Source organism: Musca autumnalis, unplaced genomic scaffold (assembly GCF_047663935.1).
Source record: "Musca autumnalis isolate F117 unplaced genomic scaffold, ASM4766393v1 scaffold_2, whole genome shotgun sequence".
In the NCBI taxonomy this organism is placed as follows: Eukaryota; Metazoa; Arthropoda; class Insecta; order Diptera; family Muscidae; genus Musca; species Musca autumnalis.
The window spans coordinates 122497207-122641385 of record NW_027411755.1 but is presented as its reverse complement, the minus strand read 5'-3'; the positions used below and the strand labels follow the sequence as shown (position 1 = coordinate 122641385).

At 37.9% G+C, this 144179-nt stretch overlaps 3 protein-coding genes across 4 annotated transcripts in view; 2 read left to right on the top strand and 1 right to left on the bottom strand.

Annotated features, from left to right (window-relative positions):
- LOC141393065 (uncharacterized) overlaps positions 1-18891 on the top strand; it is a 78566-nt gene extending 59675 nt beyond the window's left edge. Inside the window, exons 4-6 of one of the 2 annotated variants that reach the window (XM_073966018.1) lie at positions 1-7; positions 17360-18433; positions 18529-18587. The exon at positions 1-7 is cut by the window's left edge and continues 1267 nt beyond it. In XM_073966018.1, coding sequence (XP_073822119.1) covers positions 1-7; positions 17360-18433; positions 18529-18572 — 1125 coding nt within the window. In that variant the 3' untranslated portion in view covers positions 18573-18587. Of the gene's footprint in view, positions 8-17359 lie in introns of both variants that reach the window. The other variant, XM_073966017.1, reaches the window with a different exon arrangement.
- A 30612-nt stretch (positions 18892-49503) lies between these two features.
- On the bottom strand, positions 49504-89731 carry fipi (factor of interpulse interval). Its single transcript, XM_073969167.1, has 6 exons — positions 89492-89731; positions 82182-82289; positions 81745-81882; positions 71285-71434; positions 54585-55076; positions 49504-54464 (listed from the first exon to the last, which is right to left on the bottom strand). The coding sequence occupies exons 1-6, from the start codon at positions 89727-89729 to the stop codon at positions 54130-54132; spliced, it is 1461 nt and encodes a 486-aa protein (XP_073825268.1). The 5' UTR covers positions 89730-89731; the 3' UTR covers positions 49504-54129.
- Positions 89732-124038: 34307 nt separating this feature from the next.
- On the top strand, positions 124039-128231 carry LOC141392377 (lamin-C-like). Its single transcript, XM_073965327.1, has 2 exons — positions 124039-125007; positions 128145-128231. Exons 1-2 carry the CDS (start codon positions 124039-124041, stop codon positions 128229-128231), a joined length of 1056 nt encoding a protein of 351 aa, XP_073821428.1.
- The last annotated feature ends 15948 nt before the right edge of the window (positions 128232-144179 follow it).

Below are 144179 nucleotides of genomic sequence, written 5' to 3'. Positions count from 1 at the left end.
AATTTGGGTGAGTGATAAAACTTTGAAATAAATGTTGTTAATACCACTAAGAATCACGGGAAATGTATGCAAAAAAAAAAATTAGAAAAAATGCCACAACTATTTTTATTTTAGAAATTTGTTTAAATGTTTTTATACCCTCAGCATTTATGCTAACCAGGGTAAATACACTTTCATACGGGCAAAATGTGCCTCGTCGAAATAATGGATTTAGACCCCAAGAATGTTTGGACGAAATCCGTTTGAGACAATTTGGAGTTGATTTAGTCATGTCCGCCCGTCTGTCTGTCTGGCTGGAGCGCACGGTAACTCTCGAACGGATCAACTGATTCGACCCAAAATTTGACTTTCGTAATAGGTATTTTGTCCAAACTAAGTTTAAGTTTGAAGATGGTTTATATTTGTCCACTCCTTCCGGTACCTCCCCCACATAAGTTCGAAATTGTTCAGAAAATTTGTGCGCACGGTTACTATTGAAGGGAGTAACCGATTTGGACAATACTTTGCACATCGTGAAATTTCTACCACACTTACACAGAAAAAAAGTCTTGCCAAGGTTCAAATTGCTGCATTTCATGAACGCCTTTCAAAAAATTGCTGTTTTTTCTGAGAGATTGAAAAAAACCAATTTTGGTGAGTTGCTGTTTTTGTTATAACCCTGTAGGAAGTGTGGGGTCATGTGTTGACATGTCGCCACTTTGTCTACTAATATGGTGACAAAGTCAACACTTTGTCACCAGATTGTCAACTATTGATACCTTTACCTTAATAAGAAGAAGCATTGTGTATATTGACAGATGATAGCCCAACGAAGCATCTTTTTTAATTTTCTTAATTGTTTGGCGTAAAAAATTTTGCGGTTAGTGAAAAAAGTGTTTTTGTAAAAATCAATAAAATATCGTGAAAACTTAACAAGTATGAGCAAAAGAAATTATAAAATACATGTGAAAAATAAACAGTTCTATAGCAAAGTACGAATTCTGAGGCGACTAACAACATTTGTGGTGAAATTTCGGCAATTAGATGTATATATTGTCCCGTCTCGCTGGAAATGCTGAATGCAACTAAACATAATAATGAATTACAATGTTAAAGAATTATTTGGCAAAAATCGATTGTGAGATTTTGCCAATATTATACAGCTGTAATAGGCAAGCAAATTTAAGGACATATTTTTTATTTATGTTTATTTATACATGTTTATTCTTTCCAATTCCTAGATGTTATATCAACATTCAGCGAATCGCCTGATAAAACGTTAAGTGCAACAGAAGAAGAACTATTTAAAGCAGACAAGTCATTGGTGCGACTTGGCCAAGAAAATAAAACGAAAACGTTTTTTATTATTTATATGTTAAAATGTTTAAGCAGCCTTGAAAACATTGTCTTTATTTACTAATTTTTACTTATGTGGAATCTTTGGCTTAGCCATTTAAAAAGATAAAAATACTGTAATACACAATTTGTACATTTTTAGCATTTTCAATATTATTTGTTTTATTCTTTAATGAAATATAGTATTTAAACAAATGTGTAGCTTCATCTCCTTATTAAACGTACTATATAGCTGTTTTATCTATGACAAGTTCCAAGTAAGCTAAAAAATTTAGTATTGAAAATCTGGTACTATTGACTCACTACCCCCAATGTCTATACTGACTCACTACCTCCAATGTCTATACTGACTTACTATCTCCAATGTCTATACTGACTTACTTCCTCCAATGTCTATACTGACTCACTACCTCCAATGTCAACACATGGTTCCTCAGGAACTACTGAATTACTATTGACATACTAGTTCCATTGTCAGTACTGACTTTCGAATGACACGTTCATACAAAATGTCTATAGGAAATTGTTGTCAGTAGTACTGTTAACAATGTCAGTAGTAAGTCAGTATAGATTTACTACAGTAGTTTTGACTTAGCTGCCAAAACAAGCTTTGCACGCATCATTGTAGACAACAAATGATCAACATAAAACAGTTTTCTTCTGTACAAAAGACCCTGTGCATGAGTTAGCAACTGTCGCATGACGTGATTTTAGTTTTGGCTGGTAAATACAAATTTCTCTGTGAAAATGCGTTAATTTTTCCAAATACTATTGGTAGTTAAATAAAATTCGCACTTAGAAGATTAGTGGTTAAGAGTGTAAGTTGCATTGAAAATTTGACAAAAATGCATATATTTTAGTTTTTTTGGCAGGAAAATCAAATTTGCACTAAAACGATTGGAAGCAAAATCAAAGCTACTGTATTGACATTTCCTACAGGGAACTAACAACCACCACCACAACCAACCAAACCAAAGACAAATTTTGCTGCCTTTTATTAATTAATGCTTTTATTTTGTATTAGATATTGTAAATTACCGTTTTTCTTCTAATGGATTTTCTCAACAACTTGTGGACATAGCAGAACAATACGAACCATATGTACATAGATACATGTTGAGTTCATCAGCACTAGGTTGAGATATTATATTTTGTCTTTATAATAAAGAAATTAAAAAATTGTAGTTGCGAACTATACTGCCAAACACTTTGTTTTTCCGACACCAAACGCACTGTAGTTGTTTGGTTTGTCAGTTAACTAACAACAAAATTGTTGGGACCTACAGTGGTAGTTTAGGTATGTTGTTGTAGTGTGTATGTGTGTGGTGTGGTTTCCCAGCCAACAATTTTTGCCGAGATCGTACCGTATTCGGATGTATTTTCTGCACAAGTTTCCATTTCTGATGCCGTAATCGCATGCAAAACAGGTCCGAATTTGTGTGAAGCGGTTCGCAGAATTCGGAACGTTTTGTCGAGGGAAATTCGGAAAGAACACTCTAGTTTCTACACGAATTCGTTTAGATTTTCTGATAACACTCTGAAGAAATATTCGAAAATCTGAAGAAAAAAGAATTTTTTTCGGAGATTTGTTTCGAGATTCTGAAAATTTTCGAAACGAATTCTAAAAAAATTCTAGATATTTTCTCCGTAAATCGGAAACTATTCTGATGTTTTATTAGATATTCTGAATATTTTCTCCCAAAATTCTCAATGTTTATTAGGATACGATTCGAATTTCTCATCGATTAAATTGAAACATTATTTAAAATATTTGTTGAACTTTTTATTATTACAATGAGGAAGAAATAGTATTCGTCGCTGCTGCCCACTGAATTGCACATTTATAAAATCATAAAGCACAGTCCTTGCGAACAAATTTTCCATTTGATTTATCTAAAATAGAAATAACAATATTATAAACAACGTTTTAGAAAATGTGTATACAATCTTACACTTTCATTTATGGTAAAACAGGTGCCAATTTCATCACAAAATAACTTGTTCCGTTACGTCTTATTCACTTAACAGCTGCAAAATAACTAAAAAACAAGCAATATCGTGAAGACACAAAAAATATCTCCCTTTTCTTTAAATCAACTCTCGACGAATGTTCGGCAATTTTGTTCCTAAGAGAGAGAGAGAGAGAGAGAGAGAAACGAATCGACATTTCCCATTAGAGCAGGGCTGCTCATTTCTTCACCGTAGCGTAAATTGAGAGTAAGCATCAGTCGTTGTTTGGCCTGCAACGGAGAAACACATCTTCAATGTGAGCACCCATGCATTAGAGTATGTGCAGATTACTCGCAACATTTTCGAAAACAAGCGCACGAAAGTGTGCAGAAATTCTTAAACGAAATCTTGCTGAAGATCACTTCAATTTCTGAGGGAAATTTTGAGAAATCCCTACATTTTCTGAACACACTTTGGAAAACCTCTTAAAAGAATCTAATATCAGACCGCTCGGCAACAATTGTTTACTGGGTTGTTCCCAGCAAACCAAATGTCTGATGTCCGACACATCGGAACAATTTCGGAAGCAAAATCTTTCAGATTTCCTTCCGATTTTGGAGAAAATGTCGGAAGTAAATTTCCTTTCGAATATGCTAATGTTTTTCTTCCGATTACGGTACGAATTCGGATCGATATATCGGAAACAAATTTCCCTTCGCACAACAACCACCTTTTGTATATATCTAGCAAGCAACATTTAAGTTTGTTGTTGAAAAACAAAATGGTTCGTTGCAAAATTCGCATATACAATTTTAAAATATTTTAAATATAAATGCAACATATAATAATCCAAGCTAGTGCTGATAGTCTCAACATATTCGTACACAAGGTTTAGATTATTCTACTATAACTACAAAATGATAAATCTTTAGATACGTTTAAAATTACAATGTTCCAATGAAAAAGAAAAATTTATCAATAAAAAAGAGAGGCTTCAGAGACAATTTTTTTCCTTCGATATTCATACGACTTTATTCCAAAATCGTTCAGAAATCTTTACGAAGATTCGGAAGGTACTTCAGATTTTCATACGACATTATTCCGAAATCGTTTAGAAATCTGTACGAATTTCGAATTTCCCAAGGATTTTCTTCCGATTTCGTTCCGATTTCTGACCGAAATGGATCCGATTATGCTCCGACATTACGTTTCGAAATTATGTCAATCACTCATACAACTTTCGTTAAGTTAAGAAATAATGAGAGCAAATAGTGGAATATAGGGAATAATAGGAAAGTGATTTTGCATCTCATGAAAATCTTATATATTTTTGATAAAATAGTGGCTTTCGGATGGAGATAAGAAACTGCACATGTATCTTATATGAGGTACCTGTACAGTATGAAAAAACTACATCACGAACGAAAACATGTGAAAACTCTTGAAATATTTTTTCTCTGTAGACGAGGGTCCAAAATGAACCCAATCGGTCCATTCCTTCGGGTACCTCCCACACAAAATTTCATAAAAGTTCAGTTTAGGACCTGCTCACCAATCGCTTTGATTTTTGTTGTAACAACTTGTATTAACTGCCCCCCATACGACGGTACAAGTTTCATCAGGGGCAAGTCCATACTTCCTGAGCAAATAGCCTGAAAGGTGCAAAAAAAACCATGTGACACCGTGTGTAGTTGTTGGAATGCAAGATATCTCCCCAATGGATATGCCGATTTGGTTCAAAATTTCGCCTTTGTAATATTTTGTCCAAACTTAGTTTAAGTTCGAAGATAAGCCATATCGGTGTCGGTACCTTAAGGTACATCCCCCCAAAAGTTCAAAAAGATTCGGAAAAGTTATGCTCACGATAACTCTTGAAGGGAGTGACCGATTTGGTCCATACTTTACACATACTAATATATCTACCAGATATAGATCAGGTTCAAATATGGACAATATTTGTCCACTTCTTCGGGTACTTCCCACACTAAACTTAGATAAGTTCACTTTAAGACCTGCTCTCGAATCACTTTGATTTTTGTTGAAGCAACTTGCATTCGCTGGCTCCATTACGACGATAAATCAGGGGCAAGTCCATACTTCTAGAGAAAACAGCCCCAAAGGTGTAAAAACCTCTATGGCACCATATATTGTGGCTGGAGAGCACGATAAATCTCGAACTGATCAACCGATTTAGTTCAAAATGTGGCCTTCGTCATATTTTGTCCAAACTTAGTTTCGGTTCGAAGATTGGCAATTCTGGTCCTCATATTTTGGTACTTCCCCTTACATGTGAAACATGTCACCAAAAAAAAGTATGCTTAATATCTCTTGGACTGGGCAAACTTTGGATCTCCAAATATTTTGTTCAAAATTTAGTTTAACTTTAGTTTAACCTCCCCCAGAAAAGTTCAACATTTGTGTCTGAGAGCAGTTTAGGGTTTGTTTGAAGATTCTCTGGAAATGTATACCGGTGCGATATTATGTTTACCGTGAACAAGCCCATGCTTCCTGGCATGCGGGTCTAAAAGTTATAAGATGACCCACTGAAATGACTATCGAAAAAATATTACTCCCAAAATAAGATGCACTTTCATAATGGACTATGTCGATCAATTCCTTCATGTACCTCCTCCCCAACACTTTTGGCATAAAACCTAATCCATATTTTTGTCAGCAAGATCTAATGTCCAAAAAAGGGCCACAAAATTTGGGGAAAAGGGTTTTGGTTTTGTAGCCGGTTTTCGATCTGTCCGTAGATGAAAGTTTTAATTCACATAGGCTGAGGGTATAGCTGTGTCGGCAAAGCCGACTGATATCTTTTTACTTGTCTATATTGAAATTATGTTTAACGGTCGATATTATGAGGTACCTCATAAAACACTTCATTTTTAAGAAATTCAGTCATATTATATAGAATATTTCAACAGTTCGCGAAATCTGATTCATCAATTGTAAAACTTTTTTTGGTTTTTACAATATACCCAGTAAAAATCCTCCTTAAATAATGCGGTTTTTTATAGTACTCATTGGTAGTCTTAACTACTTACAAAACCCACTACTAACCCATTATTTTAGCAAGGGCATGTCGCACTGAATAACTAGTTATTCAACGACCAATAGAAGTTGAACAAGTAAAAAAGTGTCAGTCGGCTTTGCCGACAGATATATACCCTCAGCCAATGTGAAGTGAAACTTTCACCTACGGACAGATCGAATGTATTTAAGGTCTCTTCAGAATTTTGTGGCCCTTTTTGGACATTTGAACTTGCCGACAAAAATCTGGATGAGGAATTAACTGCACTAAGACACAAATGTTGAACTTTTGTGGGTGAGGTACCCTTAGGGAGGACCGATATGGGCCATTTTAGAAGTTAAACTAAATTTTGAAAAAAATATAAGGAGATCCAAAGTTTGGACCAAATTGGTTGCGCCATTCAAGTGATATCGTCATAGCATTTTAGTGGCATTTTTTTAAATATTGAGGAGAAGTACCGTAAGTTGTGGACCGGTATTGCCCCATGAAACTAAGTTTGGATGTAATATGACGAAGATCCAATGTTGGACCAAATCGGTTGAACAGTTCGAGAGTTATCGTGCTTTACGACCGCCACGTATAGTGACATAGGGGTTTTTTACACCTTTCGGGCGGTTTTGCCAAGAAATATGGACTTTTACCCCTGAAAATACTTTTACCGTCGTAATGGAGGTAGCGAATGCACATCGCTTCAACAAAAATCAAAGTGATTCGAGAGCTGGTCTTAATATGAACTTATTCGAAATTTTGTGTTAGAGGTACCAGAAGGAGTAGACAAATATAGTCCATCTTCGAACCTGATCTATATGTGGTAGATATATTAGGATGTGCAAAGTATGGATTACATCGGTCACTCCAATCAAGAGTTATCGTGCGCACAATTTCTCCGAACATTTTTGAACTTTTGTGGGGGGAGGTACCTGAAGGAGTGGACCGATATGGCATATCTTCGAATTTAAACTATGTTTGGACAAAAAATTACGAAGGCCAAATGTTGGACCGAATCGGCAGATCTCTTCGAGAATTGTCTTGCGCTTCAACCACTACACACGGTGTCATAGGGGCTTTTTGCATCTTTCAGGCTATTTTCTCGGGAAGTATGGACTTGCCCCTTATGAAATTTGTACAGTGAAATTTGGGCAGTGAATACAAGTTGTTGCAACAAAAGTCGAAGCGATTCGAGAGCAGGTCCTATTCCGAACTTATCCGAAATTTTGTGTGGGAGGTACCCGAAGGCGTGGACCGATTGAGTCCATATTGGAACCTCATTTAAGTTTGGTAGAAATTTCACGATGTGCAAACTTTGGACCAAATCGCTTACTCCCTTCATGAGTTATCATGCGCACAAATTTTCCGAACATTTTCGAACTTTTGTGGGGGAGGTACCGGAAGGAGTTAACCGATATAACCCATCTTCGAACTTAAACTAAGTTTGGACAAAATATTGCGAAAATCAAATTTTGGACCAATTCGGTTCATCCGTTCGAGAGTTATCATGCGCACCAGCCAGACAGACAGACGGACGGACATTGCTAAATCGACTCCAAATTGTCTGAAGCACATTTCGTCCAAACATACTTGGGGTCTAAAACCATTATTTCGAATAGGCACATTTTGCCCGTATGCATAAGTGCTGAGGGTATACAAATAAGCCAAAAAACATATGTTTTATTGTTAGAACATTTGAGGTGAAATTTGTTTTCAATTTCAACACACCTCATATTGTCATTTTATTTTATTTCACTGTCTGCTGGATTTGATCATGCGAACTTCTGATTTGTAGCCGAAAATATTACACACTAGGCCAAGCGGGTTGTTTTAACGCTTACATGTGCTAACATGTGCGCCACCAACTGTTCTTTGTTTTTCTACATACATACATATATGTATAGTTTTTTGCGAGTAAGTTTTCTGTCTTCTGGAACACAAAATGCCAATTAACAACCAATTCGGTAGGAAAATGTGATTAAAATGTGACAAAAATCTTAAATTGGATGGTACCCTTACATGGGGCCTTTTTCAAAACGTAGACGTATGCTGTTTGCGTTTTTTTGCACCCCTGGCTAAAACTTTCAAAATATCGAAAATCCGTGAGTGCCGCTCTATGGGGCTATATAAAGACCTATACCGACATATTTCTGGTGGAAAGTTTTATACCCCCAACGAAGATTAAATGCGGGATGTTGAGGCCACAACATTCAAAATACCGAAAATCGGGAATTACCGTTCTTTGGGGACTATATGAAGACGTTGACCTATACAGACAAAAATTCGGAAGATGCCATTCTGTGGGGACTATATGAAGACGTTGACTTATACCGGAATATTTTCGTTGAGAAGATGTTTACCCCCAACGAAGACTAAATACCAAATTTCAGCTATTTCAAAATACCAGCCGCAGCCTTCAAAGTATCGAAAATCGGGAGGTTCCGTTCTATGGGGAAACGGAACTTTACCGAAAAAAATGAGGCAAAATTCTTTAAAATACCGAAAATCAGGAATTGCCGTTCTATGGGGGCTATATGGCCCCAACGAAGACTAAATAACAAATTTCAGCCATGTTGGGATGATATTGAGGCCACAACCTTCAAAATACCGAAAATCGGGAGGTATCGTTTTATGGGGCCTATATCAAAACGTGGACCGATATCGCCCATTTTCAATACCAATCATCCTAGGAGTAATATCCAGTAAGGTTAGGTTAGGTTAGGTTAGGTTTAGGATGCGCAGCTGCCGTGCTGGCAGCCACTCCACTCGGAGACCTTGAGGTCCATTGTGATCATCCTGACTATTGAAGTATATGTGTTGTGTGTGATGATGTTGTTGTGATATGATGTGGGTTTAAGTCGGCTATTGATGAAGTGATTATAGATACGGCTATATGGTGAAGTGTGAATGTAGATGGTGATGATGTGAAGTGGAAGTGTGATATGTTGTGTGTAATGGATGAGGTTGTATGATGTTACGTGTGGTGATGATGGTGTACAGGAGTCATGAGCTGTGATGTATGTTCTGAATGTTGTCCTTTGTCTGCATATGATGATACAAGGCTATTGATGATGATGAAGTGTGCGGTTGTGGATTTTATGGATAGATGATGGATAGTGTTGAAAAGAAGATTCACAGTAGATGTGTAGCGGAAAGTGTGATGTGTTTCTTTCTATGTGCGGGCATGTATTATGTTGCGTAACTACAGATTGTGGTGATGTGTGACTGATGGGTATATGGTGATTTGTGCATACGGTATACGGTGGTGCGTGAGTGCTGATGGTGTAGTGTGTTTTTTGCTATGGGCGATGCTGTACGATGTTACGAGACTGCAGATTGTATTCTGAATGGTGCTGTGGGCCTGCAGATGATGATGATGATGATGATATGGTGAGCTAAGTGGAAGGAGAATGTGGATTAGGTTGGAAAGATGGAAAGGAGGGAAGGAGAAAGTGATAAGACAAAAGAGACAAGAATAAGAAGGATGAGTAATTGTGAAGGAGAGTAGCAGATTGTTTTAAGAAGAAAGAGATTATTTTTCTATACTATGCTAAGCCTGTTCTGACCCGCCCCAGAGCCACTTTAGACTCTTGCAGTAAACCACCAGGATAGTAGGGTCAATAGAGGAGAAGTAAGACAGAGAGTCAATCACGTGTACACCAAATAGTCTATGCCTTTTGATCATCAGTCTAGGACATCTACATAAAAGGTGCTCCATTGTCTCAGTTTCCTCCTCATCCTCACATAGCCTACAGTACTCAATGTTGTTATCATCCTACTTACAAGTCAAAGATCTTATTCTACAGTGGCCGGTTATGACCCCTGTAGCGATTCTGATTCCCGACTTGCAAAGTGAGAGAAGGGACGCAGTTCTACGCCCTGAGATTGCCGGCCAGATTGACTTCGACACCTTGCAACCAGGTGCGTCTTGCCAAATTCTTACGGTTTTCTCTGCATAGAGCTGGCAGAGTTTGCCGAGGAAATAGCAGAGCGGTGGCTTGACATAGTCCTCTACCATAAGGTCAGAGGACTGGGAGCCTCGCCTTGCTAATTCATCAACAATCTCATTCCCTTCAACATTGCAGTGCCCTGGAACCCAACAAAGGTTGACGCTTAAATTGCAAGTTTTTAAGGTGGACCTACATTTTTGAACGATCTTAGATTTAATAGTGTAGGATCCTAACGCCTTAAGGGCAGCCTGACTATCTACATAGACTGTAACTGTCCTGCCTGCGTTGTCCGTCATTCCTGCTACTAATTCTAAGGCCTTCAATACTGCGAAGACTTCAGCCTGGAAAACACTGCAATTTGCATTAAGCTTGAACGAGCGTTTAATGTTTAGCTCTTCGCAGTACACCCCCGCTCCAGTACCTACATCCATCTTCGAACCATCAGTAAAGATGGAAAGGCTATCGGGTAGTGGTCTGCCATGCTCCCATTCACTTCTATCAGGGATAATCACCTTCGCTACATCGAAATCCAGTGAAGGCGAAATGTAATCGGTTACACTCCCCCCAACCCTTAGTCCGATCTGACTGCTTAGCTGTTGTAAAATGCTAGCATGTCCAGACCCTGAAGAGCGCCACTGGTTAAGCTCCTTGAGCCTCAAGGCACTACGGGATGCTTGGTACTGAACAAGAATATCCAGAGGCTGGATGTTCAGCACTGCATTCAGTGCTGCCTGAGGGTGCTCTTCACTGCTCCTGTAATTAGAATTGAAGCAGATCTTTGCACAGTAGTTAACCTAGACAAGTTTGGCTTGCTGTTCAGGGCCTGCCACCAAACAAGACATCCATAGGTCAAAATTGGGCAGACCACTGTCATAAACAACCAGTGAATCACATGCGGTCTCAAACCCCAACTTTTACCTATGGAGTTCTTACAGGAGTAGAGTGCAACTAGACCCCTCTTAGTGCGCTCCTCTGTGTTCCTTTTCCATCTGAGACGATGGTCAAGAATCACTCCCAGGTACTTCGCTTCCTTAGAGAGATTTAGCCGTACTCCATCCAGCGTTGGTGGTACGAACTCGGCGGTTTTCCTTTTTCGGGTAAAGAGCACCAGCTCTGTCTTAGCCGGATTCACACCAAGGCCATTGATGTGCGCCCAGCGTGAGAGTTTGGTAAGTGCTCCCTGCATTAGATCAGACAATGTAGACAAAAATTTCCCACTAATGAGGATGACTACATCATCCGCATAAGCAACTACCTTAGTTCCTAGTTTGTCGAAATCAGTGAGTATCCCATTTATCACCAGTAGCCAGAGTAAGGGAGACAGAACTCCCCCCTGAGGAGTGCCTCTGGTAACAGATCTCCTGATGGAGCTCTCCCCAATATTAGAATTGATTAGCCTGCTTCTAAGCATGCTATCGATCCAGTTTATTAGGATAGAGGGGACACCCAATGATTCTAGAGAAGAATGAATGGATTCGAGTTTCACATTATTAAAGGCGCCCTCTATATCCAGAAAGGCTGCCAGAGTGAAATTCGAATCATTCAGATTTTTCTCTATGTACCCTACGACACTATGTAGCGCTGTTTCTGTCGATTTCCCTTTAATATAAGCATGCTGTGAGTTGCTTATAAGGTCTTGGCCTATGAAAGTTCTTATTTCTAAATCCAATAACCTTTCTAAAGTCTTCAAAAGGAAGGAGGAGAGACTAATCGGCCTGTAGTCCTTCGGCAACGAGTGACTTGGTTTCCCAGCTTTGGGAATATAGGTCACTGTTACCTCCTTCCACAGTGCCGGAATGTGCGATAGTCGTAGACATGCCCTAAAAATCTTCTGAAGAATGATTATCAAGACGGCAGGTGCGTTTTGGAGCATCGCTGGGATAATACCATCCGGTCCCGAAGACTTGTAGGGCTGAAAAGTGCTAATCGCCCATGAGATTCTGTGATAGCTTACTATCCTGTCGACAAGTGCCAACTCCTCTGAGGTGTGGGTCCTCCTCGTGTTCACACCGGGTTTACTCGAGCAGGCATCCTCGCTCCCAGGGAAGTGGGTTCCTGTTAGCAGGTCTAGAGTCTCTAGAGCGGAGTTAGTCCAGGTACCGTCATTCCGCTTGATGCTCCCAATGGGCTTAGGATCCTTTGAGATCACCTTACGGAATCTAGCTGCTGCATTAACCCCCTCTATAGACTCACTAAAGCTAATCCACGAATTTATCTTAGCCTTCCTGATTTCACTTTTATACCTATTGAAGCACTCTCTATAGAGATCCCAATCGGCATCAACTTTAGTGTTATTAGCTTTATTATAAGCTTTCCGGCTATTCTTCCTAAGTTTGGCTAACTCTTCGTTCCACCAAACTGGTTGAGTTCTCCTACCAGGATAAGATAATGGGCAAGACTTCTCATAGCAGCCCTTGAGGACACGTGTAAGATCTACAACTTGGCCATCTAATTCCTCCGTTGTGCGTGGTTCAGAGAACTCGCACAACCACGAGGAAACAAGGGAGTTGTAGTATTCCCAGTTTGTCCTCCTTGGGTTGCGATGAGGCGGTTGCCGTTTACACTCATAGCAGACTCGAAAGTGTATCGCCCTGTGGTCCGAAAAGGAGCACTCTTCCGATACTCTCCAGTCTACTATGGATGTATCTTCCATATTTGTAAGGGTTAAGTCAATGACTTCCTCCCTTACCCTATTATGGAAGGTGGCAGTATTACCCCTATTACATACTCGCAGATTATTAGCTAAAATAAAATCGAATATGGACTCACCTCTCGCATTGGTGTTACTGCTTCCCCAGTGGAAATGATGAGCATTCGCATCACAGCCCATCACTAACCTGCAAATGCCCGTAGTCTCCTCCACCAGTCTGCGCACCAATCCGTTTGGTGGGTCGGGTGCATCATACGGCATGTAGACCGAGGCTAGTACCAAAGCCCTACCGGTATCTTCGTCTAGCCTCACTACAGTCGTATCTCCATCGCTGTAATTGTAGAGTTGAATAAGATTAAGACTTTTCTTGGCTACAATACAGGTTCTTACCTTCTCACCATTATTGGCGAAGAATAGTGAGAAGCGCTTATCGTTTAGTCCAGAAACCCTATTTTTGTATAAATAGGGTTCCTGGACCAAAGCGATATCTATATCAGAAACTGTGAGGGAGAGGAGGAGTTCAGCAGCCGCAGCCTTGCAATAATGCAGATTAATCTGCACCACTCTCAGGCCATGCTGCTGAACAACCTCACTGCGACTTCGGGATCCGGAACCGGAGTCCACCAGAACCGAAGTACAGCACTCCCCCACAGTTTCTGATGTAGTTAGCACTCTCACTATCTATGGTGAATCTCATCACCATGCCTTCTCCTTCTCTGAAGAAGTTCAGCAACCTCCAATCGTCGATGAAGAGACCTCTATTCTGCTTTCTGATCATCTTCATGACCTCCTCCACGTCAGAGTCTGGAGGGGGGACCCATGTTGTGGCTACGATCCTTCGAGGTATCTCTTCCACAGGAACCGCGGCCAGCCTGCAGCCCTCCCAGAGCTCACCAGCGCCCTCGATCGTCTGGATGAGAAAGTCCTTAGATTCCTCGTCCTGACAATAGAGGACTTTGATGCCCCTATGAGCGACTGCCCGGCCAAAGCCGGTCTTCCTGGCGTCTACCTCGTCGGACGTTATGATCTTCCTAAGAAGACGTTCCACCTCTATCCAGTGTGAGTCGCTGATCCTCCCATCCAGATCAGCTCTATCAATAATCGCTACCCGAAGATCATCCGGAGCGACCATCACCTCGGAGCCCGCTGACACCGATGGTCGTTCAACAGTAGGTTGAGAAGGTTTCAGCCCTTGGTCGGCTTGGTCGGCCTTCCCCGGTTGAGCCTTCTCTACCTTCTTTTGACCGGCCACCTTTGCGAAGGACTCCACCTGGTTGTTCGACTGATGCTCCACCACCCATCTTCGCCGTGTCAGCCCTGTGCCACGCTCCATCTTTCCTTCCTCCAGAAGAATGAGATCTGACAGTTGCAGACGATTTTGCAATGGTCTGTTGACCAGACCTTTGCACAATCGCCGCCGCTGCTCGCTCTCCACCCTTCTTATCCCCTGCAGGTCCAGCCGCAGCCACCGACGAAGCAGTCGCTATAGGCGGTACCTTTAGCGGCTGCTTAGCTTGAGGCTGCGTCTTTTCCTGCGCCAACTTCGAAACGCCAGGATTCACACCAGTGATTCCCGAGCGGATCGTCGTGGTAGGGGACGACGAGGTCGAGCTGCTTGGTCCTACCGCAGTCAAAGATGACCGCAAAGGACTCGAGCAACTCGACGCCATCGGTTTAGTCGAGGTCCCTGTGAAAGATGCTCTTTTCACAGCCGCTGAGCTGGAAACAGCATCCTTCGCAGGGGTTGGGATTCGGTCGATTGGGAGGAAGAGTTTCTCAATGTGAGGATATTTCCTTTCGAAACGCCTCACAAATTGAATCTTCAACCCAATCTCCCTGAATTCCGCCTGAGTTACCTCAGTTGGATTTCTGCCGATAAATTTCGTGCAGTAGAACACGGCTCTCCGATAATTATATTTATCCTTCCTTAGCCTGGCCCTTTTTGACTTGGTTGAAGGGGAAAGGGGGGGAGGCCGTCGTCGTTTCCTCCTCCGTAACCTCCTCAACCAAAGCATCTTGCCTGCATAAGGAAGGTTTGTCGGAATTGACCGACACATCATCCCCTGCGGGAGCAGGATCCCCAACCGCAAGGTTTGAGCTCTCCAAGGCACATGGGAGAACTTCTTTGGACGATTGAGACGGGATAATTGTGATATCCATCTCATCGTCCTCCCAGCTCTCCCAGTCCCATGGAGGGGGGCTCTCCTGGCTGAGTCGGAGGGTCTCGCTATCCTTTAGGAGATCGAGCAACTCCCTGCTCTGCTGGTTAATGGCGTCACTTACTGCGTCAAGTGTCTTATTGTCGTCCCCGCCCAGGGATTGGGTCGTACTAGCACGAGGTGCATCATTGTCCGGGTTATTTGCATTGGTCGATACCGAGGGTGAATTAGAATTGGGGGGTTTAAAGTTTTTAAAATTGATGTCCATGAGAAAAAGGAGTAAATGGGGGAGATGAGGACGATCATGGCATAGCCCTCCACTACCATGACTAGAGCTGAACTACTCGCTGAGGTGCCCAGGTATCAGCGAGGCTCCGTTCTAATACAGTTGGTACCCTAACTGCAAACCTTTGGAACACCGATGAGCACGAGGTCGCATAACACCCCGGTGTTAGGGGATCTCACCATTATTTTGGTAGGAGATCGCTACCAAATATGTGTCACTCAGTCCAGAGATGCACTATGAATTTCTAGTGCATCGTGTTGGTGCGTGACAGAGAGTGGATAACCTTTGGTCAGTCACAACCTCCCAGTTCAACACTACAAGAAGTTAAATGAGAGTGTTGTGACGTCTAGCCCCCGCATCGCGCCAAGATTGTTATCCCCGGCGGGGGGATCCAGGCTCTTTTTAAACTTTCGTCGTTGAAGCCCTGACCACCACACTCTTTTCTTTGTTAGTTTTGCGCCCATCTTTATTTGGGGTTTCCACAACGGTGGTGTTTACTTTCCCGTTGCTATCGGATTCGGAGTCAGCATCGCTCCTAGTGGTTCAAGTTTAATCTCTCCCTAAACTTCGTTGTCTATTCCTCCCTTTTTCCTTTAAGGTGTGTGCTTGTAACAGTACCTTCGACCATAGATGCCCAGGCCCCTACATCTGTGTGGGATGTTTGCTCACGATCGCTTGATGACAACGAAGTGTAACTGGGTTATTTAGGCCCTGCACCGTAACGTTCTTTCCATTTTTTAACCCTCCACCATAGTATGAAGGGTATATTAAGTTTGTTTTTCTGTTTGTAACACATCGCACTAATCATTTGCGACCATATAAAGTATATATAGTCTTAATTAGGATATAATTCTAAGGCGATCGAGCCATATCCGTCGGTCCGTCTGTTGTAATCACTCTAGCGTTTGCAATAATAGAGCTAAAGCGCTATATTTTTGCACCTGAGCGTATTTTTTCAATAGGCAAGTCTGGTTCAAAGAGGGACTATATCGGACCACTTTTTGGTATAGACCCCCCCCCCCCCCCCGATTTTCGGTATTGTGTGAATTCTGCCTTTATTTTTGACCGAACTACCTATAATTTCACGATTGGGGTTCCCAGTGGTCCCAAAATATCTCCACTAAAAACCGTCAACATAGGTCCATGTTTTGGTATAGCCGCCATATAACTGTGCCTTCCGATTTTTGGTATTTTGATGATTTTAGCTAAAATTTTTCACCGAACTACATGTAATTTGACAGTTGAGGTTCATAGTGATCACAAAACGTGCCCACTAAAAACTCTCAACATCGGTCCATGTTCTGGTATAGCCCCCATATAGCGGTACCTCCCGATTTTCGGTAGTTTGAGGATTTTAACTACATTTTTTGACCGAACTACCTATAATTTCAGGTTTGGGGTTCACTGTAGTCACATAATATCTCCACTAAAAACCGTCAACATAGGTCCATGTTTTGGTGTAGCCGCCATATAACTGTGCCTTCCGATTCTTCTTATTTTGATGATTTTAGCTCAAATTTTTCACCAAACTACATGTAATTTGACAGTTCTTCTCTACAATTTTAAGACACGCCGTTCGGACTCGTCGATAAGCAGTAGGTCCCACATCATTGATATGAGAGAAGTCTCCCTTGTCCCATCTGGGATGTTGTGGAACAATTATATATATATATATATATATATATATATATATATATATAAGAGCAAAGTAGTATCAGCTCGTGTACCTTTTAGGTGAAATGATAAACACACTCGGACTGTTTGCTTAAGGATTGCAGTGGCTTATGTAAGTTGTGGTATTACAATACAGTTTGATGTCCGCATTTCTTATCCGTCTCATATTGCAAAGTTGCAAATTTAGAACATGCGGATGCTGAGGATATATAACAGAGAAATTGAATGATCAAATACTAACTGTTGCTCTTCTCAAACCAATTACATCATTAACAGCATAAAGTAGTTAAAAGACGCCTGACTGAAATTGTGTTTCTTATTTTTTGTTCACAGAAAATTCTCAACAAGATTCCTATGATGGAAGGATTTTTGGCAATGAAAATATTACAAATTTATCCGATCATTCTTTTAGAAGTCATAAAAGCGAAGAACAACCTCATAATATGGATGACGTTTCTGATAAGATTTCAAACAAAAGCGTTCGTTTGAAAGCTGGAAATCACATTGAAAACTTACCACAGACCGAACGAAACAATACGTATGAAATCGATAACAAAGATGAAAAACTTATTGAAAATGAATCGCCACTCAGCGGATTAGACAATGTGAGCAGAGCAGATACAATTCGAAATGAAGAAACGCCCAAAGAACTTCCCTTGGAATATGTAAAGTATTACAACTACAACAAACGGCTGGACAATTTAGAACATGAACTTAAAAATATGCGTCACGACCTCCGAAAATTGAATGAAAAACTTTTGCCACAGAATAAATGGTCAAAACTACAGGAGTTTGGTGAAAAACTCAAAAGCTTACATGCATTGCTGGAAGCTTTAAAGAACTCTTCAAAAACAAGTGAGGCAAATCAAAATATTGCGAACACACCTCTTGATTATGGAGAACATAATGAACCTCATTCACAACAATGCCAAAGATTCTCTGCGGAAATTAATCGTCATCCAACATTGTTGGAAAAATATTTATTAACATTAAAAGATTTCCGCACTGATGCTGAATTGAGAAGGCAACGATTAGAGAAACGATGGCAGGAAAAACTTTTACAAAAGCAACAGCAACAACAAACAGATAACTTTGATACTGGCAATAAATTACCAAGGAAATTAAGTGATATCCAAATTAATCAATTTGTTGAAAATGTTGTTCGAAAAGTTGTTGAAGTACCACTCAGGCATATAGAGGAGAAATATGCGAGGACACAACATAAAGATGGGGAAAATGATAATGAAGTCGATGGAATTGAGAAAACAGTTGTGGGGAATGATGAACAAGATGCAGTAACACGAAGTTCTTTAAATGGAATTCAAGAAAGTACTTTCCCGCAACAAGATAACACTAGCAGATCTGTAGATAATGAATCTAAAAGTGAAACATTGAATAAAGCGTTAGGTGAAGATAAAATCCAATCTCCAAATTATCACAATGTACCTATAATATATTCCAATCTTTCCGAAACAATTGATATTTTTAAGGAAAATCTTAAGCCTCATTTAACATTGGCTCTTACAATTTCCTTGGATTCCAATGATCTTTATGGCATTAACATTTCAAATGCTCACAACGGTGAAACTCTTACCTTCCTCTATGCCAGCAAAGAAGCTATTGAAGAAGCCCATCAGGAAAAGATTTTCACCAAATATTTAACATTTTTTCTTGTGAATGGAGAAAATTCATTGAATGGTTTTAATATTTTGTTTGGGCATCTTTTTGAAATTGTTCAATAAAATTTATCTGGCTTAATTAAATTCTGTAGCTCTCCACTAAAGATGTAAATATAAAGCTTATGTTCTCTTCAGAATTTGAACTAATTAGTTGAAATAAAATCTCGCATTTAAATGTAAATCCAATTTCAATGGACCACTTTGTTCTGCTGATATGCTGTGTAATGGATATGCCAGTCAATTTGAAATACCATCCATAACAGTAAATGTTAAAATACCGAAATGCCAACATTTCCAAACACACAATAATAAAAATGTGAATTCCGTATCGAGGACTTTATTTGAAAAATGTTTAATGGTAATGTAAAACATTTACAATATGACTGTCGATATTGATGGGCAGATGCATATGAAATTAACATGTTTGGCCATTGGATGCCCTGCATTATCGACATAGAGAGCCTAGTACGAAAGCACTATTGAGACAATTTCACGGCAGTGGTGGAGCAGCATATATTGGTATGCGTGCTCCGGATTCGTTTTTCAGTGCAGGGACGAAGGAAAGCCCTGGACCAATATATTTGTGTTCAGGTTGTCACATCCGCATCTATCAAAGTTCGGTGAGATGCAATAGATGTCGGGGTGGGTGCATCTAAGGGATGGTTCTGGACTTGTCCATGCGAGGGACTACGACAGGAACTAAATTGTTGCGTGAACACAGCCCCAGTGAATCGTCGATATCAGAACACACGACTCCCCCGCAGGCACTCCAACAGCAGCCGCACATGCAGCACTTAACACCAATCGTTGTTGTTTCAACCCCGGTAAATTCGTCCTTTTTACAATTTAATTGCAATGGGCTCCGAGTTAAGAATGAAGAAATAGTGGATTTCATGAGTCGGAATAATATCATGGCCGCAGCGGTACAAGAAACCAAGCTCAACAACAATTGCAACTTACAAGATGGTTACTACATACTGAGAAAAGATCGAACCAGAAGCGGAGAAGCTTTCATATTGCACCAGACTGTTCAATACAGACGGATCTTGTTTGAGCCTGGCTCAATGACCAGTACATGGAATAAATAGCTGTACTCCAGGTTATACGCCCAACATTTGCCCGCTTTTGGAAGATCATAACCGTCTGGTCTTGCTCATCATGAGTCCTGGCAACCCGTAATGGGAAGCTATATGTCCGAGTTTTAGAGATTTCACTAATCACCGTTTCAGAGATCTGTCCAACCCTTCTGATGTTCGGGCAGCAGAAAGGAGACATCGAGACGTCATCACTGCTGCAGCTGTTGTTGTACGAATACCCGAGGTGAGACCAAATTTCCAGCAGAGGCGACAGGATTAGCAATTGAGCGTATTGTGCTTCGTCGTGCCAACCTCTGTGACCCTAGAGTCATGGAGCTGACACTGGAAGTTAACAGGTTGGTCGGTGAGCATATGAAGAACTGGTGGTTAAATCATCTGAAGAGTTGCAACTTGCAACATTGGAGCCTGAATAAGTGATTTGAGGGCAACGGTTAAGTCACTCTCGAATCCTGAAAAGAAGGAAGATACGCTAACTGGACCGAAGATGTGCGCAAGTTATTTGAATCGAAAGTTTGTCGAGCACACCGGGAGTGACAGGGAGAAAAGTAGAGTACTTTGTCGCATTAGATATCTTCCTGCCGAGGATGAAACACTACAATTTACAATGGATGATGTTGCGAATGTCACCAGGAACTCTAAGTCACCCAAAGCATTGGGTTTGGTGGAGTATCCATGGTAATGCTTAGACAGCTGAATGTGTCGGAAGTCGCGTATCTCATTAAAGACCTCAACCTGTCGCTAGCCAACCACATCGTTCTTGAAGGCTGGAACATGGGCAGTGTGTTTCCGATACTGAAGGCAAACAAGGATGCCGGCAAAGGTGAATCATCGTACAGACCGATTTCACTTTTTCGCCCGTCACAAAGAGCCTTGAGGCTTTAGTCCTCGCCAGCGTCAGAGATAACTATCCAGTTGTCGATGATCAGCATCGGTTCCGTAAGCAGCATAGCACGATAACCGCGCTACACGCCATCTCCACGCGTATTAGTCGAGGTCTCAACTAGAGCAATCCGTGTGTTAGAACAGAGATGGGTGCGTTTGACAATGATTTGTGTGGATGTCAGTTGTACGTGGAATTCAGGAACAAGAAGTCCAAGCTTCCGGAATTGTTTAACCTCTACCTGCATTCCACCCCCTCCAGACGGAATTGTGATCGTTACATAAGCGGCTGATTCTACGATCTTGATGTCAGGTATTTTTCCAGATGTCATTTGTGAAAGCTGAACTCCTCTTTTCTTCAGAATCAGCTAAAACTACTCTACTTTGTCGTAGCAGCTGACGCTGCTCAGCATCGATAGATGGGGGATGTACTCCGAGGACTTCATTCGCACTATATTTGCATATGGCCTTAGCAACTGCGTCCCTGTGAATGCTCTTTAAACCTGCTTGATATGCCTATTGATCTAGGGTTTGTCTCCCGTATGGTTGGACCTCTTCCTGTAGAGCGTAGATATCCTTCTTGATGTGCCTGGGTGTGACGGGCCTACCCACCAGATGCCGCCAGATGGTGAACACGGCAACACCCGAGCAAATATTGCAACGATAGCATCTCATTGTGTTGCTGTAGTGGAAGAATCGTTTCCTCCTCATGTATATGGTCCACTGAAGACATGAGGAGGCACCCTGTTGCTGTTCTCAGGGCAACATTCTGACAAGTTTGAACTCTTACTCATTGCGTATCACATAATCCCGGGGACCTAACTGGAGCCGCATAGCTTACCACAGACCGACATAACGCGTTATATGTAGTCAACAAGGTTTCGTTATCTGCACCCCAAGTGCTGCCAGCTAGGGATTTGAGGACCTTGTTCCTACTTTTCAGTTTGTCGCAGATAGCTGCGGCATGCGCGGACGGCGTAAACGAAGTGTCGAATGTGACCCCCTAGAATTTTGGGGCAGTTTGTGGTCGAAATTTTGCTACCATCGACTACGACATTCAACTCTCTTCTATACTGCGCCGTCCATGTGGTGCACAGAGTGGCCGCAGATTTAGTGGCGGATACATTGGAGTCTTGGGAGGCTAATTATACTCTCAGCATTTATGCTAACGAGGGTATATACACTTTCATACGGGCAACATATACCTCATCGAAATAATGGTTTTAGACACCAAGTATGTGTGGACGAAATCTGGATCAGACAATTTAGCACACAAAATTTCGGAAAAGTACAGTTTAAGACCTCTTCTCGAATCGTTTTGATTTTTTTTGTACTATCTTGTATTCGCTGCCCCCATTACAAGTTATTGCAGGGGCAAGTCCATACTTCCTGAGAAAATGGGACGAAAGCTGTAAAAAACCCACTATGGCGATAACTATCGAACGGATAAACCAAATCCGTCCAAAATTTTGCAGTCGTAATTTTTTGCGTAAACTTAAATCAAGTTCTAAGATCGGTACACTCCTTTGGGTACCTCCCCCACAAAAGTTTAAAACTTTTCGTTAAAATGGTGCACACGATAACTTTAGAAGGCAATAACCGATTTACTCCATACTTTGCACATCGTAATGTTTATACGAGACATAGATCCGGTTCGAGTAAGGGCTTTATATGTTAACTCCTCCGGGTACTTTTTACACAAAATTCCAGAAAAGTGCCGTTTAGGACCACCTCGCGAATCGTTTTGCATTTTCTTGCAACAGATTGCACTCAAGGCCCCTATTACGATGCTACAAAGTCGCAAGTCCATTCTTCTTGAGAAAATGACTCGAAAGCTGTAAAATACCCTACGGCCTGCAAGCTCCACCTTCGAATTTCACCACCAGCCACAACTCTCGAACCGAATACTATGGCGCTCACTTTGAATATTGAATATTTTTGTGCGGTTAAGGGTCTGTGCTAAAATTTTTTGGAAATTTTTACCGAAGGTACTCTTAGTAGCGCTGTTTACATCGATGTGGTGTTTTTCGTGGGCAAGTCCATGTTTACTGATATAATGTTTCAAAAGTTCTAAATTATGTGGCGACCAATGAACGCAAACAAACAAAACGTTTCCTGTACCAATCACACAAAGTCACAAACTTTTCAATTTCTCTGAATCGTTTCGTTCTCAAAACAAAACAAAACCACAAACTTTTCAGTGCAAAAAGATGAAAACCGACGAGGGTATATACGATACACTTTCATACGGGCAACATGTGCCTCATCGAAATAATGGTTTTAGACACTAAGTATGTGTGGACGAAATCTGGATCAGACAATTTAGCACACAAAATTTCGGAAAAGTGCAGTTTAAGACCTCCTATCGAATCGTTTTGATTTTTTTTGTACTATCTTGTATTCGCTGGCCCCATTACAAGTTATTTCAGGGGCAAGTCCTTACTTCCTGGGAAAATGGGACGAAAGCTGTAAAAAACCCACTATGGCGATAACTATCGAACGGATAAACCAAATCCGTCCAAAATTTTGCAGTCGTAATTTTTTGCGTAAACTTAAATCAAGTTCTAAGATCGGTACACTCCTTTGGGTACCTCCCCCACAAAAGTTTAAAACTTTTCGTTAAAATGGTGCACACGATAACTTTAGAAGGCAATAACCGATTTACTCCATACTTTGCACATCGTAATGTTTATACGAGACATAGATCCGGTTCGAGTAAGGGCTTTATATGTTAACTCCTCCGGGTACTTTTTACACAAAATTCCAGAAAAGTGCCGTTTAGGACCACCTCGCGAATCGTTTTGCATTTTCTTGCAACAGATTGCACTCAAGGCCCCTATTACGATGCTACAAAGTCGCAAGTCCATTCTTCTTGAGAAAATGACTCGAAAGCTGTAAAATACCCTACGGCCTGCAAGCTCCACCTTCGAATTTCACCACCAGCCACAACTCTCGAACCGAATACTATGGCGCTCACTTTGAATATTGAATATTTTTGTGCGGTTAAGGGTCTGTGCTAAAATTTTTTGGAAATTTTTACCGAAGGTACTCTTAGTAGCGCTGTTTACATCGATGTGGTGTTTTTCGTGGGCAAGTCCATGTTTACTGATATAATGTTTCAAAAGTTCTAAATTATGTGGCGACCAATGAACGCAAACAAACAAAACGTTTCCTGTACCAATCACACAAAGTCACAAACTTTTCAATTTCTCTGAATCGTTTCGTTCTCAAAACAAAACAAAACCACAAACTTTTCAGTGCAAAAAGATGAAAACCGTATGATTGCTGAAATGTACTTCGACTATGCTGTGCCGAGTTTTTTCATTCAATAACGAAACATAAAAAATGTTGGCAAAAATTTACTGTGCGAAATGATCAATGGCACACAGACACACTCACACACATTTGATTGCTTAACAGCCCTGTAAGCTAACATCAACAAGTACGCTGATGGTGAAAAATTGAAATGACTGGTGGGCGCGATATATATCAAGAGAAATTACTCTCAATATAAGACCCACTTTCAAAATGAACTATGTCGCTCCATTCCTTAGCTAATTTATGAGATGACAAGTCTTCAGTCAAATCGCAGATCGTGACAATCCGATCAAAATTGCGACCTGTAGCGTGATTACCAAAAAAAAAAAAAAATGGAAAAATAGGATGTATTACCGACTATTGCGATATCTCCGTTATTTTTCCACCCACGTCAACCTGCTTTACATCATTGTACTCGTAAAGATGGGATTTTCTACTTTCATAGTCAGACTTTGCTTTTGGAAAGGCGCCAACCAAAGCTGTGATATTCGTCGTTATAACTAAAATCGCAAACAATTGTGATATCATCGCTGTTTGACCACCTACGACAACCTACTTTACATCGGGCGTGGTTCATTTCTTCACAACTGAGAAACAAACATACAAACATACATACATATATATTTGAAATATGGATGTACCCTGCCAGCATTTGGAAGTGAGTTTCTCACTCCTTCGCCTAAGACTTCACTCCGGAGACACGCCAAGGAAGATGAAAGAAGATCGTTGGTGAATTAAACAAACAATGTCTATAGCATTATGTATTATGATTATCTTTTATCACGTGTGCAGACACTTCTAAGTGACGCCTGAGTCACTTGAAAGGCGATTGTTTACATTTATTTAAGAATTCAACACATTTGAACATTTTGAAAAAATAAAAAATAAATAAAAAAATATTTTTTTTGTTAATTCCAAGAACTATCGCGGAAACGATCTTCGAGAAGCGTCGCCGAAGTGACTTTCAAGAAGTGGTTCACTTCTCCACTACTGTGGTCACTTCAAGGTGACTTCCGCGACTATCGCCCGAGACTGTTTCCATCGCCTAGGCGGCTAGAGGAGAATGTGTTTTATTTCACAACTAAGGAGTAGCGTTCAACGATGTTTCTATATACATATGTATAGTTGGGATTCTACCCGGTATTTACCCAAAACTTGGGTAAAAACCTGGTAAATACCCAGTAAATACCTTTTTTGGTTGTTTATTTGGGTATTTAAAAATGTATTTTGAAATGAACATTTTGTTTTCTGTCATATAGAACAACAAAAATATTACAAAAAAGACAAGAAAATCGTTTTAAATTCGCGGTTTCAATATTTTATATGTTTCACATCTATTGTTGACATCAAATGTGGGCTGCAAAAAATACAAATTTTCCAGAGAGGACCAAATCTCAAGATAATCAACGAAAATCGAGGATATAGTCACTTGATATATGGGATACCATGAGACGTGGTCCATCAATGGTGTTTTTCTGCAGGGTGAAGTTCAACCAACCGCTCTCAATGCTCTAAAATACCAGGAAGAATGCTGTTACTATTTTTAGGATGTTCATCAAAATATGGATCAAAATTGGTCTTATTTAAGCTATTTTCATATGTGAAATAAATAATTTTATTTATATTGAAGCTAAAATTTGCTAATCCACCGTGTTTTCTACACTAATTCGAGCATTGCATGTTATATAGTTTTTACCCACATTTTGGGTAAATTTCCGGGTATTTACCCATTTTTACCCAATTTACCCATTTTAATGGGTATTTACCCATTTCCCATCTCTATACATATGTATATTTTTCTTTTTAATAGTGTGACTTTTTATAAATTATACCATTCCGTTTTTCTTTTATTAAATTCTGTTATGTACCTTTGTGTCTGCTGTTGCTTTTGTGTTTGGTATTTCTATGCATTTCAGTAAACCACCACCATATATAAATGTGTATATATGTTAGAGATGGCCAGTGAGCGCTTACTGTTTTACATTGAAATTTTCGCTCACTTGCTCTCAGTAAACGCCCACTGGTGCATGTATTTGTTCTTTTTGTGGCTTTTGGGTTTGTATTTATGTATATTATATCTAAACATCAATTTGTTTGTACTCAAACAAATATTTGTTTGCACCTAAACATAAATTTGTTTGAAGGACCCAAACACATGTTATGTTTGGGACTGGTTGCCAACAAATATATGTTTGTTACAAAATATGTTTGGGACACATGTTAGAGAGATCTTTTTTCCTTCGTGTATGTATTTTGAAGGTTGTGACTTTATGTCTTCGTTGGGCTTATAAATCTTTCCATCTGAAATTCGTTGATATACATAAGTCCACGCCTACATACAGCCTCCCATTGGACGATACCTCCTGATTTTCGGTATTTTAAAGACTGTGATCTCAATATCCAACCGAAATGACTGAAATTGGACATGTATTTTTCGTTGGGGATATAAAACTTAATGTCAAATTTCAGTCATTTCGGTTGGATATTGAGATCACAGTCTTTAAAATTTCGGTATTTTGAAGTTGAGGCACAACCGAAATGGATCAAATTTAGTACTTCGTCTTATGTGGGGCTTCTTCCCCAGGAAGTTGTCAGTACAGGTCCGTGTTTTGATATAGCCCCTATAGAACGGAACCGGTATTTTGAAGGTTTTAGCCTCATTATCTCATCGAAATGTCTGCATATTGATATTTAGTCTTCTGTGGATCTTCAAAATTTTCTCCCAGAAATTTTTCAGTAAAGTATGAAATTCTATAACTCATTTTTTTGGTTGCCGACAAAACTCGGTAAAATTAAACTCAAAATTAGAAATGAAAAGTACGAATAAAAGTTTACAACACTGTTGCTATCTTTAGGACTGAGGATTTAGCGACAACTAATTTTTCCTTTTATTTTGTATTTATTATTTTTCTATTTTACTTCAATACAACTCGTGGTGCAGGGTAAAAAAAGTTCGGCCCGGCGGAACTTAACGCAGTTCTTTCTTGCTTATACTTACAATAAGTGCAACTTTTTTGCAGCAACATTTCTAATAATAAAATAAATTTGTCACCTACGAAAACTTCCAATCGAACATACCTGTAAATTAATGGTAGCGTTTATTTAATGCCAAATCATCTCTTCTTACATACATTGATGTTTTTATAAAATTTAGTTGCTGGTTGGTGGCGGATTCTGTGGTAAAATGAAAAAGCGCATTCAATTCGAATTCGAATACCGTCGAAAGCAATAGAATGCATATTTCATACTCAACTAAACATTCGTCTAAAATATGTGGTTTTACTAAACTAGCATTACGCACTGACGGTCAATTCGCTTCACCGCACATCGAATATTCAATATTGCAAAATAGCAGTTGTAAATGTATGTTTATGCAAAATTTCTACACATGTATATGTAAAATTTACATAAGTACATATGTATGTAGAAAAGAATGTTGTGGGTGTCATGTGTAATATTATTGCGCAATGAAATGCATTTTATTAATTTAGAACGTGTCCAGCTAAATAAAATCCCTATGAAACTCAGGTATTTTGAATTAATTTTGCTGTACCTCATCATAGATATAGAAAAATTTGTTCTCCGGGACTGAATGGACAAATCAATTTATCAAAATTAGTTATTAAATGATGTAAGATATTATTACTCTTGTCGGTCTTTTGAATTTATAAATATTATAAATTAATACTTCTATACCCTGTCGATTACAAAAGAAAAATTTAAGCAGACAATAAGAAGGATACAAGCGATTGTCACTTTGTCATCATGAGAAAGGATGAACCATTACTAACAATTTAAAATTCAAATAATGAATATCATTCTCCACCATAAAATGAAGATATAATTAATATTGTTATTCCGTTTGTAGCACATCGAAATATTCATCGGGTACCCTATCAAGTGTATATGTTCTTGATCAGTTTTATGCTCATAAGTCGATATAAAGACGCCCAAACATCCGTCCGCGTGTATTTGTTGAAATCAAGATACAGCTCGCAAAATAGAGAGAGATTTATTACTTGGTGCAGAAATTTATATCACCCCTAAGATGTTTGGTGTTATTAATGGGCTATATAGGTCAACGTTTTGATATATGCCGGATAGAACGTGGCGGAAATGGCTGAACACTTTCTCCAAGAACACTTACAGATACAGGTCTACGTTGTGATGTAGCGCACATGGAACAGTACCGTCCGATTTCCGGTATTTTCTAGGTTTTAGCAGCTTTATCTTGCCGAAAGTACTAAAATTTATATTTAGTCTTCTTTGAGAATAAATATAGCCCGAATAGAATTGTACCTTCTGATTTGTTTTGAATTTTTATAGTTATTGCCACATTATCGAACCGAAATATCTAAATTTTGGTATTTAGTCTTCATTGGGTGTATAAAATGTTTTCTCATAAAATGGTCTATACAAGTTCAAGTTTTGATGATGGAACGGCCTCGACATTTTACTTTACTTAAAATTTACCTATGAACATTTTCGTCCGATCATTTTTCATAACTTTCGACGTGGATTATTAAATCTTTGTAAGGCGACGAAGCATCATCCTAAAGCACTGGTTTAATGAATTCAATCGTGGCCGACGCTCACTCAGAAACGAAGGTCGTGAGGGTCGTTCGAAAACGGCGGTTGTGACAGAAAAAATATATGGCGTGCGTGAACGGATAATGCAACTTCACCATGTTCTATACCGTGAGATAGAGGAATCCTTGTGCATTTCCTCCACCAGATAACATTTGATATTGCATGAACAACTGGCCGCAAAAATGGGGGTTTCTCGTTGGATCTCGTGTTGATCGGTGCAAGAAATTTTGGAAAAAATGCGATTTCGGTGCTTCAAAAAAGTTGGTCCCAGGTGGCGACTCATGGAACTATACGTATGAACCTGAACAATATCAGCAATGAACGTAAACAAATAAAACGATTCCCGTACCAATCACACAACGCCACAAACTTTTCAGCTTCTCTGAATCGTTTCATTCTCACAACCAAAACAAAACTACAAACTTTTCAATGTAAAAAGATGAAAACTGTACGATTGCTGAAATGTACTTCGGCTATGCTTTACCGAGTTGTTTCATTCACCACCGAAACAAAAATAATTTTTGGCAAACATTTACTGTACGAATGATCAACGACACACTCTTACACACACACATTTCATTGCTAAACAGCCCTCCTATCGCTAACATCAACATACTGAACATACTACGGTTGATGTGGTTGATGTTTTCAACCACCAAACGAATCATTCATTCATTGAATCGTTCATGTGTTTTGAACTTTTTCGTTTTCTATCTGTTGTTGTGGAATTGAGAACTTTTCGCTATTCGTTTTGTTCGCACTCACGAATGTAAACAAAACAAAACTAAACAGCTAGTTCGGTCAACGTGGGTTATGTTTCGTTTTGTATTGTTTCTATGGAAAACACGAAACGATTGGAAATGTTATTTAAAGTATTTTTACGTACGCTGAATATCAGCGAACGCCAGAATATGGTGTAACAGCGTTCAAAAACTATGTTTTGAGGGTGTCTTAATCGGAGTAGAAAAGATGCTTCAACAATTGATTTGAGCGCCTAAAAACGTGTATAAATCATGCCGGAGCCTACTTTAGGAAACAATAAAAATATTTTTGATGGTAATTCACGGTGCTCTTGAACCAACTTTAAACGAAAGGAGCTTACACTTAGGAAGTTTTTGCGGATACTGAAACAACAATACTCATAGATGAGAAAAAAACAAACACATCGCCGGAGCTATTTTTAAATAAATCGCGATAAAAGTTCACATTTTTAGGGTCTTTAGGTTTTCACGACTTTGCTTGGAAACCACTAACTCTATCAAAATGGAACTAAAGAAAATTTTGTTGCGGTAAAAAATCTCTACAAGATTGTCCTTTATGACATTTTCGTTGGTTTTACCATTTTTGTATCGTCCCCTTATAAAACAATGTCATGACTGCAATTTCCCAACTTAAACTTATGTATTTCAAAAATGGTACAACCTGGGAAAAAATTACGAAGGCAAATCTTGTGGAGAATTTTCACAGCTATAAGATTTTCTCTAGTCCGATTTCGATAAGACTTACCGTTTTCAAGCAAATCGTGAAAGCCTAGAAAAAAAACTAAAAATGAGACCTGAACTTCTCTATCTCAAAGATGGTAAAACCTAGGAACAAAGTAAATTCTCTAGAGAATTTTCACAGCTACAACATTTCCTTTAGCCCCATTTCGATAGGACTTGCAGTTTCCAAGCAAAATCGCGAAAAACTAAAAATGTGAACTTTGACCGCGATTTATTTAAAAATCCCTTCAGCAATTTTTTCTTGTTTTTGGATATTTCTCATCTATGAACATTGCTATTTCAGAATCCGCAAAAACATCCCAGATGTAAGCGGTTTATATTTAAAGTTAGTTAAGGCGCACCGTACATGACATTGTTTTATAAGAAGGCGATACAGTCAGTGCATTGTCCCAATTTGAACTTCTATATCTCAAAAATTGTAAAACCTTTTGAAAATATCATAAAGGTCAATCAAGTAGAGAACTTTCACTGCTAAGACATTTTCTTTAGTTCCATTTTGATAGAGTTTGTGGTTTCCCAGTAAAATCGGGAAAACCTAAAAAGCTCTAAAAATGTCAACTTTGATCGCGATTTATTTAAAAAGCGCTCTGGCGATTTTTTTGTTTTTTGATTTTTCTCATCTATGAACATTGTAGTTTCAGAATCCACAAATCGATTTATTTACCTAGGCCTTAACCCAGTATAACATTTGTTATCGTTGCTTTTTACAGCCTGTCATTCGATTAAAGATCGTATTAACCCACATAAAGCGACTGGTCGTTTAAACGCAACAAAAAATGGTTGCAAAAATTGAGGTACAACTCGGATAATTTCGCAAATGTTTGTGGGTTTTTTTGCATTTTGTTATAGTATTAGTAAATCAGAGTTGTATTTGAAGACAAACTGTCTGGTATAAACACATAGTAAAACGCAGAAATTTAAAAAAATCGAATTTTGATGAAAAATTTAAATATGCGAAAAAAAAATGTAATCATAATTGTTACATTCATATAAAGTCTGAAATTTGTTAGGAATATAATTGAAAACTATTGAGTACTTGCCAAAAATATTCGACAGAAAGTTAAATAGAGGCCTATTTGATGACAAAAATAACATGAAAGCGGTGCCACGGGTCCAATGGGGGAAATATCACCGGATTACACCAAAACACTCGTTGAATTATTGTTTGGAGGCTCGAATGTAATAAAAAGAAATTCAAAAACAAAACTAGCAATAGTGTAAACTTTATTTTGACGCGTCAAATTTTGGGTTATTTTGGTTATCTTCATTTATTCCCTAATGAAACGTTGGAAGGGCCTAATATTTTCTGGATTTTAATTCAACACTTAATACTTAAAAAAGTTACATTTATATGTTACTACCTGAACCTGGTGCGCTTCGCTACCCCGACTAAGATAAAATATAATGGAATGCTATACTTATATTAACATTATTCATTAAAATATTTTAATGCATAAATATAGGAGATATTAAGGCGTTCGCTAGCCATTCGAACTTATTTATGTACGTTGCAGGAAGTAACCCTCCTCCCAAATACTTTCCAGCTATAAATACGCTCTTCCATTCTTAATTTCGACAAATGGAGCTTAATTGAGCCTATTCTCCACTTTACAGAAAATAATTTAGTTAGGAATAACGCTAAAATGGAATACCTTAAGATTGAAGATAGTTGTAATTTATGTTATTCATGGGAGCAATTTTTTCCAAGTGCATACATATATCAACGTTTTGTGATACCTCAAATTATTCCTAGGATAGCTCCCACTTGTATTAACAAATTTGACTCCAATAATGATTAAGATATATCATAAGTAAATGTAATGGGATGGGTGAAAGGGAAACAGTTACCCCCTTCACCCATCCCAATTAAGAAGTCCCTCAGATATATGATAGGTAATAATTTTAGCCTTGGTCAATTCCTCTCCCACTATAAGTACACTGACTTCAAATGCATTTTTTACAAATAGAACTCGCTCTATTATCGTCTGTACAACAAAAGGAAAACAAATGTTTCGTTTGTTCGCAATATAAAAAAACGTAAACAACAGAAAACGAATGAAAAATTAAATTTTGCTGTGCAAGAGGAATTACAAAACAAAACAAAAAACAGTGACAGCTGTTAACATGTATAAAACATACAGTGTAGAAGCCCCATTAAACTAAATTTGGACAAAATATTAGCAGATCTAAAGTTTGCACCAAATCGGCTACTCCATTCAATATAATGGTGTGTACCGTTTAAGAGAATTTTTTTGCACTTTTTTAGTACTTTTTGTACAAATGTGTGCTCACTTGCTCTCAGTAAGAACTCACTGGCTATCTCTATAGTATACACACAAATGGTGTGGTTTTTTATTGAAAGGCAAAAGAACAACAAACACATATGTAGGTACATACAAAATTCCAAAGAAATACTTTAATAAAGAAAACACTTTAATAAAAGAAAAACTTATTGAAATAATTTGTAAATAGTCACACTTTTAAAAAGGAAAAATATATAGAAACGTAGTTGAACGCTTCTCCTTAGTTGTGAAATAAAACAAATTGTCCTCATAGTAGAAATCATCAGCGGGGAATCGGCATCTAGAATCAAATGATTATGTAATGTAATAAATAAATATGGATATGCCATATTTCAAATATACATAAGTATGTATGTAATTACCAATATTAAATGCGATTTCTTCCTTGTCCAATAAAATAATTCCATTCAACTTTCCGATTCAATTATAAAATGTATTGGGCATTTAATTTACTAAAAAGCACAATTTCTTTAAGAAAACACAAAACACTGATTTATTCACTCACTTTACCGTCTTGACTCTACAAAGGCAACTAAAACACTGAAGAAAGAAAAACAAATATAATTCATATCATTTATTCTTTTCTTCCTCGCCTGCTAAGTTGGTTAACAACAACAAAACAAGAAACATACGAGTTTGACGCATACATGCCACCAAAGCCCTCTTCTTCGCTTCTACGTCTTCTACTATACAATACACACAACTCTTTATTATAAAACAGCATTCCACAGCCGCGAGAGCACTGTTATTACTCTCGTTGACAAACATCCTCTCTCCACCCATGAAAAAAATGTTCTAACATAAAAAATATGTTTTACTCAAACATATCAAATTGAGATATGTTACAAAATGTTTCAAACATATATTTGTTTAGACCCAAAAATATTATGTTTGGATCCAAACATATATTTGTTTGCAACCGGTCCCAAACATATATTTGTTTGGATCCCAACATATTTCTAACATAAATTTTTCTGCGTGTGGGTATAACCTTAAAAAAGTACGTTCTTATATCAACCAATTATAGTACTTTACATATAAATACATATGTAAGTAAGAATTTCCGAAACCTTCTCCTAAAATTTTAAAAATTTCTGCTAATCTCTTTACACAAAAACAAATTCTGTACCATTTGTTAATTTTACAAAATTTAGAATTCCAGCTCTGTTCCCACACCCGCTTTAGTACTTTTCGTTAATTTATGGTACGCACCGTGGTGCAATGGTATGTACACCCGCCTTGCACACATAAGGTCGTGGGCAACATCAAAACACTTTTCAACGGTGCAAATACCCCTCAGTAATGTTGGCGACATTTCCTGAGTATTTCAGCCATGTAAAACTTCTCTACAAAAGTGGTGTCTTAGACACGCCGTTCGGGCTCGGCGATAAACTGTAAGTTTCATATCATTGAGCTAATATGAATCGGGGTGCATTTATTGATATGAGAGAAGTCTCCCTTGTTCCATCTGGGATGTTTGTGGAACAATTATTATTATTTCTTAGCGTTCCAACGCTACACACCAGTACTCACCCTAACTCCAAAAAAATACAAATTCCAGCTCTGTTCCTACACCCAGCAATAAATTGAGTACCATTAAGTAATTTTCGTACACTTATGGTACGTATTTCGACAACAACGTATCTCAACCATACCCTGATATTAATAAAAAATAATCAGTAATGTCAGGATTTCAGCTGTATCCGTTTGTCCAATACCAAATTGTACCAAACATAGTACCAATTTGACACTCTATCCACCAACAAGTACGATTTCCCAAAACTACCTCAACCCTTCACTTTAACAGTAATCTAGGGTTTTGGGTTTTCCCGGTTTTTATCATTCCCGGGAAACAGGAATCAAAAAATCGCCATTCCCCGGAATCCGGGATTTCCCGGGAAATTTTAAAATACAAGAGTGGATCAATATTTCCGTGATTTTTTATCTTCCCATAGTAACTTATATGAAATACAATAGTTTCAAAGAGTTGCGGGCTCAAAAATGGATGACACGTTTCGCTCTATCGATTAAAATTTTGCCCACACTGACCATTTCCATTATTCAAAGCTAATGAAATCGTGATTTGGCTCAAACAATTAAGTTATTGATTAGAAACTCCAATTTTATGGACCTCGAAAATCGTATGTTTTATTCTTATGCTTAAGATTGCTTGAAAACAAGTAAGAAAGTATCAGTCAGCTGTGCCGACTGAGCTAAAAAAAGAAGCAAACACAATACTTCTGACGTTTATAGGGACTTTTTGAGTTTTTGAGCCACATCCTATGGAAGTGTGGATTTGACCCGAAAAAAAATTACCGTTTTAACTAGGGCACAAAACATGTTGCCAAACATATAAAAGAGAGAGTGTGGGAGATTTCACCCTTCGACGGTTAATCTTACGTACTACCCAATGTAGTTGGTATCGACAGGCGTTTTTGAGATTTTGTGCCTTTACCTCAGGAAGAGTGGACTTGCCCTCCCAACAAAATTAACAGGGTCTTCAAGTAAAACTTTTGGAAAAAATTTCAAAACTATTCGAGATGAGCTGTTAAACTGCACTTTTCCTTAATTTTGTGTTGGAGGTACCCGAAGGGCTGGACCGATATATTCCATATTCCAAAATGATACATGACTAGATGAAATAATACGATATGCAAAGTTAGGACCACTCAGAAACTTCCTGCGAGAGTTATCTTGCCAATTTTCCATTTTAGTTGTTGCCGTCAAGGTTTCTTGGAGCTTTCAGACATTATCTCAGGAAGTATGGACTTGCCGCCGACAGAATATGTACAGTCAAATCAATCCGAGAGGGCCCGAATTTTGTGTGGAACCCGTTCTATGCCTGGAACTAATATTACCTTTCTAGAGTTATTATTCTTTTCGAGAGTTATTGTGCGCACCATTGTAGCGATAATTGTTGAACTTTTGTGGGGAAGGCACCGGAAGTAGTGGACCACCGATATGGTTCATCTTCGAACTTAAACCTGATCGGTGGCTTCGTTCGAAAGTTATCGTGCGCATCAGCCAGCAAGCCGGACCCTCTTTACCCCAATGGCTGAGGGACTTTAAAATAGAAAATATTCTTTCGCACTTAAATAAAACAGAATAAAAATCTGTCGTTATAGTCCTTGTTTTTGGTTGCGGCTCTTAAAATTTTTTCCCTGAAAACACTTTTGTAGATTAGAGATATTTCCAAATATTTTGTAATTTATTGATTCTCTAAAATCTAATAGAATTCTGATTCTATGGTATAAAAGTGACAGGCAGAGTTTATTCATTAATTTAATATTAGTTGTGACAAATGTAAAAAGACATTTCCGATTTCCCGGGAAATATGATTTTGTTTCCCGGGAAAATCCCCGTAATCAAAAAACCGAGAATTCCCGGGAAATCCCGGTGCGGGATTTCCCTACCAAAACCCTACAGTAATCTTAATTCCAAATTTCAGGATTCCAGCTCTATCTGTTCACCCAAATTCAAATTGTACCATATTTAATACCATTTAGTACTTTTCGTACCCATAAGTACGAATTTCCAAAACTTCCGCAATCCCACACTCCAAAAGCAATTTTTATTTTAAATTTCAGGATTCCAGCTTTATTCGTTCAGCCAAATCCAAATTGTACCAAATTTGGTACCATTTTATATTTTCCGTACCCATAAGTATGAATTTCCAAAACTACTTCAGTCCTACAGTCCAACAGTGATCTTAATTCCAAATTTCGGGATTCCAGCTTTATCCATTCATCCAAATCCAAATTGTACCAAATTTAGTACCATTTAGTACTTTTCATACCCATAAGTACGAATTTCCAAAACGTCCTTTATCCTTCACTCCATCAGTAATCTTAATTCCAAATTCCAGGCCTATCCGTTTACCCAAATCCAAATTATACCAAATTTAGTAAATTTTGTACACATAGATACGATCTTCCAAAGCAATTTCCTTATATTAACACCACTTCCCAACCTTGATTCCCATACCAAATTTCAAAATTCTAGCTATAACCATTCAAAAAATACAATTGGTACCGAATTAAGTAATTTTTAGTACTTTTCGTACACTTATAGTTCGAGTTTCCAAAAACCCGTTGGAACATTTTTCTAACTCTCACTCATTCCAAATTTCAGAATTCTAGCTCTTCCTGTTTGCCTAATATAAAGGGTACCGTATTTAGTACCTTGTAGTACTGTTCGTACCCTTCTAGTTCGAATTTAAAAAAACCCAGCCTTTTCTCATGCCTACACATCAAGAACAATCCACACTCAAAATTTCTATTTCTACACCTTTTTCAGATGTAATTCGAATTATTTTAATTGTAATTCGGGAATTCTATTTGTAATTCGTAACATTACATTTGTAATTCGAATTATTCCATTTGTAATTCGAATTATTCCATTTGTAATTCGAAATATTTCATTTGTAATTCGAATTATTTCATTTGAAGTTTGAATTATTCCATTTGTAATTCGAATTATTGCATTTGTTTTTTATTTTTTTAATCGAGCTTTATGATCTATAATGCAAGTGAAAAAGGAAAGCCGATGATTCGAACCCACACACCCACCACTATGTGACATGCATGTTTCGCCTTCGGTAAAGGCTCTTCAGACATATCGGATGTGGAGCGGCTTCGATGTCCTCGAACTTTTCTTCTTTCAAATAGATTTTTGTTTTGTATTTTACAACAACAATGAGGATTTTCCCATTTAGTTGTGCTTTCATGACAAACGCTTAGCGCTGCCTTCGAAAGTTATGAGTTTGGCTCTGAACGCTAACACGCCGTGACAACACTTTTTTCCTGTGTTTTTCAAGGACGTGGGTTCAAACCCCAGCCTGGCTCAGTTGATTTTATTTATTTGAAAAATTTTTTTTGCCTTTTTAGGCGAAGATCATTTTTTAAGATTAATTTTTTAATTTTTTAATCGAGCTTTATGATCTATAATGCAAGTGAAAAGGGAAAGCCGACGATTCGAACCCACACACCCACCACTATGTGACATGCATGTTTCGCCTTCGGTAAAGGCTCTTCAGACATATCGGATGTGGAGCGGCTTCGATGTCCTCGAACTTTTCTTCTTTCAAATAGATTTTTGTTTTGTATTTTACAACAACAATGAGGATTTTCCCATTTAGTTGTGCTTTCATGTTCGAATTATTCCATTTGTAATTCGAATAATTTCTGTGTAATTTCAAATAAAATAAGTCGAATTACAAATGAAATAATTCGAATTACAAATGGAATAATTCGAATTTCAAATGGAATAATTCGAATTACAAATGGAATAATTTGAATTTCAAATGGAATAATTCGAATTACAAATGGAATAATTTGAATTGCAAATAGAATAATTCGAATTACAAATGGAATAATTCGAATTACAAATGAATGTTACGAATTACATCTGAAAAAGGTGTAGCTTTACCCGTTACGTCTGGGCGATGATCTGTCACTCACTTATCACTAAGTTCTTTTATATATTAAGATTCACCGCAATAACAACATTAAAAAATTGACGTCTTGAAATAACAATTATTGTTAAACATTGTTTTTTAGATTTCCCTATTGGCATATTCTTATAACATTTCATAAAACGAGTGATTTTTCTTTCGAAATAGCGAAATTTAGGAGGTACCGTTCTGTGGGGGGTAACATCACAACGTCGATCTATACTGTCAAATTTCTGGCGGACAGAAGACTAAAGACCAAATTTCCGATATTTCGGTACGATAATATGGCTAATGCCTACAAAAAACCGAAAATCAAGAGGTACGCTTTTCTTCAGGAATATTTTATAACCCTATGGAAGACTAAATAACGAATGTCGGTCACTTCGGTGGGATATTGACGTCACAATTTTCAGAATTACGAACATCGGGAGGTACCGTTCTATGGGGGCTACTTTGAAATGTGTGCCTATAACGACGATTTTCAGTCGGAAAGGTTCTTACCTCCAACATAGACTAAATACCAAATTTTAGCCATTTCGGTGGGTTGTTGGGGCCACAACCTTCAAAATATCGAAAATAGGGAGGTACCGTTCTATGGGGGCGATATGAAGGCGTGGACTTGTACCGACAAATTCCAGGGGAAAAGTTGTGTACCTCCAACGAAGACTAAATACCAAATTTTAGCCATTTCGGTGGGTTGTTGGGGCCACAACCTTCAAAATACCGAAAATAGGGAGGTACCGTTCTATGGGGGCGATATGAAGGCGTGGACTTGTACCGACAAATTTCAGGTGGAAAGTTTTATACCACCAACGAAGACTAAATACCAAATTTCAACCATTTCGGTGGAAAATTGAGGCTTAAAGGAGTGGATCTATACCAAAAAAATTCTGGTGGAATGTTTTATATCCACAACGAAGACTAAGTACCAAATTTCAGCCATGTCGGTGTGGTACTAAGGCTAAAACTTTCAAAATAACAATGCAATACCAAACATCCTAGGGGTAATAGAAACTTCCATACCATATATACTCCATAGAGTCATAATAATAATAATTGTTCCACAAATATCCCGGAAGGGACAAGGGAGACTTCTCTCATATCAGTGAGTGCACCCCGATTCATATTAGCTAAATGATATGGGACCTACTGTTTATCGACGAGTCCGAACGGCTTGTCTTAAGACACCACTTTGTAGAGAAGTTTTACATAGCTGAAATACTCAGGAAATGTCGCCAACATTACTGAGTGGTATTCAGCCACCGCTGAAAAATGTTTGATGGTGCCCGGCCGGGAAATCGAACCCACGACCTTCAGCGTGCAAGGCGGGCGTGCATACCATTGAACCACGGTGGCACTCTCCATAGACTCTCCAATGAATATTTCAATGTGTTACAAACGGAATGGCAATTTTAATTATACCCTCCATAATATGGTGGATGGTATAAAAATTGGGCATGGTCGGTTAATTATCAAACTGAAAAATCGGTTTAGCCGTTTTTGAGTCTATATGGAACATACAAACATTGATTTTTATATATAAGAAGAAGATGAATTTCTTCAAAAAGTTTAGATGTTTAAAAAATAAAGCGAAGCAAAACCTTCATTGGACAAATATAAACATTTTAAAACAAAAACGAAACAAATCGTTTCTACATTGGTTGAGTTTTTGATACACGCACGACTAGCGATAGGTAATGATAAGCAATAATCGATTTTCGATTTATCTATTTTGGTCTAAAACAAAAAATTAGATTTTCGGTCTTTATTTTAGTTGTCCTAAAACTCGACTTTCGACATTTTACTAATTTTCCAGTTTTAATTTTTGACTTTTATTTTGATTCTTTTCACAGATGATTTTAAAGCTATCAGAAAACTGTAAAACAAAGTAAACTAAAGCGGAGTACACACGATCAGTTTGACTGTCGATTTTTCGGAAATATCGATAAATGTCAAACTGTCCAGCAACCACAACATATTTTGTGGTTGCCTGATGACTGACAAAAATGAACGGCCACACTGGCAAGCAACCGATTATTTGAGCAAAACTGACAGTCAAAACTGATCGTGTGTACCCCACTTAAAAGCTACAGGCAAAATCGAAAATCGATTACATAATAATCGGATAGTCCCGGTCCACACTAGCGTGAATTTCATTAAAAATTTCATGAAGTTAGGTGTTCTTAAATCGAATTCCCCACTACAGCAATTTTATGATATTACTATACCATGGAGGTCGATTTAGAGACGCATAATTTCATGCAATTTTTTCAATGAAATCACTCTAGTGTGGACCGGGTCTTATGGGATTTCCCTTCCAGTCAAAACTCGACTTCGACAGCAAAAGTTGATTAAGCTATTAATCGGAAGTCGACTTACATATCCCTAGTACGAACGTTAATTTTTATACCCTACACCACTATGTGGGGAGGGTATTATAAGTTGGTTTTGGCCAAAAAGTTTGTAACGCATCGAAATAATGGTCATAGACCCATACTTATATATACCAAAATGAATGTCTCGACGAGCTGAGTCGATCTGGCTATGTGTGTCCGTCCGTCAGTCCGTCTGTCCATCTAAACCTTGTAATCACGCTACAGGTCGCAATTTTGATCGGATCGTCACCAAATTTTGAGTGTTGATGAGGGTCCCGGAGGGGAAGAAGCCTATTGATTTTGGTGATGGTCGGATAATATTCAGGGGTCGGAATGGGCAAAAACTTATTTGGGGAAAAAGTCAACGTTTTATTTCAAAGCGAATGTCTCCGCATCTATAAGGGGTATATCAAAAGCATAACCTGCTAATGAAAGAAGAAAATATCACCTTTACAACGATATAAAGTAGGTTGTCGTAGGTGGTCAAACAACGAAGATATCGCAATAGTCGCTAATACAACCATACTTTTCATTTTTGCGATTTTATTTATAATGACGAATATCACAGCTCTGGATGGATAGGTTCCAAAAGCAAAGCCTGACTATAAAAGTAGAATATCCGCTCTTTACAATGATGCAAAGTAGGTTGGCGTAGGTGGCCTAAAACCGGTGATATAGCAATAGACGGTAATACATCCCATTTTTCAATTTTTTCGAAATCGCGCTACAGGTCGCAATTCTGATCGGATTGTCACGAAATTTTGGGGGTTAATGGGGATCCCACAGAAGAAGAAGCCTATTGATTTTGCTTATGGTCGGATAATATTCAGGGGTTGGAATGGGCAAAAACTTATTTTGAGAAAATATCCATATTTTATTTCAAAGCCAATATCTCTGTTTCTTTAAGAGGTATATCAAAAGCAAAACCTGGCAAGGAAAGTAGAAAATATCACCTTTACAACGATGTAAAGTAGGTTGTCGTAGATGGTCAAAAAACAGGGATATCGCAATAGTCGGTAATGCATCCCATTTTCCGAATTTTTTGTAATCACGCTACAGGTCGCAATTTTGATCGGATCGTCACGAATTTTTTGGGAGTTGATGGGGTCCCCACAGTGGAAAAAGCCTATCAATTTTGGTGATAGTCTGATAATATTTAGGGGTCGGAATGGGGAAAAACTCATGTGGGACAAATTCAAAGTTTTATTTTTTGTCAATATATCGGCTTCTAGTAGGGGTATTCCAACGGCAACGACTGTCAATGGAAGAAGAAAATGTTACCTTTACATTGGTGTAAAGTAGGTTGGCGAAGGTGGTCAAACAAAGGAGATACCACAATAGTTGGTAATGCATCCAATTATTGCATTTATTGCAATCACGCTACAGGTCGCAATTTTGATCGGATGGTCACGAAATTTTGGTTGCTTATGGGGGTCCCATAGAGAAAGAGACATATTATGTTTGCTGGTAGTCGGATTATATTCCCTAAAAGAAATGTTTACCAGTGAAAAGTTTATGCACAGGGGTAGTGGTGTAGGGTATCACATGGTCGGCCCCGTCCCGACTGTAGCCTTTGCTCACTTGTTATATATAATATGATCGTACTTACAAGATGCTGCTGCCTTTTAGTTATAAATATACAGCGGTTTGATTCATATAAATTGCCTTTATTTTTATTAATAATATTTTATTTAAACTTTTTTCTGGAGTTTTACAAATTGTAAGTCAATATTATAATAATATAATTTTTATGTAAATTATAAATACGTTTATTTTTTATAAGGGCAAATATAGGCTTGGCTCTTTTGTTAATAATTAAATATTTTTGTTACTAGTTTTGTGTAAATTTTTGACACATTAATTTGTTTTTTTATAAATTCTCAAAATTATTTTTACTTGGCGTTTTTGGTTGATTATTTTTATTTGTCGTAATTGTTTATGTTTTTGATTTAATTAAAAAATATAAGTTTGTAAAAATTATTATTCATTGGTGGTAAGTTAAGATTATTGTTTTCAATTCAAAGTTTTAATGATTGATGAAAAAATATATTGTCAGTTTGACACATATAATGTCCATTATACATGTCAATAAAATGTTGCAAAAAACATCAAAATACGTGAAATATTAGTCAATTTCAATACAACACAGAAAGAAATTTGGTTGCTTCCCGTTTTGCAAGTCAAAGATTTATGCACTGTATATGAAAATATGTTGACTTATGTATACATGTTGTGGAAATATGCAAATTATTTAATTCATTTATTTATTTTAGTTTTGCTATTTTTATCGTTACCTATAATGAAAATTCAATTCAATGTGATTAATTTAGTTTTGTTGACTTTAATTTTGGAATTGGCTTTCATGTGTGTCCATCATTCTTCAAATAACTCTGTAATAACATTTTCAATTACAAATAAAACTATTAATTATATTCATACATTTGTATTAATGTCATAGATACGAAATGTATTAAAATTATGTATATATTTTATATTTGTAATTAATACTCGAGTATGTATGAACAAGAGAGGCAATATCGACATTTATATAAATATAAATTGTTGAAATATTTTCTAATTTTAATTGGAATAAACATTAATATTATATGTATAAATATATTATTTCATTAATTTTTGTTTGTTGTTTTATTTGGATGTTGTTTCATTCTAAAGCACTTTGACAAATTCATATGAAATAATAAAGTAAGTTTGTATGTATGTAGTATGCCTTGTCTGCATATTTTCGCTTTAAAGTACACTTAAGGCTGTTTGTGGTAATGTATGTGTGTAAGTAGTATTTACGTAGGTATAAATGTTGTTACAAGCTTATTTTATTGTATTTGGAATGCATTTCTAAAGCCAAATAATGATTTGTTACAGTTATGGAATCATCTTTCTTCTTAAGCAACATAAGATATATATTAATACTAATATAATAATGTATATTTAGGTAAATATATTTAATGTTATTTTTGGTTGATTTAGACAGTATTTATAAAAGTAATTTTAATGGTTTTAACAGATGCTTAGTTTATTTATTTTAAAGTAAGAAATCTATAAGGATCAACAACAAATGCGTAATTGCAAATTAATAAAGCAGTCATGTTAAAGTTAGAATTAAAGGGTGTGCAGCAACGCTAAAATTTACACGCTAAGGACCGTCTAGAAATTCTTTTTGATCCTGAAAATTGCCTTTAATACTGCTTGGAGCCTAAGAACGGCCTGAGGATGGTAACGTTGGAATTACATAGTGACACATCAACTAGAGACCCTAAAGCACACTATAAGTTGTAGCCTTAAGTTAGCTCAATTCGAAGATCGCAGAGAATAACGCCATTACTTTTTTTGGTTAAGTTTAGAGACTTGAAAGCAGCACAGCACACAATGCCAAAGTCCACAATTTTGGTTCCATAGTTTGAGAGGTATGAAATTCTCCCATTACTAAAGTAACCACGTGTTGCGATAAAATCAATAAAGATGTGTGAACGATATACATTTGAAAAATCTTAGAATGTTCAAAGTTTGAAACAAAGCGGGTACCCCATCCGAGAGCAAATTTTCACATCAGCCATTCTACACCTTTTTCAGATGTAAATCGAAACATTTTAGTTGTAATTCGTAACATTTCATTTGTAATTCGAGGATTCCATTTGTAATTCGAATTATTCCATTTGTAATTTGAATTATTCTATTTGTAATGCGAATCGTTATATCTCGATACGTTCAACTATACTAATGTCGTTGTATAGCCGATACACCTCGTGGTTCATACGACGTCGATATTAGAGATGGGCGCGTGCCTAAAAAATTAGGCACGAACATGCACGAACACGGACCAAAATTTTTATGCACATTCACGCACAAACACGGCGTTTTTCGAGAAGGCACGAACACGCACACTCACGCACGAAATTACAAAAAAAAGAGAAATCGATATAGGTGTACATTTATTTGTTCAAAAACAAGTAAAAAAGTATCAGTCGGCTTTGCCGACAGAGATATACCCTCAGCCTATGTGAATTGCAACTGTGAGTCAAATTTTGGACCAAATCCGTTGACCACTTCGAGTGCTATAGTGCGCTCCAGCCATTACACATGGTGTCATAGAGATTTTTACAACTTTCGGGCTATTTTCTCAAAAAGTATTTACTTGCCCCTGAAAAAATTGTACCATCGTAATTGGGTCAGTGAATGGAAGTTGCTTCAACAAAACTCAAAGTGATTCGAGAGCAGGTCTTAAAGTGAACTTATCCGAAATTTTGTGTGGGAGGTACACGAAGGAGTGGACAAATATAGTTCATATTCGAACCTGATCTATACCTGGCAGATATATTAGGATGTGTTAAGTATGGGCTATGGTGTCATATGGGTTTTTTGCACCTTTCAGGCTATTTTGCCAAGAAGTATGGGCTTGCCCCTGATGAAACTTGTACCGTCGTATGGAGGGCCGTGAATACAAGTGGATACATCAAAAATCAAAACGAGTCGAGTGCAGGTCCTAAACTGAACTTTTCAAAAATTTTGTGTGGGAGGTACCCGAAGTCGTGCACCAATGGAGTCCATATTGGAACCTCATCTAAGCTTGGTAGAAATTTCACTATGTGCAAAGTATGGACCAAGTCGGTTACTCCCTTCAAGAGTTATCGTGCGCACAAATTTTCCGAACATTTTCGAACTTTTGTGGGGGAGGTATCGGAAGGAGTGGACCGATATAACCCATCTTCAAACTTAAACTAAGTTTGGACAAAATATTGCGATAGCCAACTTTTAGACCAAATCGGTTTATCCGTTCGAGTGTTATCGTGCGCACCAGCTAGCCAGACAAACGGACGGACATTGCTAAATCGACTCCAAATTGTCTGAAACACATTTCGTCCAAGCATACTTGGGGTATAAAACCATTATTTCGATGAGGCACATTTTGCCCGTATGAAAGTGTATATACCCTCGTTAGCATAAATGCTGAGGGTATAAAAAAACCTTAAACTTTACATGTTCCAAATTTTGTGTGGGAGATACCCTAAGGAGTAGTACGATGTACGTTCAATATTTGGACGTAATCCAGGGCCATTATCTCAAAAAGTATAGCCTTGTGCCCGAAAAAGAATACACCGTCAAGGAAAAGAATACAAAGTCAAAATTTCGATTTTTAACAAAAAATGTGCCGTTTATTGACCATTAATAGGTCAACAAAATTTTAAGGAAAATTCTCTTATTTGAAGACAAAATTTTGATGTATTCAATAAACTCAAAAAAATATATGAAGACTGAACACCAAATTTCTGTAATTTTGGGTGGATAATGTGGCTAAAACCTTAAAAACTCGTAAATTGGGCGGTACCGTTCCACGGGGGTTATATCAAAACGCGAACCAATACCAACAATTATCTGTAAAAATATTTCGCAAGACCTGGCAAAGACTAAATACCAAATATCAGCTACATTGGTTGTTTAATGTGGCTAAAACCTTGAAAATATCGAAAATCGGGCGATACCGTTCTATTGGAGCTATATCAAAACGTGGACCTATGTACATAATTTTTATCAGAAAAGTCTTTTGGTCCATTGGGAACCCTCAATGCAAAATTTCGTCGTATTTGGGTATGAAACATATGTAAAATCTTCAAAATTATGAAAATCGGGAGATACCGTTATATGGGGTCTATATCATAACGTAGACCTATGTCCATAATTTTTACCGGAAAAGTTTTTTGTAAAGTGAAAACCCCGCATCTCAAAATTCAACCAATTTTGTAGATAAGTTCAGCTAAAATATTCAAAATACCGAAACATTAAGAAGTACCGTTGGATGGGGACTATCCCAAAACGTGGACCGACCTTCCCAATTTTTTGCTCTCGACATTGTCAGTGAACTATAAGTACATATTTATACCAAAATTCATCTGCCGACGCCAACTCCTTTTATATTTGGCCACGGTTTATTTGAACTCGCGACATAGTGCAATGTTTTTTGAGGTTATGCGCGATTATCTCGGGAACTATGGACTTGCCCTCGAAAAAATTACAATGACGTAACGGGAGCCGCACGAACATCCTGCTACAAAAAATTTCATAACGATTTGTGAGGTATCACTAAACTGCACTTATTTCAAATTTTGTGTGGAAGGTTCCTGAGGGAGTGGACCGATATAATCCATATTCGAACCTAATGTATGCCTAGAGGTAGTATTACCATATGCAAAGTATGGTTCAATTCCGTTACTCCCTACAAGAGTTATCGTGCGCACAAGTTTTGCGACAATTTTTGAACATTTGTGGGGGAGGTACCTGAAGGAGTGGACCTATATGCCCCATCTTCGAACTTAAATCAAATCTGGACAAAATATTTCGAATTTGAACCGAATCGATTGATCTGTTCAAGAGTTATCGTGCGCACCAGACAGCCAGACAGACGGACGGACATTGCAAGATCTACGCAAAATTGTCTGAAAATACTTGGGGTCTAAAACCTTTATTTCGATGAGGCACATTTCTGGTCGTATCAAAGTGTAAATACCCTCTTTAGCCTAAAGGCTGTGGGTATAAATATTCATATGTACTTCTAATTTTTCTATTCCTATTTAAAAACATTATTTTGTCCAAGTTAGAACTCAAAAGTCTAGTCTTTCGTTGAGAGTATTTTCATATGTGGAAAAAATCTCTCGTTCGTTGCTGAGCTGACGGGTATAGCCAAAAATTTCCTGGCTAATTGTTTTAAATATTTTAGATCAGACTGTATCCAAAAGTTTAGAACATCAGTCTGGCTAGATACGGCACTTGATAATATGTATCAAATGGAGACTTTTTCATCTTTCGCCTTTTTGCCATTTTGATCGAAAAACTGAAAATTCGTGTAAATGTGGCATTGTTATTTCCTGCTCATGATTGCTTTTACATATATATAATTGTTCCACAAACATCCCATAAGGGACAAGGGAGACTTCTCTCATATCAATGAGTGCACCCCGATTCATATTAGCTCAATGATATGGGACCTACAGTTTATCGCCGAGTCCGAACGGCGTGTCTAAGACACCACTTTTGTAGAGAAGTTGTACATGGCTGAAATACTCAGGAAACGTCGCCAGCATTACTGAGGGGTATTTTGCCACCGTTGAAAAGTGTTTTGGTGTTGCCTGACCGGGGAATCGAACCCACGACCTTATGTGTGCAAGGCGGGTGTGCATACCATTGCACCACGGTGGCACCCTATTGCTTGCATTTGCTTTTACATTAGCTAATAAAAAATTCATCTCCTTAAACGGCGGAATTAAAAACCTCCCTATAAGATGTGTCATTGTTGGTACAAAGCGTTTAAGCATGATTGTTTAGTTTTAGCTTTCAAATCTTTCATGAATTGAGAGTCAATGGTATCAATTGAGCAGACTTTCCAACGTTTTTTAGCCCAACGCGCTAAAATATGCATAATAGGGTACTTTTCCGAGTTTAATTTTTCGGAACACTCTTTGAATATTTTATGAAAACCCAATAGAGGTTCTAGCAATGAAAAGTGTTTAAAATATCTTACAACGTTTTTTGGGTAGTCGAACAGTTTTCCCAATTTGGAGAGGATGTTTTTCAATAACATCATCCATAACAGATAATACAGTCAGAAAAACATCTGATTTGCAAAGAGAGTATATTGCGTTAACCCTCTGGGTAGTTTATGTGTTTGCTTCTCTCATGAACAAAACTAATTGCAATTTGCAAACAAACATCATAGTTTTTTACTCATACTCTGGTCTCTTGCACGACTTCTAAAGGGAGACCAAAAATTTAGCACGATCGTGTCACATAGTGCAGATCGTGTTTAGTCGTGTCGTGCAAAACCGTGTCGAACAAAAAAACACGATCACGCACGTCCAAAAATGTATTCCGGCACGACACGCACAAACACGGCGTTTTTCGAGAAGGCACGAACTCGCACTACTCACGGCACGACACGCGCCCACCTCTAGTCGATATTCTACATCAACGCAGGTTAGCCTGTAGATCTTTCGAACAATTTTTAGCTCGAACACAACAAGCACTGCCTTATCTACTTGCGCAAGTTCCCAGGCTTCGGAAAATTACCTAAGTACGGTTAGTATCAGAGTTTTGTAAAGTGCTATTTTTATTTGTCTAGATGTGGCTTTGTTTTTAAACTGCTTGCTGAAGCCATAGTATCATCTGTCGGTCGATACTATACTTTTATTCTTATTTCACAACTGATGTTGTTTGTGGTGCTTATGGCGGTGCCTAGGAAGACGAAGTCTCTCACTACCTAAAATTATAGGAATCAACTTCCACAGTTGGTCGGTGTTCTGTGGATGCATTGCGCGTCGATACCATCAGCATGATCCTGACGCTGTTTACTGACAGGCACACTTCAGCAGATTCTCCTATCACCCTTTCCGAAGGTATCAGTTACTTCCTTTACTGATCGTCAATATCATCAGCAAGTAACATCTGGCTATGTATGCATAATGTGCCATTTCTTTGGAATTTACATGTCGCATAGCCCTTTCCAGCAGGATGTTGAAGATCACACGAAAGGCTGTCTCCTTATCTGAAACCTCTTTTGGTACTGAACTAAGGATCGAGTGTCAGTTAGAGTCATCTTACAAAGCCGTATGATCTTTGCGGAGATACCAAATTCAGACATGGGGCTTGATATACCTTTGAACGAAAGGGGTTGTCGAATGCTGCTCTATAATCTACAAAAAGATTTGCAGCAGGATAAATATCTGGCCAACAGATGAATTTGCCAGGTCTAAAGCTGAATTGGCATGGTAAAATTATTTCGTTGACCATAGGCTTTAGTCGTTCACACATTATCCCTGACACTACCTTATAGCAATAGGGGGCGGACATACATATGCCCCTATAATTAGAGCACACAGTCTTATCTCTTTTCTTGTGCTAACTACACCTTAACTGCGTGTCGCCTCCGGTTTTTAACAGCTCGGCTAGTATGCCAACAGCTCCTGCTGCCTTATTATTCTTCAACCAATTTTTTGTTGCCTTTACTTCATCTTGGCCGGGCGGTATACATTGAATACTATCTTCTGGGATTGAATCAGTGATGACTTCATCATATTCGCTAGTATTGGAAAAATGATCTTACCATATCCTGAGCACGCTATCTGTATCAGTTACCAAATTACCTTGCTGGTCTCTACAGAAGGACCTGCCTGTCCCAAAGCCATCACTTTGACGTTTCACTCTTTGGCAGAATTGTCGGACTTCATTCTGCCTCCTGCACATCTGGTTTTTTCACACTACTGCTTTTCCATTTCTCTCTTTTTGATGCAGAAAAGACGTTTCTTCTCTCTCCTATTCTACTAAAAAATCTCACGTGCGCTATATGTCGCATTTTTCTTTTCGGCATCAGCATGAAACTCCTGGTCATACCATGTGTTCCATTGTCTCTGGCATCCAAGTATAGATTTTCGACTGTTTGCATGGAGTGGGCAATACTATGTCACTGCACTTATGGAACTCCCCAAACGATTGGCTTCCGCACATGTAGTTCGTAATCCAATTTTTTAAACATGGCTGAAAATTTGGATTATTCTATGTCTTTGAGCAGATTGATGTTCGAATGCCTTCGATGGGTCCAGATCTTTGCCTGACTTCAATAGCGGGTCCACTCTGCCAAATTTCCAGGTTAATGGTACAGGTGGTGTAACCACTTTTTCACGTTCACCTTCGCCTACTACCCTTTTGACTTCAATAGTATGTTCCCAATCTCTTGAGTATATGGTACAATTTCATCTGTAAAGTTGTCGATCGGCTACAAAGTAATAATCTCTTATGCTGAGGAGCAGTAAAGTCCCTAGGGTCTTACCTACAAAAGTGAAATTGTTCCATATGATTCACCTTTGCTGTTGTCTTTGCCTGGCTTCAGAAGAGTAGTCACCCTGCCCATCAGCAAGCCATATTGAATCCCATACTGAAGGGTATGAACAGATGATAGATAAATTAGCATCCAAAGACTCCAATGGGTGATTAACAGCTTTCAGCCTTACAAAACGGCGGGATCGGATGGTGTAACATCAGTTCTGTATCAAAACACAGCGAAACCGATATTAGCAATCCATACATACAGCTGATGATGTTGTAGTGTTGATAAGTGGTAAATTGTGACCAACCTTATCGGAGCTGATGCATGGTGCTTTGGTACAACTGTCAGGTACAGCAATGGTCTCCGAGTGCATCCAGCGAAGACGATTCTCTTACTATATTATACTAGTCTAGAGACTGTCCAAACTATCAAGTTTGTAAAGGGCTGCGTTAATTCTAATCACCGGACCATTCAAATCATCCAAAGCGTTGGGCCCTGATGGAATCTCCATGGTAATGCTGAAACAGCTGGATGAGCCACCCTCATTGTTCCCGAAGTCTGGAAATTGGGCAGGGTTGTCCCGCTACTGAAGTCACGCAAGGATGCCAGCAAAAGTGTATCGTACAGGCCGATTTTGATTTTGTCGCCTGTAGCAAAGACCCTTAAGGCCCTAGTCCTCCCCAGCGGCAGCACAGCACGACAACAGCGCAGCCTGCCATCTCCACACATATTTGTCGAGGACTCAAAAAGGATAAGCCGTGTCATAGTACAGTGATGGAGGCGTTTGATTTATCAAAAGCCTTTGATACTATCAGGCACTCCACGCTGTTTGAGGACATTGAGCAGAAAACGCTCCGGCCAAGTCTGAAACGTTGGATAATCAATTATATGTGTGGACGCCAGTCGTACGTGGAATTCAGGATCAAGAAGTCCAATCCCAGTAGAGTGAAACAGGGAGTTTTTTAACTTTTACCTCTCCTGTATTCCGCCCCTCCAGGCAACATCGTAACGTATGCGGATGATTGGACGATCCTGGCGTCAGGTACCTACCCTGGTGACATCTGTGAGAGATTGAACTCCTATTTAACCGATCTTACTACCTTTTTCCACACGAGAAATATGCAGATATCCGCACTAAATCTACGGCCACTCTGTGCACCACATGGACGGCGCAGTATAGAAGAGAGTTGAATGTCGTGGTCGATGGTAACAGAATTTCGACCACAAACGGCCCCAAAATTCTAGGGGGTCACATTCGACACTTCGTTTATGACGTCCGCGCATTCCGCAGCTATCTACGACAAGCTCAAATGTAGCTGGCAGCACTTGTGGTGCAGATAAGGAAACCTTGTTGACTACATATATTGCGATAGGTCGGTCTGTGGTAAGCTATGTGGCTCCAGTTGGGTTCCCGGGATTATGTGATATGCAATGAGGAAAGATTCAAACTTGTCAGAATAGAAGAAAAGAGTATAGAAGAGAGTTGAATGTCGTGGTCGATGGTAGCAAAATTGCCACCACAAGCTGCCCCAAAATTGTAAGGGTCACATTCGACACTACGTTCACGGCGCCTGTGCATGCCGCAGCTATCTACGACAAGCTCAAATGTAGGAACAAGGTCCTCAAGTCCCTACATGGCAGCACTTGGGGTGCAGATAAGGAAACATTGTTGACTACATATAACGCGATAGGTCGGTCTGTGATAAGCTATGCGGCTCCAGTTAGGTTCTCGGGATTATGTGATACGCATTGGGGAAAGGTTCAAACTTGTCAGAATGCCGCCCTGAGAACAGCAACAGGATGCCTCCTCATGTCTTCATTGGACAATCTACATGAGGAGGCAACGATTCGTCCAGTACAGCTTTCGTTGCAGTATTTGCTCGGGTGTTGCCGTGTCACCATCTGGTGTCATCTGGTGGGTAGGCCTGATACACCTAGGCACATCAAGAAGGATATCCACGCTCTCCACCCATACAGGAGAGAACCCCTAAATAAAGCAGATTTAAATATCATTCACACAGACGTAGTTCCTAAGGCCATAAGCAAATATAATGCGAATGAATTCCTCGAAGTACATCCCCCATCTATCGCAGATGTGGAGCGTCAGCAGTCACGACAAACCAGAGTAGTTTTGGCTCAACTACGCTTTGGATATTGCAATAGCCTAAATTCTTATTTGGTAAAGATCGATCGCACCGTCCAAGACATCTGTCTAGCATGCGGCATGGGCCCGCACGACACACTGCACTTGTTCGACTGCCGTGGCAAATCTACTCATCTAAATCCAAAGGACCTGTGGTTACATCCCTTCGAAGCAGCCACTTTCCTGCGACTGGAGATAGACTCAGAGACGGATTGAGCAGAAGAACGAACATACAAAAATGCAATAATAAGCACTCCCAGGTAACATTTTTTCCGAATTAGTTTTGAATTCGGACAGAATTTCTGAAAAAAAATCGATTCTGTTGCCGAATTCGTACGGAATTTGTTACGAAAGTTGGAAGGAAGGAAATTCTTAAAAAATATAAGAGTTTAGCGACGAATTCGGTCCGAATTTGGAAGAAAATTCTGGAAAATTCTATGAAAAATTTGGATTTTTTTAAGAAAATCAGTCCGAATTCGGAAAGAAATTCTGGAAAATTTGAAGAAAAGTTCAGATTTTCTGAAAAAAAATCGGAAAAAATTCTTGGGCGCTGACGCCTTTGATATTGACACAACACGTGTCGCGCTGTACAGAACAAACAACACTAAGAGACAATTTTCTTTTAATGCGCTATTTATGGAAGCTTCTAATTTCAAACTTTCTAATGATTTTGCCCTTTGTTATTATTTTGTGATTAATAGTGCAGCAATGTGCCACGAGTATGTTGAAGCTATCAACACTAGCTTGAATTACTGTATGTTGCATTTACATTAAAAAAAAATAAAAATTGTATATGCGAATTTTATAACCAGTCATTTTGTTTTTCGACAAAAACCGAACAAAAAATCTCTTAAAAAATCAATTAGAAATAGGAACGTATTCGAAATGACGATTCTTAAAATTCTTCAGAAAATGTGCAGAGATTCTTAAAAAAACTTATAGAAAATAGGTCTAATTTCTAGGAAAATATTAGAGAAATCGTCAAATTTCCAAAAAAAAAAATATTCAGAAAATCTCAGAAAAAAACGGAAATCTGAGACCTCAAAAAAATTGTTATCTGGGCTGTTAAAAGAACAACCGGAGCATTCAAAAGAAACCCATCAGGCTGCTCAGAACGTGATCCTGCATCTCCAACATCTGATTCCGTTACAAGCTGGGGGACAGTTTTTGGACTTCAAGTGTGAGGAAAGTGGTGAGTTTCACACTTTGCACATGCGAATGTCTTGAACTCAACTCAGTATTTATCAGTATTTATTTTGATTCGTTTTGTATTTTATAACTGCTTACTCAAGCAAAATACATTTAAGCTTTAATACTTACAATTTTTTCGCTGTTTTTCTGCTTTCGAATTTGCAATTTACATTTGTTGCTAATGATTTGTTTTAATAGAATACTTAATTTGTTTGAATACTTAACATAGAAAAAAGTTTTGTTTAACTTAAATACATTTTAAATGTAAGTTTACTAGGCGCTATTTTACTTTTATTATAATCTTCTACTTTTTTGTTAATAGAAAGAAACAAAGGAAGTAAGAAATGAAAAACAAAATTATAACAATGGAAAATGATGACAACTTACTCGGAGGCCAGAACAAATCAAGTTGTTAAACAAGACCAGGACAAGATGTTAATATACCAAGGAACTTACCGACGACTTGTCCTTTAGGCTAACGGACTTTTTGGTATGAAGAAAAAGAAATAAAGAAACACTTTGTGTAAACTATAAAGACAAATTGACAAGGGTAACGAAGGCGATGATGACGAAAAATGGGAAAAACACAAAAGACCCAACTATCCACACTGCACTGCACTGCACTTACTAAGCGTTGTTGTTTTTCTTTTTTAATGGCGGCCACTTAAAATTAAATGTAAACAGCACCCAAATGCAGAAGTTGCTGATGACGACGACGACAATGGCGACAATACTGTTACTGATTAACTCACAAGCGACCACTATAATCACCATCTCCGGTATCAACTGCACCCGCAATCCCATAACTACCCAGTGGTATTGAAATTTGACGAGCTCCTCGCAAAAACACTGTAATGGGATTGGCAAATGTTAGATCAGAGCTTAACATTAAGGCTACCAAAACGAAACACAAGATGTGGGTAAACGATGAACAAACGCTGGACGATGAACCGCTGGTCTGATTATATTTGGTGCGTAATTTCTCAACACGAGTCCAATCACTGAAACCAGCAACGTTACGCGAGGCGGCACGTACCAGATAAGTGGTGTTCTCCTCCAGATTGTTAAGCAGGAATGTAGCACCTGTAAGAAAAAACACACACAAAATGGAAACAAACGTACGACAAGATTATGGTTAGATTTAATGAAAATGCAGTCGCCAACGTCGGTGACATTGGCAGGCGGTGGCCATAATCCACTTACCACTTGCATAAGCATAATCTTTATGCTTGGCATTGGTCCATTGGCCAGCATCCTTTTTGAATTGCAGCTCCGTTATGTATTCAATGCGATAGCCATTTACGCCCATCATGGGCTTGGCGGTGACGTTCTTTGAGGTCGACAACTCAATATCGAATGTATGCGAATTGAGGCCACGCAATTGCAGGGGAAGTGGTGTTGGTGGCTTTTCGCCACGTTTCAGCGTGATTGAGCGTTCAATGGAGCCCAAGTGATTTTTAACCTTGCACTTGTATGTGGCGAATACGCCATCATCCAGAGCCTTGATGTGCAATATGGAAATGTAATTATCGTGCTCGATGTGATAGTGTTTGTCGTTGGTGATTTGTTTTTTGTTGCGATACCAGGTAAAATTGCCTGGTGGTTCGGCCACAGCTTCGCATTCGAATTTAACTGTGCCATTTATATAGGCATAGCGTTCCTTTGGCATATCAGTGTGTGTCCACATGGGTTTGTCTGTATGTGTGAAAAGAAAATTGCTTGAAATTTATTTATTCATAATATGGAGGTAAAAATGTAATGGAAGTAGGGAAAGGAGGGCAGTGAAAGAAATGTGTAAGGTGTAAATATTTTTTAATTAAATATACAAATATTGGTTTGATGTGTGCCATCCATAAACGAGTGTAGGCGAGTTGACTCATTGTATTAACAACCAAGTGTATGTCATGTGTGTCATATATTGCAGGTTATATAGGACAGGATTTGTGATTGTTTTTTTGCTTTATAAAATGTACTAGCAAAATGCCCGCTACTTCGTATGCGGAACGGGAAGAATATACAAATAAACAATATTTAATATGAAAATGGTGATGATGTACTAATACCTATTTTAACTGATGTTTAATTTCATTTAAATATCGTTCGTACACATTTAGTTCGAATTTCCAAAAAAAAAAAAGAAATACCTTATCGCATCCTACACGTCCACATTTTCACTACAACGGTATGGATAGTTTAAAAATTGTATCCACTTTTTCCAACCGAATTCCGCATTTCCTACACCAGCTCAATATCTAAACACTAACACAGAACCTAATACAAAAATTCTAAATTCCAGCTACATCCCTTTATACAACACCAAAACGGTACCAAATTTAGTACTTAAAATAGGTAATAGTTTTGAAAATTACATCCCTATATCAAAAACTATATCGATAGACATTTACAGCTCCATATATTCTTCCAAAACCAAATCTGTATGAATTTCCAAAACATCCTCCGTATCTCCACAGTATACCCGAATTTCACAATTTCAGCTCTACCTCTTATGGTACGTACATATATCCACAATGACATTCGTAACAGCGAATATTATACCAAATTTCCGAATTCCACATATCAAATTTAGTACCATTTAATAATTTTCGTACATAAGTACGAATTTCAATGACTCCACTCTGGCAGCAATCTTAATTCTATATTTCAGGATTTTAGCTCGATGCGTTCACCAAATCCAAATTTTATCACATTAAGTACAATTTAGTACTTTTCGTAAATATAAGGCTACTTAAATCGTCCACGCCAACAGTAATCTTAATTCCAAATTTCAATACCATTTAGTACTTTTTCGTTAACTAATAGGTGGTATTTCCAATATCATATCAGCCATCAACGACCCTCATACTAAATTTCATAATTTGTACGCATTAAAAAAACTCCATATATTATCGTTCATGCAATAATAAAATCGTACTAAATTTAGTACTTTTCGTACACCTGGGTATAACCTCAAAAAATTACCTTCTTATATCAACCATTTATACCAACCAAGATTCTATTTTCCAGCTCTATCAGTTCCCCCAAACCCAATTATAGTAATTTACATATAAATTCATAACAACGAATTTGCGAAACCTCCTCCTAAAATTTCAAAAATTCCAAAAAAAAAACATCTCCATATTTTAACCCCACATACCAAGAGTGACTATAAGAACAAATTTTAGAATTCCACCCGTTCTTACACCCGATACAACATTTAGACTTCTTTAGTACTTTTCGTAAATATACCAACGTTGCACACCAATACCCACCCTAACTCTAAAAATACAAATTCCAGCTCTGTCCCTACACCCAACAACAAATTGAGTACCATGGTACGTATTTTGACAACCACATCTCTCAACCCTACACTGACGATTATACACAATAACAACAAAAATCTTAAATCCAAATCTCAGGATTCCAGCAGTATCTTTTCGTACCCATAAGTACGATTTTTCAAAACTACCTCAATTCTTCACTTTAACAGAAATTTTAATTCAAAATTTCAGGATTCCAGCTCTAACCGTTCAACCAGTCTAAATTGTACGAAATTTAATACTTTTCGTACCCATAAGTACGAATTTTCAAAATTTCCTCAATCCTACACTCCAACTGTAATCTTAAATCCAAATTTCAGAATTCCAGCTCTATCCGTTCACCCAAATTTAATTGTATGAAATGTGGAGCCATTTAGTACTTTCCGTACCCATAATTACGAATTTCCAAATCTTCTTCAATCCTACACTCCAACAGTAACCTTAACTTCAAATTTCAACCAAGTCTAAATTGTACGAAATTTAATACTTTTCGTACCCATAAGTACGAATTTCCAAAACTACCTCAATCCTACACTCCAACAGTAATTTTAATTCCAAATTTCAAGAATCCAGCCCTACCCGTTCACCGAAATCCAAATTGTACCAAATTTAGTATCATTTAGTACTCTTCGTACCCATAATTACGAATTTCCAAAACTATCTCAATCTTACACTCCAACAGTAATCTTAATTCAAAATTTCAGGATTCCAGCGCTATCCGTTCACCCAAACACAAATTGTACTAAATTTAATACCATTCAGTACTTTTCCCACCTATAGTATAATTTTCCCAAACTTCCTCAATCCTACAGTCCAACAGTAATCCTAATTCCAAATTTCAGGATTCCAGCTCTGTCCGTTCATCCAAATCTAAATTGTACCAAATTTAGTACCATTTAGTACTTTTCGTACCCATACGTACGAATTTCCAAAACTACCTCAATCCTACAGTCCAAGAGTAATCTTAATTTCAGGATTTCAGATCTATCCGTTCACCCGAATCAAAACAGTACAAAATGTAGTACCACTTAAAACTTTCCGTACCCATAAATACTAATTTTCAAAACTTCCTCAATCCTACACTCCAACAGTAACCTTAATTCCAAATTTCTGGCTTCCAGGCCTACCCGTTCAATCACTTCCTAATTGTACCAAATTTAGTACCATTTAGTACTTTTCGTACCCATAATTACGAATTTCTAAATCATCTTCAATCCTACACTCCAACAGTTACCTTAACTCCAAATTTCCAGGCCTATATGTTCAATCACTTCCTAATTGTACCAAATTTAGTACCATTTAGTACTTTCTGTGCCCATAAGTACGAATTTCCAAAACTACCTCAATCCTACACTCCAACAGTAATCTTAATTCCAAATTTCAGGATTCCAGCCCTATCTGTTCACCCAAATCCAAATTGTACCAAATTTAGTACCAATTAGTATTTTTCGTACCCATAATTACGAATTTCCAAATCCTCTTCAATCCTACACTCCAACAGTAACCTTAACTCCAAATTTCAGGTTTCCAGGCCTATCCGTTCAATCACTTCCTAATTGTACCAAATTTAGTAACATTTAGAACTTTCTGTACCCATAAGTACGAACAGTAACCTTAATTCCAAATTTCAGGATTCCAGCACTAACCGTTCATCTTAATCTAAATTGTACCAAATTTAGTACTTTTCGTACCTTTAAGTACGAATTTCCAAAACTACCTCAATCCTACACTCCAACAGTAACCTTAATTCCAAATTTCAGGTTTCTAGTTCTATCCGTTCACCCAAATCCAAGTTGTACTAAATTTAGTACCATTGAGTACTTTTCGATACATAAGTACGAATTTCCGAAACTAAGCCCACCCCCCCCCCCTATCTCAATCCAATACTCCGCCAGTAATCTTAATTCCAAAAATCAGGATTCTAGCACTATCCGTTCATCTAAATCGTACCAAATTTAGTACTTTTCGTACCCTTAAGTACGAATTTCCAAAAATACCTCAATCCTACACTCCAACAGTAACTTTAATTCCAAATTCCAAAATTCAGGTTTCTAGCTCTTTCCGATCACCCAAATCCAAGTTGTACTAAATTTAGTACCATTTAGTACTTTTCGTATACATAAGTACGAATTTCCAAAACTACCCCCATATCTCAATCCAATACTCCATCAGAAATCTTAATTCCAAATTTCAGGTTTCCAGCTCTATCCTTTCACCCAAATCGAAACTGTACTAAATTTAGAACCATTTAGTACTTTTCGTACACATGAGTACTAATTTCACAAACCATTTCCTTTTATAAACACCACTTGCCAACCTTCATTTCCATACCAAATTCCAAGTTTCTAGCTAAATCCGTTCCAAATATACAATTGGTACTAAGTTTAGTACTTTTCGTACACGTAGAGGTCGAATTTCCAAAAACCCTTTGGTACATCTTTCTAACTATCCATCAGTGATATCCGTTCCAAATTTCAGAACTGTAGCTCTTGCCGTTTGCCTAATACAATGGGTACCATATTTAGTACCTTTTGGTACTTTTCGTACCTTTCTAAGGCGAATTTCCAAAAACCCAGCCTTATCTCACACCTACGCACCGACAGCAACCCACAGTCAAAATTTCAGCTTTCTAGCTTCAGCGGTTTCGTCTGGGCGATGATATACATGTCACTCACTCACTCACTCACTCACTTATCACTAAGCTCTTTTATATATATAGATGTGGGGATTTCCGAGTAAAATCAGACAATTTTTCAAGATGTGGTTTTTGATTTCCTTTATTTTTTGCTGTGGTGATGCTCATCAGCGCGCCTTGAAAAAGTCGAATTTTGTAAAAACAATATGCAAAGAAATGCTCATACATCTTTAATATTGGTCCAAATAGAAAATAATCCTTTTTTTGTACTTTTAAAAAATTTAATTTAAAATCAATTTTTATCAATGATTGTACTCTTCGATGTTCTTGATATTTGTTGGTACTAAACTACGATTAATTACAAAAATTGTTAGTCCTATATGGTAGTGGGATTCGAATGATTACTATTTTTTGTTATTTTTTTAATTTGTCCATAAAGTTTTTTCTATACTCTGCAAAATATGTTATTGTACCAAAAAATATTACGTTGCATTTATTAACATTTGTTTTATTGTTTTATTTACGAATTTATCTTAAACATCTTGAAAACTTCTTCATTTTGCGATTTTAAGAATGGCTTAACAATTAGTGTACCAGCATTGGTGAGTCTTACTGAATTAAGTTTTTTTGTGCCTGCGACAGGTTTAAACATTGCATATTTTAAATTCAAATTCACGTTCGTATTCAAATAATCATCTTCTGAAGAAAATATCACTTTAATATTTGATAGATTATTTGGCTCGGATGTCCACTCATATAATTGCCGAACTGTAGTTTTTTGATCATCAGTTTAGTTAGTTTATTGTCCGGCAGGTACAACAATTGCTAATCTATTTTCAAAATCGAAAAATAAATCGATTTTTACGATGTACAAGATAAATTCCTAAATGAAACAACAAAGCAAATGTTAATAAAATTATTTTTTTAATTTTTTTGGTAAAATAACAAATGTTTCACATTTGTATAAAGGAAAAATTGTATTGACAAATTTTAAAAAATTAACAGAAAATAGTAATCAGACGAATCCCAGTACCAGATAGGATTTAACAATTTTGTAATTAATCGTAGTTTAATACAAAAAAATTTCAAGAAAATCGAAGAGTACAGTCATTGATACAAATTGATTTTAAATATTAAATGGCGAAAATTGCATCCAGGCCCACTGTGAATTTGTTTCTATTTTTTATTAGATAGCTGATAAAAAAATAAGAAATGCAAACAAAGATTTTTTCTATTTGGAACAATCCCAGCAAACCTAATTGGAAGTAGTGCAATATATACTATTGCTCTCACGGCATGTTTTGATGCAGTTCAACGGAGTCGTGAAAAAGGCACTCCATTCCCCACATTTTATGCGCATTCGGATGCGATCCAACGAATGACATCTATTTCTCACATTTTAACTACATCCGGATGCAGTTCAATCAGAGTCGTGATATATGCACTCCAATTCCTTACATTTTAACCTCATTCGGATGCAATCCAACGATTGACATCCATTTCTCGCATTTTAACAGCATCTGCATCCGGATCAGTCCAAATGAAGTCGTGAAAAAGGCACTCCATTCGTTACATTTTATTAGCAGTTGTTAGAGGTCCCAGAAGTACGTAAGTCAGGGTGTACTTTAGAGCTATAACCAAAAAAATACCACACCAGTACCGGGTGGGGAATTTTGTCCTGATAACAAAAACGCGTTTCTAAGATCGATTCGGTGAAAAGAGTTTCGCACCGACTGCGATTTTTTCTACTTAAAATTTTAAATTTGCTTTGTTTGAATAAATATTTATAGAAAATAAATACAATGCTCACAGACAAAGTCATTAAAAACGGTCTCTTGTCCGATAGGTACAATAAATATAAACATATATAAAAAACAACAAAATTGCAATATTGTCAAAAGTTCCTAATATTCTCTGAAATGCCGCGATTTGATAACAAATTGGTCCAGAATGGTTTGATATTGATTTTAAATTAGATTTTAAAAAATACACATTTTAATAAAAAGCGTATATGTCATTATAACAAATAAAATTAAAAAAAATGCATTACTGAACTTTAATGGATTCGGTGCGGAAACGTTTTTCGCGATAGAAAAAATTACACCTTTTTTCATAATAGTTTTTCATGCTCTACACGGCTATGTGGTGGTATTTTTGATATTTGCAAAAAAGTGCAAAAAGTTAAAACCCTAGTGTACATCCCTAAAATTCGTCCAAAAACAGAAAAAAAAACATTTCCAAAATTTGTTATAAAATAATTTGTGAACTTTTGCGGTAATTCATGACAAAACTGCGTATACTTAATTTCACACGTTGGTTTTTATTATGTCACTAATTCGTTTTTGAACGAGGACAGTGATCCGGATCGTCCAATTGAACGAGATTGCCCAACTCTAATAAAACCCCTTTAGCAGTAGGGTATACTCTCGCTGCGGGCTGTGCTCATGCAGCATGCAGCAACATAGTTCCTGTCGAGTCCATAGCAAACTCTGAGATTCACACACTATCGACATCTATTGCACCTCATCGAATCTTGAGTGCCGCGGATGCGGACGTGACAAACCGAGCATATATAAATTGGTCCTGGGTTTTCCTCAGTCCCGGCACGGACCAAAAGAATCCGAAGCAGGTAGACCGGGGTATGCAGCTCCCAACACAGAAAAACGATACAAATACAACCATGTGTACACTGAGGTGGCCTGGAGCTGGCAAAAAATCGACGTCACTATCGATAATATAGACTATTTAAAAAAAATTCAATATCGATAGATATTTTTTTCTATCGATATTATTGGAAAAAAACCCCTAACCTAAAATTCATTGTAATAAATAGAAATTTCTCGGTTTCCGGTTTTGTGGATGTGAGAAAGTAAGTCCGTATTCACACGTAAAAATTTTTCGGAAAAGTAAATTGTATTTGTGTATATTTTTATTATATAAAAACAATTGTTTTTTCTCCTTTATATTTCTGTGGACTACTTGTACAAAATGTCAACAAAAGAAAAGACGTTTCCGCCATTTCCATTTCCAAATTAATGGTGATGACAAATTAACGATAATATCGATAGCAATCGATTTTTTGAAATGAAATATCGAAAATATCTAAAGTTGGGAATATCGATAGTTTGCCAGCTCTACTCTGGCAGGAACACGGATGTTGTGTGGTTCCAGGTCAATTCGGTAAGATAGAACCCGCTAGAAAAAATTTTGTGGCCACTGAAAATGTCAAATTGCACATAGCTAAACTAAAACCGTTATATTGGGGCTATAAGAAAACATGGACCACCTATTTAGACAATTTTTGGTGAAGGAGTGTCGTGACCACTGCTAACCTCAAAGTCAAATTTCGGTTAGTTCTTAGAAAAAATGTAGTTAAAAATCCTCAAAATACCGAAAATCGGGAGGTACCGATATAGGGGGGGCTATATCAAAACATGGGCGCACTTTGACAAATTTTGGTGGAGAGGTTTCGTTACAGCAGAGAGCATATGTCAAACTAGTTCAGTCAAACACTTAGGTTAAATCCTAAAAGTACCGAAAAACAGGAGGCACCGTTATATGGGAACTATAAAAAACATGGACCCATTTTTGTTGGAGAAGTTTTGGGACCACTGGGAGCCTCAAATGTCAAATTACAGCTCTTTCGGAAGAAATCAGCTAAAATTCTCAAGATATTTAAAATCTATACTAAAACATGGGCCGAATTCTTCGAACTTGACCAGCCTATGCAAAAAAGACACTCGGGTGCAAAAATATAGCGTTCTAACGCAATTAATCTGGACGCAAGAGTGATTACCTCTGCACCGAAACACAGCTCTGCGGAAATGTTTGCTATTTCAATGTCCATTTTGAATAGGTTACGAATTTCAATCCAACTTTAGTTTCTCTATTTAATGAAGCAAAGAGTTGTCAAACAAAAATCAACTGTAATCTATATTCCGATTTTATGGCATGTTTACATAAATGATAAATCCAATTAGTTATCACTCGATGTTGTTGACTGTATCTACAAAAGTCATCGCTTATTGAAAAAAGTAGCAAAATATAGCAAAAATTCTTTTTGTGCTTAACAACATTGTGAACATACATACATTGTTGTAGAAAGTATAAAACATAACCAAAAAAACTCGTTGGCCAAAATACCAAATATGGTTTCTGAAAACATGATATCAAAACTATGCAGCAGCAATAGAATCCTAAAAAACACCAAATCTCAAAAAAATAAAACACACTTACATACTCAACCAGAAAACATACAACTCTAGTTGAATATTGTATAAATTCCTCATGAAATTTCAATTTTAAAACTATTATGCTGCGATAACAAAAATGCTTGATTTCTACACACTTCATGTGCTGATGCCGCCATTTCTCCGCCATCATTGTCGATGTAGAGGATTCACTCTGATCCATTGGAGTTTGAATCCCTTCATAACACTACAACAACGGCTGGATGGCAAACAAAAAATACATTTCCAATTGAACACGACGGATATAGCAGGGATAGGAAAAAATAAGAAAATCGGTATTCACTTCACTTACACACTCACTCACATGAACCTAAAAAGGGAAAACCAACTTAAAAAAACTCAGAACCAAAAACAACAATAGCAATTCACCCAATTCCCCCATGAAATGCCATGTGTTGCAGTCAAATTGTAGAAAAAAGTACCTACATTCGCCCAAAGTGCTGTATTCAAAAAGCTAGAATGATAAAGGCTGCAATTTGTTTTGAGGTGAATATATTTGGGTTTAATTTATACCCTACACCAATATGTGTAAAGAGAGCGTAGTTTGTTGTTGGCCCAAAAGTTGAAGTTTCATCAAAATATTGTCACGTGACGCACCTTTGATTTAAAATAGACTTTGTAGTATTCGAATGTTAGTTTATCAGATCATGAAGAATAAAATCATAACGTTGTATCAGAGTCCGTAAATGCCACTAAAACGTTATTGCAAGGGATGTATGAAGAAGTGGTCCTACATATTGAAGCATTGAAGCGCAAAATTGTGTCTAAAAAAAAGAACAGACATGATCCATTTTGGAACTGGATCTATTTTTGGGAGTCGTTCCTTTGCTTTTACTTGATCATCGTAGGATTTATTTTTTTAGAGCTTTTGGGTCATTATGTCAGGTGGCATGGTTTTCCCCATCACCTTTGCAAGGATTATTTTCTATGAAAATTGCAAAACAATTCTTGAACAGCACTTAACTGTACTCAAGTGAAAATTTTGAAATTTTGTTATAGAGGTACCGAAAAGAGTTTTCTGATTTAAGTTTGAGAGAACAAGTAAAAAAGTATCAGTCGGCTTTGCCGACAGAATTATACCCTCAGCCTGCGTGAATTTAAACACCTTTCCCCAAAAAACCTATCTATTTAGGGGGTCTTCAGAAGTTTGGGCTTATGAACTTGCCGATAAAAATATTGATTAATATAAAATTTCAAAAGTTTTGGGGGGGGGGGGGGGAGGTATCTAAAGGAATTCACCGACATAGTCCATTTTGGAAGTGTGTCTTATTGTGGGAGTCATTCCTCCCGGTAGGAACAGTATATCAGGAAACATTGACTGGCCCACGAAAAACATCATATCACTGTAAATAGTGCTACTAGGAGTACATTCGGTAAAAAATTGCAAAGGATTCCCGCACATATCCTTTACCACACTTAAATAAAAATGTTGATCATTTGAACATAAACTAAGTTTGGACAAAATATTTCGAGATCCATAAATTTGGACCAAATCGGTTGCTTCATTTAGATATATCGCGCGTACCATTTTTTCGAAAATTTTCGAACTATTGTGGGGGAGGTGCCGGAATGACTGGACCTATAAGCTCCATCTTCGAATTTCATCTAATTATCCGGTTCGGCAGGTGTCGTGCGCACCAGCCACTACGCATGCTGGCCGTAGGGATTTTTTTTTTCAGTTTTCGGCCCATTTTTTCAAGAAGTATGGACCAGGGTTTCGGAGTCGGAGTCGGAGTCTACGAGTCGGAGTCGAGCAATTTTGCTGGAGTCGGAGTCGGAGTCTGAGTCAAAAAAAATAACTCGACTCCGACTCCGGGCAAAATTTTTTCCACGTTATAGAAATAGAACATTAAATTTGGAACAAGAATATTTTTTTTAAATTAGTATTTTTTTTTAAAAGATGGTATAAGAAAACATATGTGCAAACGGTATATTAATCTAAGTTAAAGGAAAATTCACAGGATATTTACTATCCTCAGAAGTTCTATGGCCTATTAGATTCTATGGCAATCGAATTAAGATTGGACCTTTAACTTCTTTCGTCAGAAGTCTTACTGGTATTCTCACAAAGTTCTATTGGTACTCTCATCTTGTTTTTATGAGAAGTTATCCTTGTCTTCTATTAAAGACAGTGTGGTCTCTATGGGAAATCTTACTGAATACCCTGTGACACAAAATGGAAGTCAAGATCTGGGGGTGGAAAAATTCGTTTTCGGGATGAAAACCCCAAAGGATCCCATAGCTGACATTTCTGAGTTATGACGTAATGAATTTTTTGATTGACCCCCATCAATCATTGAGAAAATAGCTTTTTATCTCTGTTTCGAGATATTGTTTCATCATTGTTAGATGTCATGTTTTCAGTTAAATAGAATGAGGAACGTTCCTGTCGAATATGCTGTATGCTAGTTTAAGGGGTGATCCCTACTTATAAATTTCAGAAAAAAGTATAAAGTATAAGTAGAATAGGATATGTGGTCAAATGTTTAAGTATCGGAACAATATTGCCTTAGTATGAGAGTTGGATGGGAACAATTTATTTTATTTTGTATGCAGCATATAAACTGTGTTTTTCTCGAAATCGGACACAAAAATATACACGGTGCTCTTGAATCAAATTTAAATGGAAGGTGCTTACACCTCAGAAGTTTATGCGGATTCTGAAACTACAATGTTCATAGATGAGAAAAATAAAAAAAAACAAAAAAATCGCCGGAGTGCTTTTTAAATAAATCGCGATTCAAGTTGACATTTTTAGGGGTCGTTTAGGTTTTTACGGTTTTGCTTAGAAACCGCTTGTCCTATCAAAATGAGACTGGAAAAAATGTTGTAGCTATGAAAATTCTCTACAAGATTGACCTTTACGGTATTTTCGTAGGTTGTACAATTTTTGAGATATTGAAGTTCAAATTGGGACAATGCACTGACTGTATCGCCCCCTTATAAAACAATGTCATGAAGGGTGCGCCTTAACTAACTTTTAATAAAAACCGCTTACACAGAGGAAGTTTTTGTGAATTCTGAAACAGCAATGTTCATAAATGAGAAAAACCCAAAAACAAGAAAAAATCGCTGTAGGATTTTTAAATAAATCGCGGTCAAAATTCACATTTTTAGGTGTTTTTTAGGTTTTCACGTTTTAGCTTGGAAACCACAAGTCCAATCGAAATGGAGCTAAAGAAAATGTTGTAGCTGTGATAATTTTCTACAGGCTTGACGGTTATGATTTGTTCTCAGGCTGTACCATTTTTGAGATAAAGAAGCTCAGTTTACATTTTTAAGTTTTTTTGTTAGGGTTTCGCGATTTTACCTGAGAAAACCTTATAGCTGTGAAAATTCTCTACAAGACTGGTTTATGTAATTTTTTCTAGGTTCTACCATTTTTTTGGATATATAAGTTTAAGTTGGAAAATTGCAGTCATGACATTGTTTTATAAGGAGAAGATACAGGATTGAATTTAATATGAATTGTCCCAATTTCAACTTGTATATCTCAACAGTTGTAAAACCTACGAAAATATCATTAAAGTCAATCTTGTAGAGAATTTTGTTAGCTACAACATCTTCTTTATTCCCATTTTGATAGGACTTGCGGTTTCCAAGCAAAATCGCAAAAGCTAAACAACCCCTAAAAATGTCAACTTGAATCGCGATTTATTTAAAAAGCGCTCCGGCGATTTTTTTTGTTTTGTGATTTTTTTCATCTATGAACATTGTAGTTTCAAAATTCTTAAAAAACTTCCCAAGTGTAAGCACCTTCCATTTAAATTTGATTCAAGAGCACCGTGTATATGACAATTTGTTTATTAGTTTTCGAGCTAGAGTTGGCACCGCAAAATGCTTTAATAAAAGCTGGGTTTCGTAGACTGCCTCAAAACTTCGTAATATTTTTCTCTTTCAGATGGATGCCAAAAAGTTACGTAGTGTTCTCGGAAAAAAAATCATAAAAGCTTGCTTTTATTGAGCTTTACAACTGGGGTTCTCCTTTTAAGACTAAGCACACTAAAATGTTGGTTTACATCCAGTTTGAAACTTGGTCATGAATTGCTTATAATTTTTGTTGCATGTACACAGTCCTTATGATTTGTATTGCCCCTTAATTTTCACATATTTTGAAAGCTTTAAGATTTTCTCACGCGCAAGAATTCCGTCCAGAATATACTCGTCCAAAAAAAGGAAAACCGACAGAAACTTTCGTAAGATTCGGCCGAAACGATATTGATATGATTGAATGTATTCGAACGAATGTCCTTTCTAATGAATATGTAAGGAAAAACTAACACATTAGCCTATATAGGCCAAAATATAGGAAAAAGTTAAAAAAATTTTAACGTTTTATTAATTTTTAGTGGTATAGGAATTCACTCTCGGAGTCGACCCGGAGTCGGAGTCGGAGCCGGAGTCGTGAAAAAAATTCGTCTGGAGTCGGAGTCGAGCCAAAAATACCTCGACTCCGAAACCCTGGTATGGACTTGCCACTGAAAAAAACTTTTAGCATCGTAATAGGGACCTTAATTGTAACCTGTTGCAAGAAAAATCAAATCGAATCCAGAGGGGGTCCTAACCTTCACTTTTCCGAAATTTGGTGTGGGAGGTATCCGAAGAAGTTGACTTATATAGTCCATGTTTTAACCTGATCTATGTCTTGTAGAAATATTACGATGTCCAAAGTATGGACCAAATCGGTTACTGCCTTCGAGAGTTATCGTGCCAACCATTTTAGCGAAAATTTTGAACTTTTGTGGGTGAGGTGCCCAACTGAGTGGACCGAATAGGCCCATCTTAGAACTTGATTTAACTTTGGGCAAAATATTACGATTACCAAATTTTGGATCGAATCGGTTTATACGTTCGAGAGTTACCGCGCGCTCCATTCACAACACATGGTGCCATAGCGGGTTTTTACAGCTTTCAAGCCATCTTCTCAGAAAGTATGGACTTGCACCTGAAAAAAATTACCCCGTCGTAATGGGGGCAGCGAATACAAGTTATTACAACAAAAATCAAAATGATTCAATGTGTGAAGTAGCCGAAGGAGTGAACCGATGTAGGGCATATTCGAACTTCATCCATGTCTAGTAGAAATATTACGATGTGCAAAGTATGAACCAAATCTGTTAATTCCTTCGAGAGTTATCGTGCGCATAATTTTTGCGAAAAAAAATTTGAACTTTTGTGAGGGAGGTACCCGAGGGAGTGGGTCGATATGGGCCATCTTCGAACTTAAACTAAGTTTGAACAAAATATTACGAAAGCCAAAATTTTTACCAAATTGGTTAATCCGTTCGAGAGTTATCGTGCGCTTCAGCCAGTCAGACAGACAGACGGGCATTGCTAAATCGACTCCAAGTTGTGTGAAACAGTTTTCGTCCAAACATACTTGGGGTCTAAACATTTTGCCGCATGAAAGTGTACATACCCTCCTTAGCATAAATGCTGAGGGTATTAAAAACCAAGCGCTTGTGGACCTTTGTGTCAGGAATCATAGGCATGACTACGAAAAAATTATATCGCTGGAAACAGAGAAGAAGAAGTACCTTAGAGTGCGCTCCAGCCAGACAGCCATACAGACAGACGGACATTGCTATTTGGCTCCAAGAAAATGAACAGTCGTGATAAGGACGGAGAGTAAAAACTGCTGCGAAAAATTCAAAATGATAGCAGACTTAAACTTAGGTTTCCCAAAAACTTTTAAAATTTGTGTGAGAGATACCCAAAGGATTGTTCCGATATAGTCCATATTAGAAAATTATCTATTTCTGGAAAAAAATAGTACAATGTGAAAAATTTTTACCTAACCGGTTACACCCTTCCGCAGCATTTTAATAAAAACAATTAAAAAGGGTTAATTTCGGCTGGGCCGGGCTTTGTATATCCTGTCACATGAAATATTCTGAACTAATATACAATAATTATCAAAATGAGACAGGTAGATACCTCAAAATACCTAAAATCGGAAGGTATCGTTATATATCTCATCCATTTTATTATATCCAAAGAGAAAAAGGCAACGCATGACATCATTTCCATTGAATAATTAACCGTATCGAAGGCTTTGAAATGACCAAGAACTGCCACACTGGCCCGTTCTGATGTTCGCCGCTGATTTAATCAATTTACAATTTTGAAAAGCTGTGACTGTTCGTTTATACCATATACATATATTTGTAGTAAGCTAAAAGTGCTCCCTCAGAGGTAGCAACAGCAATTTGTAGGATTCTTCATTGATATCGAGTTCATCAGAATCGGCAAACTCTGGCAAACTCACGGATATTCGGATCACTAATTATTGACTAACTGCTGACGCTACAACTCTGGGCAGATATTCGTTGCTTGTTTCACCAAGTTTGTTAAACAAGCTAGAAATGCCACTTGGAGATAACTACCTCACCTCAATGAATGTGAAGGAGAAAGGTTGCAGATCGCGCTTGAGATGCTTGTATATTTGGAAAACAGCTCGCATGGTCCCATGCTGTGATGATGAATGTCCAATAAATTTACGGCAAAACTGTGTAGTATGCTTTTTGAAATTGTAGTGCTGGATATTATAGATGACGAAAGCAGAAAGATTGATATTACAATGGTCCAATTATGTTGGGTGCATGCTCAAGGAATAACTCGGGCGTCTATTTCGGCACTCAATTCTCATATCAGCTGGGTTTCGATACTTAGTTGTCCGCGTTGTTGTGCGATGCCGTATTTCACGTATAGAGATTTTGATGTCATAAAAGGAATTATTCCCTCTGGTTAGTGGTCAGAATTTTTATGCAGTCGATTTCACTTGATCAGGAAGTAAGCCTCATATGCCTTTGAATCTGGCTTGCCAGACAAAAGTAGCCAGACCATTATGGCTATTTCCAACGCTCTGACTGTTGTAGTGCACTGATAGCGACGTTTATTCTGATTATAGACAATTGTGACTCGCAAATTGTTGCTGGGGTTTCTATGGGGTAATTTGCCTGTATTGCCGAATCTTCCCATGCTCATGCAAGTCCTCACTTCTCGTGTCCGACGAGAGGTATGTATATATCGGTCAGTGGCAGCAGTAATGATATCATATAATCCGGTTCATCTAACCTTAAATTATGTATGGCTCTCTCTATTGAATGGAATGGTAGAGCTAAAATGTTACTCCATTAACCTTACTTCCAGTACGATCCTGGTGGGAGGTAATAAGCTCAGTAGTTACTGAAAAGAACCCAACCACGACTCTTATTACATCCTCACGAGACAGAGTCGTAGTTCCATTAATAGAGTTTTACATTTTAAAAGATAAAATGTTACAAATACCTACTAAAACCTATACAGCATTAAAGTTTCTATAGGACTATGTCACACTCCCGTTTTTTTCACTACACCAAAAAATATCCAAATTGTCTCCTTGAAAAAATAATAATAAAAAACAAACAAGCAATTCCAAAGTAAATGTTGTTTTCCAGCAGCATGCAAGTCATACCTCCGAATTTGTGTTCGTGTGCGTTCACTTAGAAAAGAACATGGGAAAATGAACAGTGGGCACAATAGTGGGCGGGACCAGAGGGTGGTAAAAATCAAAATCAAATTGTTACATAAGCGAACATTCAACAATGACAATTGGAAGTTCTGTCGAGTTGCACCACGAACGTTCGTCGGTGATGGGAGAGATGAAGAACAAAACTTTTGTGTGTTCGCATAAATACATATAAACTAAATCACACTCACGTTCGATTTTCATCAGTATAGTGCGCTCCTGCATATCAGATGCGATGCTGCTGACTTGATAAGCACGACACGTATATTCGCCAGTTTCATTCTGCGTAACATCGATGACACTTAATCCGTCACCCAAATATCTAAATTTAGCAGCATTCTCTGTAAAAGAAAAAAATGTAAAAGAAGATGAAAAGGAAATATGTTGAAAAAAAGAATTGCATGATGAACAAGAGAAATCAATTGGAATAAAGAAGAACATAGATTTTGGTGGAAAAGTGGTTAACTCGTATGTTTGATTTGTAGAAATGCACCACCAACTGTCATCAACCACAGGTGTGTGTTTGCGTGTTTGTACTTCTACTGACAACTCTAATTGGAATTTCAAATGTGTTTTAACGAATGCCAATTATTTAAAAAAATTATGGACTGGTAATAAATCCGTTATTATAAATGCATAACTTATTCTTACATACTGGGAGTGAAAATTAATTTAGATACTTGCAATTTAAAAACAAAAAATCTGATTTTGCATAAGTTGACTTGCCACCTCTCACAAGATAAGTTTTATATTCGACATATTTTTAGGAGTCGACAATATACTAATGGCAGCCACTTTCCTGGGAGTTCTCGAACCATGAGTTGTAGAACAGAAAAAAATTTACCGCCAAATGACGCAATCCTTTCAATTTCGTGTTTTTGTAAAAATGCGTTTCCGAAAGCTTCCACAATCATACACTAATTAATTTCATGCAATAGGTAGAGATGGACAGTGGGTAAATACCCGGTAAATTGGATAAATACCCATTTGTGGGTATTTATTTGGGTATTACTATATTGAATCGCCAATACAACATTTTATACCCTATTTCTGGGTTTAGGTTGTGATATCGTTTCAAAATGGATAGTTTTACAATACTTTAAACAAGTGGGTAAATACTTGGGTAAATTCCCGAGTATTTACCCAAATGTTGCGTAAAAACTCTTTAACTGCCGAAACACTTGATGTAGGATGACGAAATTTGGCTCAAATCTTACTTATATCAAGAGAACATCTGGTATTGAAAATGTTCTCTGGGCCCATGTTCTGATATAGCCCCCATATAACCGTACCTCCCGATTTAAGGTATTTTTTTACCTATTTGCCACATTTTACAATCATATTGGCTGAAATTTGGCACAGTGAGTTCTCAATATGTGAAAAATATCCTCGCAAAAATTTGTCAACATAGGACCACATTTTCTAATAGCCCCAATATAAGGGTAACCCGATTTCGAGTATTTACCCAAACCTTGGGTAAAAACTCTTTAACTGCCGAACCACTTGACGTAGGCAGACGAAATTTGGCTCAAATCTTAGTTATATCAAGATAACATCCAGTATTGAAAATGGGGTCTCTGGGTCCATGTTTTGATATAGCCCCCATATAACCGTACCTCCCGATTTAAGGTATTCTTTACCTATTAGCCACCTTTTACAATCATAGTGGCCGTAATTTGGCACAATGAGTTCTCAATGTTTACAAAATACCCTTGCAAAAATTTGTCAACTCAGGTCCACGTTTTCCAATAGCCCCCATATAAGGGTATTGAGAACTCACTGCGCCAAATTTCAGCCAACATGATCGTAAAATGTTGCTAGTACGTAAACAATACCTTAAATCGGGAAACTATCAATTTTGAAACGATTTCACAACCTAAACCCAGAAATAGGATCTAAGATGTTGTATTGACAATTCAATATAGTAAATACCCAAATAAATACCCACAATTGGGTATTTACCCGGTATTTATCCACAGCGTTGGTATTTAACGGGTAAATACCCGGTAAATACCATCTCTAGCAATAGGGGTTGCATCCGATTAATGTCAATTTTTGGGAATGGAGATATTTTTGGCTTCTGATTAAATTGCAATCGAAACATATCACATATGCAAAAGTATGCAAAATGCATAAATTTTGCATATGCAGTATAGAAATGTATAATAATAATAATAAAATAAAAATAAAACCTTCAAAATACCGGAAATAAGGAGGTACTTTTCTATAGGAGCTATTTGAAGACCAGAACCTGTGCCAACAAATTTCAGGTGGAAAGTTTTATACCCCCAACGAACACTAAATACCGAATTTCAGTCATTTCGGTGGGATATTGAGGCCACAACCTTCGAAATACCGAAGATCGGGAGATACCATTCTATGGGGCTATATGAAGACGTGCACCTATAGCGACAAATTTCAGGCGGAACGTTTTAAACACCCAACGAAGACTATAAGAAATTTCAGCCATTTTAGTGGGATATTGAGGCCACAACATTCAGAATACTGGAAATCGGGAGGTACTGTTTTATGGGGGCTATATGAAGACGTGGACCTTTGCCATCGAATTTCAGGTGGAAAGTTTTATACCCCCAACGAAGCCCACATACCAAATTTCAGTCATTTCGATGGGATATTAAGGCCACAACCGTTGTATGAGGGCTATATGAAGACGTGGACCTATATCGACAAATTTCAGGTGGAAAGTTTTATACCCCCAAAGAAGACTTAATACTGGATTTCAGCAATTTCGTTGGGGTACTCAGGCCACAAATCCTTGCATATGGTTTTGCATATGCCAATTTTATGCAAATATGTCAAGATATGCAAATTAGTTTTATTTTGTGATAAAACAAGTTTCTGTCTAATCAGATTTTCTCTACGACCATCCTAATCATATATGCATTTTCATAGGATTCCGCTGTCTATTTATGATGCATTTTGCCGTTTGTCAAGAAGGTAGAAATGACAGTCATTGTTTTCAGTATGCATCCGTCCTATTAAAAGCCGTGGAAGTCTTGTAGAACGCTCTCTGTTTTGGTCGTCATTAAGTTGGCTATGATGAACGGAGTTTCTCACAAGGTTTCTGCGAACTGAAGAAGGAACAGTGTTTGTCAAACTTGGAAACAAGCTTAGCGCGATGAAATCTATAGTCAGTGAAGCAAAGAATGTTCACAAACCTATCAGTGATAACCTCATGCAGACAGTTGCCTTATACCAATTACAAAGGGGAAATAGAGACGCAATTGCTTTGAGCAAAGTCGTTGGTGATACACATGATTGTTTACGAAAATTGAAAACACGAATACGGAATACGAGATAACTCCTAAAAGCATCCATAAAGCAGCGGCTCCATAATCACGGGGAATGCTGAAACAAGTAAGAAAGGCGCCGTGGCAATGAGTTCGGCTGGGCCAATTCTTCTTCCAATTCTTTCTTCGTTGTATTGAAGTTCTCTTCTTCACTGTATTGAAGTGAATAGGAACAATTAGCTTCCTTTCGTTTAAGAAAGTAATATGCTCTTACTCTACGTTAGGGTTTATTTCCTGGAGGAGTAGAATATCTTAATCACCTTGCATTGGTGGTTTTTTGCATGGCGGTTTCCTACCATTGAAATTCCAAAATACCAAAAACCAATACTCTTTAAAAGACCTCACATGGGGCGTCATTGTTGTCCTTTCCAAAACATAGAAAAAATTCCAAATTTACAGCCAATTCGGTAGAAAAAATTTAAGTCGGACGGTACTCTTATATAGGGGCTATAACAAACTTTCTGATTTTTTGCCAAGGATGTATTGTTCGTGTTTTACTGTTTTCTACCCCTAGCGAAGACAAAATACCAAATTTCAGTTTTTTTCAAACTATACCGAACATTTTCTGTAGGAACTAAGACTAAATACAGTCATTTCGGTTGAATAATGTTGCTAAAATTTGAAAAGTACCAAAACTCGTGGGTGCATATCTATGGGCGCTATATGAAGACGTAGGTTTATACAGACAAATTTCTTACATTTGGTGGCCAGCTTCAACTCAAAATACCGAAAATCGGGAGGTACCAATTTTCAATACTAATGACCCTAGGAGTAATAGAAACTTCTATACCAAATTATAAAGCTCTAAATATAACATAATGTGAGTTGGGCAGACGGACATTGTTATATCGACTTAGAATTTAATGCTGATCAAAAATATATGGGGATTGCTGAGTGAAATAGGACAATTTTTCAAAATGAGGTTTTTGATTTCCTTTATTATACCCTACACCACTATGTGGGGAGGGTATTATAAGTTGGTTTTGGCCAAAAAGTTTGTAACGCATCGAAATAATGGTCGTAGACCCATACATATATATATCAAAATGAATGTCTCGACGAGCTGAGTCGATCTGGCTATGTGTGTCCGTCCGTCCGTCCGTCCGTCCGTCCGTCTGTCCGTCTGTCCGTCTGTCCATCTAAACCTTGTAATCACGCTACAGGTCGCAATTTTGATCGGATCGTCACGAAATTTTGCATGTTGATAGGGGTCCCGGAGGGGAAGAAGCCTATTGATTTTGGTGATGGTCGGATAATATTTAGGGGTCGGAAAGGGCAAAAAACTTAGGTGGATAAAATGACAACGTTTTTTTCCAAAGCGAATATCTCAGCTTCTATACGGGGTATACCAAAAGCAAAACCTGACAATGAAAGAAGAAAATATCACCTTTCTAATGATGTAAAGCAGGTGCTCGTAGGTAATCAAACAACGAAGATATAACAATAGTAGCAAATAAAACCCCAATTTTCATTTTTGCGATTTTAACTATATTGACGAATATCACAGCTTTGGTTAAAAACTTTCCAAAAGCAAAGTCTGACTATGAAAGTAGAAGATCCCGTCTTCACAGTGATGCAAACTAGGTCGGCGTAGGTAACCAAATAACGGAGATATCGCAATAGTCGGTAATACATCCCATTTTTCTATTTTTTTGGAAATCACGCTACAGGTCGCAATTTTAATCGGATCGTCACGAAAACTTAAGGGTTAATGGGGGTCTCACAGATGAAGAAGCCTATTGATTTTGGTGTTGGTCGGATAATAATTAGGGGTCGGAATGGGCAAACACTTATTTGGAGAAAAGTCAACATTTTATTTTAAAACCAATATCTCTGTTTCTTTAAGAGGTATATCAAAAGCAAAACCTGGCAAGGAAAGTAGAAAATATCACCTTTACAACGATGTAAAATAGGTTGTCGTAGGTGGTCAAATAGCAGAGATATGGCAATAGTCGATAATGCATCCCATTTTCCGATTTTCTTGTAATCACGCTACAGGTCGCAATTTTGATCGGATCGTCACGAAATTTTGGGGGTTAATGGGGGTCCCAAAGAGAAAGAAGCCTATTGATTTTGATGATGGTCGGATAATATTCAGGGGTGGAATGGGCAAACACTTATTTGGAGAAAGGTCAACGTTTTATTTCAAAGCCAATATCTCTGTTTATTTAAGAGGTACATCTAAAGCAAAACCTGGCAAGGAAAGTAGAAAATATCACCTTTACAAGGATGTAAAGCAGGTTGTCGTAGGTGGTCAAATAGCAGAGATATGGCAATAGTCGATAATGCGTCCTATTTTCCAATTTTTTTGTAATCACGGTTTTTTTGTAATCGGTCGCAATTTTCATCGGATCGTCACGAATTTTTTGGGAGTTGATGCGGGTCCCACAGAGGAAGAAGCCTATTTAGTTTGGTGATGGTCGGATAATATTCAGGAGTCGGAATAAGCGAAAAGCTTATGTGGAGAAATGTCAACGTTTTTTATGCGAATATCTCCGCTTCTGGTTGGAGTATTCCAAAAGGCAGAAGAAAAGATCTCGTTTATATTGATGCAAAGTATGTTGGCGTAAGTGAGCAAACCGAGATATTGCAAAATTCAGTAATATACCCAATATTTCCATTTTTTGCAATTGCGTTACCGGTCGCAATTTAGATCGGCTGGTCACGAAATTTTTATTGCTTATGGGGGTCCCAACGAGAAAAAGGGAATATTATGTTTGGTGGTAGTCGGATTATATTCCCTAAAATAAATGTTTACCAGTGAAAAGCTTATGCACAGGGGTAGTGGTGTAGGGTATCACATGGTCGGCTCCGTCCCGACTATAGCCTTTGCTCACTTGTTTTTTGTTGTGGTGGTGCTGCTCATCAGGACAACATTTCAGTATATTTTCAGATTTTTTTTCTTGACTAACGGTTCCATCGCGCCTTGAAAAAGTCGAGTTCTGTAAAAACTATATGCAAAGAAATACTCATAACTTCTTTAATATTGGTCCAATTTGAAAAAAATCGTTTTTTGTATGTTGTTTTGTTTTATCAGCTATTTAATAAAAAAAGGAACAAAATTCTGCCCAGTGGGAATGGATGTAATTTTCGCGATTTAATATTTAAATTGAATTTTTTTGAATTAAACTGCGATCAATTAAAAAATTTTAAGACCTAGAATAATTCTAAATATAAACTTACCAAATAGGGCAAAACTTATTGTAAATACTGACGTCGTAGCACTCTTGTCTATCAAACCACAGACAGCACAATCAATAGAAATCGTTACAATTGACGGTCTGTAAAACATTTAAAGGTGCCTAAAATCCAAAACTCTCCAACTTGCAGCAACCAAAACAGAGGTTATTTTAATGAATAGAAGGAAAACCATATGTTAATATTGGACGGGCATGATATGCCCATAAGTAAGACCCTATATATGTCTTTCAAACAACAGATGAGAACAATATCAGATAAAGCACTAAAAACTGGAATTAAGCTGCTACGAATAATGTCCACGGCAAATAATTAAAAAGTAATAAATTACAGTAGCCTTTTCCCAAATACTGTATGCTACTCCGCTCCAATTATAAGTGAAGCTATTAAAAACAACAAACTGGAAAAAGTTCATCGTGTATATGGTCTGAAATAAACGTCCGCTTACCATACCGTCTCAACAGCAGTGGAACATACGGGGAACATTGTCCCAAGGATAGATATACTCTTCAGATCATCCCTACCATAAAAACATGCTTGAAAAGGAATCCTGGAGAATTTAACTTTTTCTTAACACAAGTTTTTAGCGAACACTGAAGTTTTGGCACTTACCTATACAGATTCCCAATAAAAGACACTGCAATGTGTGAAATTTGTTGTGAGGATGCAGATAGTGTGAAATATACAAATGCAACGGAAATAGAACAGAAGAAACACATAACAGTTGTTTTCCACTAGGTCTTGTTTTTGAGATATAGCTTGCAATTTTTACAAAGTCTGATATGGGTCTTCTATATTTTCTATATTTTCATGTCGGTGACATCGATAACACCCAAGCAGGCACTGCATCGACAGCACTTAATGTGCCGATGCACGGAAATGGTCTTCGTCTCCTCGTGTATATGACATGAGGGCAGCATTTCGGTAGCTTTGGAGTTTATTCCACTTAGTACCGCTAACGTTGGCAGATGACACTGGTGTCGCATAGTTTACTACAGACAGGCCTCAGGTGATGTGAATAGGCTGTCAAGTGTGACCCTTAAAATCTTGGTGTAATTTGTAGTCGGAATTATTACTCGACTTGTACATACAAGGACCTACCTATCTCCGCTGTCCATGCAGTGAAGTGCGTGGCTAGCTTACTAGCTGATATTATCAGATTCCTTGAGTTGAAGAAACTAACAAGGTTCGCGAAGTAGTCATTTAACAATTCCGTAGATATCATTCCGTCTTTGGAAACACCCATATCAATGTATTGAGTTTTGTCTTCGTATTCTTGTTCTAGACACATGTCTGTTGACCGTAAACGTAGTTTAGGATCCATCATTACGAACACTGCTGGAGGCTATAGAATGCCTTCAACAAATTTTGTGCCAAGAGAACCGTTCTGTTACACGTCTTGTTTTGGTTGAATTGCACGCTTGCTTGTATGGTTATGGCGTGGAGGACGGTCGTTGTACATGTTGGTGATCGGCAATTTGGTATCTTCCTCTAAAGCTCGCGAGGAGCAAGGTCTCGAGAGTCTTTGCTACTAGTGAGAGAAGATAGATCGGCCTCTAGGATTCTACCTTATTACCTTCTCTCCCGGGTTTTAGTGTGGCCCCGCTCACTCTGCCCTTTTTTCCAGGCATCGGGAACAATTTGGGTGCCTAACGATAAATTGAACACCTACTTCCTTCAACATACCATGGAAATCCGGTCTATTCCAATTGCGAAACTATTGAATATAGAGAGGCGCACCTCCGCGGATCTGTCACAACAGCGTCGCCAATTATGACACATGTCCTGTCGTTCCTCCTGATGATTTTATGATTTCTCTGAACCATTTTTCAGTGACCCGAGCATCTAAGGGGATAGACAGATCTCTAAAGCGATTGTCACTGAGCTGACTGAATTGTTGCCGATGAGCTTCTTTTTGTGAATGTACGGTGTTCAGAGACTGTAAAAGTGTTGTGAGCGCCGCCATTTTCGGGACATGCCCGAAAAGTTCACTTTTGACCACGAACAACGTTCATTCACACGTGGGAACAAGGAGCACTTTTAAGAAATTGCTGTCTTAAGCTGTCCACGAAAAATTCAAATTTGTGGAATGTTTTGTTATTTGAATGTCTATTTTGGCTGGACATGGACATGGATATGTCACTGTCTGCGTCACACTTCATACCCGAGCTGTACAGCAACACCCTCATATGATTGGCAGCCCCTGCAAAGGGTCACAGAAATAACCCAGATGTAATTAAGATCTGGCTCTTCTACCATACCACGGCAGAGTTATACAAAGCGTCGAGAATAATTGCCCTTTGTCATACGAGATTGGCAATTTTTTCTCATGCTCTGCTAATCCCTCCAATTGGTGTTCCTAATTTCCTAAACCTCCCGTTCAACTCACACCATCCGAATCAAACGAATACTACATTACAACACATTTTGACAGCTTTATGTATTCTAGGGAAAATCAAATGAACCTTTTACAACAACAATAACATCATATAAGGCTTCTGGCTTACCGGAACGCTCTTGGGGAAATGTATTTGCATTTGAGCTAGAATGAAATTGTTCTGAGTCACACGACATCAATATTGAAGACAAATTAAAACAAACTATGTGTCACTCATCTAACCTATTCGATGAGTGACACATGGTTTCCGTGAGAAACGTTGTCTCGAAGACAACGTCACCAAAACTTTTTGTCCGCTGATCCAACGAAAAACCAGAAACCTTTTGACAACACAGCGAGAGCTGCCTAGTGATGTTGTGAATTGAAGTCGAGGAAAGCATCGATATTGATCTTAAACGACGATGCGCCAAAATCTTGAAAGTACCAATAAATCTTATATGGCATCTGTTCAAGAGTATTTATATGTATGCGGTCAAAAACCAATTCTTCCTGACTAATTTGCGGCGATTATACAAAATGTCTGTTTCCCACAACTATCCTCGCAAAGGCTTCCTTCATATCAAAGATTAATGTTCGACTCTATTTTTTAGGCCAACGATATGGGACGTTCTTCTTATGGTTCGAAGGGCGTGCCATCACGGTGGCACCAAAGATAGAGGAGAGTACTTATAAGAACATACATACCATAGTAATTACTGACTTCCAATCCTAATATACACGATTAGCAACTTACTAATGATGCAGTTTTTAATATTACATACAATAATTTTGGAGAAAACAACGATTCGAATCGATCACATAGTTTTTATCTTAGCAAATTAATACCCTTTAAGAATGCCATTAATAAAAATATAGACTAGAACAACAAGGAAATGACTTCAAAAAGTTTAGAATTATGTGAGGTTATAGAGACTTCGAATTCCAGAAAACGGCAATAATTATCGAGAGGGCCAAAACGTATGAACTTTATACGAATTATCGTAATTTTTACAATGGATCCTAAGTGTGTTACAAATTATCGAGGCACGAATAATCGCTATTCCACTATAGTTCCAATATTATATAAATATAAAAGTATATTATTACGACTTATATATGAAAATACAAACAATCGTATTTCCCGGGAATTTAAAAAAAATCACGGGAAATCCCGTCCGAAAAATTTCGGGAATTCCCCGGAAATCCCGGGTCGGGAATTCCCTACCCCAAACTCTACCAGCTGCCCATTTAGACTACTATTTGTAATCCACGCTTTTACATTTAGTACTTGTCTTGCGCTGTGAGGTCGTTTATTCCTCAACATACGATCGAGGAACTATTGCTTAAGGTGAGTTCTGGCGGTCATGTTATATCATTTGGTGAGCAGTTATAATTGCTTCTTATGGAAAACACAAATTTAAAATATTACCAACCTTACCCACTCAACTTAAACTCTAACTGCAATTTCGATACAACAGACACCTATAAAAGCAATAACAATAACCGTTATTCTCCATTAAAATAAAATTAAATGCTATTTATTGACAACCTCTTAAAAACATCGTTAAGCTTTAAAGTATGCTACTACAAAGAATTACGTTGTGCCTCCCACATTATTTCACAAGACACGCAGACACACACATTTGAAATAAGAGGCTTTTTCTTTATGCGAACACCTACCTACCTACCTACAACACCTGCGTTAGTTTCGCGTTCGATGAAAAGAAATGCTGCAATAATTGAAATGTATTGTTATTGGACTTACCGACGTTGGGTATAAATTCACCATTGAAATACCAGGTTATATTCGGTTGTGGCTCACCAATAACTTCACACCCGATTGTGGTATTTTCTCCTTCCTTTACGGTTATAACTGATGTATTTTCGGCAAAGGCTATTTTTTCTGTGAAGATGAATGAAAAAGAAGAGGAAGCAGAATAAGATGGAGTGGTAACAGAACAGAAAAGAAGAAACAATTTCCTTATAGAAATCTCGTAGCTTTTGTTTTCTTGTCAATTGACTAGGTTTTTGTTTTCTTTGCTATGGGCTTATTTTATGGTCTGATTGTACTCTCGTCAGTCTGTCGGTTTGTCTATTCGTTTTGTGTGCTTTTTCCTTTGGGTCTTAACGATCAATTAGTTTTCTATTGTTCGGAAAATATTTTGTCTGTTGTTGCTTTTTGTGCTATTTCAGAATACTTACGATAGACTTCTAAATCAAACGCCTTCTCAGCACGCGCACCTTTAGCATCGACGCACGACCAATTACCTTTATCTTCCAATGCGAGATGCATAAAAACCAATTTCAGTTCTTTGGTGTGATAGTAATCGAGCAGTAAGGGTGATGGCAGCAGCAACATGAAAAAGAAAATGAAGAAAAGAATGAAAAGAAAATCAAATAACAATAATGATAGCTAAATGTAACAATAGCTCGAAAGGTCTTAAAAACAGTGTGTTAAATATTGATGTAAACTTAATAAAACACTCTGGGGGCCACCGTGGTGCAATGGTTAGCACGTCCGCCTTGCACTCAGAAGGTCTGCGGTTCGAATCCCAGGCCAAGCAACATCAAATTTTCAACGGTGACAAAATTCCCCCTCAGTAATGCTGGCGACATTCCCTGAGTATTTAAGCCATGAAAAACTTCTCTACAAGTGGTGTCGAAAGACACGCCCTTCGGACTCGGCAATAAAAAGTAGGTCCCATATCATTGAGCCAATATGAATCGGCGTGCACTCATTGATATGAGAGAAGTCCCCCTTGTCCCATCTGGGATGTTTGTGGAACAATTATATATATATAATAAAACACTCTAACAATGAGAAAAACACTGTCGCTTAGTAAAATTTGCTATATTAATTTACAGCCGAAAATAAGGTATTTGCGGGGTCTTCATCACATGTTGCAATATTTGAAGCATCTCCGGTTCTTGGTGGGTTTAAAAAAATTAATACCGCCCGATTCAGGGACGAATGCTCGGGCTCTAACCGAAGTGAAACAAATAAAAAGACGTTAAGCTCGGTCGGGCCGAACCATAAGGTTTCCTTGTCAGCACCTCAAGTGCTACGCCCAGTAACTGGAGAACCCAGTTTCTACTACTGATCTTGTCGCAAATATGTATAAGTGGCTTGTGCGGCCGACTTAAACATATCTTGTGGTAATTATGGCACCACCGACAAATATGTTCACGGGGAGCCTCATTTCAGCCGTCCAGGCGTAGACATTTAACCTATCACATAGCCGACGCCAAGATCGTACAATCATCTGCACACAATACGATATTTAAGCCGTCTGGGGGGTGTGGATTTTCAGAAAGTTAGAGTTTAAACCGTTCTGGAATTATCATCCCGCCTTTGGGAACTCTTATTTCTGAATTCTACAAACGACTGGCGTCCACACATATTCAACTTTTCAAACACGGCTGGAGGCAAGTCTTCTCTATATCCTCGAACAGCTTGGTATGGTTGACAGTGTCGGCTGTTCAGTCGCACCATCTGTTCTGGTTCAGTTCTTGACGTGTGCGGGTCTTCTTATCTTAGTTGTCCCATTACAGGACATTTGTCCTATAAGACGAACTAAAAAAAGATTTCCATTCCTCCCAACACATGGTCGTATGTCAAACTGTCCTGAGTATGCTTAGGCTAAAAACTGTCAAACTTTCCAGAAAAATGTCAAATGGCGTCTGGCTACACTACGAGTTGCCTAGGCCGCAAATTTTTGGTGTATATGTCATGTAATGTAGTTGCGGCACTGTGCACTTTCCGGAATCCATGCTGTTCTTGGGCAACAAGGGAGGAGTTGTGCCACGAGAACATTTTCTATTGACGACAAGAGGGAGATCACCTCTGCTGACATCCGTACTTGGCTTCAGAAACGGTACAACCCGATTTGCAAAATTATTGACATTTTCTTGACCAAACCTCTTACTTCGTGCAAAAAAATTTTCAGTATTAAAACATATCTGCGACTGGTTACACTACACACAATTAAAACTCTGAATAATTGACATCAATGGAAAGGTCAAGAGTTCCTCTTCTAAATATAAATTATTGGGGTGGAACATATCTTCAAGGAACAAAGTTTTTGTCATTATACTAAAAATTTTATCAATTTTCACACAAAAGTTTTGGTCCATTTCACCCGCTAAATATTATCGGATCAACATGTTAAATTGCAAGCTTCTTCTTTGTCGTAAACACAAATCTTTTTTTAAACTTTGTGTCGATCTGATCATTATTGCGGCCTACCGAGCCACCACAAAATCGGAAAAAAATTAGATTTTGGTCCATTTCACCCCCTAAATATTTCCCGATCACCACCATTTTTACTGGAGAGATGTTGTGATCGCCAGGGGCCTCAAATCCCAAATTACAGCTAGTTTGATAAAAAATTTAGCTAAAATCCGCAAAATAACGAACAACGGGAGGCACCGTTATATGGGGGTTATACCAAAACATAGACCTACATATATTGAAATTCTTTTGTGGGGAGATGTTGTGATCGCTAGGGACCTCAAATGGCAAATTAGAGCTAGTTTGGTAAAAAATGTTGCTAAAATTCTCAAAATACCGAAAATCGGGAGACAACGTTATATGGGGGCTTTACCAAAACATGCATCTATATTGACAATTTTTGGTGGAGATATTTTGTGACAGTGGGACCCCAAATGTCAAATTGCAGGTAATTCAGTCAAAAAATATAGCTAACATTTTCAAGACACCGAATATCGGGAGGTACCGTTATATGGGGGTTATATGGACCTATATTTGCAATTTTTTGTGGAGAGGTGTTGTGACAGCTAGGGACCTCAAATATTAAAAAAATTAGCTAAAATCCTCAAAATGCCTTAAATCGGCTATTCCAAAACATTGACCTATGTTGAGCGTTTTTGGTGGAGAAGTTTTTTGACAACTGGGAATCTCAAATGTCATAGGTAGTTCCGCTAGAATCCCGAATATACGTAAAATCAAATGTCAATTTGCAGGTAATTCGGTCAAAAATATATCTAAAATGCTCATTATACCGAAAATCAGGAGGTACCGCCATACAGTGTCTATACCAAAATATGGAAAATTTGTAGCTAAAATCCATAAAATAACGAAAATCGACAGGTGCCGTTGGGAGCTATACCAAAACATTGACCTATATTGACCGTTTTTGGTGACAAATTTTTGTGACCATGTAACTTAAATCCTGAAAATCGGGAAGTGTTCTACGCCGTATAAGAGACCTCCCAACCGAGGAGGTACAACCACAATGAGCGATGTTGCAGACGACATCCGAAATGCAAAGTCATTCAAAGCACGGAATCTCAATGGTTATGCTTAAGCAACTGGATGATCCCTGGGTTGAGTATTTAACAAGTGTCCTCAATGTATCGTAAGCCACCAAATTGTAGAAGAAACCTGAAAAGTTAGCAGGATGGTACCGTTACTTAATCCAAGCAAGGGTGCCAGCAGATGTGAATCGTACAGGCTGATCTCCCTCTTGTCTGCAGTAGAAAAGGTTATGGTGGCACTACTCCTCCCTTGTTGCCCAACATCAGTATGGATTCCGGAGAATGCACATGACATACCCGCACACGAGAATCAGCTAAAGTAGGTCTGGCGGTAAACGGCGAAGAAACAAAGTTGATGGTACCCGCACACGAGAATCAGCTAAAGTAGGTCTGGCGGTAAACGGCGAAGAAACAAAGTTGGTGGTGCCGACGTGCAATGCGTCCATAGAGTTCGGACCAACTGTGGAAGTTGTTTCCAATAAATTTAAGGTAGTAAAAGACTTCGTATACCTCGGCACCGCCAGAAACACAACAAATAACATCAGTTGCGAAATAAAAAGAAGAATTGTGTTGGCCAACATATGCTACTTTGGCTTAAGTAAGCAGTTTAACTGGAAAGCCAAGGTTTCGATGAAGTATACAAAGTGAAGACGAGATCGAAAAGCACGATATTCCAAATTGGAAAAGAAAGAATGAAAGTATTTTCTTAGATTGGCTCATAGGAAAAATGTTCTGTAGAGGTGGAATGCGTATAAACTAAATTCGGGGACCACTCTGGCGCCGTATTGGTTTCCACATACTGAACTATCGCGTTATATGTGGTCAACAAGGTTTCTTTATCTGTACCCCAAGTGCTGCCGGCTAGGAACTTGAGGACCTTGTTTCTGCATTTCAGTTTATCGCAGATAGCTGTGGCATGCGCGAACGACGTAAACGTAGTGTCGAATGTGACCCCTAGATTTTTGGGACAGTTTGTGGTCAGAATTCTTCTTCCATCGACCACGACATTCAACTATCTTCTATACTGCCCCTTCCATGTGGTGAACAAAGTGGCCGTAGATTTAGTGGCGAATATCTGCATATTCCACGCGTGAAAAAAGGTGCTAAGATCAGCTAAATAGGAGTTCAGTCTCTCACAGATGTCATCAGGGTAGGTACCTGACGCTAGGATCGTACAATCATCCACATACGTTACGATCTCAATACCCTCTGGAAGGGGAAGAGGTGGTAGATGAAAGGTAGAGGTTAAACAGTTACGGAGATATCACCCCACCTTGGGAAACTCCCTGTTTCACTCTACGGGGTTTGGACTTCTTGTTCCTGAATTCCAAGTACGACTGGCGTCCACAGAGACTTGGACGAAGGGTTGTCTGCAATGTCCTCAAACAGTGTGGAGTGTCTGACAGTACCAAAGGCTTTTGATAAGTCAAGCGCCACCATCACAGTTCTATCACACGGCCTTTCCTGATTGAGTTCTCGACAAATATATGTGGATATGGCGTGCAGCGCTGTTGTAGTGCTGTGCTGCTTACGGAATCTATGCTGATGATCGGCAACTAGATAGATATATCTGACGCAAGGGAGGACTAAGGCCTCAAGAGTCTTTGCTACAGGCGACAAAAGCGAAATCGGCCTGCACGATTCTCTTTTGCTGGCATCCTTGCCTGGCTTCAATAGCCGGACCATCCTGCCCATTTTCCAGACTTCGGGAACAATGATGGTGGCTAGCGACAGGTTGAAAACTTTAGTGAGATACTCCAGCTGTTTCAGCATTACCATGGAGATTCCATCAGGGCCCAAAGCTTTGGATGATTTAGCGTTCCTGATGGCATTCACAACATCATCCAATGTAAACTGTGGTGGTTCATCTTCGGCCGAAAGAGATCTGATGCGACGTAGTAGTCTTCTCTTCGCCCTGTCACTCACGGGGTGCTCGACAAACTGTCGATTGAAATAATTTGCGCACCTCTTCGGGTCAAACGTGACTGAGGTCCTATCTTCCCTCCTTCCGGGGTTCGAGAGTGACTTAACCGTTGCCCACAATTCACTTAAACCGGCTCCAATGTTGCAACACTTCAGATTATTTAATCACTTGTTCCACTTATGCTCGCCGACCAGCCAGTTAATTTCCAGTGTCAGCTCCTTGACTCTGGGGTCACTGGGGTTGGCTCGACAAAGCTCATTATGCTCATTTGCTAATCCTGTCATCTCTGCTAGGAAGATTGGTCTTACTTCAAGTATTCGACCAGCATGAATAGGTCGAGCGGCTGCGGCAGTGATAATGTTTCGGAACGTCCTTTCGGCTACCCGAACATCAGAAGGAGTGGATAGTTTTCTGAAGCGGTGATTAGTAAACTCTCTGAAACTCGGCCAATCAGATTTCCCAAGCTGATTCAGAGCTGATGAAATTGGGTGGTTTGCTAATAGAGACAATTATGGGGAGAGGGTCTGATCCAAGGAAATGGAGGGTTGCCAGGTGACGTCTTGTATTTGCGTCCTCATTGACCGAGCAAAATGTAGGGCTGTCAATCTGCCCAGCCAGCGCTGTACACCTGTGGTCGTTTCCGAGGACCGAATGCCACATCTCATGATGAGCATTAAAGTCCCTTAGGACCAGACGGTTATGACCTTCCAAGAGCGGGCTAACGTTAGGTTCGTAACCTGAGATGCATCTATTTATCAGAGGGATGTATACGTTCAGCAACTCTTTTCTCAGTTCCACAGCTGACTGCTACCCCCATACGTTTCATGTATGGGTCATTAGGGACGGGCTCAAGCGAGATAGGTCTGTATTGGACAGACTGGCGCATTAAGAAAGCTATTCCTCCACCTTCACTTCCTCCCTTAAGACGTTGTGCTTGGTTTCTTGCAACACCGAGACCTTGGAATTCCTCCGACTCATTAAGTCCACTATTTCCTCGATATTACCCGGAGTCCATTGCAATTAAAGTGCAAAAGGGGTGCATTTGCTGGGATTGGAACAACAGAGACTTGTGTTAAATACTGCGTGTGCGGTTGCCGTTGAGGTGACTGCGGGGAGTTTCGTAATCAGACGACGACTGTGTTCACGCATCATGCAACAACATAGTTCCTGTCGTAGTCCCTCACGTGGAAAAGGCCAGTGCAACCCCTTAGATGCACACACTCCTGACATCTATTGGGATGTGGGTGAAGTTGTGGATGTGACAAACCGAGCACAAATATATTGGTCCTGGGTATTCCTCCGTCCCGGTACGGACCGGGTCAATCCGGTACAAGAGAACCTGCTGCCGTGGGATTGAACACATTGTGTGGCTGGTTAACTAAGTAGTTCAGTTCTTTAAAAGGAATGTGCGCCTACAACCGAGCATCAAATGCTTCCAAACATCGAATGATCGGGTTACCGGTCATCTACAGATCATTATTATATCGTGCTCGGTATCATATAAAATTCACCTATATCCGAATACAGAACCATCAAGTTCTCGATAATCTACAAATCACTGAAACATCGTTTTACCGATCATGTGAGAATCTCCTACACCCGATCACCTACATTACGAGATCATCCCTGTGTTTTCGTGAGGCGCTTATCTTGCACGAAGCATCCTATTACTAAGCATCAAGGCAGATTTCCTATCCCCTCTAAACATCAAATATCTGACCTTACTTATCGCATTTGAACACAAGTAGATTTTAAACTAGTATTAAAATCAATAAACACTAGATTTAATTACCAGGCGGAATGGCGACACTGAACACGACAAAACTTTACCCAGTCAACGACAAAACCACGTTTCAATACAACCTCTTATACCGTATAAATTATCTACGAATCATAGGTGTTCAATTGTCAAAACCGTCAATTGCAATGCGTAACTCTAATTATTTGTGGTATTCTGAGGGATTACCCTCGCAACCTCGTTCAAAAATTGTGTTTACTCAAATTCAATTCTAATTAATTTTTGTTCATACATTTCCCATTGTGCCACACCTTATATTATTAGATATACTAAATAACATAAAAAAAGAAGAAAGAAAAAATCTACTTAGTTGGAACACAATGTTTTACAACGTGTTAACAATGTCATTAAATACGCATTAAAACACCCGCCATTGGCATTTTCTTTCCAACACGGGTAAACATCTACGAGTATCTTAGCCCACCCACACACATAAATAACTAAAAGGACATAAGATAAGGTTAGGTTAGTTGCCGGCTACAACTAAAAAGGAAACACTAAAGTTCATTTTACCTGTTTTTGAACTCGATTCGATGTGGATGCGTCCTTTGTGCTCTTTGATTATTTCACCTTTTGGCGACTTCCAGTGTAGTTTGACATCCTCTATGGGACTGCGGCACAGCACCATAAACGAATCATTTATGAAGCGGACCAGTTGTGACTCAGACGGTAGCAATGTTAGGCCACTACTAACACCAGCATCATTGGCATTGGCTGTGGCATCGTTTTCGTGATGACTGCCAGAGACCATCATGACTGCAGGGCAATCGAACGAACGAACAGCAAACATGTAGAAATGAAATGAAAGAGAAAAAAAGACAATAAGAATAAGTAACATAGATAATTAGCTGAACATGTTGGCATTACAAAATAAAGGAGATCAAATTTATATTGTTTTGCTTATGTTAACTGCTAATGACACTTCTACCACCCTAGATTAAAATCAATGTTTAGCATTTTGTTGCAAGTGACACTGCCACTTCCAATCTCTTCACCCAACAGACCTTTGGACAATCTTTAGAAATATTGAAACTTTTGTTGCCCCTTTTATCCTTTCATCATCAATTGTTTAATATTGACATTTTTCCAAAAGACAAGGGAATCGAACGGATAAACAGCGCAAATGAATTGGCACGTTTTCGATGTTGACGACAACGATGATGACATGTTTTTGGCCCAAAGGTACGATGCCATTGACAGACAGTTTATTGGCAGCTTTAGAGACAATATGATGAACATTCTTTCGTGTATTGCATTGGAGGGACACGTTTTATTGTTTTTGTTTGTTTTTATTTTCATGTTAATAGGCGAGTTTCGTTTTATGGAGATTAACATTGTAATGTTACATAATGATTAAATTTAAGAGATTTATTACAAAATTTTTAAATTCATGTACTGGTTATTACTAATGTACGTTTTGTTATACTAAAACATGAACCAATAACGAATAACATTTTGATATTTTACTTATTTAGCTCGTCCATTACAGAACATTTGTTCCATAAGCCGAACTAAGAAAACATATCCATTTCCCTCTATTTGTTGCTTTTTGGAATACCGTGTTTTTCGATATGTTTTTCCACTTGTTTGCTCCTCGCACAGTGGCCCAACTTTTATGGAAAGGAGTGCCAAAAATAGTTCTAATCGAGCTACCGCCTCGAAATTTTTGAACTTAGTTTTATAACGAGCCCAAAGGAGAGAAAAAATTTTAATAGATGTAGGTCCACATGTGGGTGTAGCCCCCATATAAAGGTACCGCCCAATTTTTTATAATTTGACGATTTTAGCCAAATTTTGCAACCGATTTGGCTGTAATTTTGCATTTTATGTTCTAGGGGAACAACATAACTCCGTGCAAAAATGTTCAATATATGTCCAAGTTTAGGTGTAGCTCCCATATAAACGTACCTCCCGATATTCGGTATTTTGACGATTTTAGCCAAATTTTCCAACCGATTTGGCTGTAATTTTACATTTTGTGTCCTAAGGGAACAACATACCTCCAGCTCGTGGTTCATACGACGTCGATATTCACCGTCAACGCAGATTGGTCCGTAGATCTTTCAAAGAATTTTTCTCTCAAACACACCAAGCACTGCTTTGTCTGCTTGCGCAAGTACCCAGGCTTCCGAACCATACATCAAGACGGGCAGTATCACTGTTTTGGAAAGCGTTATTTTTATTTAACGATCTCGTCTTCCACTTGTTTGCTCCAACGAAGTCTTGCCCTTCCAGCACTACCTTATGTGCTTGCGTAAGTACTCAGGCTTTGGAACCATACATTAGTGCGGGCAGTATCAGTGGCTTTGTTTTTTAACTGCTTACTTATGCCAAAGCAGCAACGGTTGGCCAATACAATTGTTCTTCTTATTTCACACCTGACATTGTTTGTTGTGTTTACGGCGCCCAGTGGATCCACCCATTGGCCAAAAATAAAAATGAATGTCAAAATTTTGGTAAAACATCTGGCAACTTTGACAGCTATGACATGGACCTTTTTAAAAATATATTAGCTTTTGTTTCATTCGAACGCAATCTTCTTAAGAATAGCTTCAAAATTCGGAACATTTGACTAATATTTTTTGTTGTGAGTACAACCTATATTTTGTGGGCAAATAAATATATTTAAAATATCGCGAAACTAATACGTATAGCACTTAATTTTCATTAAAAAGTTGTGTTTTAACGTGTTGTGGAATTCTAGTTAGCTGCATATTTTCTTAGCATATTTTGTAATGCCAATTCGATCATACACTTAAATTTGACTTATGGTTTTAGTCATGATGCCCACCAGTTCCCACCTCGGGAATAATTTTCCAAAGTAGTTCATGGGTTTAAGATTATTCAATATTAAAATCAGCTGCCATCTAGTGCCAGACTATAAATCGTAGGTTGCTGAGTAAAGGTGCCCTAGAATAGGGTTTCTATTGATATTTTAGCGTATAACTCTGTTATCTGACCACGTACATTAACATAATTGGTATCAGTGGCAAGATGAAGAAATCTTCTTCCAAATTTGTCTTACGTTGGCGGTACGTGCCTTCCAGAAAGAACGCTATAAGATCTATATTAAAAATTTTACCAATTTTCAGACAAAAATGTTGATTTTTTTAATCCGCTAAATTGGTTGGATTTTATGTTGCTTTTGGAGACTGGTTTTGTTTCCCCAAGCCTATTTTTGCATCATAAGATAATCGGGACCTTTGTTTATGTCATTTTGTATTAACAGCATAATTTATTTATTTATTTTATTTATTTATTTATATATTTGTGTATACCTGCACAACAAGACAAAGTCTTATAAATTACAGTACAGGTTTATAAAACAAAACTATTTCCATTTTTGAGAATTATAAAATTTTTGTAGAGATAAATGAAAAGTGTAACAAAATTAAGTGTCAATAAACATTTTTAAAGTTAATTAGCATTTATAATGTGATAAAAATAATAATAAAAAATAAATAAAAATATATGAATGAAAGCAAGCAAAGATGATTACAATTATAATGACCACAATATTTTCAGATTAAGTAGGATTACGGAAAAGAGAAGGATTACGGAAATAAAGCTCAAGTGTACGTTTAAAGTGGGATGCGTTGTTGATTAATTGTAAGGGGTGTGGGAGAGTATTCCAAAGACGAATTGTACCAATGAAAAATTGCCAATCTGATACGAGGCTTCTACGGAGAAAGGGTTTGATCTTCCTTCCTCTTCTGGATATTGAAAGAGTAATTTTTTGATATAGATAGTTTGGGTTGTGAGTAGTTATGATCTTGTGCAAAAATTGCAAAGCTTTTATGTTAAGGACAGTGGTGAAACTGATTCCGTAAAGAGAATTGGTGAGATGAGATATATCCTGCGTTCTACTCAGCCCATAGACATAACGAATAATACTATTGAAAGCCCTGTTTAGTTTAAGACGACTCTGAGAGTCACAATGAGCAAATATTTCAGAACCGTACAGCAGTCCTGGTACCAAATAGGTTTTGGCCAGTAGACGACGTATGCTTAGAGGCGTAAAGGAATGGGTTAGCCATAAAGTGCGAATTTTTGCAAATGTCTGCCCAACAACAGTATCGACGTGATTTGACCAGCTTAATGAAGAGTTAAACACTACTCCTAAGTTTTTAGCAGAAGAAACTTGCTCAATTCGTTCATTATTTATACGAATATTAATGTTCTGGAAAGATAATCTTTTGTTTCTGTGGATGATTAGGCATTTGGATTTATTTGGATTAAGGAAAAGTCCATTAGCTTTGGCCCAGTCGTGCACATGGCATAGGTCGTCATTGATTTTTTCGACACAGTGGTTGATATTATTAATGTGACTACTCAAAAAGAGTTGAACGTCATCGGCGTACATATGTATATGACAGTTTTTTAATTGCTGGGGAAGGTCATTGGCGTACATGGAGAATAGAAGAGGACCAATTATTGACCCCTGTGGGACACCTGTGGGCACCGCTAGTGGTTCAGATATTTTTGTACGTGTGTACACCGATTGCGAGCGGTTCGCAAGATATGACCTTATAAGATTAGTCGAAGTAATCGAAAAATGGAAAAAATGTTGAAGCTTGTAACACAGATTATTATGGTCAACAGTGTCGAACGCCTTCGAATGGTCCAGAAGAATGAGGAAACAGACCATGTTGTCGTCAATGTCGCTTCTAATTGACTCCGCAACCTCAGTTAAGGCTGTAATGCAGCTGTGGCCAGCACGAAATCCTGATTGCAAGTCGGTTAGCAACGATTTACGATTTAAATATTCACTAATTTGGTTATGGATGATCTTCTCAAATATCTTGGAAAGATAGCAAAGAATTGCGATCGGGCGAAACTCATTATTTGTCTTGGGAATGGGGATTATTTTAGCGTGCTTCCAACGCGATGGGTAAGTGCTGGTAGTCAGGATATGATTAAAAAAATGTGTAATATATGGATAAATCCAAGGAAGCAAAATGCGAACAAATTTGGGGTCGACCCCGTCAGGTCCAATAGCATTGGACTTAACAGCTGCACAACAGTCAAGAACTACTTGATGTGAGACGCACTGGAATTCGAAATTATCATGGACTAGCTGTTGATCACGTGGGCTATAAAAGGACGTATCAGCCTGTATTCTAGGGATATTAACAAATGTCCTGTTTATCTCATCAGCATCTCCACAACATTGCTTAGAAGATTTGGTCTTACCAATTCCAATTTCGCTGATAACTTTCCATTTTCTTTTGGAGTCTAATGCTGAGCTGAAACGGTTAATATAAAATTGGGTCTTTGCAGCATTGACAGCTAAGTTCACTCTTTTCCTGGCGCTTCGAAATTCCTCATGCAACTCTGCTGTTTTAAACCGTTTCCAGCGAAGATATGCTAAGTCTCTGTCGTTTATGCAGGACTTAATATAAGAGTTAAACCACGGTTTAGTATTGGAGGTTATCCGTTTACTTTTTGTGGGAACTGTTTCATTGTACAAGTAAAGAATATTTTTTTCAAGGAAGCCAAGTTGTTGATCAACAGAGTTCATAGCATATATTTCATTCCAGTTGATAAGCGAGAATTGCTGTTGAAGATAATTTTGGTTCAATCTTCCAAAGTCCCTAAACAAGTAAGTTTCATCTGGTGTATGTAAATTGAAGTTATATGCCAGAAAGATGAGGTCATGCTTAGAGAAGCATGGAGCAGAAATTTGGTCGTAGAGAAGGACCTTGGTAGGATTATTGACAAAAAACAAATCAAGTAATGTATTGACTGTCGGTGAGAAATGAGTAGGTTGTGTACTATTCGTAGAATATAAACCAAGTGAAAGCATTAGATTTATTAAAGAAGGGTCTATAATAACGTTAGAGTTAAAGTCTCCAGCAATTACTACGTCATTATAGCCCAACGTAACAGGTTCCAAAATTTCAAGTATGTTGTCAAGGTCAATATTGTTGTTAGGTCTATAAATACATCCTATTAACAGGTTCATGCTATTGGCTTTAATGTCAATGAAAATGTATTCAATTCCCCCTCCACCATCTGATGTAAGGCGAATCTTGGCATTTAGAATATTTTTTACAAATATTGCTACTCCTCCTCCTCGACGTAGTCTATCCGACCTAAACACTGAGTACCCCTGAGGGTTAATGAGACTATCAGGTATACGGGAATTCAACCATGTTTCTGAAATACATATAATGTCTATAAGAGAGTTATCAAAAATATATCTGAACTCATCGGCTTTGTTCACCAAGCTTTGCGCATTAAGGTGGCAGATTTTAATACCATGTTTTTGTTTAGCGAGAATTTTCAGTAGGTTCTGGGTGTCGTCTTTGGAATCTCGACCTGTGTTATTCATAGATATCATTAATATAGATGATTGCATCAACAACGCATGTATGTATACATAATATCCAGATTGTAATCAAAATGTTAAAAAATATTAAAAATAAACAGAGTTTGAAGTTATAAAAAGAGTTAAAATTTAAATAAAAAAATTTAATAGAAAAATCAGCAGATAAGGGAGAAAAATGAATCCAAATTGTAAGCAGGACAAAAGAGTGACTATTCCTGTGTAGGGCAAGATTCATCACGCAAATTACGAAATTCATCAAGGACTTTATCATGGTAAATACAGATAGGTTCACTGCCGTTGATGCGCTTGACATAGACAAGTCCTCGAAAGGTATATGCCGCCTGTAGTTGTCCTTTTCTCTTTAGGTGTATGGCTTCTTGTAGATAATTATAGTTTGTATTGGAAAGATTTTCGTTAATGTAGTATTGACTACCTGACGAAAATCCAATTGAAGACAGTAACAGCTTGTTGTTATTGTGTTTTTTAAAACCTACCAGTGACTTCAAGAAAAAGTTCTTATCATAGGGTGACCAGAATTTGACAAGAATAACACCGTCTGGGGAATTTCGCTTCTTAGTGTTGTTGCGATTTTGCAATCTGTGAATGGATTTGATAGCGGGGGTAGTAACTCCAATTGAACTACAAATATTTCCAAACAAACTGCCAAGGTTCTCATCAGGGTGATATGGTATACCATTAACCCTAATTTCACAAGCCACATACGAGTTTTCCTGTTTTAGGACTTGCATTCTCAGATCCTGGATTTCAGATTTCATAATCGTTACTTCATCTGTGACCTTTTCTAGTTGTATAACCCTATCGTTTAAATCGATCAGGTTAGTTCTTAATTCGGACATCCTATAATCAAATTCGTTGAGAATACGTTTTTCAGTTTCATCCAACATGGATTTGAACTGCTGCATGAGTCGGTCGGATAGTTTCTCGAAACGTTCATCTAGTTTTTGGAATATTCTGAGCGGTGACTCCGACAGCCGTGGCGTCTTGTTTGAATTTCCAAGTACTTGCTTATATAAACTTTCTCTCACTCTTTTTGGTGCTCGTGAAACTTGTACATCAGTATCGTTTTCCTCCAGAAAGTTAATTTGTGTATTATCACCTTGCTGTTCGGCCATCATTTAAAGTGTAACGTTTTTATTTAACACGATAGTGACTAATTGGCGGTTAAAATTAATTGTCAACAATTATCAGTCTACTTTTAGGCGCAGGTTAATTTGAGTTTAGTTTGTATATGACACACAGTGTGGTTTAGAATTGAGTTGATTTAAGTAAAACTTATAAGGAAACAGTGTACTGCCTATTTTTAGGCGCAGTTTTATGTTTTATTAATTAGTGTGTTAAAAACTATATATGTTAATTAACAGTTTTATTTACTGAAATAAAGCTTTTTGCGGATTGTTAGTCACTTTTGACACTTTGCGGTTTCCTTTATGTCGTGCACTTTGGCTCTCACGGAGTTTGTTTCTCAATTTATGTTCTTTATTTACGTGTGCTCAATTTTTGCTTTTTTTTTACTTTATTAACAGATATAAGTGAACAAAATTATTTCACATTTATTTCACAAGTAAGGCAACACACGATTTGACTTTAATAAATGAATGACACAGGGTGTATTATATTTTGTTGGTGTGAGGTTTTTTTGGTGAGGATTAACGTTTTTCGCGAAATAAAAAGTATTTAATGGGAGCTTGTACAAAACACGTCCGTGCGCTTTCAATCGAAATGGAGCATAAAACAATTCTTACCGTATTCCCCCTCAGCACAAAGCTGTAAACGGCGCATTGGTTTGATTTTTACACTCTAAATATTTTGGCCTCTTTCTCCATACAAGTAGATCCACTGTGCGGCGGTGTTGAGGTAGACGAAGTCTTTTACCACCTCAAAATTATAGGAGCCAACTTTCTAAGTTGGTACGAGTTCTACCGCACCATCAACTTGGTCTTCTCGCCGCATAGCGCGAGGCCCATTTCAGCCGATTCTCCTTCGATCCTTTTAAAGGTATCAGTTACTTCTTTTACTGGTCGTCCCATTATGTCTATATCACCAGCATAGGCAAGTAACATGTGGCTATTGGTGTAGATTGTGCCGTTTTTTGGACATTTGAATCTCGGATTACATTTTCCAGCAGGATGTTGAAGAGATCATACGAAAGGCTGTCTCCTTGTCTGGAACCTCTTTTGGTACTGAATTGTTCGGAGATGTTCATTCCTATTTTAACTGTGGACCTAGTATCAGTTAAAGTCATCTTACAAAACCGAATACCGAATTCAGACATGGCTTGGAATACCTTTGGGCGTAGGCTGCTATCGAAGGCTGCCTTATAATCGACAAAAAGGCGGTAGTTGTCGACTTGCATCTCTTGGGTCTTCTTCAGGATTTGCCGCAGATTAAATATCTTGCCAGGTTTAAAGCCGCATTGGTATGGCCCAATTATTTAGTTGACCATAGGCTTTTGTAATTTGCACAATATGCCTGGCACTGTCTTGTAGGCAATAGTGAGAAAACTTATGCCCCTGTAGTTAGAGCATACAGTATTATCTCCTTTTATGTGGACGGGATACAGAATGCTCAGGTTCCAATCGCCGGAGACGCAATCTTCCTGCCAGATGGTGCTAACTAGCTGATGCATACACATTATCAGCGTGTGGCCCCGGTTTTGAATAGCTTGGCTGGTAGGCCAACGGCTCCTGGTGCCTTATTATTCTGCAGCCGGTTAATTGCTGCCTTTACCTCATCTTGACTGAGCGGTATACATTCAATACCATCTTCTGGGATTGGATCATACCACAGATCGTCGTCTTCGCTACTACTGGATACCAACAGCAGCAACACGAGGATGTGCATGTACCAAAGCCATCATGTTTCACTTTTTGATAGAATTTTCGGACTTCATTCTGACTCCTGTACATCTCGATTTTTTCACACTCCCGCATTCCACTTCTCTCTTTTTGCTGCGGAAAAGACGTTTCTTCTTTTCTCCCAATTCCTCTCTCGTGCGCTACGCGTTGCTATTGATTGTAAAGTAGCCCTATATCAGAGATGAACACGCAGATAGTATTGCTGTATGTTCGTGTATGGCAAGACTTAATTATACCCTCAGCCTTTAGGCTAAAAGGGTATTTACACTTTGATACGACCAAAAATGTGCCTCATCGAAATAATGGTTTTAGACCCCAAGTATGTTTGTACGATATCCGTTTCAGACAATTTTGAGTAGATCTATCAATGTCCGTCTGTCTGGCTGGCTGGTGCGCACGATAACTCTCGAACGGATCAATCGATTCGGTTCAAATTTTGGGTATCGAAATATTTTGTCCAGATTCGATTTAAGTTCGAAGATGGGCCATATAGGTCCACTCCTTCAGGTACCTCCCCCACAAATGTTCAAAATTTTCGCAAAACTTGTGCGCACGATAACTCTTGTAGGGAATAACCGATTTGGTCCATACCTTGCACATCGTGTAATTTCTACAAAACTTAGATGAGGTTTCAATATGGACTCAATCGGTCCACTCCTTCGGGTACCTCCCACACAAAATTTCGGAAAAGTTCAGATTAGGACCTGGGCCCTATTCCACGAAACAACTTATCGCTTTTCATTTTGCACTTATCAAAAAGTAGTTATTTTGAAAAGTGATAACCCTTTTTTGTTCCACAAAATTACTTTTCAATTTCCCTTGCACTTAGCAAATTTGTCTATCACTGTTCTTTTAGCACAGTTGTTGTGCTCTCTTGCTCAATTTTTCCGCCATCTTGGTAAGTCTCTCAGTTCTCTTGCAAAGTGTGAATGATATTTGTTCTACAGAACGTTTTATCATCTTTGCATTATTTTTTACTTGGCCATAATAAATAAGACATGTAAAATTGAGACGAGCGAAAAAATGAAAAGAAACTGATATTATTAAAAGTAAATAAAATAAAAAAATTAAATTAAATAAATTAAATTAAACTGAAATAAAATGAAACAAAATAAAATAAATAAAATAAAATAAAATAAAATAAAATAAAATAAAATAAAATAAAATAAAATAAAATTAAATAAATAAAATAAAATAAAATAAAATTAAATAAATAAAATAAAATAAAATAAAATAAAATAAAATAAAATAAAATAAAATAAAATAAAATAAAATAAAATAAAATAAAATTAAATAAATAAAATAAAATAAAATTAAATAAATAAAATAAAATTAAATAAATAAAATAAATTTTATTTTATTATTTTTTTATTTATTTAATAAATAAAATAAAATAAAATAAAAAAATAAAATAAATTAATATGAAATAAAAATAAAATAAAATATTTTTAATAAAGATTAAATAATAATTAAATGAAATAAATTAAAATAAGATCAAAATAAATCAAATGAAGTAAAATAAAATAAAAAATAAAATGAAATAAATTACAAAATAAATAAAAATAAAACAATATAAAATAAAGTGAAATAAAATAAAATTAAGTGAAATAAAGTAAAGTAAATTGAAATAAAATAAAGTTAAAAAATAAATAAAATAAAGTAAAATAATCTAAAATAAAATGAAGGCAAATACAAATAAAATAAAATACAATAAAATTAAGCGAAATAAAACAAGTAAAAAGCGTTATGTTCGGCATAGAGTAATTAGTTTTCTTTCTCCACAAAAAGGAGAAGTTACTTGCCAAATTATAAATAATTCGTTCTAGAAAAAACCTTAAAATAGCTGAAATCGGACGGTACTGCTATATGGGGGCTATAAAAAACGTAGACCTATATCCATAATTTTTTGTGGAGACGTTTCTTGGTGATTGACTGAATTATACCTAATTCGGCCTGGAAATGTAGCTAATAACGCCAAAGTAGCTGAAATTGGGCAGTATATGGGGGCTATAATAAAAGATGGACCTATGTCGGTATGTTTTGGAAGCATATTATAACTAATTCGTTCTGAAAATATAGCTAAAAACCTTAAAATAGCTGAAATCGACGGCACTGCTATATGGGGGCAATAACAAAGCTCAACTTCCAACTTGATTTAAGACACGTGTGAACAGCATTTCATCCCCCTATCTCAACTCGTTCGGAAGATAGTATGATTACAACAGACGGACGGACGGATGTGGTTAAATCAACTTAGAATTTTACGCTGATCAAAAATATATGTATATATCTTATAGGGTCGCTAATGATTATTTCGATGAGTTACAAATGAAATGACAAACCTAATATACCCTCCATATTATGGTGGAGGGTATAGTAATAAATAAAAATAGTCTCTCAAATAGAGTTTAGTCTAAATGTAAAATCGAGAAACATCGATTTGTGAGGTTGTTCGCATGGTGGAAGTTCGGAATGGGGTGGTTCGTAGGGTGGAATTTCGGATAGTGAGAGTTCGAAGTAGGATGGTTGATTCAGAGGGTAGAAGTTCGGAAAAATCTTTACAATTTCTTGTCATAACCGTGTTTTCACTATTTCCGAACAAAATCTCGCTTTAGCAATGTACATTGGCAAAGAGAACGTTTACCTCGCAAATTTAAGGCAAACTTATCAAAATTTGATCTGCAAAATCAAAATGCAGAGTTTTCTGTGGAACGAAAGAGCAAATTTTTTTGCAAAATCTTAGCAAAATACGCTTTGCCGTTACAACTTTTCACTTAGCAGAAATAACGTTTGTGGAACAGAAATCAAAAAAAGAGCTACTATATTTTGAAAAGTAAGCAAACTCACTTTATAATTAGCAACTTATCACTTATCAAAAAATAATGGTTCTGTGGAACACTTAACTTTGAGCATTGTCAAAAATATTGATAAGTGCAAAATGAAAAGTTGATAAGTTGTTTCGTGGAATAGGGCCCTGGTCTCGAATCGCTTTGATTTTTGTTTACGCAAGTTGTATTCGCTGTCCTCTATACGAAGCTGTAAGACAAGTCCATACTTCCTGAGGAAATAGCCTGAAAGTTACAAAAAGCCCTATGGCACGGATCTGCGGATTCGGTCCAAAATTTGGCTTTCGTAATATTTTGTCCAAACTTAGTTCAAGTTCAAAATGGATTATATCGGTCCACTCCTTCAGGTACCTACCCCACAAAAGTTCAAAAATATTTGGACAAATTGTACGCACGATAACTCTTGATGGGAGTGACCGATTTGGTCAATACTTTACACATTCTCATAATATCTACCAGATATAGATCAGGTTCGAATATAGACTATATTTGTCAACTCCATCCCGTGCCTCCCACACAAAATTTTGGGTAAGTTCACTTTAAGACCTGCTATTGAATCACTTTGATTTTTGTTAAAGCAACTTACATTCGCTGCCTCAATTACGATGGTAAAAGTTGTTTCAGGGGCAAGTCCATACTTCATGAGAAAACAGCCCGAAGGGTGTAAAAACCTTTAAGTACCTTTTCCGCAAAAATTTTGAACTTTAATCCTAATCAAAATTTTTGACGGTTCATACGACCAAAATTTTGAAACCCCCTAACTACATAAGTTTTTTTGTGAAAAAAAGTGTTTCAATTTGCCCCTGCTGAGGGTATATCTCTGTCGGCAAAGCCGACTGATACTTTTTTACTTGTTTAAATTAAACACCTGTGCCATATGCCGCATTTTCTCTTCTGTAGCAATACGAACTCCTGGTCATACCATGAGTTCCTTGGTGGAGGTCTCCGTTATTCAAGTAGGGATTTTGCGGCTGTTTGCATAGAGTAAGCAATATTTTGCCATTGTGCTGATATGTGATCGGGATGAGTGATGATGAGTTGAGTGGAATATGCTGTGGTTATCTGCTGTGATTGCAGCTTACCGATGTCCAACTTCCGCGTTGTGTCTGTTCGTACTTTATTTGTTACGTTTAATCTGGTCCGTACCTTTGCTGCAACAAGGTGGTGGTACGAGTCTATATCTGCTCCTCAGAACGAAAGTACATCCAACATGCTCGATTAAATTTTTTGACTGCTGGGCCAAAGATATTCTCCTTTCCAATATTGGCATTAAAATCACCTAGAATATTTTTAATGTCATGGGCAGGACGACGGTCAAATGTTTCTTCTAGGTACTCATTGAATATATCTTTGGTCTGTTCGTCTTTGCCGAGCATGAAATCTAATCTAATTTTGAAAAATGTTGCTTTTATCCGTATTGTAGCAAGTCTTTCATTCACTGGCATGAAGCCGGAGGCCAGAGGTCCGAATCAAACTCATGCTTTGTGTCATTACAGCTATAATACAGTGCATCACTTTTAGGTGTTGTTGTGACGCCTTTCCCAATCCATCTAGTACATCTGCCAGTGCGTAAACTGCACCTTCTCTTTAGAGAGTGCGAACATTCTAGGTGCAGATTCGCAGATCATGGTCCTTTAAACGTTTGCGAGGGTCGTCAAGTTTAGAGGGTTTTGTCCTTTTTTCATAGTAGGATCCTTTTTTAGGGGTGGGTTACTAACCCGATGTTCTTATGGGTGAATGCGCGGCACATGTTAACTCACTACCTTTAACGCGTGTTAAAGGCAGTTCCCCTGGTGATACCACGGGGAGGTCAGTGTTCACTTGAGATGAAAGAGGGACCAAGATAAGTCCTGGGCTATGCCATGTTAAAGCCAGTCCGGACCGTTACTTGGTATCTTTCATCCCTTACGACACCCCAGGATGGGAATCACCTTCCGATTTGTTTACATTTAACTCGATTCTTGTGCTACCTTATTATTCTGCAGTCGATTTACTGTTTTTCTACCCAATTCTAACTATGCGTTATATGATCGACATAAGCGTACCCGGCTACTGTAGAAAACTTTTTTTCGGGCTTTATGATGATTTATTTTAGTCTTCGGTTTTTTTCACAGTAAGGTTTTTTTGCTAGTGAGATCTCGCAGGTGATATCCCTGGGAGCTATATTTCTACTTCATATGATGTTACCCTAGACTTTAACTTGTTAAACCCATCAGGATTATCCCTCCGTATATGTATATCATACACTAATCTACCCTAATTTATAATTAGTAAATTATTCATATTAAAAACACTATTTACCCCTTACTATGTTCATTATGTTGACCACAAAAGGTATTTTCTCTTTCATTCTTACTTCGTTGCTATTATTACAAATATATTTTTTCTCTTAACAGTTATGCTGACCAGATGATGTTCACAATTTTCATTTCAGTCCATCACCGTTAGTTGCACATGTTGCTGGCAGTGCCACAATTTTTATTGGGTTCACAAAGTGTGGAAGTTTTCTCTTGCGGTTACAAAATAAAATTTTATTGTTTTAGTTTTTTTAACCAAGAATATATGTTTCAAAGGAAATGCAAACTGTTGCACATTTTTTTAGTAAGCAACCCATTATAAATTTCATTTTATTTTTTATGCCCTTTGTAAGCTTTTTTATTTTTTATTATTTTTTGTGGTACATTAGTAGTTGGACCCTTATTCTGTGTATGGCAATAAATGCGAGTATCGTTTTTCATTGTAATGAATATAAGTAGCCCAGTCATTCACACCAAAGCAAATGTTGGCGGAGAGCTGGTAATAAAATGTCCTATAAGTTCCCATCGATCCCATATGCACAAAAAGTTATTGGAGATCAAATTCAAATGTTTTTCTGGATTTTTCTCTCCAATTCAAAATATAAAAATCGTGTTTTTAAAAACAAACTGTTGGTAAACAGTAACCTGACCCATTCGCTATGACCATTCCCAACTTTCTGCGGTTAACCAATTCAAAGCAGCAGCCGACTGAACTTAGCCATAATGAAAGCAAAAAAGTATATGTTCGAATACTTTAAAATAAAGTGAACATTAAAATAAAAATATTTTCTTTTTGTTTGTTTTGTTTCGGTTGAAGTTTTAATCTTATTTGATTGTTTTAAGTTCCAAAAATTACAAAATAAAATATTACGATCCATTGTTAAAGCTCCTTGGTATATACGCAATACTGATCTACATAGAGATCTTGACTGGTCACCGAGGAATTAAGGAAACAGGTGCAGACGTATGCCAAAACAAATCCGTCATCATAAAAATATTGATATGAAGAATATCTACTACGAAAATATGGAAGCAAATATTAGAAGATTACAAAGAACACGTCCTTTGGATTTAGTTTAGATGTAAGTCTATTTCATTAGAGTGTAATTACTTAATATACTTATATTTTGAAAAACAAGTCGGATAACATTTAAAATTTTGTCAAATTTTGTAAATTCCGCGAATACGGAGAACATTTAAAAAATATTATGCAATCTACCCACTGACGTCGCTTCGTGATAACTTTCTAGTGACAATTGTGCTCATTAAAATAATTAGAGTTTTTATAATAATTTATTCTTAAAAGTAGAAGTAAAACCGCGATAACTTTTGTACGCAACAACCAAAAATTTGCTCGCTAGCGGATTTGTTCTGGGGAATTCATTCTTAATCTATGTACACAAAAATCGTTGATGTAGCGCGAAAAGAAAAATTTAATTTTTTTGAAAATTTAATATGAAAGCATTGACAACATTTCCCCATACATCCGCAACCAAACTCATACTGTGTGCCATGGCAACTTTAATACAAGGCGTTACCTTTAGTTGTTTTTGTGACGCCTTTCCCAATCCATCGAGTACATCTGCCAGTGCGTAAACTGCACCTTCTCTATACGAGTATGTTGTTCGACATGTATCAATTTACAGGTTAATCGGATCTATATTCCGCTTTTTGTGCAATATTTACATCATATCGGATGCTAAGATCTACAGAAATAGTACTTGGTCCGAACATATAATTTGTGCAAAATATTATATCAATCAGATTACAAATGATCTTTTCAGGAGTTTTAATCAACTTTGAACATAAATTTCTCCTATGTGCAACGGTAAATCTTATCAAAAATTAACTATCGCAAAAGTTGTAGATCTTATAACTTTCTTCAGGAATGACCTTAGGATTTTTATGATACATCGCGATTACAAGAGTCAGATTATACATGATATGTACATATAAGCCGGGATACATTTTTTTTCAAATGTAGATATTTTAACGGGAATGGCTAATTTTAGGGGATTGGTCGGGTTATCCTCTTATTTAACAGAAAGTCGTTAGACAACTTTTGAAAATAGTCGCCGGTTCGTATATATGTATATAAGTGGTCTATTCTTCTATAATGTGAACCTTAAGGTCTGTGTACATAAGCGACATTGTCGCCTGGCTTTCTTGCCTTGCTTCATTTCTGACCAAGGCGAATTTAATATTAATATTTAATATTTGAATGAAATAAACGTTATTATAGTTATTAGTAGGCTTATATTTATTCATTCGTGCAACAAAAAATGATTTTTTGAAAAAAAAATTTCATTTCATATATTTTTTTCAAAAAAATATTTTTTTAAAATCGATTTGTGCGTGAACCTTTTTTATATTTCAATGGAATAAACGATAGCATAGTGATTAATAGGCAAAAGTTCATTCATCCCTGCTACAGGAAATCATTTTTGAGGAAAAATGTCAAAAAGTCATAACCCTAATATATATACGTGGTCTATTCTTCTATAATGTGAACCTTGAGGTCTGTGTACATAAGCGACATTGTCGCCTGGCTTTCTTGCCTTGCTTCATTTCTGACCAAGGCGAATTTAAGAAGGTGATCGAAACAGCGAATTGAGGCAATTCAGGCGGTAATCTTCATTTGCTGCCAATTTTTTTGCGCATAATATCCTCAAAAGATGAAAAAAAAACGGTAAAATATTCGTCGCGAAGCTTAAATAAAGATGTTGTACACCGATCTTCTTTAGAGAAGCGAAATATTTGTTATTTATTTTTGATTACAAATATTTTTTGATGAATGAAGTTGGTATTATTGTATCACCTTCTTTCTTGCACCATGTACCATGGACCCTAAAGATTTGGGAGACAGACCGGTTACTTTGGTTATTTTAGCCGATTCGTATCTATGTGCATAAAAATTATGTGTTTTTAGAACAGCTATACCTCAAGAGTGGTCCTTTCTAGAAAAAAAGATGAAGACCAAACTTCTAGATAATTTTTTGTGTCTACAATATTTACTTTGGTCACATTTTTTCGACCGTTTAAAAAAAAATGTTCCTTTGACCCCAAATAACTTTTGCACACATGGGATCGATAGGGGCTTTCAGGACGTTGCTTCTAATGACAAACCCTAGCTCTCCACCAAAATTCAGCTTTTTGGGAATTTTTCCTATTTCAATGTCTATTTTGACAGGGCTATATTCGGAGAAAGTGCTAGAGGAGAAACAAGGGAAATGTAAAAGCGGTAAAAAATCGAATTGTACATGTGTTAGAATTATGTCCGACATTCGAACAAAGAGTGAAAAACCAACTGATGGCTTGCTTAGGGTAGGAAAAATCACCATTTATCCGAATGAGTGAATATGCCGCCAAACCAGAATTAGTTGAAGGCAATAATAAGCCGCCTGAAAAACAATAACGACGCAAAAGCTGAAAGAGGCGACATCCTGACAAGGTGTATGTACCATCTAGATAGCACCATTTGGCAGGACGAACGCATACCCGATGATTGTATCTTGATCATCCTACGTCCCGTCCACCAATAAGCTAATTAGACTGCTAATGCTTCGAATAGGGGGCAGAAATATCAGCCCTATCACCTTGTGTAAGTCATCATAATGTCAAAATTGTATCTTAAAGTCCTCGAAATTGGTTTATTTTGCTGTTTCAAGTCCATCCAATAGAAAAAGAAAACATGTAATAATGGCCCATAGTGTGTGAGCAACATTAAGCCTAAGGTAGTTGAAACGAAAAGAAGCAACTTTAAAATGAAATAATAATGAATTATTCCATCCACAAAGTAGAATAATGTCATAAAATTGGAAACAAAAGCAACAAATTCAATAAAAAAGTAAAAACGGCAGTGAAGTAAAACTATATTGAAGTAAAATTTAATAATTTGGAATTCGTTAATTCTAAACGTACCATTGGAATCATGTGATTGCCAATGATTGAGTATCCTACGCGACTTCCACAAAATGGTGGTAAGACTGTAAGTTCCAATTACGAGGCGTAAGTCTCCTCCTATTGTCGATATATGGAGGCTATTCCAAAACGTGTTGACCACAAACATTTATAAAATCTTCAATATACCAGAAAAACTAAACTAAACCCATCTAATGCTAACGCACGACACCATTAGATGGGTTTAGTTTTGGAAGCTTTTTACCATTGCCAATTAACATTCAATTTGGGCTGAAAACGTCGATAAAGACTTCAAAATACCTGAAACCGAGGGGTACCGTCATATAAGAAATAGTGGATATTCTAAAACGAAGACCAGTGTCCACAATTTGTTGACCACTTCGAACCCTAAATGCAAAATTACATCCAAAACGTAGACCTATGTCCATACGTTTTGCCGGATAAGTTTTTAGGGCGATAAGAACACAAACTGCCAAATTACTTTCAATTTGGAACGAAAACATCAATAACAACTTCAACATACCTGAAGTCGGAATGTATCTTTATATGGTGGCTATTCCAAAACGTGGACTTGTCTCCACAATTTTAAGTGGTGAAATTTTTTGGGCACTGGAAACCCTAATGCCAAATAATAGTTAATTCCTTCAGAAAATGTAATTAAAAACTTTAATAAACCTGAAATCGGTGAACCTTTATGTGGGCGATATTCCAAAACATGGACCTATGTCCACAATGTTCGGTGGAGAAGTTTTTGACCACTAGAAACCCTAAATTCCAAATTTCGTCTAATTTGACCCAAAAATTTCATAAAAAATGTCTTTCCTGGAATCGGAGGGTACCGCTATATAGGAGTTATTCCAAAACGTGGACCTATGTCCATAATTTATCGTGGAGAATTTTTTTGGCTATTGAGAATCAAAAGACAATTTTTGATGGAGAAAGTTTTTACCACTAAAAACCTACTATCCCAAATTAATGTTATTTCGGTTAGAATGTGAAGCTAGAGTTTCCAAAATACTTGAAATCGGCCCATAATGTAACATGGGGTATACCATAACGTGGACCGATAAAGATCATCTTCGAACTTGCCTGCAAACAAAAGACGCATCTGTCTGTTGAAAATTTTAGCATCCTACCTCAATTTATCTGAATGATAGAGTGATTACCACTGACTAGATCGAGGGGGGTAACACAAAATCCCCCCAACTCCGGATGCACGTACACTTAAAACAGAGTAGGCCTGTTGTGTCCTCTATATTCGAAGTATGGAGAAGGTTATATTTTGATTATGTTATTCAACTTCGTCGTATTAGAAATTCTGTGCCGTTTTAAACTAATATGCCCTAATTTAGTTGAGTTATTGTATTGTGTCGTTTACCAGGAATTTGGGTTTCAGTGTTGCGAAGGCTGGGCAATGACAGAGATAGTGTTCTAACTAGAGTTGGGTAATCCAGTTCCTAGTTAACTGTACTGGTTCCAAAACGTCATAAAATCTAACGTGTGATATTGCGTATACTGCGTAATGAACTAGATATTTCCATATAGTTTATTTGGGACAACTCTAGTCCTAACGTTTTTTCGTCCTCTTCTCATGTCCTGCATTCAAATTTCTGCACAAATTATTTTGTGCTTATAGCCTAGGTGTATTGTAAGATTGCCTGCCACTCTACTCTTTATTGTTTACTCATAAATGTTGGGTCGTTTCTTTTATCCTTGTCTGGGTTCCCCTTTAGGGTTAGTAAGTTTTTCTTTAGACTAATGGGGCTATGTACAGTGGATCCAAGCGAATGTCGCAGACCTAATGAAATTTATTTAATTGACTTATATCTCCGACACAAAAAGGGATTTAGTTGACAATTTAAAAACACAAAGTAAGAAAATAATCAACCCTGTTTACATTGTTAACAAATTAAATTACCTCAATACTAAGAATTTTAGCACCAACCGAAAGTCGTACATACATTATAAAGACAAAGTATTTCTTAATATGATTAATCCTAGTACATGTTTTTTATTTTTTATTAAATCCTACGAACGATTTACCATAACGTCTCCAAACCAAATGACAAAATAATTAACTTTACAAAAACAATGTTTTCGATTTAGCAGATATTGACAATTAAAATTACAACACTATCCATTGCTTTGCATTATATCACTGATATGTGTTAAAAGGAAAAAAAATATTTAAAATAATTCGAAAATTAAAAGAAAAATATTTTCTTGTGGACCGATTCGAACCAAATTTGGTACTTCGCAATATTTTGCCCAAAATAAGTTTAATTTCGTAGATGAGTCATATCGGTCCACTCCTTCAGGTATATCCCCCACAAAAGTGCAAAAATGTTCAGAAAAATTCTGCGCATGATAACTCTTGAAGGGACTAATCGATTTGGTCCATACTTTGCACATCGTAAAATTTCAACCAGAAATAGATGAGATTCCAATATGGATCGGGTCCACTACTTGATTTTTGTTGTAACAACTTGTATTGGCTGCCCCCATTACGACTGTACTTCATGAGAAAATAGATTGAAATGTTTAAAAAACACCTATGGCACCATGTATAGAGGATGGTGCACATGATAACTCTCGAACGGATCTGCCGGTTCGGTCCAAAATTTCGCCATCGCAATATCTTGACCGAACTTAGTTTAAGCTCGAAGATGAACCATATCGGTCCACTCCGTTAGATACCTCCCCCACAAAAGTTCAAAACATTTTACTAAAATGGTGCGCACGATAATTCTCCAAGGCAGTGACCGACTTGGTCCACACTTTAATATTTCTTTGAGATATAGATCAGATTAAATATGGATATATCAACTTCTTTGGGTACCTCCTCTCGAATCGTTTTTGTACCCTCAGTATTTATGCTAACGAGGGTATATACTAGGCCGGGGCGATTTGAAAACCTTAATGGGCCCTTCGCGTTTCTGATTCCTGGGGTTGAACTGAGCAAAAAAGTCTACTGGACCATATGTCTACGATGAAAATCGAGCCTCCCGATTTTGACTTTAAGTTTTTTATTGACGTTTTTTGGATATTTTGGCATATAACAGCCAAACCATTGAGATTTTCGATCCAACACAAAGACAAACATTGTAGCCAAGACAGTAATTGAAAACCCTCTAATACATCACAAAAGCATTGGAACGCTCCTTCAGGCAGTTTTGGCCTTAAGAATGTGCAAACTTTTCGGAAAATGTCGATAAATGACATTGTGCTACAAAATTTGACCCGAAAAATATTCAAGTGTTCTGATGCAAAATTATATCGTGTTGGGATCCATGGACAACGACAATGCCTTTATTTCGTTTGGGCCACTTCGTTTTATTTTTTTATGACGGTAAAAGTAGTGAAAATCTGGGTTTCTTACATTTTCAAATTTAAACGGGCATATCTAATTTTTTCCACAACGGATTTCTTTTGATCCTTCTCCCTTTTAAAGGGTGAATAATGTCTTTTGAATAAGCTGTTATTGTTTTAAATCGGTTAACAAATGGCTAAGTTATAGTGGTTTACGTCTGAAATCCCCCACAAAAAAACTATAAAGGAATTTCTCATAATTTTCAAAAATATTATGTTTTTTTGTTTTGTTCAATATTTATTTTGAAAATTATGAGAAATTCCTTTATAGGTTTTTTGTGGGGTTTTTCAGACCTAAACCACTATAACTTAGCCATTTGTTAACCGATTTAAAATAATAATAGCTTATGCAAAAGACATTATTAATCCCTTTAAAAGGGAGAAGGATCAAAAGAAATCCGTTGTGGAAAAAATAAGATATGCCCGTTTAAATTTGAATATGTAAGAAACCCAGATTTTCACTACTTTTACCGTCATAAAAAAATAAAACGAAGTGACCCAAACGAAATAAAGGCATTGTCGTTGTCCATGGATCCCAACACGATATAATTTTGCATCAGAACACTTGAATATTTTTCGGGTCAAATTTTGTAGCACAATGTCATTTATCGACATTTTCCGAAAAGTTTGCACATTCTTAAGGCCAAAACTGCCTGAAGGAGCGTTCCAATGCTTTTGCGATGTATTAGAGACTTTTCAATTACTGTCTTGGCTACAATGTTTGTCTCTGTGTTGGATCGAAAATCCCAATGGTTTGGCTGTTATAGGCCAAAATATCCAAAAAACGTCAATAAAAAACTTAAAGTCAAAATCGGGAGGCTCGATTTTCATCGTAGACATATGGTCCAGTAGACTTTTTTGCTCAGTTCAACCCCAGGAATCAGAAACGCGAAGGGCTCATTAAGGTTTTTTTGCTTCCACACAAATCGCCCCACCCTAGTATATACACTTTCATACGGACAAAATGTGCCTCATCGAAATAATGGTTTTAGACCCCAAGTATGTTTGGACGAAATCCGTTTCAGACAATTTGGAGTTGATTTAGCCATGTCCGAACGGATCAACCGATTCGGTCCAAAATTTGGCTTTCGTAATATTTTGTCCAAACTTAGTTAAGGTTCGAAGATAGGTTATATCGGTCCCTCCATCCGATACCTGTTCCACAAAAGTTCGAAAATGGGAAATTTTTGAAATTTCGCATAAGTTGAGTTTAGGAACTGCTCTCAAATCGCTTTGATTTTTGTTGTAACAACTTGTATTCAGTGCCAGACCACTGTGACACCCCTGTGTAGTGGTTGTAGAGCAAGATAACTCTCGAACGGCCTTATTAATATTTTGTTCAAACTTGGTTTCAGTTCGAAGATAAGCCCTATCCGCCTCCTTCAGGTACCTCCCCCACAAAAGTTCAAAAATGTTCGGAAAAATTGTGCGCATGATAACTATTGAAGGGAGTGACCGATTTGGTCCATACTTTATACATTCCTAAGATATCTACCAGGTATAGATCAGGTTTAAATGTGGTCTATATGTGTCCACTCTTTCATGTACCTCCCACACAAAATTTCGGATAAGTTCATTTTAGCACCTGCTCGCTCTTGAATTACTTTGATTTTTGTTGAAGCAACTTGCATTCGCTGCTTCAATTACAGCGGGAAAAGTTTTTCAAGGATAAATCCATAATTTTTGAGAAAATAGCTCGAAAGGTGTAAAAAACCCCCCATAGCACCATATGTAGTGGTTGGGGAGCACGATAGCCTGTTCGAAGATCCTTTGGAAATGTATACCGATGCTGTTCGTTGTGGTCCTGCTTACAGTCATATTATGTTTTCGTAGGCAAGGCATACTGGTCCAAAAGTTATACGATGACCCACTACAAAATTCAGAAAAGACTCTAAATACATTCGATCTGTCGGTAGATGAACGTTTCAATTCACATAGGCTGAGGGTAGATCTTTGTTGGCAAAGTCGACTGATACTTTTTTACTTGTTTTAACAGGTTGCACTCAAGGCCCCTATTACTGTGGCTAAAATTTTTATCAGTGGCAAGTCTTGAGAAAATGATTTCAACATTTTGCTTTAAGTGCGGATAAAGTTCTGTTCGATGATTCATTTTAAATTTTTACCGAAGTTACTAGTAGTGGCCCTGTTTACAGCGATATTATGTTTTTCGTGGGCTAGTCCATGTTTCCTGTTATAATGGTCCTAGAGTTCTTAATTATATGGTGACAAACTGAAATGACGGGTGGGCGTGATATCTATCGAGAGGAATAAAATAAGACACACCAAACAAATGGATTATGTCGGACCATTCCTTTAAGTACCTCTCCCGCAAAACTTTTTAGCTTTTATCCTAATCCATATTTTTTTCGGGAAGTTTACACGCCCAAAGTTCTAAAATTGTTTTATTGCTGGGTAAAGTACACCCAATTTGGACAAAAAATGTCGACAAAACTTCACAATATCGTTATATAGGGCCTAATCCAAAACGGAACGTATGTCCAACATTTTTTTGTAATTTGATGGCCACTAGGAACCCTAAATGCTAAATTATAGCTTTAAAGTTCAAACACTCAACGTCCGTGAATCAAAATAGTGTTTTGAGTAAATTGGGAAAATATGATTTTATTTGCGCCCTGGTATTGGATCTGTCCTTGGAATACATAGATCCGTTCCTCCTCTTGTATCTCTCACACGGGCAGTCAACATTTTTGACTTAGCTCCAACTTTAGATTTCGGTCATATTTCTAATAGATTCAGTAATTGTATATGTATCTGTACATTTAATAATTACATATTCTGATTTCAATGGGAGTGTGACTAAGCCCCACCACTTCCATTCAAATGTGCAGTAATAAAATAATTGTAATACTGTAATGAATAACGGTACATAATCAGATTATATGAATGTGTAGCAAATAATGCTTTTAAAGCTCATTTTGCGTCACATTAAAGTAGTTGTTGAAATGAACTTTCAACGGTGGGTTGGCTGGTGGTTGTCTGTCTGCTTGGTTGGCTGACTGACGAATGCTTGGTTGGAGGCGGAATATGGAATGTATGTAACTAACATTTATGACCTATTTAAGGACCTTTCTTGCCATCATTTCAAATAAGTACATATTTTTGCATTTGTATATTTTATATGAAACTTCTACACATCCACACACACCCGCACACACACATATACTACAAAATGCAAAACATTCATTTTAAAACTCTCATATGGAAGAAATTTTTTCAGTTCATGTATTCATGGAATGCATTATGAAATTATGATGTGTCTGAATGTGGTTCACTGGAAGTGTTACCATATGATCGAATTTTTCGACCAAAATGTTGAAACATTTACTTTTATAAGGATTTTAGACAAATTTACCGTTTCTTATTTTTTTTATAATTTTTAGTATCCAAGTATATTTAAAAAAAGTTAGTTTTGTTCCTTATTTGTAAGACCAAATAAAGGTTTCTTAAAAATTAAATTCCAAGTTCATAATATCTGGAGGGTTTTCGGTCGATTTGGCAACATTCTATTGTTGTTATGTCTTTGGACGAAACAATGCTTTTTTGCTTTGCATTGCGTTGGGTAGCATTTCATTGCAGCACATCATTGCGTTGAATTCCGCTGATGATGTATGGCTGGCTATTGTTTATGAAAAAGGCTTCCGGAAATATTTGACTTGCTCCAAAATAGAGAAAATTTATACTCATTGTTATTGTATGTTTTTGTTGGTATTGTTGTTGTTTTCATTTTTATGACTTAAGAAACCTCTCCATTATGAGAACTTTGTTACTCCATTGTGTGGACTGAATGAATGCCAGGCACAAGAAAATGTTCAATTATTCTACATTGTGGATGGAATGATTCATTATTATTTTAGTTTAAAGTTGTTTCTTCTTTTTGTTTCATACTTTCTTCTTATTCTTCTGCAAGAAAATATGAAATATGAATAACTTTTGAGAAGAAAAACAAAAAAGGGGAAAAATTTTAAAGTTTGTAATGTATCTGAATTGTTGGCTCTTTTGAAAATATTATTAAAATAACACTATAAACAATAAAAATAATAAAAACAACTTATTTTTAGGTAATTTGGCCACGAAAACCATTTCCACGGTTCGAGTCGTATTATGTTCGACACACCATATAGACTCGGCAAGAAGAATGTTTAGACCACAAAACTAACTGCAGCAAAACCCTGAATATAACTCCACTTTTACACCATCCACCATGCAATACTAGGAACTAAAATGAAATAATTAGTTTTCTTTCTGTTACGAAAGTACCATTGTCCACTATTTGTGATGGATAAGCTTTTTGACCGCTGGGAATCCTAATTACCAATATCAGCAAATTTAGGCGACAAATTTAAATAACAACTAAGAAAATATCAGTCCGATATAGTCCATATTCCAACTTGATATATGATTGGATGAAATAATACGATGTGCAAAGTTGGGACCAATCAGAAACTTCCTGCGAATGTTATCTTTCGGATTTGTCATTTTAGTTAGTGCCGTCAGGGTTTCTTGGAGATTTCAAGCCATTATCTTAAGAGGTATGAACTTGCCATAGCAAAAAATCGTTGTAAAGGGAGCCGCAAGGATAACCTGCTGAAAAATTTTCAGAACGTGCCGAGAGGGGTGAGGTACCCGAAGGAGTGGACCGATTTGGCTCATCTTCAAACTTAAACTTAGTTTGGGCAAAATAATATGAAGTGCAAAAAATTGTTTCAAATCGGTTTGTCCGTTCGAAATTTATCGTGCGCTTCAGTCAGACAGATAGAGTAACGGACATGGCTAAACCGACTCCAAATTATCTGAAACGAATTTAGTCCAAACATAATAAAACCATTATTTCGATGAATCACACGGTCGTATCAAAGTGTATATACCCTTGATTGCTAAAGAGCGTATAAAACACCTCAAATCGGGTGGCATTGTTGTATAAGTTCAATTCCTACAATTTTTAAATATAACTATTTCGGCCACCAAAATCCTTAAAAATACCGGAAGTCGGGCTCTACTGTTATATGGGGCCTATGTCCTATGTCCTCAATTTTAGTTGGACAAGTTTTGTGATGACTGGAGACCCCAAATACCCAATTATACTCTTTTTGAATCGTGGAAAAGCTGATTTGCATAGGTTGTCCACGGTATCCATTCCTTTAAATACTCATGTAGATGAGAGAATTTTGCTCGCTATGTATATGGTGGTCGAATGCCCGAAATCGGATAAATTTTTCAGCAGAGGTGATGTGACTATAAAATGAGCGTGGTGATCTTTGTGTATGCGAAAAAAAGCAAAAATTCGAATCCGTTAGTCATTATGTAACCCATTACAAAGTAATGTAAACAAAAATAATTACTTATATTACTTCTTACTAATTTATGAATACGATGACACTGAGTGTATGTGTCCGACTACAAATCCGGCGGTTGTGTGTTGAATTGTTTCGAATTACAAATGGAATAATCGAATTACAAATGAAAAAGTGTATACCCACATTTTTAGGTGGAGAAGTTGTTTGAACACTGGGAACCTAATTTAAACCTAATTATAGCTAATTCGGCCACCAAAAACCTTAAAAATACCTGTGAACTATATCCTATGTCCAGTATTTGATTGGTAGTCCAAATACCAAATTATACTTTTCTGAACCATGGAAAAGCTGATTGGCAAGGGTTTAGAGAATTTACCAATCGCCACTTATGAGAGCTGTCCATTCCCTCAGATGCTGGGAAAGCTGAGAAAATTTTGCGGGACATCATATCTCCTGCAGCCGTTCGGTATGTACCTGCTGGTGGAATCAGACCAAATTTTCCAGCAGAGGCGACGGGACTAATAATTGAGCGTGATGAGCTTAGTCGTACGAACCCAAAGGAGAGAACATACTCTTGAAGTCAACAGGCTAGTAGGCGAACATAAGCGGAAAAAGTGGCTAGACCATTTGAAGCAGTGCAAAATTTGTACAAGATTAAGTAAACTGTTCCGTGCGGAGTTATTTTTTTTTTTTTCATTTTTTTTTCTCTCCCATCGGACGCCTCCCCAGGTGGTGGATAGGGGAACGCTCATCAGATATGGCGGGTACCGCAGAAATAAAATATGCGGGGCGAACCAAAAGAAAAAAAAATGGAAAACGGCAGCGTCTGACCAAAGGATTGGCGGCAGCAAACAGCGTCTGAATTCCAGGAGGAGCGGCTGAATACAGAGATGGAAACTCTAAACCCTTTAGAAGGCAACGGGAAACCACTAAAGTAATATCCCATGAAAATCATACAATGAAAAATGGAAATACAAAATAACAATCGGCCCTCAGTCTCCGGCCAAACGAGGGTGCTAAGAATCCCCGGAGGTAAAACAAAACTTAACATCGGAACATGGAATGTTCGAAGTCTTTATGAGCTTGGAAAACTTGATAATACCATAAGCGAGATGAAACGGCTACAAATAGATATATTGGGTATAAGTGAGACATGGTGGACTGAAAGCTCAGAGTTCTTCTCTGAAAACACAAAGGTTTATCACTCAGGCAATGTTGACGGAATCCACAGAAAAGGTGTTGCTATCCTAGTCAAAAACAATATTGCACCCAGCGTCACAGGATTCTTCCCAGTATCTGATAGAGTAATGATGATTAAATTGTCCGCAAAACCGATTAACATAAATGTAATACAAGTTTATGCACCTACATGTGATGGTAGCAATGAGGAAATAGAACAATTTTATAATGATGTGGAAAAATTACTGACAATGACGAAACAACACGAAATTACAATAATCCAGGGAGATTTTAATGCAAAAGTTGGGAAGGAAGAAACAACTGATGTAACAGGAAAATTTCCCGCGGGAGTTTGTTAGTTCTCCTACCGGGCGCGTCCCCACCGGCGGATAGGGGGAGGAGGATGGTCGTACCACTCTGTCCAATACCTATTGCATGGTGGGTCTGGGGCAGAGAGGTGGGATTATCCACCTCTGGAAACCTTGAGTTTCCCGCGGACAAAAAACTGACTATGGGGGTGTTCCCCTAAAACAAAAAACAAATATGGAAGGAAAAAAAGAAGAAAAAGTTACGGTGCAGGGCCTAATAAACCCAGTGCCGGCGGGGACCAGTGATCTGCCTACGAGTCACACCCCGTCGATATCATGCGATCGTGAGCAATCTCCCATAGATGTGGGTGCCTTGGCATCTGTGGTCGAAGGTAATGCTACAAGCACACAACCTAGTGTAAAACCTAGTGTAAAAACGGAGGAGGATAAAGGGCAGCACAGGGGGAGGATTAACTTGACCCAACTATCTGATGATGGTAGCGACCCTGATTCCGAATCCGATAGCTGCGGCAAAACAAACACCACCGTTGTGGAAAATCCCATGAAAGAGGAAGTCCACAAGATGGTAGAAGAAGTGAGCGAGAGCATCGCAAAGCTCACGACGAAAAGAGTGCAGTGGTCTGGGGCCCAAAGGAAGAAATTTAAGAGGAACCAGGCAAAACTAAAGAAGGAAAAACAGCTGGCTGCTTCAAAGGTTACTACGGAAAGTCCCTCCACTTCTTCGGAAGCGGCGAAGAGGACAAGGTCTCCTGAGGAGCAGAACGTGGCAAAACCCAGTAAGAAGAAAAAGGGCTTCCCACCTTCAATTGCCCAGAACAAACCTCGTCAGGACAAAAGCCAAGGATACTGCCAAAAGGATCCTTCAAATGATACTGAAGAGGCGAGTTCTGACAAAAAGAAGGTGAGCGCGACGTCGGAATCTTCTGCGGTGGCCAAGGACTCAGTAAAGAAGCCTACTACCACCCAGAAGAGGAAGATGGACGCTGAAACCGGAACGGAGCCGCCATCGACTTACGCCAAGGTAGCCAAGAGATACTACAAGGACGAGCTGTGCTACGCAGTAATCGATACTAGTAAAGGATCTGGAAGGCTACACAAAGAGTACTTACCGGAGATCGAGAAATCGATCAACGATAAAATATTGGAACAAATCCTGCAAGGACGAGTCTCAATAAAAATAAACTGCTGTGAGCCAAGGGGGGACCTCCTATTGTACCACCTGGACTCACACGCAAACTCTGCAGCTCTAGGGCAGGTAGTCAGCAGTATAGCAACTCCATGGGAAGGTGGCAGACTAAAACTGGTGAGGAAAGACGAAATTCCTCACCTAACCAAAGCATCGGTGTACGTCAAGGGGTATGGCTGCAAGCTCGAGACGGAGCGCATGCTCGAGGTCTTTGGCGTACAAAACGAGGCCCTAAAGGTGGAAAGGTGGGAGGTCTTCCACAGGGAGGAGAAGGAAGACGGCACTCTCCTTGTGATGGGGATCGACGATCTCTCGCTAGCCGGGCTCGTCAAAACCAAGGGCAAGGCATTCTTCGTCTCGAACTCGGTCTACTTCAAAGTTGGAAAGGCAAGAGTTGGTGAGGAGGAGATTGCCAAACCAAATAACAAGAGGTCAACCTACCAAAAAGCTTTCAGGAGGGAGGAGCAGACGAAATTAGCGACTCCCAAGAAGCCAACCTTCTGGAGGACCAATGATTGAGGTCATCCAGATCAACCTCCATCGGAGCGAAACGGCAACACTAGCCCTGATGGACAAAATAACTAAAGGTAATATACATATTGGTTTAATCCAAGAACCTTGGACCATAAAAAACAAGGTTTCTGGACTTAACCATATAAATTATCAACTTTTTTACGCAAATACGGGATCCCGACCGAGGACCTGCATTATTTGCCACAAAAACTTATGCTTTCTTTTTTCTCCAGAGTTGTCATCGTCGGACGTTACAGTATTGAAGCAGGGGAATGGTAACATATACCTAGCATCATTATACCTGCCGTTCGACTCCCCGACATTACCACCTTCGTCGGAATTGCAGCAACTGGTGAGAAGGATAAAGCAAACAGGTAACGAAGTACTAGTAGGTAGCGATGCTAACTCTCACCACATCTCGTGGGGTAGTACTAACATTAACAAAAGGGGACAAGCCCTTATAGATTACTTAAATACTAACGACCTAATTACACTTAACACCGGGAATACGCCAACCTTTGTTAATAGAATTAGGGAGGAAGTACTAGATATAACGATATGTTCAGAAAATTTAATAAACGAGGTACACGAGTGGAGGGTCCTGGAGGAACACTCCTTCTCAGACCATAAGTATATTAGATTTAAAATAGCTAGGCCATCGCCTAACCCGATAACCTTCCGAAACAAATCCAAAACAAATTGGACAAAGTTCGGAAAACGAGTAAAAGAAAGACTTGGGCAACCAGATGAGGAATGCCTAAGTAAGGAGGACATAGAGAGAGATGTCCTAAAGTTAACTGAGGCACTAGTAAAGTCTTTCGAGGAAAGTTGTCCCCTTCGAGAGAGGAAATCCGCCTACGAAAAACCCTGGATGACAGGGGAAATTCGGAATAAAGGCAAGGAGGTCCGCAGACTTTATAATAGGGCCAAACGTAAAAAAGCAGCTGTATTCTGGGACAACTATCAGGCAAAATTAAAGGAATACAACAAAATAACAAGAAACGCCAAACGAAACTCCTGGAAGCTTTTCTGCGAACAGGTGGATAGTGTAAATGACGTTTCAAAGATTAAAAAGTTTCTATCTAAAACCCATACACAGACCGAGCAATTGGTCGATGGAAATGGAAAAAGGATTGAAACAACAGAAGAAACTCTAGGCCTTCTGATGAAAACGCACTTCCCGCAGAATACCATGGTTAACACTGAGGCATCGACGGAATGTATTAACTCATCGGAAGAAGCACCAAAGATCGACAGCTTAATGGTCCAACAAGCCATATTAAGCTTTTCACCATATAAAGCAGCTGGACCAGACCAGATCTTCCCGGCTTTATTACAGAGGGAAGTGGACTTTATTGCGTCCAAACTGGTCGGGATCTTCAATGCATGCTTAAAACTTGCATACACTCCTATAGCCTGGCAGGAGGCAAGGGTAGTCTTTATACCCAAACCTGGCAAGGCAAGTTATGCAACACCAAAATCTTATCGACCGATAAGTTTAACTTCATTCTTACTCAAAACAATGGAACGGACAGTCGACACCATGATAAAGAGTAAGATCCCCAACGATATGCTTAAATTCAAACAACATGCATACGTTAAAGGCAGATCAGTGGAAACCGCATTGCATGAGGTAGTACACCACATAGAAAGAACCTTCGAAATGAAAATGTACACACTTGCTGTATGCATCGACATCGAAGGCGCTTTCAATAACGTAAGCACCGAGACACTTATCCACTCCTTAGACGAGTTTCAGGTAGACAGGGCCTTAAGGAACTGGATAAACCACATGCTAAGGAATAGATGGATAAGCTGCGGGCTATACGACGTGAAAATAAGAGACAAAGTTGGACAAGGAACGCCACAGGGAGGGATACTTTCACCTCTGTTGTGGGTTACCACCATAAACAGTCTCTTGAGGACCCTAACCGAAGAAGGATTTGACCCAGTCTGCTACGCAGACGACGTTATAATACTTCTGAGGGGAAAGAATCCGAATCAACTCTGTCGTAGAGCAGAAACGGCTCTAAAAATTGCTTTTAACTGGGCCAGGCCGAGAGGTCTGAACGTCAACCCAGAAAAAACAGAATTATGTCTATTCACTAAGAAAACGAAAATGGGGCACTACGAGGAACCAGTTTTTCTAGATAAGACAATAAATATCTCTTGTACAGTTAAATATCTAGGAGTAATTCTGGATAGGAAACTTAAATGGAAAGACCATATACAAGAAAGGGCCAACAAGGCCCAAATATGTTGGTCAACCTGCAGAAGGGCGATAGGCTCAAAATGGGGGTTCAATCCTAAGATGATACACTGGCTATACAGAAGCGTAATTAGACCAATTCTAACCTACGCGTCTGTGGTATGGTGGACAGCCATGGACAAAAAATGCAATGTGGAAATATTGCAAAAGGTCCAAAGAACATGCTGCCTAAGCATTAGCGGAGCAATGAGGACCACACCGACTAGGGCTCTAGAAACAATTTTGTTTGTACACCCAATAGAGATTCAGGTAAGGTATGAGGCAGCCATCGCAGCTGTAAGGCTAAAGTCGATGAGCGAGTGGATCGAAAAGAGCCACCAAACATACCACCAAAACATATTAAAGGTCACAACGGGTGAATCTATAAATCAGGTAGTATCGGACCGTATACCTGAAACTAGTGAAGTAGCCTTGTGTGAAGTGTCAATACCTGACAGAGACATGTGGATCGAGGGAGCTCTAGCACAGATTCCCGCTGGAAGCTGTGGGTTTACGGATGGGGCTGTGCTAGGGGGGAGAACCGGACTGGGTCTTTATATAATGGAACCGGAAACGGAAATCTCCCTCCGTCTGCCGGATCATAACACGATCCTGCAGGCGGAACTCCGGGCGATAACAGAGTGTCTGCTTTGGTTTGATACACACACAAGGCCTACCACTGTAAATATCCTTACGGATAGCAAAGCAGCCATTAGAGCTATATCAACCAAGACAGTGAAATCTAGAACTGTCTTGGAATGTATTAAATCTATAAATAATTACTCCCAACACGGTAAGGTAAACATTATATGGGTACCAGGGCATACCGGGATTAGGGGTAATGAAATAGCAAACTCCTTGGCAAAACAAGCCAAGGAGCAACCAACGGTAAGTCTAGAAAACGCTAAGCCGTTTAAAGCTACGCGACTAGAACTAAAGACATGGGCAAAAAATGCACATGTATCCCTCTGGAGTAGTGGAGAGAAGGGAAAAAACACAAAAATCCTATGGGGAAACCCAGACGAGGACAAAACAAAAGAATTACTTTTACTAAGTAAAAAAGATATTAGTAGACTGACAGGAATCCTTACAGGTCACCTAGGTCTAAAAGCGCACCTGCACAAAATAGGTTGTGCAGAAAACAGTGAATGCAGAGCATGCGGAGAGGATGGACAATTTTATAGAATTGTTTTTAATGGTGTCAGGTAGATTTTAGTCAACGCACCAATGTGCTATCTTTACACATAACAGATGTCGGCCATAAATAGAAAGGGTCGGTAATAAAATAGTGTATGTTTCTTATCACCCGCAACGCAGTGTATGCGTGGTGTGCATGATGTATTTATGTACACAGCGTACATTACTAAATGTATTGTCTGTGTGTGTTAGTTTTAAGAGTTGTAAATATTTTGTAGAATAGTAAATAAAATTTGAGTTTCTTTCGAACCATCGAAGAATATACATCACCCGCGTGTTTTCGTTCTTGGGTTTTTCCGTAGGTTTTCTTGGGCTGCATTGTAGTGATGAGGCTAGGAGTCGCCTCATCATTTGGTGACCCCAAAGTGATTGTTATATGTTAAGTAAAAACACGTAATAGATCCGCTATTTAAGTGACGTGGTAGGCTCGCAGTTCCAAAGGAGAACGTTGTGTAGTTTATACGTGTAGTGCAGTGCTGTAGAAAAAAGTTACTGTGTTAGGTTATTAAAAGACGCATACTCGAAGCAAAGAGTATGTTAGGTCAATTTTAATAACAAATAAAAAAAAAGAATAAAGTGACAAAAAATATAGCTCGCGAAAATGAATTTCGAAGAATTCATCCAACATCAAAGGATGTTGGGCGAGTATATAGTGTCCATTGATTTACAAATATACAAAATTGCTCAAACAAGTGTAGCCAAGGAAATTAGGGAAAAGTGTTCCAAAATAGTTAGTTCTTTCGCGGAAGCAAGAACGGACTTTTTAGGTAACGAAAGGGAGCTCCGACGTATGGAAAAAGTACCATACGATCATTGCATATTCGCTGTGGGAGTGCAATATGCCGTTAAAAGCATAGAGGAAAACATGGAAGCTATGGGTTTGTTTGTGCCTATAGAAGTGCCACGTCTACATAATGTAGACTTTATAGCTGAGGTGAACAGCATAAGTTCATCGGAACAGTGTGGAAAGAAATCCGGACTGCTCCAAACAGGACCGCCAAATATTAGGGAAACAATTAATTTAGTAGATGCTTCTTTTGATTTTTGGGGGGAGATTAGAAAAGCTCTTTTCTCAAGAACAAAAGACTTCGAAAAGAGTTATCAGTCATTATTGTCACATTACGTGCGATATTTGGAGGTAGTAGGGATAGAGGGTGACTACACAAGTCATTACCATTATCTGCAAATTTGTTACCAAATAGTAAGAAGTGGGAACATTTCAAGAGTAGCACCAAAAAAGGTGAACATAAATTATGAGGCACAGTTCTCAGGTAGTTTAGGGCCTACACAGGAAGTTGTTAGGAGCTCGAAAACTGAGAATGAAAACGCGTGCGTGGATGTTTCGCGAAAATTAAAAAGTGAAACAAATCGATTACGAGAAGAAAATGAGCAATTTAAGTCCAAATTGGATCAACAAATCAAGGACTGCCGACTTGCTGAAGAAAAGGCTCGCATGTATGAGTCACAGGTCACTGACGTTACCGTCAAATACAATGCTGCTTATGCTGAAAAGGAAAAGGCTGTGGAAAATCTTTGTGAAGTGCAGAAAGAATCGGAGTGTCTACGACAACAATTGGACGAAGCTCGTAAATATTTAAACGCTGAATCTATGATCCGTACGGATTTGCAAAACCGCATTCAGAGACTACGCGAAGAACTCACGTTTAAGGAGCAAAGTCATTTGCGAGAAATTGATGAAATACATTCTCGCCACCAAGCTGAAATCAGTGCAGTGTTACAACAGTTGCGTGAACAACACGAAGAACAAATGCGCAAACTTGAAATGATGTACCAACAAGAGATTAATAGTCTTCAAGCAGAAGCCAATCATAGCTTGAATAGTCGCATTAATGAGTTGGAAGCTACAAATGCTGCATTGAATACCCGTAATCGTGATTTGGAGGAATTGATCCAACAGGAACGGACATGCCATGCTGCTGAGGTAGTAAATCTGGAAGATGAATTGCGACGTCTACGAAATGGAATGGCACAACAACAACTACAAGAAGAAAGTGCTATGTACGACAAATTACTGTGGAACGAAGAAGATATGAGTCAACCCAGCAGGGAGAAAGATCACATCGAAATTTCCCAAAGTGATCTTGAAGAAATGGTACTGAAGAAAGGTACTAAAGAAGTACATATCGGTGGTTTCCAATTTAAACCTAATGCCAATGACAAAGAGAATGACGTCAATTTCCATCGCTCAGGCACCATTGAGGGTGATATCAACAAATTGAGAGTTAGTGCAACATATGAACCTCCGATCCACATGGTTATGAAGTCACAAGAAATACAAGGTGGCGCTAGCAAAAAGGCATCGATGTTTAATGCCAATGAAGAAGTTACCGGTTATCGCACAACCAGAGCTGACGCTAGCAATGTTTCAGGTTATCCTCTACGAAGAAAATGGATTTACCACGTAATTAAGCAATGGAAAAGAAGTCCCCGTCCGAGCTGGTTGCTGAAGGTGTTGGGTGCCATCACCTAGAATTAAGTTATAATAATTGTTGCATTCATATAATTAGTTTTAGAATATAAGTAATGCCTTCAGCAGTTACAAAATTAAATGTAATTGCAATATTACTAAAAAATTTAGTTTGTAAAAGATAAGATACTAATACATACAATTGTTAAAAGATTAGGATCTTTTCACGGCGGGGAGTATGGACAATTTTATAGAATTGTTTTTAATGGTGTCAGGTAGATTTTAGTCAACGCACCAATGTGCTATCTTTACACATAACAGATGTCGGCCATAAATAGAAAGGGTCGGTAATAAAATAGTGTATGTTTCTTATCACCCGCAACGCAGTGTATGCGTGGTGTGCATGATGTATTTATGTACACAGCGTACATTACTAAATGTATTGTCTGTGTGTGTTAGTTTTAAGAGTTGTAAATATTTTGTAGAATAGTAAATAAAATTTGAGTTTCTTTCGAACCATCGAAGAATATACATCACCCGCGTGTTTTCGTTCTTGGGTTTTTCCGTAGGTTTTCTTGGGCTGCATTGTAGTGATGAGGCTAGGAGTCGCCTCATCAGAGGACGACGAAACGTTGGAACATTACCTCTGCCATTGTCAAGCCTTCACAAATCTGAGAACCCAGTTACTAGGGAATGACATTATACCAGGACTCGACCAAATTAGGACAATCGAGTTCAAAAAGATCAGAGACTATGTAAATAGGACAGAGATCCTAGACTAAGTCAAAAAAAAAAAGGATAATCCTTCCATAACCCAAAATTAGAGCGCACAACAGGCCTACTTATGGCTTAAGTGTATGTCCACATGGGCATGTGGTGATCTAGTATCACCCCTCTTATCAACCTAACCTAACCTAACAGGAAAATTTGGTTTAGGTAAACGAAATGAAAGAGGCGAGAGATTAATTCAATTCTGCCAAGAGTATAAATACAAAGTTACTAATACGTTGTTTTGCCTCCATCCGAGGCGTTTGTATACATGGAAGTCGCCACAAGGTAACAGTGAGAATATTGTCAGAAACCAAATAGATTACATTTTAATAAATAAAAGATATGCTTATGTGTGAACAAATGTTCCACATATCCCGGCGCTGACGTTCCCTCGGATCACATTCTTCTAGTTTGCAAAATACGCATAAAACTGGCAGTAACACGCAAGAAAAAAACGCAGAAGAAGTTAAATTTTGATAGACTTGATGATGAATTGACGAGACATTCGGTAAAAACCCGATTAAATGCCGAACTGAATAACATCGCTGAAGATAGCGAAAATATATGGGATGATGTTAAAGAATCCATCAACAACATAACTAATAATATGTTAGGCACCACAACGTCTAATAGAGAAAAATCATGGGTGACAGATGAAATACGAGCTCTACGCAAAGAAAGAAGCAAATACAAAAACATAAACTACGAAAAATACTGGGAAATCAATCAGGAAATTAAAATCGCAACACGGGCTGCAAAAATGCACAAATAAGAAAACAATGCCAGGAAATTGAAAGATTACAAATTCTCCACGACGATTTCAATCTCCATAAAAAATTGAAAGAGGCATCCGGGATATATTCCAGAAGATCTTCCACATTTCTCTTTGATGAAAACAATATAGCACATTACGAAGTCTCTGAAAAGAAAAAACTTTGGGAAAAATATATAAAACCTCTATTTACGGACGAAAGCCGAACACAATTACAAAATACAGAATATCAAAGCGGTTTAACGATAAGACATATTACAGAGGAAGAATTAAGAGCAACAATAAAAACCATGAAAGATAAAAAAGCATCGGGTCTGTAACGTACGCAAGCATGCCATAGAATAGCTCGAGCGAGTTTCCTGCTGACTGGTTGCTTTATACAACTTATTTCGCAACACTTTACGAACTCTGATGGAAGACGAGATGTAGGGGAGAATACAGTATATACAGCGAGCAAAGATAGAGAAGGGAGCCATTGAATCCCTAGCTTCAGCCGGGTGGGGGGTTCGGGTCTACTTTGATCGACTGGACCTTCCATCTGTACATAAATAAAATTTATTCCAGACTCCCTAAAATGCGGATTGAAAACTATTGCTGAAAAGGTATCTGAGATAATCATTTAAGTATACACTCGATGATTAACCATAAAGAAAAGATATGGACTATGGACTAATAAGAGATTTATCATCATCACAAGTTGGACTCCAAGATGTTCCGAGTCCGGCCTCTGAACCCTAATCCCAGCCATGGTCTTAGTGGCTTAATGTTAACTAAGACCCCGAATTCCCATACCTACTTTGGAGTTAAGTCACCACGTAAGAAAAATTATTCAGATTAATAATTCATAATGAATAAAATCATATTTATTATAACTAGATTTCAATCGGTGTTATATGACATATGAAAGAGTTATATTATTGTTTTCTTTTCAGAATGAAACTTATTATATATTAATTAGCAATTGGAGTTGTTTGCAATTTGAAATTCAATTTAGGTATATATATTCAGAATGCATGTAAACGCATTTAAATAGAGGGGGGGGGGGGGGGGTTTAAAACGATCGTATGATTGTAGTAACGATGCCTTATGCTATCTAGGAATGGAAAGAGTTATAAACGGACAGACTATACAGGACTTTTTTTATACAACTATAGTTTAACTCGAATATGCAAAATTTTCAAATAATAAATTTTCTCAAAGACTACATTTCGTTACTCTTACCACACAACCCAACTTTTGCAGTTCCTTTAGCGTTATCCTTGCTTTTTACTCTAGATGGTGGGGATGATGTCGCCGAGGCCTCAGGATCAGCATCTTTCCGAGTGGATGTTTTTCGGTAGTTAATTTTGTTGTTAGCTAGGAAGGATGTCGTTTTTGCTTAATTTTTTTTTTTCCGATATGAGGAAAGGATTTCTCAATGAGGATTTCCCAGGATGCTTGCTAGAGATGGTGTAGAGAAGGTTATTTATTATTGAAATTTTTGCATATTTTAGGGGATATTACAAAATTTGATATGTTTAGTTCAATAATTCTGGGGTAACAAATGTTGATACGTTTTTTTCTTTACTTATCTCTTGGATACACTCAGCAACACAAATTGCCTACGGAGTTAGATTTTGCTGATTTAGTTTGTGTATTAGTTGAGAATGATATCATCTTGGTGTGGCATCATTAATTGATTGGTGTATTGCCGAATAATTATTATGGTGAATGGATAGAGATATATTCTCGTTTGGTCAGGAGTTTTGTTGCAAATTATTTTAATTGCGTACTTTCAAAAATCACGTTCATATAAATTGCGGGTGTCGATGGAGATAGGAGTTGAACCGGGCTGCCTTGGCAGTCGATGCATTGGTGTGGCACCGGCCGCCTTACCAACTGGGCTACCGTAGTTCTTTCTTGTTCTGTGCTTAAAATTGAATGGTATCGCTTAGCTTCGGTGTTTCGAAGGCCGACTGGAAGGTATAAGGAGAAAGATGCAGTGACAATTCTAAAAATAACCTTCTTCACTCTGATTGGTTGACAGTAAAAGAGGAGATGGAAGTCCACGTGCTATTGCAATTTCCAGTGGGTTTGTCTTCACACTGCGGCTTGTTTGAATAGGTTCCTCTACAGTGGATAATCAAAGTATTGTTCGCCTGACGTTTTCTTTATTAAGGGGAAATCCAGCAGGACGGTTCCCCTTATCATTGATGAGAATAGATTTCCAAATGCAGAATGACAAAAAGGACGACCTCAATTAGGGGTAAATTTGTAATCCCGTAAAGGAATATTTGAGATATATGTGGTAGGGTTCTACAAAAGAAATCACACTATCACTCTAAATCCTAATTAAATATTATACGAATCTTACCGAATTTCAGATTAAACGTGGTTTAATTTCGATTTCCCGATGTGCCGGGTTTTGGTAATGCAAGTCTCTATTTGAGATTAAAGCACCTGTTGACATCGATTAACTAATGTTTGAAACGTAATAATGTGTTTCCTTTTAAACCTGGATGATGTCGATTCACACAATTAACTTATGTCGATTCACACAATTAACTTATTTTGATTGCTTGATATTTGAGCACGTCTAGCGAAAGGTAGTTGTTTTCTTCAGGAGGGCACAATCGAAAAAGGAAGAGTTAAATGCATGAATTCTTAACCAACCGTCAGTGGTTGGTGGTGGTAGAAACATAGAACCAAACCGTGAGAGATTTGTCTAACGTAACTGAGAAAAAGCTTTCGTCTTGATCCGGATTGGTGAACGAAATTCAGCAATTCATGCTGTAAAAGACGTGACCAGTCTCTTCTACCAATGCGACAAATGTCTCGTCGCTCTTTGTAGTTTAACAATTCCCAAGAAGGCTGCATATATGACAATTTAAAAAAGGGAAAAAAAAAAAAAACATTTCGAACCGCATGAGTCCGGATTTGAACCCAGGTTGTTGGGATGTTAAGCCAGGTCGTTCGCTCTGGGCTAAGCCATGCCGACGAACGCGACGATTTAGTTGGGTATTTGTATGGTTTGACCGCATTCTTTTGGTTATTGAACGTGTTCCCATTTAAGGAGAAAGTTTCCAATTTGGTATAAAAGGGGAGAATAAAGATAAAGAGGTATAGGTTGAGAACAGTTGTATCCCAGTGCACATAGTGAGTGGTATTCATGAACAAAGTTCACCACAAACCGGGTAATATCGGTCACTTTGACAGCGATATTAACAGGAATTCTAGGTATATTTAAGGACGCATATCTTTTGCGTGGTATGTTCCCACTGATTTCCCTTCCACATCCTCAAGGACATAATAATTAGTACCAAGCTTGGACTTCACAATGGACTTGATATACACGGGGGCCAATTTAGCATTGAAATGCTTTTCGGCGCTGCTTTGCGCGAAATTCTTCCGGTATACCGTTTGCCCTACAGAGTACATTATTGGCCTCGTTCGTAAGTTATATTGCTCCCTATTTGTGACATGGGATTCATGTAAGTTTTTGCGCAGTTGTCCTCTTAATATTGTAAGTTGATCTTCTCTATTCAATGGAGAAATCGGTTCATTTAATATATTAAGATTTTTTAACAAGGTATAAGAATCTCCATGGGTGATCATGTCAAACCCGAAAGTAGCAAAGTAGGGAGAACACTTAATGGCTTGATGATATGAATTCCTCAGGGCACAGCTTATAGAACTAATGTGTTCATCCCACATTTTGTGGTCATTTTTTAAATATGCGCGCATGGCCGCGATAATGGATCTATTGACTCTCTCCGAAGCGTTTGCTTGCGGAGAGTACAGGGCCGTATAAGTATGTTTGATCCCTAATTTTGTGATAAATGCATTAAATTCATTCGCTCTGAACTGCGTACCATTGTCGCTGACAATAACTTCAGGTACGCCAAAAATATGAAAGATATGGTTCAAGAGGAATTCTTGTATGTGTTTTGAGGTGAATTTCTTTAAAGGACAAATCCAATGGAACTTCGTTAGATGATCCAGAACTATTAGAAGTCCAATGAATCCATTTTTGGACCTAGGGTATGGGCCTAGTAAATCTATGAATAATCTTTGAAAGGGTCTTATGGTAATTACCTCCTTCCCCATTTCCGGCCGAAGTGTAACATTTGCGTGTTTGGTGCCCTTGCATATATCGCAATTCCTAATATAATTTCTGACGTCGGTTACCATTCCTGGCCAATAGAAATTTCTTCGAATTAGATCTAATGTTTTGCACATGCCCCCATGAGAGGTTATGACGGGGTCATGAAAACGGGTTATGGTTGCTTGTCTTAAATTCTTTGGAACCCATAGTTTCCATGCTTGTGATTGTTGTTCCTCATCACCACTGTAAAATTCTGTGCGGATATAAACATATCGGTCCAGTATTTTTAGATCAGGATATTTGCTTGGAAAATTTAGAATTTTGGTCTTTAACTCTACATAGTCTGGATCATCGAAGCATGCAGAATTTAAATCGATTTCTGGCTCCGCAAGTTGAATGCTCGATACTTCCTCGAAATTGATCCTCGAAAGAGCGTCGGGGACCAAATGGTCTTTTCCCTTGCGATGACTTATCGAGAATTTGAAAGCCTGCAATTTCAGAACCCATCTTGCTAGGCGTCCCGATAAATCTGTTTGCTTCATTAGCCAAAGTAATGAGGCATGATCGGTGACTATTTCAAATTCTTGCATTTCCAAGTAACATCGGAAACGTTTCACTGCTTCAACTGCTGCCAGGCATTCTCTTTCCGTAACGCTATAGTTACGTTGGGCAGTGTTAAGTTTGCGGGACATATAAGCGATTGGTCGCTCACTTCCCTGTTCGTCCAGTTGCACTAACACTGCGCCAATCCCATAGTCTGAGGCGTCGCAGTGAAGGAAGAACTTCCGTGTAAAGTCCGGGTTTGCTAGGACTGGGGCCCTGGTAAGGCGATCTTTGACTAATTCAAAAGCTTCATTAGCTTCTGACGTCCATTGAAACTTGCGTTTGGAGGACAATGTCTCTGTTATTGGATATGTCAAGGACGAAAAATTGTCAATAAACCGCCTGTACCAGCCTGCCAGTCCTAGAAATCCACGTACCTGTTTAATGGTTTTGGGAATTGGCCACTTTGAGATGGCTTCCACTTTTTCGGGATCAGTTTTGATGCCGCCGTTCCCAATAATGTATCCGAGATATTTTACTTGTGTCACACAGAAATGGCTCTTGTCGATGTTCAGGGTCAAATTCGCCCTTCTGAACTCATCAGCTATCCGAGCTAACGTTGCCAAGTGACTAGAAAAATCTGCGGATACAATTATCAAATCATCTAGATAACCGAATACTGAGTGTCTCAAATCAGGGGGAATGAGGCAGTCCATCAGTCTGCACATTGTCTGTGGGGCGTTGCACAGACCGAATGGCATAACAACAAACTGATATAATGGGCGCCCTGGGACTGTAAAGGCCGTTAGGGGTTTCGCCTCTTCACTTAAAGCCACTTGCCAGTATGCATCCTTCAAGTCGAGTTTGGAGATAATATTTGCCTTTGGCAATCTAGCAAAAATCCCTTCGATGCTAGGCAAGGGATACGCATCTTTTTTGGTAACACTGTTCACTTTGCGGGCATCTAAGCACAATCTAACTTTATGGGGTTTAACAACCAATCTCATGGGTGAACTCCATGGAGATGTGGACGGTTCTATTACCCCTAATTCGAGCATACGGTCGATTTCTTGGTACATAAGCCTCTCTACGGCGGGAGAAACTGGGTAATACCGTTGTTTAATTGGCTTAGATGACCCTACATCAATATCGTGACTTATTAATTTGGTTCTGCCAAGCCCTTGTCTTGCGAAATTGGGGAATAAATGAATTATAGCTTGAAGCTGTTGCATTTCCATTGCATTTAATGGGTATTTATTATCGGATGCGTTAGAATCCTTGAAATCTGATAGACCGTCAATTGAAGAAATATTGGACCAGACGTTGGGTTCTAATCCAATATCAGGACTACAAACGATAGCCGATTCAAAAATATCTGTAGCTAGCTTAAATTTTTTCAAAAAGTCAAGCCCTAAAATTACCCTTTGATGAATTGAAGGAATTATTAGAAATACTAATTGATGGGTTTCGTGGCGAAAAGTAACGTTGACTGTGAAACTGCCAATGATTTGTTGAAACTTTCCATCCGCGGTGCGTACAGTTGATTTGGAGGGAAGATATCCTTCTAAATTTGAAAAATTATCATTAGCCAATGTAGATCCTATACAGGATACATTTGCTCCTGTATCTAGTAAACCCATTTCCGTATAATTTAAAAATTTAATTTTGGCATAATATCGCCGATCCAAGGCATTGTTAATAATAGACGAAATAACATATTTAGCCGATTGCTTTCGCCGTTTATAATATGCTCGCATTCGTCGAGTGGATCGTTTCGTACGTTTTGATGGGAAATAAACTTCTTCTAGAAAAATCTCGTTTCGTCTTTTAATATAATCGTGGTATCTTTGGTGATAAGGCCTAATTGGACAAAGCTGTATAAGGGGAAGACACACATTGGTTGAATTGCGGGGAAGAATTGTAATTTTACTCCCTACAGGTTCGTTTAAATTGGGAGAAATGGACGTGAAATCTTCTAGGTGGGGTTTGGTGGGGGATATGGGCGCATGAAGTTTTTTGAAACTTTCTTTGCAGCGCACTTCTGACAATTTGGCTTATATATATTTTTAGCCCCACAGCCATAGCAGAAAACTCGTCGATCCTGCAGGCAATCATCCCAAAAGTGACCTGTACCGTCACAGTTCCAGCAGTGGTAAGTTTTGGAAACTTGATTTAATGCATCAATGGAATTGGAGGGATCATGAAATGATTCGTCTATAACTTCTACCTCTGACACATTTCGCCTATTTGCTGAAGGAATAGACCCGAATGATTTGTTCAAGTATGTCTTTTTAGCGGTATCTTCTGCAAATAAGTTTTCGCGCATTTGTACCAATTTCCGCAAATGGGCCACGGTATAAATAGGTACGTAGAGTAACTCATGCCGAATATCAGAACGCAAATTCTTTACCAGAATTTCGACGAGTTCTTCCTCCTCCATTGGATTGTCCATGCGATCCATTAAGGTGCAAATGGAATCGTAGAAAGAATCAAAAGTTTCCCCTGGTTTCATTTTACGGTTACGAATTTCTTCTAGTTTATCAAACCTTGATCGCATATCTTTGTACTGAGACCTTAGAGCCTTACAGAATGAATTCCATTCAATATAGGAAACCTGTTTATGGTATCTCCAATACCATTCGTGCGCTTTATTTGTAAGCAATATATTTAAATTCTTGCAAATCAGCTCAAAGTTATGGTCAAAATGTTCCGCGGTAAGCGACTTTATTCTATAAAGAAACTCGTCAACGGTTAAACCATTTGGGGAACCATCGAATTTCACATTCCAGCTTTGGATTATGGACGTGACCTTTTCGGAATTGGGAAATTGATGCGATTTAGAATTAGTTCCGGGAAATGAAGTATGGTTTTGTAAACTTTCTTGGTTTTGATGTGTTGACTTAGATGGGTAGTCAGACCTTAGTGGTCGAGAGGTTTCAGGCGTCGTAACCGGAAGTTGACGTCCTTGATTCGATTCTAAAGATATATTTTGTAATTTTTGGGAAATACAGTTTTCGACTATTTCTTCAATTCTACGATAGTCGATTTCACTGCGATTTTTATAATGTTTCGTTTTACCTGGAGCACCCTCCTGTTTTGTGGATTGGTTATGGGGGTTTGGAGATAGTAAAGGAGGAGTCCCTGGACGATCGTTCAGATCTAAACTTGGGATACCATCCGGAAATAAATTTTTATTCCAACTCCGAGTTTGCGGACGATTAGCCATAGCTCCTCGACCTTTGCCTCGCTTGGCATTGGTTGAAGGTTTTGATGATGCTAACGAAACATTAATTTCTTCAACGACTTGTTGATTAGAGGGGTATTTTCTTAGATCTGCTAACTCACATGGCAGATTGCAGGTGGGGCATGTAGCGGATGCTGAAAGGTGTTTTTCTATACATTTCACATGAAAGATATGAGAACATGTTTTGAGTTTATAACAGTCCTGGGTCTCGAAAACCATCTGTTCTTCGCAGACATGGCAGGTATTTTCATCCTCTGCCGCGGTTGCTCCCAGAAGAGGTGGACCAATTGGACTACGAATCAAAGCCATTATAGAAATAAAATATAAATAATATTATAGTTAAAAATGAAAATAGGCGATATTTTCGGGTATGTTTCAACGTGAATTCTTACGTTTTGGGTGACTTAAATAAAAAGTGGTAGGATGATGATGAATAATCGTGAAAAACTAGGCTATGGAGGAATGGGTTTGGGGACCTTTTAATTAACAAATTAGCAAACCAGTGTACGACTTTGTACCTTTAAACTGTAGGTTACGGACTTCAAAATGCTCATAGCACATTAAAGTTTATCCAATAATCCACAGGACACTCATAACTAGCACCTTTGTTAATAAAAAGGTACTTCCTCATTTCATGAGATCATATTACGACTCCTTGCAGGACTCAGATTACCATAGAAGTGTTAAAGATTTATTCTCGGTCATATATCCGAATTATCAGATATATGAAGATCCAGAGAAGATCATTAAGTATCCATTGCAATCTTCACCTTAAAAGAAGCCGTTTTATAACCTCTTCTCAATTTGGAATTTTAGAGTAATTTAAAATATTTATGAAGCGAACAAGATTTCTAAGGAATGGATGGAAATGTCCTAGTGGTATTAATGGTCTCGAAATCCAGACCAATCTGAGGGTTAGTTCGCCCCACGTTGGGCGCCATTCATTTATGTAACGTACGCAAGCATGCCATAGAATAGCTCGAGCGAGTTTCCTGCTGACTGGTTGCTTTATACAACTTATTTCGCAACACTTTACGAACTCTGATGGAAGACGAGATGTAGGGGAGAATACAGTATATACAGCGAGCAAAGATAGAGAAGGGAGCCATTGAATCCCTAGCTTCAGCCGGGTGGGGGGTTCGGGTCTACTTTGATCGACTGGACCTTCCATCTGTACATAAATAAAATTTATTCCAGACTCCCTAAAATGCGGATTGAAAACTATTGCTGAAAAGGTATCTGAGATAATCATTTAAGTATACACTCGATGATTAACCATAAAGAAAAGATATGGACTATGGACTAATAAGAGATTTATCATCATCACAAGTTGGACTCCAAGATGTTCCGAGTCCGGCCTCTGAACCCTAATCCCAGCCATGGTCTTAGTGGCTTAATGTTAACTAAGACCCCGAATTCCCATACCTACTTTGGAGTTAAGTCACCACGTAAGAAAAATTATTCAGATTAATAATTCATAATGAATAAAATCATATTTATTATAACTAGATTTCAATCGGTGTTATATGACATATGAAAGAGTTATATTATTGTTTTCTTTTCAGAATGAAACTTATTATATATTAATTAGCAATTGGAGTTGTTTGCAATTTGAAATTCAATTTAGGTATATATATTCAGAATGCATGTAAACGCATTTAAATAGAGGGGGGGGGGGGGGGGGGGGTTTAAAACGATCGTATGATTGTAGTAACGATGCCTTATGCTATCTAGGAATGGAAAGAGTTATAAACGGACAGACTATACAGGACTTTTTTTATACAACTATAGTTTAACTCGAATATGCAAAATTTTCAAATAATAAATTTTCTCAAAGACTACATTTCGTTACTCTTACCACACAACCCAACTTTTGCAGTTCCTTTAGCGTTATCCTTGCTTTTTACTCTAGATGGTGGGGATGATGTCGCCGAGGCCTCAGGATCAGCATCTTTCCGAGTGGATGTTTTTCGGTAGTTAATTTTGTTGTTAGCTAGGAAGGATGTCGTTTTTGCTTAATTTTTTTTTTTTCCGATATGAGGAAAGGATTTCTCAATGAGGATTTCCCAGGATGCTTGCTAGAGATGGTGTAGAGAAGGTTATTTATTATTGAAATTTTTGCATATTTTAGGGGATATTACAAAATTTGATATGTTTAGTTCAATAATTCTGGGGTAACAAATGTTGATACGTTTTTTTCTTTACTTATCTCTTGGATACACTCAGCAACACAAATTGCCTACGGAGTTAGATTTTGCTGATTTAGTTTGTGTATTAGTTGAGAATGATATCATCTTGGTGTGGCATCATTAATTGATTGGTGTATTGCCGAATAATTATTATGGTGAATGGATAGAGATATATTCTCGTTTGGTCAGGAGTTTTGTTGCAAATTATTTTAATTGCGTACTTTCAAAAATCACGTTCATATAAATTGCGGGTGTCGATGGAGATAGGAGTTGAACCGGGCTGCCTTGGCAGTCGATGCATTGGTGTGGCACCGGCCGCCTTACCAACTGGGCTACCGTAGTTCTTTCTTGTTCTGTGCTTAAAATTGAATGGTATCGCTTAGCTTCGGTGTTTCGAAGGCCGACTGGAAGGTATAAGGAGAAAGATGCAGTGACAATTCTAAAAATAACCTTCTTCACTCTGATTGGTTGACAGTAAAAGAGGAGATGGAAGTCCACGTGCTATTGCAATTTCCAGTGGGTTTGTCTTCACACTGCGGCTTGTTTGAATAGGTTCCTCTACAGTGGATAATCAAAGTATTGTTCGCCTGACGTTTTCTTTATTAAGGGGAAATCCAGCAGGACGGTTCCCCTTATCATTGATGAGAATAGATTTCCAAATGCAGAATGACAAAAAGGACGACCTCAATTAGGGGTAAATTTGTAATCCCGTAAAGGAATATTTGAGATATATGTGGTAGGGTTCTACTAAAGAAATCACACTATCACTCTAAATCCTAATTAAATATTATACGAATCTTACCGAATTTCAGATTAAACGTGGTTTAATTTCGATTTCCCGATGTGCCGGGTTTTGGTAATGCAAGTCTCTATTTGAGATTAAAGCACCTGTTGACATCGATTAACTAATGTTTGAAACGTAATAATGTGTTTCCTTTTAAACCTGGATGATGTCGATTCACACAATTAACTTATGTCGATTCACACAATTAACTTATTTTGATTGCTTGATATTTGAGCACGTCTAGCGAAAGGTAGTTGTTTTCTTCAGGAGGGCACAATCGAAAAAGGAAGAGTTAAATGCATGAATTCTTAACCAACCGTCAGTGGTTGGTGGTGGTAGAAACATAGAACCAAACCGTGAGAGATTTGTCTAACGTAACTGAGAAAAAGCTTTCGTCTTGATCCGGATTGGTGAACGAAATTCAGCAATTCATGCTGTAAAAGACGTGACCAGTCTCTTCTACCAATGCGACAAATGTCTCGTCGCTCTTTGTAGTTTAACAATTCCCAAGAAGGCTGCATATATGACAATTTAAAAAAAGGGAAAAAAAAAAAAAACATTTCGAACCGCATGAGTCCGGATTTGAACCCAGGTTGTTGGGATGTTAAGCCAGGTCGTTCGCTCTGGGCTAAGCCATGCCGACGAACGCGACGATTTAGTTGGGTATTTGTATGGTTTGACCGCATTCTTTTGGTTATTGAACGTGTTCCCATTTAAGGAGAAAGTTTCCAATTTGGTATAAAAGGGGAGAATAAAGATAAAGAGGTATAGGTTGAGAACAGTTGTATCCCAGTGCACATAGTGAGTGGTATTCATGAACAAAGTTCACCACAGGTCCTGATGAAATACCCACCGAAGTACTGAAACTAATAGAAGGAAGAAATATACAACTAATATTGAGATTATTCAATCAAATTTACGCCACAGGACATTACCCTCAAGACTGGCTGGAATCGACATTTGTAACCATACCTAAAAAAACAATGCGAATTTGTGCGGTGATTTTAGACTAATTAGCCTTATGAGCCATGCTCTAAAAATCTTTTTAAAAATAATACACAGACGAATATACCCATTATGCGAGATGCATATGGGTAACACACAATTTGGATTCAGAGAAGGCATGGGTACCCGAGAAGCATTGCTTGGACTTCACGTTCTAGTACAAAAATGCCGCGAAGTTCAAAAGGACGTCTTTCTTTGTTTTGTGGACTACGAGAAGGCGTTTGATACCGTAAAACACGATAAGTTGATGGATATTTTAACCGATATTGGACTAGAAGAATGTGATAAAAGATGTATTCAAAATCTATACTGGAAACAAGTATCAAATATTAAAGTGGATGGTGAATTATCTGACAATATCCCAATTTCGAAAGGTGTACGGCAAGGATGTATTTTGTCACCTCTTCTCTTTAACATATATTCTGAAAAAATTTTTCAAGAATCAATAGCTTCCAAAAATATTGGCATTAGCATAAATAACATCCTCATCAATAACATTCGTTACGCTGATGACACCACATTACTGGCAAGCAGCTTAGCAGGGCTACAAAGACTAATAGATGCACTCATGAAGACCAGTGAAAAATATGGATTATCAATAAACATAAGAAAAACTAAATATATGATTGTCAGCAGAAAACAGGTGGAAAATAATGTACCTATGATAATTAATAACATAGAAATAGAACGTGTAAGAACATATAAATATCTAGGAGTCCAGATAAATGACCGATGGGATATGTCAAGTGAAATTAAGTGCCGAATCGAAATGGCAAGAAATTCATTTTCCAAATATAAGAAAACGCTAACCAGCCATGACATAAGCCTTTCAACGAAAATACGTTTTGTCAGATGCTACATATGGTCAGTATTATTATACTCTGCAGAAACTTGGACGATAAAATTAGCCGACGAAAAACGACTAAATTCTTTTGAAATGTGGATTTATCGTCGTATTCTAAAAGTTCGCTGGACTGACCACGTTTCAAATGAAGAAGTACTACGACGGATGAATGTGGAACGACAAATAACACGCGATGTAAAAAGCCGAAAAACATCTTATCTGGGCCATATAATGCGCAATGAAAAATATAGCTCCTCCAAGCCATTATCCAAACCACAATAGATGGAAGAAGACCAAGAGGCAGAAAAGAAACATCATGGATAAGAAATATTAGAGAATGGACGGGACTGCAAGACGAAAGAAACCTCCTGAATGCTGCCAAGAATCGAAACCTATCTATAATGGAATAAAAAAAAATATAATTAAATTGTTAACAATGTAAAACAATTGTATGATCGCCAAAACCCGAATACGGGTTGGCAAATAAAGAAGAAGAAGAAGTAAACTGTGGGCAACCGTTAAATTTCTCTCCAATGCGGGAAAGAATAATGATATAACGGCAGTTACTTTTAACGGCGTGACAGTAAATGAACGGAACAGGGCATCCCGGGAGTGAAAGGGCGAGAGCGTTTTATACCGTATAAGAACCCTCTCAGCCGAGGAGTTACCTCCACAATAAATGATGAACGATGTTACTAACGTCATTCGAAACGGGAAATCATCCAGAGCTTTGGACTTCCACGGAATCTCCATTGTAATGCTTAAGCAACTCGATAAACTTGTGGTTGGATATTGGACAAGTGTCCTCATTCCTTGACAACATATATTTTACTCGAAGCCTGAAAATTTGGCAGGGTGGTCCCGCCAGCCATCAGAGTTGAACCGTACAGGCCGATCTCCCTCTTCTCGCCAGTAGCAAAGTTTCTATTCCTCTATTCTTCCCATGATGAGAAGCAATTTGTCCTGTTGTCAAGCATCAGCATGGATTGTGGCTCTTGACCTATCGAAAACTTTCGTACCGCCAACCACGCCAAGATGTTCGAATATTTATAGAAGACTTCCCTCCAACCGTGTTTTGTAGATCTTTAGAAATAAGAAGTCCGAACCCCGTTGAATGAAACAAGGAGTTAGTTTTCTAAAGCGGGATGATATCAACGAAACTGTCCTCTACCTTTCTGATTCTGCACCTTTCTGAAATTTTTAGCGTCGAGTCATATCTAAATCCCATGCCTCACTATTCACCACCTGGATGGCTGAGATGAGGCTCTACCTAACCATATTGGTCGATGGTGCCCTGATTCTGATCACTCGCTACTCCCAGAGATATAGGTTGTAACGTTTGATAGCATCTTTAAGCCATGCGGAAAGTCACATCTAATTGCGACAAGATAAAAAGTAGAAACCAAGTTTCTCAAGTCGCTGGGCGGCAGCACTTTGGGTGCTGACAAAGAAACCTTGTTGACCTCTAATAAATCAATAGGCCAGTCTGTGGTGTGCAGCGCAGTGGAAGAATATTCAAATCTGCCAAAATGCCGCCCTGAGGATAACAGGATGCCTCTTCATGACACCGTTAGACCATTTTTATGAGAAGACGAAGATTTTACCGGTACATCAACACAACTAGATGTTGTTGATGCAGAACCAGCTTGGGGGTTACCGCTGTGCGCATTCCTGTCACGATTTACGTGAAATGCTTCCCTAACCCAGACACGTGAGGCGAGATCTTCATTATCTGGAGAGAGAGAAGCCCAAACGTATAAACGAGAATCTGAATATCATTCACAATGATACAACTGCGCAGGCAGTACAAAGGTACAGTGTGAATGCCGTACTCGGAGGGCATCTCCCATTCGTCGCAGCAGAAGATCAACATATAACCTCACTCACCTGTCTCCTGATTTTTTATGGACGCAGTCAGCCCAGATAGCAGCATTTCTGAATCGGATACAGAGGAACCAGAACCAGATAACTGAATAAAATACACGTTGCTACTACAAAAACAACAACCAATTTACAGTCGAAATCGCTTATGACGTCATCGTTTATAACGACGTATCGGTTATAACTACGAAATCCGAAAGTCTCAAATATCGTTATATTTGGGGATATTTCAAAACGTGGACTTATGTCCAACATTTTCGGTGGAGACGTTTCTTGATCACTAGGAACCCTAAATGGAAACTACTACCTAATTCGGTAAGAAAGTGTAGCAAAATACCTGAAATCGGGCGGTACCGTACCAAAATGTTAACCGATATGGTTCGTCTTCGAACATCACCTGCCTGCCAAAAAATACAAATTTTTAGCGTCCTATCTCAATTTTTCAGCAGTGATTACCACAGACTAATGGAATGGCAAGGAAAGACTCAGAATTTGACATTGATTAAAAATATATACTTTAGTCACCAATAATTCTGTAATTGCGGGAGGTATTGGCTTCTTCAGAGGAGGACAGAAACTGGAAGAAATAGACCGATAAAGTTCTTTTTTGAATTTGATTCAAGTGCCCTCCACACACTTTAATTGATCACTCTAGGCTTTTTCGATCTTGTAGGCCATTATCTCAGGAAATATGGAGTTGCTTTTGGTAAAAATTTCAAAACGATTCTTGAACAATTGCCGTACATTTGTGAGGGATATACAGTCTGTCGCAAAAGTTAGTATACACCGTTGAAACCAAAATGTATTAGGGATAAATATCACTATAACTTATTGAAAACAACAAACCATTAGTTTTATTTGATAGACAAGAAGGTTGTCTTCCTTAATAACAATTAAAAGTGCGCAATATTTGCATACATTAGCAAATGTACGGTACGAATCCCAAAAAGACCAAAATTTATGTCGCAAAAGTTAGTATACAATGGAGAATCCTCGTGGAACTGTGTAAAAAATTCTTGATATTTTTGAACAAAATGAAACTAAATCTGTACTAAAGATCATAAAGAGTATATTAATTGGTTTTAATGGCAGTTATAGTAATTATAGTGACAAGTCCAACGTACACTGGATCGTAAAATCCACAAAAATTGGTCATCTACAAAAACAACAACTGCAGCGACAAAATTCCGGGTGTTATGTCCTGTTTATGAATTCTAAAGCCATGAAATGCTCAGAAAAACTCTAAAGTTTTAATATGGGGTGATCTTGATCGAGTTTCGACTTGTCCTGTTTGAAAAAAACGGGAATTTCTTGAAGGAAACCCATACTTTTGAGGCCATTGTCCTTATGAAAGATGTAATAATCCTTAATCCTTACGCATAAGGACTTTCCTTTTGAGTTAATTTTCTCAAAAATGTTGCCCCTTTTCATATTCCCACCAAAACTAACTAGAAGGAGAACATCAAGGTCCGTTGTAAGCCCTACGGTTTCAACGGTGTATACTAAATTTTGCGACAGACTGTATGCGCAGGAGTAGACCAATTTAGGTTATTTCCGTACATAATAATTTGGAAGAAATATTAAGATGCAACCAAATCAAAGCCCTTGGTACGATATTCTGCTTTCGACTAATGGAACATTGAGAAAAGTCTCCCTTGGGACTTTCGAGATGTTCGAGGGAACTAATTTATCAACATTTATTTTAATATGAAAAATTTTCAGGTACTGTCTATGGAGGCACCAATTTACACGACATTAATGTTGGGCATCAATAATAAAAATAATGCAGTTCCTTAAAACAGTAATAATTGTTCCACAAACATCCCATAAGGTACAAGGGAGACTTCTCTCATATCAATGAGTGCACCCCGATTCATATTAGCTCAATGATAAGGGACCTATAGTTTATTTGCCGAGTCCGAATGGCGTGTCTAAGACACCACTTTTGTAGAGAAGTTTTACATGGCTGATATACTCAGGAAATGTCGCCAACATTACTGAGGGGTATTTTGCCGCCGTTAAAAAGTGTTTTGATGTCGCTTGGCCGGGGAATCGAACTCACGACCTTATGCGTGCAAGGCGGGTGTGCATACTATTGCACCACGGTGGCACCCTTAAAACAGTAATTGAAATAATTTTTTCTTTAAAAATCACATCCTACCCTATCTTATAAACAAATAACTCCCTTCAAATAAATGCATTATGCATTTCCAAAATAAAAAAAGTTAACCCCAAACTTTGCATAAAATCTCTTAAAAACTCAGATCTCAGCTAAGACCCTACTCAATTACACACAACTCCCTCCAACCCATATGAATTTCAATTCTGTGCAAATAAATGCAGCAACAAATCCCCAACTTTGGAAATCCCTTCTCAGCCATTTGCAAAACAATCTTTTGGCCTAATCTTATTTGAATGTTTTTAAATTGATAAACCTATTAGAAACGTTATCGTTTCACAGTATCCTCGTGTCCAAGAGTGCCATTTACTGCACGTTGGAGTAAAAATACTAAACGAACCAAAAAAAGAAAAACGAAAACTAACGGACGTTAAAAACAATCTCTTTGCAAACAGCTTAACTCTGCAAATCCTTTCGAAAGTCGTAAAAATTTAGCAACAAAACCAAACCAAACGAGAAAAAAAAACTGCCAAAGCAAACTTCATGGAGCATGTAGTGAATATGAAACTCCATTATTTTAGAATGGTCAGTGCATGAAAATTGTACACAACACCACCTACCGCCATGGGATGCATGCAGTTTGATAGCAGAGATTGAGGAAAAATCCCAAACATAACGCAAAACTGATAACACAGAACTACTATACGTCCACCTTGAGTACCTAAAAGGTAAATGGAAAGTTGTACAAGAATTGTTTAGTTTTCTTCTGACTGTTTTATGTTGTAGGTGATTTTTCTTTGCCCTCCAATAACTGGCAAACGAATGAAAGGTGATAAGAATTACACTATCATAAAACAGGTGTAGAAAATAATATTTGAATAGTAATATTCACATATCGCTCATTTACTCAAAGAGTGACATAACTTAACT

Bases quoted from the DNA above. Each gene is read 5' to 3' on its own strand.
- fipi (XM_073969167.1), bottom strand. From the start codon at position 89,729: ATGGTCTCTGGCAGTCATCACGAAAACGATGCCACAGCCAATGCCAAT. The intron at 71,435-81,744 runs GTAAGTCCAATA...TTTCTTTTACAG, and splicing joins TGAATTTATACCCAACGTCG to AGAATGCTGCTAAATTTAGA. The intron at 55,077-71,284 runs GTGAGTGTGATT...TCACACATACAG, and splicing joins TATACTGATGAAAATCGAAC to ACAAACCCATGTGGACACAC.
- LOC141392377 (XM_073965327.1), top strand. From the start codon at position 124,039: ATGTATGAGTCACAGGTCACTGACGTTACCGTCAAATACAATGCTGCT. The intron at 125,008-128,144 runs GTAATTAAGCAA...GGATACACTCAG, and splicing joins GAAGAAAATGGATTTACCAC to CAACACAAATTGCCTACGGA.